The sequence below is a fragment of the Triturus cristatus genome, chromosome 4_2 (assembly GCF_964204655.1).
Source record: "Triturus cristatus chromosome 4_2, aTriCri1.1, whole genome shotgun sequence".
Lineage (NCBI taxonomy): Eukaryota > Metazoa > Chordata > Amphibia > Caudata > Salamandridae > Triturus > Triturus cristatus.
The window spans coordinates 708,047,565-708,191,743 of record NC_140586.1 but is presented as its reverse complement, the minus strand read 5'-3'; the positions used below and the strand labels follow the sequence as shown (position 1 = coordinate 708,191,743).

Below are 144,179 nucleotides of genomic sequence, written 5' to 3'. Positions count from 1 at the left end.
TGGGGTTGTCCAGTCTAGGACCCGCCGACGGGAGGGTGATCCACACCTTGTACGCCTCCAGCCAGTCCCATGCGGATCCAGACTCTTCGCAGAAGTGTGTGGTCCCATCTAGCATTTTTCAGAGTTTGGACCGGAACTTTTTGGGCGTATTGTATACTCTTGGCACGGAGGGCCTTCTTGACGTACAAGAATGAGGCCCGTTTGGCATGCACCTCTGCGGTGAAGTCCACAACACCGACACCTTACTGTTCTCCATTGTGAATGGGCCCCCAGTACGTGACCACTGTAGAATTATGTCTTTATCTGAAAGAAGCACATTAGTGATAGATTCCGTACCTTAGAATTACCCCCACGCGTCAGACTGGATCCGGAAAGTTTTCGTCAGCAGTACTCCAGCACGTCGGAAGGTGGATTTGTGCGGCTTTGTGTCTGTCGTTGGCATCTTGGTCGCCGAGATGATGTTGCGGCAGCTACTTAGATTCCGTACTCGCGCGCTGACATCAGTTCTTTCTTTTTCTGTGCCAGCAAGCGCAGATCCGGAGAGAGCGGTACCCCCAGTCACTTTTTTTCGAGGCCTATATGTCTCTATTTTTCGAGTCGATCGACTTCTGGTGCCGTATGGATGCCAGGTTTCAAGTCCTGCGGGGACTGTCATTGCATGATGTCTGTGACGGACCTGCACCGCGTGTGTCTTTACCGCCTGGGGCGCAACCACAACCCCCGAGTCCTGCCCTAACTGCCAGGCCATGGCGCCGAAGAATTTGCGGGAGCAGTCCCGAAAGTTGCTTGAAGTCCGGCAGTCTGCTCCGTGCCGCTCAAGGTCCCGATCCCGTGGGAGGTCGAGGGACCAGTCGTGGAGCCACCACCATCGTTCGTCGGGATCGAAGTCTTCGCACTCGGAGTCAGGTAAGACAAAGCATCACAAGAAGTCGAAGAAACGCCATCGCTCCCTGACTTCCCATCGCGTGACATGGCTGAGGGTGCGGGTGGTGCCTCCCCCGTGGCTCCGGCAGAGCCTACGCAGTCGCCGTCGGCCTACCCGCCATCCCAGAGTCTGTCGGCGACTCCGGCCCAGCTGCAGTAATTTCTGTCAGCCATGGCTCACCTCTTTGGGCCGTCGGGCCCCTACGGAGCGCCTTCGAGCCCCGCAGGTCTGACTGGGGGTCCTCACTCTTTACTGTTGGCGGCTCCGGTTCCGGCATCACTGTCGGCTCCGGCCCCGGTGATGGATCCCGGTCGACGCTGGCTGACCTTGTGACACCTCCACTGATGTCGACCCCACCAGCACCACCTCCGACGTCGCCTGTCCCACCAGACAGCGTCGCCCCCGGTTTCAGCCCCGATGTGGATACGGTGCCGGAATGACGTCACTCGATGCTGATTCCGACACCAATGGGGGATTTCTATCCCTTTGTCCAGCCTCCTTATTTTCGGCCTGTACATCAGCCTTCGGAGGAAGGGGAGGACTGGGAGGGGTCTGAGGACCCTCTTACAGCACAATGTGAGTTTGACCCGGACTGGGTAGAGGAGCTGGGGGAGGCCAGTGGTCTTGATACCTTTCTTGACCTTGGCATGCTCACTCCTCCTACCGTGGCTACGGAGGAGGGTGCAAGTTATGCAGTGGTGTTGCGTAGGGTGGCCGAGGCCCTCCAACTTGAACTCCCTACAGTGGTCGTCAGGACTAACCTCCTGACAGAAGTGCTTCAGCCGGCGCTTACCTCTGTGGAGCCACTGCTGCCCTTTAATGATGCACTTTTCGGCAACAAAACAGACAGTGCTTTGGAGCGTTTTAAGGACTCGTGGGCTACGGCCAAGTCCCTGGGCCTTTCAGCCACGCGCCCTCCTCCGCCTTCTGCTTTTCGCTCCTTTCGTGGCCATAGAAGGGGCACCCCAACACGTTTGCTTCAGAGCCACAGGCCTGCGCAGCAACAGTCTCAGCACGGCCTCGGATGTGGGACCCACGAGTTGGGTCAGGGGGCCAGCGGGCGGGTCAGTCCACCTCCACCCCGGCCACCACTGCTTCCAAACTTTCCTAGTCTGGTTTTTAGGCCCATCAAACTGCAGTGGATGGCAGGATTCGCCAGCACCTCCCCCGCTGGCGCACCATCACTTCGGACAGGTGGGGTTTACAAATAGTCCGAAGGGGCTACTCCCTCCTCTTCGAGACTACCCCTCCAGCCATGCTACCCCAGTACCACCGCATGTTGGGGGATCACTTGGCACTTCAACAGGAAGTCACAGCCCTCTTGGCCAAGGGGGCCATTGAGCACGTTCCTACGGCAGAAGTAGGACGTGGTTGTTACTCCCACCACTTTCTGGTGCCCAAGAAGGACAAGGGCCTGCGTCCTATCTTGGACCTCCGGGACGTCAATCGCTTCCTCCAGAAGGAGAAGTTCAAGATGTTAACTCTGGCTCAGGTCTTGTCTGCCCTCAACCCTGGAGACTGGATGGTAGCGTTGGACCTGCAGGACGCATATTTCCATATTCCTGTCCTGCTGGCCCACCAGCGTTACCTGCGGTTTACGGTAGGCCACGAGCACTTTCAGTTTACCATGCTCCCCTTTGGCCTCACCAGCGCCCCTCGGGTGTTCACCAAAGTGATGGCGGTGGTCGCAGCTCATCTGCGCAGATCAGGGGTTCCAGTCTTCCCCTATCTCGTCTCCCACCTCCAGACTACAGCCAACCCCTGTGCCAAAGTCGCACCTGATTCCCTCTCAGAAGCTCCTCTTCATCGAAGCGGTTCTGGATACGACTCACTTTCGGGTCTATCCTCCTGATCGGCGAGTCCAGGATATTCATGCTCTGATTCCCATCTTTCAGCCTCTATCCTGGTTTTTCGGTCAGGATGACCCTGAGGCTGCTGGGCCTCATGGCCTCCTGCATCCTGCTGGTCAATCACGCCAGATGGCGTATGCGGGCTCTGCAGTGGGACCTGAAGTTCCAGTGGGCGCAGCATCAGGGAAACCTGTCCGCTTACGTCCAGATCTCGTAGGGCACTGCACAACAGCTGCCGTGGTGGCTCACAAACCGTCATTGGGTCAATGGCAAATCCCTCTCCCTTCCCCAACCGGAGCACACAGTGGTGACGGATGCGTCCCTCCTGGGATGGGGCGGCCACATGGGAGAGGCGGAGATCAGAGGTCTCTGGTCTCCGGTAGAGTCCAGGCTCCATATCAACCTTTTGGATCTCTGGGCGATCCGACTTGCACTGAAGGCATTCCTTCCCTCTGTCAAGGGGAGAGTAGTGCAGGTGTTCACAGACAACACCACCGCCATGTGGTACTGCAACAAACTGGGCGGGGTGGGGTCCTGGACCCTATGTCAGGAGGCTCTGTGCCTCTGGACATGGCTGGATCATCAGGACATTTCCCTGGTGGTTCAACACCTGGCAGGTTCACTGAACGCCAGGGCGGACGAACTCAGCCGCAGGTGCATGATGGAGCACGAATGGTGTCTTCACTGGGACGTGGAGCAATGTTTCTTTCAACAGTGGGGAGAGCCTTGGTTAGATCTATCCTCCACCGAAGAGAACGCGCAATGTCAGCAGTTCTGCACGTTGGAATTTCCAAGACGGCACTCACTCTGCGACGCTTTTCGTCACGAGTGGAGTTGCGGTCTGTTGTACGGCATTCCGCCTATACCACTTCTGCCCAAAGTGCGGAAGAAGATCAGGTACGACCGGGCCCAAGTCATTCTTGTGGCTCCGGACTGGGCTCGAAGAGTTTGGTATCCCGAGCTACTCAGTATGACCATCAAGCCCCCGATCCGACTGCCTCTTCAGGAGGATCTTCTGTCGCAGCAGCAGGGAGCGGTCCTCCACCCGAACCTGTCCAGTCTCCACCTCTTTGCGTGGAGATTGAGCGGCGGCAGTTGATTCCTTTTGACTTGCCTCCTGAAGTCTGTGATGTCATTCTGGCAGCCAGGCGTCCCTCCACTAAGTTGGGATACGCCTGCAGGTGGAAAGTGTTTGTGGCATGGTGCACAACAAAGGCTGTGGAACCCCTTTCTGCCGCTCTTTCTGAAGTCCTTCTGTTCTTTCTTTCATTGGCCCAGCAGGGCTCTGCTCTGGGCACTATCAAGGGCTGCCTTTCTTCGATTTCGGCCTTTCTCAGGCTCCCTGATCAGCCCTCTCTTTTCAAGTCCCCTGTTATTAACAGATTCCTCAAAGACATTACTCATCTTTTCCCTCCTGTTCCCTTCGTAATGCAACAGTGGGACTTGAACCTGGTTCTCACATATGTAATGTGCGCTCCCTTTGAGCCTCTTCACAACGGTCCTCTTCATTTGTTAACTCTGAAGACTGCTTTCCTGGTTGCCATCACCTCTGCTAGGAGAATGAGTGAGCTCCAGGCTCTTTCTTGCATGCCTCCTTTTCTATCTGTCCATCCGGCCAAGGTTGTGCTCAGGACAAGTCCATCCTTTCTGCCAAAGGTTGTCACTGCCTTTCACATCGGGCAGACCATCAACTTGCCCACCTTCTTTCTGCCTCCACATCCTTCCATAGAGGAAGAGAGGCTCCACTGTCTGGACCCAAATCGTGTGCTCTCATTTTACCTGAATCGCACACAACAGTTCCGGGTGGATGACCAGCTCTTTGTTGGCTACGTTGGCGCCAAGAAAGGTCGGGCCGTACACAAGCGGACTATCTCCAGATGGGTCGTCTTGTGTATTAAAGCCTGTTATTCTCTGGCTAGGAAGGAGCCTCAATTGGGGCTGTGCGCCCATTCCACCAGGGCGACGGCTGCCACTACGGCATTGGGATGTGGTGTCCCCTTACAAGACATCTGTCAAGCAGCTACGTGGGCCTCACTGCACACTTTTTTTAAGCACTATTGCCTGGACAGCCAAGTCTGGAGGGACGGCTTCTTTGGCCGTTCTGTTCTCCGGGACTTCCTGGTGTGATCTTGGTTCGCAGGTAAGGAATCTATCACTAATGTGTTTCTTTCAGATGCACAAGTTACTTACCTTCGGTAACAATATATCTGTAAGAAACATTAGTTAGTGATAGATTCCTTACCGCCCCACCCATCCTCCCAGTTCTGCGAACTGATTTCTAGGGTTAAGGTCATCCCTTTCAGGGCCCTAGTTTCAATGAAGCAGTGGTCAGTATCTTGCATGGCTCTGTGTTCCTGGCACGGAAAGTCGTGTACAAAACTGATGTCCGCGCGCGAGGGCGGCGTCTAAGTAGCTGTTGTGCCGTCATCTCGGTGACCACGACGGACGCAGAGCTGCACGATGCCACCTTCCGACGCGCAGGGGTACTGCTGAGGAAAACTTTCCAGGTCCAGTCTGACGCCTGGGGGTAATTCTGATGTAGGAATCTATCACTAACTAATGTTTCTTACAGATATATCGGTACCGAAGGTAAGTAACTTGTGCGTCTCTAGTGGAGCAGTCGACCGCGGGGAGGGCATTCCAGACCTGGCGGGTGTCCCTGATCCCTATGCTTGCGCTCCAGTGCAAAGAAGGAGGTAAGGAGGTTCGGGGCCACTTCCGACTTAAGCCAGTTCTCAAGGTAGGACACCATACCATCACCCACTACTCCTTCAGGGAGGCCCACCACCCGTATATTATTACGTCTATTAAGCCCTTCTTCATCTTCAGCTCGGTGTTCAAGGTTCCGTACTCTGTACGACAGCTCCGTCATCTGGCAGGTAAGTGTCAAGCATTCGGGACGTAGCTTTTCCACCGAAGTCTCAACTTCTTTAACTCTATCGGCCAGGTTGTGGTAGGTCCAGGCTCACCGTGCCAATGTCTTTTTGGATAGTGATTTTGTCCAGGTGGAGAAGGATAGGATCCATCAAAGGGGTCGGCTTCCCAGTGTCAACTGGCTGGGGCCCAGACTGTTCTCCCGCCTCAGACGGCACCCCCGCCGTCTTAACCCTAGGTTTCCCCATCTAGTCGGTGTGTGGATATTGCGAAGTAGTCCTCAGGAGAGACAGCTCAAGACCGGCTAGGCGAGGGCTTTGCAAGGACCCAGATATAAATCTTGCACCCTGGGATCGTTGGTACGTCAGGTTCTGGCCAGCCTTCGTGGGGATGTATGTGGGTACCTGGAGTCAGCAGGCGGAGTCCTAGGGCTCCCAAAGGGGGCTCACCAACCACACAGCAAAAAACGGCAGTAACAATGTCAGCTGTAGCCCATGTATAACTGGCAAATGCACAGTGAGTCCTGGGCTTTATGCCTGCACCCCGGAAAGGCCGCAGCAGCCGGCGTGAACTAAGGGGCTAATGCGCAGGCTATTTACGTGCGTTCATCCACTTCTCAACCGGTAGGGTGGATCACAGGTGAAGGGCAATGTGTGTCTTGGTTCTTGGTTGCATAAAATAGAGTCTTGAACGCTGTGAGTCTGCCAAGTCACCACCGCGGTCCCAGCAGGGGGGCAAGGCATTCTCGGGGAGCAGTGGTGTATTGGAGGCCCCGGAGCGGTTGGAGGATCCTTGGATGAGCAGGACTGACCTCTTGCTATATCGCGACACAGATAAGACTCATGTGTTTGTGGGGGATGGAGATTGCTTATATCGCTTATGATATATTCCAGACCACGGGAGGTACAGGGGGGTAGCTTGGGTCTTTACAGATGCACAGTCACGCAGTGGTGCTTCTACCACCTCCCATAGTTTGGTACTTTAGCGACTAGCTGAGATGCAGACTTGGTTCATTGATTGGCAATACCTGATATACTATGTGTGGAATACGTATACCTTCAGCTAATACGTAACATTGGCAGGTTGGTGTGCGGAGGGGGCCGACATCTGCCACTCAGTAGATTGACAGTACACTGTTGGCAACCTCCGCCTACAAGTGAAACACACACCTGGGGTGTTGTTATTGTTGAATCTTGGAGGGGGGGGACAGTGGATTTTTGTTCAGAACAGCATTATGCACGTTTTGTTCAGGGGGGAATTCTGGGTATTTCTTTCTCAGGTCCTGGTTGGGGGGGCCTTGATGTGGGTGGGGGGGGCGGAGGGTTGATGAGACTCAGACGATATATTGCACATGACATTAGACAATCTCACCTGCTACACAGTACCTCAGTACCACGCACTACTGTGATATGGCGACACTGAACGATCCCAAAACACATATAGCAGAGGACAGCTGGGATTCCAGGATTGACACGCTCAGGACACTCACATGGAATGTTAGGGGACTGAATGATTATAGAAAAGTTTGCAAAGTCCTTTCATATCTGATGAGACACGCCATAGATGTGGCACTACTGCAAGAAACGCATCTACCACTTAACTCTTCCATGTTGCGCTGTAGAGGCCTACTCGGTAACGTCCATGCTGCAGGCTTCACCATACACGTGCGAGGTGTTCTCACATGGGTCAACCCTAAGTCAGCACTCACCATTAATCCGTTGACCACCGACACCGAAGGCAGATATGTCATCACTGGGTGCAGTGGGATGGGCATGGATTTACTCATTGTGACTATATATGGCCCAAATTTCGATAACCCTGAGTTGTTTTCTACACTAGCCAACAGAGTGGGCTGCCACAGCGTGGGATTCCAATGATGGGGGGCGATTTTAACCTGGTTCGGAACTCTAGTTTGGATAGATCAGGGGGACCTGAGAGACACACTACGGCAGCTGCTAGGGAGGTTGAGTGTGCGTTAATTAGGTTTGACTTAAGTGACGTGTGGCGTCTGAAACACCCGCACACGGGAGGCTATACACACTATTCTACATATCATAACTTACACCCTCGCATTGACTATTGGCTTGCAGCTAGGTCACTGCGACATGGTCTGCACCTGCCAGGTGTTACCACGTACACTCTCTGACCACTCGCCGATCCTCTTGGTGCTGGACACGCCGTGCAGACTTATACCCCCATTTACTTGGCGATTTCCTCCCTACTCCCTACTAGACGCGGTGTTCAAGGACGAACTGGCCGAGGCTTTTTACACCTATTTTGATAAGAATATGGGCTCTGTGGATGACTATCAAGTCATCTGGGAAGCTTTCAAAGTCTAGATTAGGGGGATCACTATATCAAAACACTCGGGGGTCCTCCGTTCTATACGCAACCGCCTAACAGACATAGATGGGAAAATTAAGATTCTGGAGTGTCGCCAGTTGGCAGAAGGAGCTAGCAGAGTCGCTGGGAGAATACAATATGGCAGCTGACGACGAGATCAAACATTTGGATAAATACGCCACAGCCAGGGCGTATGGTGAGGGTGAACAACCAGGATCAGTGTTAGCACAGTTACTCAAGAAACGCAAGGAAACGATGGAAGTTTGATCAGCTGAGGGCAAGATCTTGACTGATGTCACAGAAGTGGCGGATAGATTCCGTCAATATTATACCGAACTATACGCTTCCCGAAACGCTGCCACAGACGAAGAGATTATTGATTACTTGGCGCATATACAACTACCATGGCTCTCTAACACACACAGGGAATTCCTCATGAAACCTATAGAGAGAGACGAAATTCTTCTAGCTTTATCTAGCATGCGAGCAGGGAGCGCTCCACGGTCTGACGGCCTCACGGTTACATTCTATAGAGCCTTCATAGATTTACTGCTTCCACAGCTGGCTACGCTCTTTGATGACATGTGTGTTACGGGAAATATGCCACCCTCTATGTCTCAAGCCCGGTAAGTCCTCGGAGGAATGTGCCTCGTATCGTCCTCTGTCTCTGCATAATGTAGACACGAAGATATTCACAAAAATCCTCGCTAACCGACTGGTCCCTCTAGTCCCAATCCTAGTCGCACCGGAACAAGTGGGATTTGTCCCCGGCAGAAATTTGACTTATATCTTGCGCACTGTCTTCGGAGCCCTACAACATATTGGACCAGAGATACCGGCTGACGCGGTCTTCCTAGATATAGAGAAGGCATTCGATTCTGTAGAATGGCCGTTTATGACACACGTACTGACTAGGATGGGAGTGGGCCCTGTCTTCCTCCAACTATTAGGCACACTTTATAGCAGACCTTCGCCCAGAATAAAAATAGGCAACATAGTAACAGACACTATACGCATTTCAAGGGGGACACGACAAGGCTGCCTATTATCACCTTTACTTTACGCTTTAGTGGCAGAACCCCTAGCCTGTGCGCTATGAGAATACCATCAGAATCGGGTATATGCTTCCCACGCTATAGAATAATAGTATCCACATACGCTGATGACACCCTCCTTTATGTCCGACACCCTGAATCTAACCTCTCAACAGTTCTCCGTGAGGTGGTGCGCTTTGGCGTCCTGTCAGGTCTACATATCAACTGGTCGAAGTCCATCATCTTTCCACTTACGCGAACACCCCTCAATTTGACCTAGACAATCCTCTGCTATGGACTAAAGACGTGGTAAGATATTTGGGTATAAAAATACACACGGCCTCCGAGACATTAAGGACAGGAGATTTGATAGTGATCACAATCCCTTGCCCTTAAATATGGAGGGTGCTGCTCTAGATTGAAAATCACCTAACCGTGCCTCTTGTAACTAATAACCACAGAGGAGTCACATGGCCCAAAGTTCTCGCTAATAGGGATTTGTACCCTAGGATTTATGAGCTATTTGTGCATTTCTTGTCTGGTCTGGGTAGTGTACACTCTTTAGGGGCAACATCATTACTACTAATCCACAGGGAAATGTATGAGTCCTTGTAAGGGGGATTCGCCAAATATGTTACTGGCAAGAAGCCTAATGGCAGAGTGAAAAACAAATAGTTCAATTCCAAGTGTAAATCAGCAAAGGGGGACCTTAAAGTTAGCAGTCATTTAGTGTTGTCAACCAGGGATAGCCCTGGCACGTCATAGATATAAGGGAGCGCTTGCCAATGCCTAACGCGTGATTATGCTGATAAAAAGTGACAAGATTTATTACTAGTAGCTAGGCGCAACGACAATCGGCTATTTTGGCACATCATTGCGCAAGGAAGCTTGGAAAGCACTACGATCCTTAGCTATCACATTCAGCCAGAGACATGGGTTGGTCACTTCTCCACGCTATATGCTAGGGACGAGGATATTAGCTGCTCAATGATCACAAGTGCTAACCTTGATGTTCTCGACACCCCCTCTTTTATGAATACGACTAGCACTGTACTGGTCTTCAGTCTGGATGACACTAAATCAGCAATTATTAGACTTAAATTAGGAAAAGCCCCCAGACCTGAGCGGATACAAGGTGAGTTATACAAATCTGAACCTATTATATGACTTGGAAAGGAGCTGAGAAAGTCATAATATACAACAAGCATTGGCATAGCCAATAGGTCTCACTTTTGGGACGTTATAAGTATTTATTTATGCAGCACAATATCCTTGGTGAAACAACATCAACTGTTGCATGGCTAAACACTCATAAGGTCCCAAAGGCGAGACCTATTGAATATGCCAATGCTTGTTGTTGAAGATGCTGTTGTGCACAAGACCAATATGTAAAGAGGGCTTTGGGTCAGCATATTACTTGTGATTTGTTGACTTTGTTTATCTGCCGTTTCATGACGCACGCCGCACTCGTGTAGTGATGCATGCACAAACATATGTCAGCATGCGGGAGTCAAAGCCAAAATGCCTTTGTCATGTGGTTGCTCGAGTGTGGCTAGCAGATGCAATTAAAGGTGATGTTCTGACGGGTGACTCGCGGCGTCTGTGACCTGTTGGTTCCTCCCTCTTCCTGGCTGGGTGAAGGAAGGGGGGGGGGGCATTGGCGCTCCCTGCAGCCCGCTGCATGCCTCGAGCTGATTAGCATAATGAGTGGACTGGCTCTTCGCACCTGGTCATTGGTTCGTCTGGTGCGGCATATGGTGCTCGCAGTGCAAGCGAACGGCTCTATGGCCAGGAGGCGTGCGCTGGGAGACCTGCCCGGCTCAGCTTTGATCCCCTCCAAGGCATGGCGAACTGATGAAATCTGTTTAGCCCCACTGTGAGGGGAGCGAGGTGAGGGCTCTTTGAGTGGATACTCCTACTCGTAGGCAAAACTGCCCTCCCCCTCTATCCGAGTCGCATCAGCTTAAGGGAGTCTCTCCCACCCCATGAAAACGACCAACATCCCACATACTATACTACACCACAAAAGTACTGCTTCTCCTAGTTGGCTTTTATTTATTTGACATAGTAAGGTCAAGAAAGGGCTATTAAAAACAAGAAATGTGTGCTAAAAATAAAATATGCATTTTAATGCCCCGATGCAATGGATTGCTGCAACTGTCAAATTTGTTGTGGGGTGGGAGTTTGTTTGAAGAAGATAATTTACAGTCCGTGCAAGAAGAATATGACATCACCGCTAGCCTTACAGTGTCAGGAGTGGACTGGCGGAAGACGCGCAGAGATACAAAGTTCCTCTTGAATCTGATTCTCCATGTTATATGCTAATCTTAACTGATGAACAGTGATAACATTTCTACACGCCATTATATCCATATGTAAACAGTCAGGCGTCCCGGCGTCACTCTCTCTCTCCAATGGAAAATACTGCTGATGCACTCAGGCTGCAGCGGGGAATCCCTGACGCCACACTTTGACTTGCAAGTTTTTGCGTGCCCGAAGCTGTGTCTGTAATATTTTATAGGTAGAAGATAAACAGGAGACTGCTGTGCGTGCTGCTGCGAGCGATTACAATAATAAACAAGTGGGAGGGGTGGGGGGAGTGCAGCCGAGAGCAGGGACATAGATATATAACTCTTATGTAGCTTTTTGAGGGCCATTCACAAAATGCCACGGAAGGACGGATACTTTCACGTAGTGAGAAATCCCCATGTTTTCACGTGCCCGATGCTGTGTCTGGAATATTTTATAGCTAGAAGAAAAACAGGAGACTGCTGTGCGTGCTGCTGCGAGCGACTACAATAATAAACAAGTGGGAGGGGTGGGGGGAGTGCGGCCGAGAGCAGGGACATGCAGTGTTTACCTTGCGGGAGCGAGCGCGATAAATGCTAACACATGGCGCTGCTGCTCGCTCCCGCAAGGAAAACGCCAAACGTGCACGCGTTGCAATAGAAAGCAATGCAAAACGTGCACGTTTTTGCCCAAAATGCTGATCGATTCCAAAAGGTCCCCTCCTATGTAGCGCATGCGCGCTGCGTAGGCGAGTCTGAAAAAGGGAGATGCTTCAATCCCTTCCAATTATAGACCGATCAGCCTTATCAATAATTTGCAAAAGATCTTAGCGAGGCAATTCCTAGACAAACTTCAAGCCTGGATAGACGATAATGCGATCTTGTCTTCCTACCAAGTGGGCTTCCGATTCAAGATAAGCACATGCGACCAGGCCTTCAGATTTACTTTACTCACGTGGAAATACGTGCTGCTAAAGAAACAAAACCTATATGTAGCATTAGTTGACCTGAGGTCCGCGTTCGATCTTGTGCCCCGCGAATCGATATGCAGAATTATGCTAGATCTATGTGCCCCAATTAATTTGGTAAATCTGATCGCAAGATTGCATGAGGATAATCATGCACAGGTTCGATGGGGAAAAAACGGCAAACTAACAGACAGGATACCAATACAGCGTGGGGTGCGCCAGGGGTGCGTACTCGCTCCCACAATATTTTCCCTGTTCATTAATGAAGTGGCCAGTAGGCTAATGGACTGCAGGAATGATTCTCCCATTATGAGTGGCAAGAAAGTTCAGATCCTGCTCTTTGCAGACGACTCCCTACTTATTTCTACAACTCCTATGGGCTTGCAAAACTTAGTAGACACATTTTGGGAATTCTGCAGGGATAAGTGTCTGGAACTTAATGTTGTGAATACAAAAATTATGGTCTTTGGGAAGTGAAAAACGCGAGTGGTCAGGATAGCATCCGAACCACTCAAGAGGGTGAAATGTTTTGACTATCTGGGGTTAAGACTAAATGATTCGCTTGGGGAGAGCATCAACTAGAGAAAAGTTACCTCACCCTATGTCATAGGTCAAAGTCGATATTAAGGTTCCAAAGGCAGTCATGAACTCGATCAGTGACCCTATCACTAGAGGTTTATCATGCAAAAGCACAAAGTGGTGCTTTGTATGGAGCCGAGATATGGGGTTACATTAACACCCATAAACTGACGATATGTGAAAACATTTTTGTCAGATAACTTGTTTCAGTACCTGTTACTACCCTGTTGACTCCATTATTTTTTGATCTAGGAATGAAAAGAATTGGGGATATGGCTTCGCTTAAACCTTTAATGTATTGGCTGCGTGTGTGGACAATGCCCCAGATAACTGATTATTGTAACTCACTACGAGAGATCGTGAAGATTAGTGGCACCAAAAAACTAATGTGGTTCAAACTCATCGCAAATTGGTGTAGATCACTGGGAATACTGAATTCGTGGGATCACCCAGAGGAGGCATGCAAAGAGGATCTACCCACAGTAAAAGCAAAATATTGGGCGTTTGTGGCAGATCATTATGTGGTGAGAACGACCAATGGTCATTTAACAACACAGTTTTTAAGTCCTGCCCCAGGTTTGAACCCTACTTGGATCTGATTTCTCCTCCACTTGCCAAAAGTTTATACGTTCGGTTTTGTCTGGGCAGTCTATTTTTAAAGATTCCTAATAAACAAGCTGTTGGTTTAACATCAGAATTTTGCCTCGCACGTGGTAGAGTACAAGAATGTGAAGAAAACATTTTGTTCTTTTGTAGTAAATATCAACAGATCCGATGGAGGTGTATACGACCAATAAATGAATGACTGGTATTTATAAAGCTCGCAGCTACTCCAACCAGAGTTTCCCGGTGCTACAGGTTCACACAAGACTGCCCTGGTGATGGTTTAGCTCCTAAAAAGCCATGTTTTCAGCGTTTGTTTTAAATTAGTCCGATCCATGGTGGTTCTAAGGGCCGCTGGAAGTTTATTCCATGTTTGAGCCCCCAGGAAGCCAAAGGATTTACAGCCCTTGCGGGCCAGGCGTACCTTAGGGATACTTGCATAATCTGCAGAGGATGATCTGAGTACTCTTGTAGGTGCGTAACAGCAGACACATCTGCTAAGGTAACTGGCCCCCTTACCGTGGAGGGCTTTAAAAAAAGTTACCATGGCTTTAAATTTTATCCGGTCCCTCACCGGGAGCCATGTAGGCCCTTGATATGAAGGGCCATGTGGGACCTAGGTCTTAGACGGAGAATCACCGTAGCTGCTGAATTTTGCACCACATGAAGGCACTGCAGGAGGAAGTCCGGTAGGCCCAGGTAAAGGATTTTCGCATAGTCCAATCTGGACGTGATCAATGCCTGGACTACTATCTTCCTGGAATCCCGTGGGAGAAGCGGAAGGAATTTTCTCAACAATCGAAGTAGGCCAAAGCAGATCCCCACTAGGGCCTGAACTTGGGAGTGCATAGAAAGGGCATTGTCTATGTAGATTCCCAAATTCTTCACAGTGGATTGGGCAGCACTTGGGGGAGAGAATTCCTCCGGCAACCATTTGTTCCAGTCGTGCACTGAGGGCAGGCCGATAAAAACAATTGCTGATTTATCAGAATTGCACTTGAGCTGGTTCTCCTTAAGCCATCTGAACACCTCAGTGGGACAGGATCTAATCGCGCCCCCATCAAAGTCTGTGCCTTTGTTGCAAGAGAAAAGCAGCTGAGTATCGTCAGCGTATGAGATTATTTTAGAACCATAGGCCTCCACCAGTGGTGCTAAGGGAGACATGTACAGATTAAAAAAGTGTTTGGGCTCAATCTGCTTAAACCTTGGAGTCAGACAATATCGTGTTGCTTACAGAATTTTGAAAACAGACATGTCTGACCCAATAGTTTTTGCAGTAAGCCGTTTTTTTAATGATATTTTTGGATTAAGCGCCAGAAATTTGTAATTTAGGCTGCACTGGATTGCCGTAACAATGGAACCAAATGTGACTGTGGAAGTTATGACCATAGAAACTGATAAACTGTGTCCTGTATATAGATTGTACTCTTTACATTCTTACATGGTGTGAATATTTAACTGGAATTTCGACTGTTTTATTGTTTTTATTTTTTCATCTCATGCTTGTTTATGATGTTAAATTCATGAATTTTACTCTTTCTGTAATGTAATTTGAAGATTGAGATAATGATGGATTTTTTTGTATGCTTTGTTGGTTTAGAAAAACAACTGAATAAAGTTTAATAATAATAATAAGTGACTCATTCTCTCTTATTTTCCTTTCTTTGAATTACATTTTAGTTTGTGGTTGTGCAGGCATTTGTCAGTGTTTATATGTTTACTTTGATGAGGGATGTTTACCTTTCAGTGGGGTTTTCTCTAATATTATAGATTTAAACCAAATACAGGATTGAATAGTGATATGTTAAAACTCATCCTCTTTATTACATCTCTGACATGTGGGGCTTGCAATATCATGCATTTTGGCTATTTGTTAAGGGATTAAGTATGTTTTATGCAAGTAATTGACTCATTTGAACTGTGTGTTTCAAGATACCTTAGATGTGTGTTTCAGTATTATTTTCCAGTGCTCTTCTGATATTTCCTTTCCCATTCCCTATTTTCCTTTAGTTAGGTTAGTGTTGGTGTTTTTCCCATTCTCTTTGCAAGTAAAGCAAATAATACCCGATGTACGGGGTCTGTATCACCTGCCCTTCATATTTTTGTATCTCAGCTACTATTTTCCTTTATGTTAAGAACTGACCGCCTGGCAGTGATGTTTCAAAATCAACTGTTGAAATGATCTAAGTATCTCATTCTAGTATATGTCTCCCGGGCAAGTCCGTATTTCTATGTTAGGTTTCCATCCTGCTGCTGGAGACCTGGGAGGTTTCAGATTACTATTTCAGAGGAGTATGCCATTACCGACTAGGCCCTAGAATATTTAACTTCTCGAATTAATCTCGGAAATTAGGCTGGTTAGGACCCTTTATGTACAAACAGTGCTGTTATTCTGCTCATGCCAGTGTGTGACCTAAGATATTCTGCTTCTGTTGAGGATATTTCCCCTACCCATTTAAACAAACATTGGAGTTGTTTTGCTATACAATATAGTTTGAGGTCTGGCACACCTCGTCTGCCTTCATGAATAGTAAAGCGCAAAGTTCGCTGGGCCAGTCTGCAGCGTTCTTTCCAGAGTAGTTCCCCTATAATTGCATGTATTTCTTTGAAGAGAGATGGTACAAGAGGCAAGGGTTTATTCATAAAGTAATTCAATAGTCAGGAAGTATTATAATTTTCTTAGGGACATTGTGCCTTGAAGCGAGAGAGACAATGTTTTCCAAATGCGTATTGATCCCTTTATTCCTCTGGTGGCTCTTTCCACATTGCCTTCTATCGCACCGAGTCAGAGTGATAGATCTGAATTAAAAAATGTTGAAATGTGACCTGAGCCCAACTGATGGATTTAACCCAGATCTCCTGACTGGGGGTGAATGTTTGAATTGTTCTGCATTCCGTCCATCATTTGTGTGTGTTTTGCTTTCTCACCCTAAGTGCACCGGGTATGCCCAGACTGGGTCCCGGGCTAACTGTGCCACTGGATTCAAGCTAGCCCGGCTGATGAGGGGTGGTACCCCAAAACTGGTCCCAGGATGCTTGTTTCTGGTCCAGGGAGGACCTGGCTTGGCAGTTCGGGCTGGACTGTTCCCATGAGGAGAAGGGTCAAGACTGATTTGCATATGGCTGGGTCAAAACTGGGGTGGCATGGTGAGCAAAACAACAATGGATTTAACTCAGATCTCTTGACTGGGGGTGAATGTTCGATTTGTTCCACATTCTGTCCATCATTTATATGTCTTTTCCTTTCTCGCTCTAAGTGTGCGGGGTATGCCCAGACGTGGGCCCTGGGCTCACTGTGGCACTGGATTCAAGATAGCCTGGCTGAGGGGTGATACCCTGAAACTGGTCCAAGGATGTTTGTTTCTGGTCCATGGAAGATTTAGATTGGCATTTCGGGCTGGACTGTTCCCATGAGGAGCAGGGTCAAGACTGATTTGCATATGACGGGGTCTAAACTGGGGTGGCATGGTGAGCAAAAGAACGATGGATGTAACCCAGATCTCTTGACTGGGGGTGAATGTTTGAATTGTTCTGCATTCCCATCCATCATTTGGGTGTGTTTTGCCAATACAAAGTCAGCACGCATAGGAAAGGCACATGGCTTTGGTCTATTTACTCAGAGTTCGGAAACCCTACTAAATTTATCTATCATGTTGATGGATGGCTGCAGACCCCTATCTACATCTATATATACATGAAACTAGTATCTGTGTATAGTATATTATGTGGTTCCTTCCCTCGAGTTGTGTGCCGAAAGCCTGGTTCTGCTGATGCATAATTGCTGCTGGTGTCTTTCTGGCTAGTGCAAAGAACAGGTTTGACAGTGGGCACCCTATCCCTTGCATCTCCATATTTGACAGGATTCAAATATGACTTCACCCTTTTCACCCTAGCAGTTTGGAAGGTGTGTAATAGGGAAATACACTTCTCTATGTATTCTCCAAAGTTCAGGTGTCACATAACCTTGAATATACATTTCCACCTAGTTGTAACTAAGGCTTTTCTAAGTCTATTGAAATTACTGTCGACCTTGGATATGATGTGGGGATGGCCTTAAGGGTGTGGAATAACCAATCAATGCTGGGAGATGTATTATGTCCAGGTTTACCAGAAGGGGCATGACTTCCAGCACCCTTACTTATGGTCTTGCAGCAACAACCGGTGCAATAGGATGTCATGTCTATTGAATCTTTACTATGGTTAAGAATGTACACAATTAATACCTCTCTGATTGATGCCTGTCTCAAATACTTTATTGTAAAGCTCAAACAGTCTAGGGGCTAATATGTCCACATAAGTCACATAAGACTCATATTGAGCTTGTCTGACCCAGGAGCATTCTTCTTCACAAACTCCTTTATTGGTGATTAATTGTTGGGATTACCAAGGGGACACTATTGTTTCAGTTAGATCAAGTGTTAACTCGTGTAGGTATGCCTCTGTGATGTAATTTTATATTAAGTCATCTGGTATCTCGTTTTCTCTCCCATTTAGTTGCTATATAGCCACACGAATGCTTGGTTCACTTCACTTTGTATATACACTCGCTCTCCTATTGTGTCTCATATATTTGTTTTTGGAAGTCTTTCTGATTCTGGTCTCACCAGCTAGGCTTGCATTACCCCCAGCCATGTCTCCTTCGAGAAGTCTTCTAGTGAAGTATGTTATATAATCTAAGCAGTATAACTTCTCCAGTTGGACCATGTATCATTTGAATGTGGCTGTTAAATATCTTCTACTTGTCGGATGGGTGACCACTTCTTGCTCTAGCTGGCTTAGGCTATTTTCCATTTTAGTCAGACTGTGTAAGAGGTCTTTCTTAATTCTGGAAGAGATCCTAATGAAGTGTCCTCTAATGACAAGATTAAATGCCTCCCACTCCACCAGGGAGATGGTGCCATTATTTTCAGTGAAATAATGTTCTATTTCTTGTCTAATTATTTCTTTCAAAGTGGGATCCTTTACTGCCATGGGATACAAACACAAGACAGGGATGGTTCTTCTCGGTCTAACTCTTCTAGCTTAATACTAATGGTTTATGGTCTTTCCCAGTTTGTCAGAGGTATTCAGTATGTAATTCTTATGTGTATCTGAAGCAGAGTATCATGTCTAATTGTAACTCCATAGAATTCCACGGTGTCAAATTCTGTGAATTCTCGCCATCCCTGGACTGAACTTCTTGATGTTCTTTTGCAGTTTGCTAATTTCATGCCCCCGGTGCTATATCACAGTGCGAGCAGTGCAACATGCCTATTTCAGCCCCTTGGCTCAACTCCACGGAATCTTCAGAGTTTTTTGAGATTGTGTGCATGTAAATACTATGAATACTCACTATGTTTTGGATGATTTTGCAAACAACTCAGCACCTGCACTGTTCTTGCCGTCGGTGAGTTTGGAGGGTTGGGGAGGGGGGTGATCTATCTGATTGGGTATAGTTTAATTGCTTGTGAGTTATTTGAAAATGCTTGCGCTAATGTTGCACAGAACTGGCGCTGGCCTGTGTTGGGAGCATAGATTCTCACTAACAGGATCTTTTTTTCAATTTTCCCCAGGACTATTGTCCTCTCATGGAAAAATTGCTCACCTCTTTGGCTTTGAGTCCCACATCCTCACCACCTCCTTGCTTCATGATCCAACATTCCCACTCCAAACGCTAGCCCCTGTGGTTACAGCGTCTCTTATGTTTGGGATGCAGTTCCTGATGGCCATTCTGCACCTTAAGGGATGTTGCCTGACTCTAAACCCTGAGACTTAAAGGGGGGCTGCAATAATTATCTTTATGGTGAGTGCTAGAGTTTTTGGGCTCACTTGACTTAGTCCTCTGCCAATTATGTTTAATCTGCTCACCGTGTTTCAGGATTTCCTGGGGTATCCTTCGCAATCTAGTCCAATCCTTCCAATGGCTGCGCAGCCGGGATGTGTAAGGGGTCTTTTGCACTGATGTGGTGGCCTTTTTAGAATAATCTCTACTGTAAATATTTTTACAATAGGGCTGGCAAGGAGCTCTGGCAGTGTGCGTCATAAACCATTTCCAGCTAGCCACGCCCCTTTCCACTTCCATGCCAAATGGAAATTATTGACAATCACATCTATCCCCAACCTTTGCTAATTTTTCCAATGTTCAATCAATCAATCAATCAATCGGGGGGTTTGTAGAGCGCGCTACTCACCCGTGAGGATCTCAAGGCGCTGGGGGGGGGGGGGGGGGGCATCTCCGGTTCAGTCGAAGAGCCAGGTCTTGAGAACCTTTCTGAAGGCGTGCAGGTTCGGGGAGTGTCTGATGCTGACTGGGAGCTCGTTCCAGGTCTTGGCTGCGATGTAGGAGAAGGCCCTTCCTCCTGCTCTGTTTCTGCAGATGCGGGGGGTCTCTGCTAGGGCGAGGTCGGCGGATCAGAGATTTCTTTTGGGTGCGTGGAAGCAGACTCTATTGTTGAGGTATTTGGGTCCGATGTTGTGGAGGGATTTGTAGGTGTGGGTGAGAAGCTTGAAGGTTATTCTCTTCTCGACAGGGAGCCAGTGTAGGTCTCGAAGGTGTTGAGTCATGTGTTCGTGCCGAGGGGCCCCGAGGACGAGTCTGGCCGTGGCATTTTGGATGGTTTGGAGCTTGTGAAGTAGGGTCCTGTTGATACCGGAGTAGAGGGCGTTTCCGTAGTCCAGTCTGCTGGTTATGAGTGCATGGGTGACGGTTTTTCTGTGTTCGGGGGGGATCCATTTGAAGGTCTTTCGGAGGATGCGGAGGCGACGGCGTTGATCTGGTGGGTCATGGTGAGGGAGGAGTCGAGGATGGTGCCGAAATTCCGAGCGTGATCTGTCGGTGTGGGAGGACTCCCGAGGGCGGAGGGCCACCATGTATCGTCCCAAGCGGAGGTCGAAGGTCCCAGGATGAGGACCTCTGTTTTCTCTGTGTTGAGCTTTTACATCTTTATCTGTTTGTGCACATTTGAGAGAAAGATTGCTCTGTGGAGATTTTTATTTCTTCCTCTGAGATATTCTCTCTTACATATCACTTGTGCAGCAGGGACAGAAATAACGGTTTGTAATCAATCCGCTGGGTGCATGAACTGAAGCATATGTTTCTCCAGCGTTGTGATCCAGTGTTTTCTGGGACATATGTCCTCCTCCAATGGATCTTTCCTATCCGCACTGAGGGGTGTGAGAGTTAGCATGACATCAATCAACAGTGTAACCCATTTGACTATACAATACGGGCCAGGAATCGGTAACTATATTTAAGAAGGTTTATTACAAATTAATAATCAAATTCAAATACACAACTCTTAAGAACATACTGTAAAGGTACAGAATAACAACAGGTGTGCTCAGCCTCCGGTAGAAATTGAGGTAGACCAATATTAGCCGGACAAGTAGTTCAGTCACAGCATTACTATAGAGCAATACAAGTATTTGATGCTCAGAGAAAAGTCTAAAGTTCTCTTGCTTATATATTGAGTAGTCTAAATCTCCTAAATCAGAGTCCAAGCTAAGAGGATGTTTCTATACCCTAAAGGATCTCAAAAATCAGGGAATGTCCATAAAGGAAATTAGATTAGGGCAAGGAAAGATTAATTAGGAAGCTATCAACATCTAAGAAGCTCGGGCAGGAGTCTATTGTGTGTAAGGGAATAAGTGTTAGCCTAAGCCACCGTTGGGGAAGAATCATGTGTGAGCATAGAGGTCTAAACCTCTCAGAGTCCATAGAAAGTGGGGAACCAAGGAAGATGTCTGCAAGGGGAATCTGTAAGAAGTCTGGAAAAGTTCTGAACTCAACGGTGTGAACACTAAGTTATAACACACAAGAATCTTATAGGTAAACACCCCTTTGTATGCATCATCAGGGGTCCATTGTTCTCATCCATGTCTCATTTTGCAAACTGCAACATCAGGGGAACATCTCACGCTGGACATGAGAACGACATCTTCTCGCGCACAGGCCAGGTTAAAACGTTACTGAATAGGCCTTTCAGTTAACGCTCTCCATGTTCTTTCATCAAGGTCTTCTTCTCAGCCTCTCTCCTCTATCACTAATACAGTAATGTATCTATTCTCAAACTGACAATGCATGTGAATACCTGCAAGAAAGGTCATGTTAGAAAAAAATGGAAAACAGTATTTTATGCAGCATGGTTGAATTACAGGGCTAGTCAGGACAAGTTAAAGCATTAACTCAGTGGTGCACATTTAATATGCGTGGGCACATTTAAACACACATGAATTAAAGTTTCCAATACATTAGATTCACCTTACATATGGCATACAGTAAGTCTTTTAAATATTCTTGTATAAGTATAGCTTGGAACTACATTTAGATGAATATACATGTGACATAGGTGCATATATTACATAAACTCCTTGTCATTTTAAGAGAAATCACATTCTGAATATATGAGGATGAGTTCTATTTAGTTTTCTAATTAATCCTATTCAAGGTATTAAAGCACACATTATGTAAGATGAACTTCATCTTTATAGCAAGTACATGTCTACTAAGTAGGGTTGGATTATTTCATCAATTCTTCAAATATTATGTCAATCAATTATGGTAAAAAACGCAATGTGGGTAAATTCTCTAATCCCACAGTGAATGTACTCTTTAATAGTGATGTCAAATGCAACACTTATTTTACAATGAAGATGAATCTTGTAATTAATAAGATGTAGGTTTATTTAGCTTAGTTACAGGTAACGCCCGACCAGGAGCAGCATCCTTCCTGCTCAGCCCATTCACTCCAACTGACTCCATCCAAACATTCCAATGACCTCACATGCTGGCTGAATAGCAGGAACATAGAGACTCTGGGGAGGATGTATTATAAAAGACAGTTTACAACACATCTTCCCCCTTATAGAGACAATTGAAAATACAATAGAACGTAAGATGGTAACAATACCCCAAGAAATACTTCCTAAACATTTATATACACACCACTCCAAAAAAGAATAAACAGAGATAGTTGATCAGGCACCTAAATTCTCATAGGCAGGACCAGGAACTCACAACACCATCTACTGCTCATACATTAGGGAAAATCAACTAAACAGTTTCCGTTCACAACACACTGAATTTCCAGGCAGGACCAGATACACAAACCGTCCTCCTTTACTGCTCACGCTAAATCTCTAGGCAGGAACACCAAACATCCTCTACTGCTCACAATAAATCTCTCGGCAGGACCAGGAACACAAATTCTCTGGCAGGTGACTCGTCATAAACCCCGGTGAGTGATATCTCACCTGAATTGGCACACAACACTAATGAATGTACATGTAATCAGAAGAAGTCATCACCCACAAAGTGATCATGTTCCAGGCCTGCCACATCGTACCATCCTTCTACTGCCAAATCCACATCTCCCAATATGCAGATGAAGACCACCGTGAAGAATAGTGCTCTTACTGGATTCCAAAGCGCCGATGCAGGACGAAAACACGGACCCCTACTGCTGGCAAGACTGTAACAATACTGCTGACATGCTTCCTGTGCTGCCAGCATATCCACTAAACGTGTGCGCTAAAGCATTGAGCTGTGACGTCAACTAAGTGGTCTGTATGTGTGTATCTCACACAAGTTGGAAATCCTGGAAAGCAGATCATGGGAGGCATACGGGTCCATTTGGATGCCTCAATTAACACACTCCTGAAATCCCTGCCTTGGGGGGCCTTTTCAAAAGCTGCATGGGATCCTCGCATTCTAACGATAAGGGGACACATGCTTAAACAAAGTACAAGAACTCTCGCTTCCCACCCTTCAGAGGCATGTTGACACTTTAACCTGACAGTGCGCGGCCCCACTAACTCAAATAATGCTGCAGCTCACCAGTCACAGTGAAATTCAGGGTGACTACCCCCTTGATGTACCTGTTCAGTGCAGGTACTTGCTCCACATGAAAATCACACAGGTCAGATGTTCCTTGCCTCATTGGTTCACTCCTCACCGGTGTTTGAGAGACAATGCTTCTTCATTCCCTGTATTCCTTTAGCATCAGGGCTGTAGTTTTCATTCCTCACCGGCATGTATACCAATTTCAATATTGTTGGTAGAAAAGTCACACTGAATCAGCATACATTTTTAACTAAAGAAGGTTAAACACTGTCAATTCACTTAAATGCTGCCAGTCACTTAAATAATAGATACACGCCCCGTGAAAAGGACACTGGTGGGGCTACCATGGCTGTTCTGTTTCCTTCCAGCTGCAATTTCTTTTACTTTTAGTCTTCCTCTTGGTTTTCCAAAGACAGGGTCCAATTTCCATTACCCAACAAGTCCCTTCACGCTGGGTTAGTGTGATTTAAAAAAAACGATACCGAACTTAGCAATCTTCAATAGTGTACTCTCATCTCTAATATACCAACATTTGGCGATGCAATCTGTATATAGTTGATTACATTTGGCAAATCAATACTCTGGAATAAATCACTTTTAATAAAGACAGACTCATTTGTAAATTTATAATGTTTATCTAAATAATGTGAAATAATGCGCTTTAGTACCAACATACAGCATGAACCACAGATCATCACAAGGCAAACAACATCAGAAGAGAAAATGACGAATTCATATCAATAACAATGCATAAAGGAGTGGAAAGGCGAAGAGACAAAAGATTCAGAGACAAAAATACATTTACAAATAATTATTCAAATTCAGATTTCAGTCTATCCTAACCCAAATAGGAATAAGAAATCTACTCTCTGGCCATGAGAGCAGCAAGGCCTCTCAAGAAGAATTGAAGAGGCAAAGACTAAGTCAGGAATCAGTAAACAGGAAACAGAACAGCAAATCCGACAACAACGACGATCTCCCAACAGTCTCACGAGTCAATCTCCTAACCCCAATTATACCCTAAAACCCAAATGTCCAATCCACACATGTATCCAGCTAAAGGTTTTCTTCACATTTGATTGGTTAAGGAAGGGGGCGTATAGTCATACCACACTCGGCATGTCCATCACACTAAATGGCCCATTGTTTTATTTAATCAATTACATAAACTTCCACCCCAGGAAATAACAATTCGAGCCTCTGTCATTCTTCTCTTCCTCTACTCTGGCAACTGTAACAAGTTTTGTACATCTTTCTCACTGAGCGCCTCTCTGCAGAGGAAGCTTCCCTCCGTTTGTCACATTTTTCTTTCATACAAATCTTGGCAGGCATTTCCATCTTTTAAACGCTTTAAAATTTCTGGTGACTCCATGACCCATTATTTGCCATGCAGAATAGAAAACCATACTTCTATAAGACACAATCGGGCATTTATTATTCACTTATAATGCTTTTTCTCTACGTACCAACCCAATGCTGCATTTATTCCTGCACAACCCATATTAATTATTACCCATTTCCTAGCAGACATTAATAACGTGCATAAAAGCAGCATTAGTCCTTTTTATTTTCCTTAGTGAAAAAGCATTTGCGGCCTACTTTTGTTACTTTAGTACGCGCTTGCGCAGTAGCATTTTCCCTCATGTTATGCCTTTTTCCGCATAATTTTCGCTGCACACTGTTAGTAAATGTTACTGAGGGTTCAATCCGAGCAGGTTTTATTTTCGCAAAAACCGTGCTCCATCAGTTTCTTCAATAATTCTATTTCTTCTATGTGTAGATACTTTCTGCAGGCGTCGCCAGTGTTACAATGAAGATGGAGCTTTGTGAGTTATAAAATGTAGGTTTACTTGGCTTAGTTACAGGTGACATGTAACGCCCCACCATGAGCAGCATCCTTGCTGCTCAGCCCATTCACTCCAACTGACTCCATCCAAGGACAAACACTCAACATTCCAATTACCTCACACACTGGCTGAGCAGCAGGAAACATAGAGACTGTGGGAAGAATGTATTATACAATACAGGTTACAACAACTTAGATTAATCGTTAAACCACACAAGAAACGTGCTAAGTGCACATTCATGTCATGTGTCTGTTAAGTGTTTGTGAGGTGTAAAGGGTGGACAAATTTGTGCTGCACCAGTTGTGATTTCCCTAATCACCTACCTGATTGCAGAGCTCATAGCCCAATGCCTCAACAGACAGTATTGCATTATTGCCATATTGGAAACCATGAAGTGATGTTCACATGCCCCAAAGGGACTTGACCTTCCTTTGAACATGTCTCTTACGATTCTACACCCTCACTTCTTCTATTTTTGTAAGGTTCCCAATAAGGCGTGGGTGTCAATTCCAGATTAAGATGTATGGGCAGAAATCTTGCAGGATGAAGGGGATGCATGAATATGTTTTTAATTTCAAAAGAATTTTATTATTTTAAGGAAGCAAATAGGGACATAAGATACAAGCAAAGGTGATACAATTAATATCAGACAAAGACAATAAATATGTTCGAATAAAATTAAATAGTAAGCAAACACAACATTGTCCTTCATTAATCTGCAGATATTAGATAAATAGAATTAATTAATGAGAGAAGAAACAAGTTGATATCCGGCAGAAGTAATTATGTGGAGTATCACCATCAGATAACAAATTAAGGATGAGAGGAAAAAAGAAAGGAAAGAAGAAAAGATGGAAAAAGTGGAAAAGAGATGAAAAAAGAGAAAGAAAGACAGGGAGGAGTGAAGGAAGAGAAGAGGATTTCCAAAGGAGTAACCCAACATACAAGACAACATTAACCAGACAAATCAAAAGGATATTGATCCACCAACCCCTCGGAGACCAGGTCCATGTACTTATCTAACGCTTTCCAAACGCCAGTAGATATAAAGGGAGAAAGGTGCGCGTGATCAACTGACGTATGAGCACTTCGTAGAAAGGAAACCCAAGCCCACCAAGTGTGGTAAGAAACTGAAGAGAAGGATTTCCACTCCATGAGAATTACTTTGACTGCAATAGTCAGTAAGAGATCCAACAATTGTAATTCCATGAAATCTAAAGGCAGAGGGACTGGGGCCGCCAACGGACCTAAAAGGATTAATGGAAAAGAAAGTTGGAATTCAATATTAAAGATTAGCATGAGATGTTTGTGAATTAAATTCCAAAAGGGTTGGAGAAGGGAGCAATCAAAGAACATATGTTGAAAATCGCCTGGTAAAAGGCCACAACTCCAACACAGGTTGTCTTCTTTAAGATTTAGTGAATACAAACGAATGGGAGTCCAGTGAAGAAGATTAATAGAGAAAAACTTAGACTGCATTAAGGAGGGGGCGATTTTGTTACGAAGAGAAAATTTACCAATATCCTGCCATGTGTCTGAAGAGATATGATCGGTAACACTATGATCAAAATGATGTAACCATTTTTGCTGTGCAACAGTTTGGGAAGGAAGTGTAGAGGACGACAAGAATTTATAAATCCTAGACGCTACATGACCAGTCCTGATCCATAATTGAAAAAGCGTAATCGTAGAGGAGGAAGGATGAAGGTGCACTTTAGCAAGTGCTACCTTTATCTTAAGAAAGGTATAGAAGTCTAAGTTAGATAGAGAAAATTGTTGAGCTAGGGATGAGAAAGGGAAAGGATCATTGTTAGAGTCATAGAGATATTTAACAAGTGAGATACCTTTCGCAGCCCAATAAGACATTAACTCTGGATCAATATTGATTTTGATTTTAGAATTCCGCCAAATAGACGACCATCTAGTTTTATGCAGTGGAATTGCCACATTCTTATCCACTTTGCGAACCGCAGCAATAGTATCTAAAATAATAGATCGAGAGAATGGAATAGAAAGGGTATTCGTGGTTAAAAGAGAGGCAGTCGGCAACGGGGAGGCCAGTGCTTGTTCTATTAGTAACCAGGATGGAACTTGAACCGAGGGAGAAGAAAACCAAAGAGCACTCTGGGACGCCAGAAAGGCAGTTTGATACTTCCCCCAATCAGGAAAATTACATCCTCCCATATCATAAGATTTCCGTAAGAATTTATAGGCAATTCTAGCCCTTCTGTTATTCCATAAGAATTTGGAAGTAAGTAAATCAAGTTCATGAAAGAAGGAATCAGAAAGCCTTACTGGAAGCATAGAGGAAACAAAATTAACAATAGGTGTTATCATCACTTTAAGGGTCTGCAAACGACCCCACCAGGAAATATGCTTCAGAGACCAAGTTTCTAAAAGGCGTCGCACCTTAAAAATAGTTTGAGACTCATTATAAGTAACCGCAGCATAGAGAGTGGAACAAAAATAGATACCCAAATATTTTGGGGCCATATGTAGGTAGGCTGTGTTTTGCGATTATCTAATTGCAATTTTTAGGGAATCGCAATTAGAGAATAGCAAAACGCTATGTAGGTAGGATTAGCAATTTTGTTTGCGAATCCCACCTATTCCTTATTTGCGATTCTCTAATTGAGAATCGCAAATAAGGAATACCTTGCCATTCATTCCTATGGGCTAAAAGGCCCATAGGAATGAATAGGAAGACATTCTCAATTTGCGATTCTCAATTAGAGAATCGCAAATTGAGAATGCAATTTCAAGGGTGCAAGGGTGTCAACATGACACCCTTTTGCACCCCTGTAAAGAGCATGGGTGCACATGTGGCGCACATACATGCCCAAAGGGCATGTATGTGTGCCACATGGCACTTTGAATAATGCAAAAAACTGCATTATTGAAAGAAATCGCAAATTACCATCAACCTGAAGTTGGTGGTAATTTGCGATTCCTTAAGCCAAAATAGCACAACTTGGGTGCTTTCTACATTGCATTTAAGGAATCGCTATTTGGGATTCCTTAAATGCATTTGCAAAATAAGGAATCGCAAATTTTGCGATTCCTTATTTTGCATGCAGATTTTCCTTCCTACATCCCACTTAGCAAAATTGCGATCGCAAACGCCGAAATTCGGCGAATTTCGGGGTTTGCGATCGCAATTTTGCTTTCTACATATGGCCCTTAGTTGCTTGGATTGCCACTTAAAACCCGTCGAACCCATATGGGAAGAGAAACAATAAGCATTTAAGGGGAACATCTCTGTCTTATCTTTGTTCAGGGTATATCCTGAAACCTTGGAGAAAAGAGAAATCGTATCAGAAATAGCAGGGATGGCCAATGCAATATCGTCAGAAAAAATAAGAACATCATCTGCATAAGCGGCTAATTTTATTTGATGAGATCCAAAAGAGAATCCCTTAATGTCTGGATGAAGGTCAATCATTCTAAGAAGAGGATCAATGGATAACAAAAATAAAAGAGGAGACAAGGGACATCCTTGCCTAGTACCCTGGCGAAGATTAGAAAAGGACGACGTAGCTCCATTTACTCTGATGTTAGCTCTAGGTCGGGAGTAAAGAGACATAACCCTACGGATAAAGGAGTCACCAAGATTGTGTGCACATAAAACAGCTCGTAGAAAAGGCCAAGAGACCTTATCAAAGGCTTTTTCAGCATCAAGGGCCAAGGCCGCCGCCGGAAGATTGGAACGCTTAGCAGAGCCAAGAATGTGACAAAAAGTACGGATATTATCACGTGCAAGACGCCCCTTTACAAAACCTGTTTGAGAAGGATGAACCAATTGAGGAATAAGAGATTCTAGACGTTTAGCTAAGATTTTAGCAAAAATCTTAGCTTCCATGTTAAGAAGAGTATTAGGACGAAAATTTTTGGGATCCAAATGATCTTTTCCTTCTTTGGGAATTACTACAATAGTAGCATCAGCAGCAGAACCAGACACGGAACCATCTTTAATAAACGCATCAAAGACGGATTGAAGTTGCGGCACAATCACAGATAGAAAGGTTTTATAAAACAAAATAGGATATCCATCAGGACCTGGAGCTTTACCGGAGCGAGTAGCTTTAATCGCAGAAATAATTTCATCGGAAGTAATCGGGCCATTCAAAGAATGATTGTCTTCCTCCGATACAGTTTTCACAGGGACTGTCTTTAAGAACTCTTGACATTGTTCAAAAGAAGATTGATTAGAGGGGGTATATAATTTATTATAAAAATCTCGAAAGACCTCAAGAATTTCTTCATTCTGAAATTTTTTCTTACCAAGATGATCAACAATAGAAGAGATTTGGGACGATTTATAAGAAGATTCCTGGAACTTTAATGTAGTCGCAAGCATCTTGCCAGCACGATTTTTCAACAACAACTTCTTCGATTTCTGAGCCTGAAAACCTATATGAGCTCTCTTAGTGACTATAGTATTGTATGTATATTTTAAATTCTTAATAGATTGTAGGCAAGATTTATCTTTAGATTGTCGAAAAAGAGATTCCTGAGTTTTAATCTCAGCTGCTAAGTCCGTGAGCTCCTTTTTAATGGCAGCGTTTCTCCTTGCCATACATTTGATGACCTGACCACGGAAAGTACATTTAAAAGAGTCCCAAAGAACAACATGGGAATCAACTGAACCAACATTCTCACGGAAAAACGTCTCAATAGCATTGGAGAACTCCCGAACTTGGGAATCATCATGTAAGATTTCCGTGTTTAGCCTCCAAGATCGAGGCCTCACTCTATGGGTAAAAGACAAGAGTGCGAACGTCACCGCGGCATGGTCAGAAATCAAAATAGGATGAATAAGCGGAGATGAGGAAGATTGAACAAGAGAGGAGTGAACCAAAAGATAATCAATACGTGAAAAAGAAGAATGGGGGGATGAAAAGAAGGAGAAATCACAGCCCGTGGGATTATGAAGATGCCAGACATCCTGAAGATGGATAAGAGAGCACATATTAATCATTTGTTTATGTGATTTAGGGGAACGAAAATTAAAGGCAGAGTTCCTATCTAGGATAGGATCCATTGGTAAATTAAAATCTCCACCTACAATAAGATTACCAGAATGAGGTGTGTCATTTAGCTTTTTGGTGATTGCTCTCCAATAAGACGGGTCATCCTTGTTAGGGGCATAGATATTCATGACAAAGAGATCAGCATTACCAATAGTCAACTTAGATAATAACCAACGTCCCTCTGTATCCTGTTCAGAGGAAACAATAGATAAACCCGAATGTTTGGAGACCAAAGTAATTACCCTGTTTCTTTTGCCACAAGCATCTGAACAAGCAACATCAGAGACCCATTCTTTCTTCAAAAATAGCGCCTCTCTGGCAGAGACCTTTGTCTCTTGTAAAAGAACTAGATCCGAAGAAAGGGATTTACAGTAATCTAATATTTTTGACCTTTTAACTGGGTGATTTAATCCTTTCACATTAAGGGAAAGTATATTCAGTCCAGACATATAACCAATAATAGAGAAAAATGATATTCTATAATTGATAGAGGATATACAACAACCAACCAAATTCGAGCACAGACACCAGACAACAACACAGAACAGGGAGAATCCAAGGAGGAAATCCAAAGAGAAAAGGAGAGAGAAGAGGAAAAAGAAAGCAGGAAAGGAAACAGAAGAAGAGAGAGAAAAATCAACAAGGAAGGTCTGAAAAAGACCAAATTCATACTAGGGGGAACATGGGAAGATGAGCAAGGGGATCGTCACGAGGAATAAATACAATCAGCATAAACAGCCCCAATACAGAACATAACTGATTGAACTTAACTAAGAAAAAGAAATATCTGAAATATGAACTAGAATTCATTAGAGTATTCCAAAAACAATTCATCATGTAAGTCTAACCGGTGAAATGTATATACCAACTTGATAAATAGGAACAAATACATTATGTCAAAAAGAAAGGAGAAAGCAGAAGAGAGAAAGGGAACAATGTTAGAAATGAGGACATGATGAAAAATAAGCTAAGAACTAACTCTAATATGAGGTAGCATCAAAACCGACACACACCCCGTGAAAAGCAGGAAAGAATAAAGAAAAAGAAATAACTTTCCACAGAAGACTATAAGGTATAGTATGAAGAGAATAAATGAAACATAATAAAGTAAAGGATGAAATAGCTGATCAGGAAAAACAATCCATGAAGCCCTATGGAGGATAAATAAAAGAAGCAAGTATATACTAAAAAAATGTAACATTTAAAGAGAGGCATCTAGTTAGCTATCCACAAATAAATAACACTTGTTATACTTAATATTAATCTAAAGAGGCAAGCATATTGAAATATATAACTATATAAGTAAAAAGAATATGAGACAATAAAATGCAATATAAATATGGTAAATTGGACCTAATAGAAATAAGCAGATAATAATACTAAAGAAACAGACCAATCATTGAAAAAGCAATGAACTAGCATATAAAAATTGGCTATACAGAACTTAAATTTAACTCTATATACAGCAATTAATAGGTATCCATGAAGCAATTAATACACATCAAACCATAGAACAGTACAGATAATAATCAATAACATATTCTATAGAGACAAAAACAACAAAAGGAGGAACACGCGAGAAGACCAAATTAACAATACGACAATGGAGATAACATTAATGGAAGTCAGGGAGAGAGGAAGAACAAAAATGAACCGGACCCTGACACGGATAAAAAGCAAGCAGAGAGGAAAAAGATTGAACTATCAGGAAACAATACTACGAAATATTAGAAAATACATAGAGTAGACACACCGGAGACAATGGTCACATCTTCATAGAGATACAAAGGTATCCCAGAAAACGGAGAGCAAACACAGCCCACATAAGCTACACCGTCACGCACAAGAAAAACAACACCAGCACACCAACAACAATGGGCATTAAGACCACCACACAATTAATGCACACCAAACCATAAAACAGTACAGATAATAATCAATAGTATATTCTATAGAGATAAAGACAACAAAAGGAAGAACCATACGCAATAAGACCAAATTAACAATACGACAATGGAGATAACATTAATGGAAGTCAGGGAGAAAGGAAGACCAAGAATGAACCGGACCCTGACACGGATAAAAGCAAGCAAAGAGAAAAAAAAGATTGACCTATCAGGAAACAATACTATGAAATATTAGAAAATATATAGAGTAGACACACCAGAGACAATGGTCCCCTCATCATAGAGATACGAATGTATCCCAGAAAAACGGAGAGAAAACACAGCCCACACTGAGCTACACCGTCACGCACAAGAAAAACAGCAACAGCACACCAACAATAATGGTCATTAAGACCACCACACAGACCTAAAAAAGATAAACTTAATAGATCTGAATAAGAGAAAACTCATTGCAGTTGTATGTAACCCCATCAGGTGCCAGAGGAACCAGGGGCAGGCGACGCTTCCACTTGTAGATCCATCTGCAACTCCATCTGATTATCCAGAAACAAGGCCAAATCAGCAGGTTCATCAAAGATTCTGGAGCGACCTTTGAAGGTAATACGGAATTTTGAGGGACCAGAAAAAGAGAAGGGAATGTTCATCTCAGAGAGACGCTTCCGAAGATTAAGAAAGCCCTTCCTCCTTACCGTGTCCCTGGCAAAGTCCTGAGAAATTGAAATGCGATGGCCATTCCATGAGACACCCTTAACCTTCCGCATATGAGCCAGAATCTGTTCCGTATGTTGATGACGCAGTGGCTTAAAAATGATCGCTCTTGGTTGCGTGGCAGATTTAGAGCGAAATGCGGGAACACGGTGTGCCCGTTCCAACTCAAAGTCTCTTTGGAAAGAAATTTGTAGCGTGGAAGGAAGCCACTGATATAGGAACTCAATCATAGAAGGTGCATCCTTCTCAACCTCCTCCGGAAGACCAAAAATGCGCAGATTGGATCTGCAGTTACGATCTTCTTGTTCAGTGAGATCTCTCCGCAATGCCGCCATTGAGCGTTCCAACTGACCAAGAGACCTATATTGTTTTTGCATAGTATCCTCAGCACCACTAATACGAGTTTCTGTAGCTGAAACACGAAGGGAAAGAGCCTTAAAATCATTCCTAATGGCTGCCACCTCCACTTGCAGCAAATCTGTGTTTGTCTTGGTAGACTGCGCAATGTCATGAACCTCATTAAGGCGCGTCAGAATAGACTCAAACGTGGAATTGGTGTCTTTGTGACCAGTGTCAGGTGTAGGAGACACTTGTTTGGACCTCTTAAGAGAAGCTTTAGAGTCCTTTGCGTCTTTAGCATTTGGTGACAAGCCCATATTTGCAGCCATAGGGCACACTGCCACAGCGAGGGCAAAATACAGCACCGCAGAGAAATGAAGGGAAGGAAAAAACCAAAGGATACTAGTATATTAGTATACAAAAAAGAAATGAATAAAAAAGTGGAAAGCGCACTTTCAGCAACCAATACAGGATAATACCACCAGTGGGCTTACATGAGCAAGGAAAGGAATCTCATGACAAAAATACCATGTCCTGCAGGTAACAAAAGAAACGCCTTCCGAAATCAGAAAAAACCAAGAAGCAGGGTGTCATATAGCAAGAAAACACCAAATAGAGGCATTGGAGGCACTCTGAAAAGAGGTATGGTAAAATAAAATCCAAAAATAGTCTCACCATAGGTATCAATGTAACATGAGTAAGGAGAGAAAACCAATATAGACTTCCAGCAATACGGAAATAGTCACCAGCACCTGTTTATCAGCATTCCTGGCCAAACCGTGGAAATATCGCCGTCGTGTTGTAGAGAAAAACGCATCTTCGTCAGTTAGGAAAACAAAATGGCGGCCGCTCGTGAAAACACCGAGCGTCACCTCAGAACAGCAGAAATGCAGGCACCGGGAGCTACAGAAGCAGGAATCCCTCTCAGGTTGCACATGGCAGCAGTAGGGATATGAAGGACATCTTTTCCGCAGTTAAGGGGCAATATGAAGCAGTAAATATTCCTCCGACGTCCTCGCTCAGCACGGAGCTCAAGCGCAACCCGCCATCTCGTAGCGGCGCGCAAGCCATGCCCCAGGATGCATGAATATGTTAATGTACATTTGTTGAGTGAAAGGGTAAGCACTAAAAATATGGGAGAGGCAAACTGCACATTGGTATCTTCATGCATTCCCTTCTGCTCAAATCATGAATCTGGTAAGGGTCCCACTTTTCTCAACAATCATGTTTGAATGGAGAATAAGTGTCAACATATATGCTAACCTCTTCGCTGTGTGACAGAGAACAAAATCATGACCTTAAACCAATAAACAGGCACTTGAGTGTTGTTTTTTTATTTGTAAGTGTCTGATGTCGCACTTACATTCACATCCCCACTAAGTATTGCTTATGACCTCACACAAATTCAATCTCTTCATTAATGACATTATTGAGGCAGCCAGTAGAGTTCCAGGCACAGACAGGAGTCTAAATGTCGGCTGCTAAAAAAAGAAAAAAGCTTCAGGAGGAGTTCAAACTCAGCATATATTCAGCTTGGAGCGACCCTCGCCAACGTCAGATTCCTTTCTTGCCCACTGCAGTTGAACTTCCAGTACATTAAGCATGGATTAATCTTAGTGCTATTGGAGAGCTTTTTGGTTTTGTCATAGCTAAAAATCGTCCTAAGTTGTGGAACAAAGATCTACATCAGCAACAGATGTGTCTGGGTACATCCTCTCAGTCTCTCGCCCAGGAAACTCCTTTCCCTGCTCTTATAAATGGGTTCTCTATCTGATATCCCTCTCCACTTTACACAGGTCCATCTAGCTGTTTGAGTTCCTCCTCCCTCTTCTCCCCTGCTTTGCCTTCCATTCTTTTTGATTGTGCCCTCCTCCTACACATACCCTCCAATAGCACTACTTCCCCTTTCAAATCTGATATGCTTTCAGTTTTAAAAATTAAATCTCTCTGCCACCCCATTTAAGTATCACCATCACAGCTCCTTACCAGCCGCCATCACCCCATGCGAAGACAGCCTTAATACATTTTAGGCCAATGTAGGCGCACCTGGTCTTTTAGAGATACATGTTTTAAAAGGAAGCCCTCTTTATAAATTCTCCGTTTGATACTGGAAAGCTCAACATTCTTGAATTGTCTGCTTTCCATAGATCTGTCAGTGCTGGATTCGGTGGAGTACATAGCAGCCAGACCTGATTTCAAGTCTGGGAGGAAGGCATTCATGAAACCTCGGCTCAAGAAGGCCTAAACGTGACAGCACAATAACAAATGACTAAAAACAAAAGGAGAGAAAAGGTATTGGATGGCACATGTAAGGTAGACATAAAAGTGCACAAACATGTCTCAAACTAGCCTGTGACTGATTTTGGTTACACGAGCAACCAGTCAAAACACAAACTCTGAGAAATTGGCATATATTCAATACTAATTATTTCCAACAAAAGAAAAGCTATTTTAAAGATGCAATAAATGACAGGAGCAACTTGTGTCACATTCTTGATGCCTGGTTGGGTTTCTTACTCTACTTCTCAGCCTCAATTGCCTGCTCTTCACAGACTTAGTCTGCCAGAGATATAGGCGGCCCCATCCAGTGGCCATGATGCAACTTATGCAGGAAAGCACCTAACAGATAGTGCCTTCCAGAAGAAGCCCCAAGGAGGAGAAAAGCCCAATGGGCAAAACCCTCCAAAACAGTCAACAAAGGCTCCGAAAAGTTGAGATGACGTGACCTAAGAAAACATCAAGCAGTGAGCTGAATAAAGGCAAGTGATGGAGGAGGTAAAACAAAATTTTGTATACCTCCTCTAAATTGCATGAAATTAATTATGTAATCATTCTAAATCTAACTTGTGCTAATCGGTTTGCAGTGAAAAAATACTAATCAACATTTACACCTTGATAAACACAAGATACACATGGGACTAAAATGCTAATTGCATGGCAGAACAACGAATTAATTAACTATGGTACGCAAACTAACTTTAGATTGTGGTGAGATAGAAAAATTGCATGATTTATGTTGCTTTTGTGATGGTTTGGTCTTCCAGTACCACAGAATGGTGAGTATTATTGCTTTAAATGTTGCTACAAGCTAGCTAAATACTAATATACATTGGGATTTGTGTGGGATTAAACATCAGAATCTTCATTTCTATATTTTAATTATTGTTATGTCTGTTTTTGCTTACGTTGACATTCGGGCCTACTAGGCCGCAGTATTTAAAATGGAGGTCCTATGAAGCCGCCGTCATGTGAGCGTGATGACTTCTGCGCAGAATTTGATGGCTCTGGAGAGCTCGAAGTGACCTCAGCTCTGCGACACCGTGTTCCTTGTCAAGGATATGAGCGTGATGGCTTGCCAACTGATGAATGGTGTGAACCACAAAGGGAACAATGTAAAACCTGTCCAAACGTTACTTTCGGAACTTTGGCCTGTGAACCGAATGGATAATATACATTTCGCGCTTTGTTGTACATCATGGAGAACCAGTCTGTCATGGGAAACTTTTGTAAAATTACAAGATGACCCCGGACTGTCCAATCAGAACATTTCTCTACCCCTAAAATGTTGCATGTTAAACTGAAGTAAGAGGGAAAAAGGGTATAAAATATCCTCATCCACAAAAGGGGGGTGGTTCTGTTAGCTGATCTTTCATGGCGTTGGGTCTGCATTGAGCTGATGAAGATTTCCATGGTTTGCCTTGGGTTTCTTTGATTTTTGGGAAGTTATTCCATCTGAGAGTCTTCATCTTTGCTGTGGGTTGGACATTTATCCCGGAGATTGTACTAGAGAATGCGGATAGTTCTCTGTTTTCTCAGAGGGTCGCCAACGTTTGATATTTGGTAACTATTAAATGCGCTTTCTAAATCTATGCGCATTTACCAGATGTTCGATTTCTCTTTGAAATAAACCGGAATTATAAATGAACCTGTAGCACATAAATGTTAATATAAGAGAGAATTATTATTAGATAAACCAAAATGAATTAATAAGAAATGAGTTTGTGATTCTTTAATTGATTGCGGAAAATGATCGAATGTTTCCTAGGCTTTAATTATGTTTTAGCTGGTTCTAATTCACCATCAACCAGTCCAACTAATTGGTCCATCGACCAAGTGGTGGAGTGCCTTGATGTTAAGGTCAGGATTCTATAGGTGCACATGTATATGATGTAGATAATGTAAAGAAATTTAATCCTGATAGATAATAAGATACCCCCATGTCCAGCGCTTTTTCTCCTGTGTCCGGATTTGACTGAGACGAGTGTGTGTTGGTGTTATGGGCCCCACCAATGAATGAGTGTCATTGTGATTAAGAATCTGTGACATAGGGGAAATATGTAAACTTGCCACTTGCGTTGCATCACTAGGTAGATGAAAGCTGGAATCTCCATCTTGAAGAATGAAATAGAAAAGGCAAGGTAGTGAGTCTAAGGCTGCTGGTGTACATAGGAATAATGGAAAGAAAACAGGCAAGGGATCAGGAAGAATCCATGAGCAAGGAACCCCATGGAAAACTACACAAAGCATTGTAACGCAAAGTGTAGAAAGAGTTGCCTTCTTTAATAGGTCAGGAAACAGAAAGTCGTCTCCTTAATGATTTGTGAAATGTTACAGTAGCTTTCCTAGACAAAAGTCATCCTAAGTTAGGAAAGATATTAAGTTCTCCAACAATCTCACCAAGAAACCGTGGAAAAGAGGAGGGCCAGGCAGCCCCCTGGTGTAATATGTGTTGTCTGCAAGAAGTCCCCGACAGAGAAGAATACTGCTAAGGAGGACCGCACTGCTGGGTCAGCTGCCGGCAGGTAAATCATAAAGGGGAACGTGGTGACCCGCCAGACGGAGAAAGAAAGACATCTCGTCCACCTAAGACACATTCTCTGTAGAATGGAGGGCCAGGTGGCAGCTGAACTGGGACTTGCTACAGCAGCATGACACCTTGAGCATGCCTATCATGGACCAAAGACCCACAAATGACTATCAGTTGCCATTTTAAATGTTTTCATTGTGCAGCATGTGCCTTCTTTAAAAACTCTAAAGGTTTCTCTTACAGTATTGGCGATTCACACACTATAATTTACTACAGAAAATGTCCATGATCACCCAGGATGTCAGACCCAGCATTTTGCAACATAAATCATGCATATATTTGACTGCTTGATGGTACAATGGTAGAACATTATGCTAATGAGAAATACAAACTCAAAGACATGGAGGTGTTAAGTTTGATACTGTGTGCATTAAAAATGTAGACCAAATGTTGACTAAAGTCTATGCTGCAAAGAGAATAGATGGATTTACATACTTGATCCCATACATAAGGGTCTCAATTAATTCATCAAATGGCACCTGAGGCAGTCCTCCTTTTGGCTTACCTTTCATGAGGTAGTATTTGTTATAGACACACTTGCCTTAACTTTAGGCTATTTCTAGCACTGTCCTCCCATTGCTGTTGGGAACAGTCCTTAGAACTGCACCACTGGATTATGTGCCCAATTTTGAGAGCCACTTCTTACAGTTTTCTTTTGTGGCAGCATATTTATAATTAAAGAAATGCCCTGCAGACCATACTTAAGCATAATTCAAATTTTTCAACAACTCCAGTATCTGGTAAGAATCCTTGCCATATGGTCAATGGTGACTTATTTCCACTGCTCTCTTGGACACCTTAGTCTGTTGTTTTCACTGCAAACAGTCTTTAGGACTTGCATTGGCTGCAATAATATTCTGCATGTTTTTAGATTATTCTCACTGAGCTGTGTTATCATTGCAATTTCACACTTGTGATTCCATGATGTTTATGCTTTACTCCTGGTTTACTCCTGCTTTTCTTTATGCTCCTGTTTGTGTAGTTTCTTACATTCTTTTTGCTTAGCTTGTGCATGCTCCCCAAGCTGTGCACTAATGGGTACATGCACAGCTTGGGAAGCAATGCATCTCCATGATTTTTCACAGTAAGAAGCACCCACCCTGCCTATAATCCTTGTCCTGATTGATTCAGTCCCCCCTGCTCGTCTACTTGTAGTAAGGACGTTTTTGATCTAAGTTGGCTCAAAATTGGTGTAAACAAAACTGAACAGATTATAAGTATTCTGTATCTACTTAATTGGTTTTAAATAACTGTGGGCGTTCTTTGAATTGTTTTTGTCCTGATCATCGTCTGCATCATTTAATTTAACAAGTACTAAAATATTGACTGCATATGGGTGTAACCTCGGTATAAATTACCTGAGTACATTTTAGTCTGTCATACTGTTAACGAGGACTTGTGTTTTCAAATGTCAGACTTTTGATTCTATTAGTAGTCATTTCTGATGTCCTTCGCATCCGGGTGTAATTTATTGACCTCTTGAGACATATTTTGAAGATAGCTGCACACATTTAATAATAACAAGGAGTAGAGATACATTTTACTGCACTCATTCTGTTTCAGAGCAAAGTTAAAAGTTTGGGAATCACCCTGCCCTGTAAATTGTCTGTGCCCAGGTTCTCCAGGTTGCCCTGTAGTAGAAAAGAGGACAGTATTGCCACAGCATTGTTTCCCCACCTTTACCAATTTCTTTTTAGAGATACATTTTCTGGCAACTACCCTAAAATAGCAGAAGCCTTTTTTGTGGTCCTATTAATAGCAACACATGCAAGATGGAAATCCAGTGTAACTCAAAAGTCCAAAATATATTTATAAGCAGTGGTACTGCAATGAAGCGAATAATACTTGTAAGTAACATCCTTTTATACAAGGGCGCAATGTTTTCAAGTGTGCATGCCTTTTAAATAACTAAATGTTTCTACTCCTTATGCTGCCTTTTCAGCTCCTCGTGCACAATTTAAAGTCAGAAAAGCCATATTGTGTTACTTGGCAAAACTTTTAACATTCTCGATTATCGAGAGTTCTCTTAGTAGCATGCTCATTGTAATATATATATATGTTTAACATTTATATATATATATATATATATATATATATATATATATATATATATATATTACATCAGTAGGATAACTTTTCCTGTTGCTGTGAGCAGCAGTTAAGTTCTGAATGCTATCAATTCGTCAGTAATCAGTGGCATACTTTGAACACTTCTCGTCAGGCCTACGCTTTGTTTCTCACTTTGTTTTACGAGACATGTTCTTGCTTGCTCCCATGGGTTCTGTGATGTTTTATCAACAAATATTTAAACACTTCAGAGTTCTTATCAGACATGAACCACACAGATCTGATTGTGTGCACTCAACAGTATTGATACAGTGCACAAAAGACGCAAGCCTTTGTGCAAGTCCCTGCAAGTGTAATATGTTTGTTTTGGCAATGCATTTAATGTGGGATATTTCTCCTTAGCAAAAATACACTGATATGTCTATTGAGGTAAGTGAACTGGTTTTCTTTTTTAAAGTATTTATTGGACTTTTTTAAAAGAAATGTATTGAATGCCTTAGTGCGCTTAAATAGTTATATCAATTGAACATACATACAGTTATACATCACTCTAACAAAAAGTACAAGAGACCACATTTTTTATAGTGTGACCCTTACAAATATATATAAAAGAGAAACCTGTTTCCATATTTTAGCAAAGAAAACATAATTTTTAGGAATTAGGCAAATCGGTGGACCATTGGTTGGGCGGTGAGAAGTGCCCACAAATCAGTAATAGAGTACAATTAATAACACCGAGTGGGAACATTTGTAATTCTTATGTTTCTTTCATTTGCATGTAAGGTACAGGTGTAAAAGGTGTCCATGGGTTATCCCTCAAAGTACAGCCAATTAACCAACGTCACCCAAAAAGCCTTTGAGGCGCAGGTCACAGTTACGTTAAATATAAATATGGGATTAACTGGAATATTTATTTTTGGGAGGGGGTTCAGCAGTACTTTCTGCACATCTGTGGGTCAGTCATGCTGCTTAGCCCAATAAAAAGAACAGTAAAGGAGGGGAGCAGCATACACATTGCACACATACATTTTTAGGTCTCGCCTAGGAAGCGCTTGCGCTGTCTCTTTGAGACATGTTGTATTCAGAGTATGTATAGCTAGCAATAATTGTTCACAATGAACTCATTTAAAGAGAAAAAGCATTTTTGGAAGTTTTTTTTACTTTTGCAATGATTCAATCATAAACCAGAAAACTAAACATAGTATAGAATATGATATAATTCATATATCTAATTAAATTCAATGCTTATAATATTATTCAAGATTTATAAAAGAGGTAGCCTGAGGAGTATACTGATTTTACTTACTTCAGCCGAATTGAGTAGTATATTTATTCATTGTTACAAAAATCTTTATAAAATACGTTCTAAAAATGCTCACACAACACACCAAAGTATATGTACAATACATTAGCAATAATTAAGAAACTAGTGACATTTGTGACCCCAGTGAAGTGACCATAACCAACTAGTATTAAAGCATAAAGTGACTGTATTTTTCTTTAAAATTAGAGGTTATTAGAGAAAGAGGATGTCTTTTTGATTCTGATTCACTCTTCCAAATCAAGGACCAGATTCTTTTCTACTGTTTTAAAGACTATCCTTAATGTTTGCCGATGACGTTTGGATGTTGGGGTCTGTTCAGGACAAGGAATTCTTCAGCATCTGTGGCAAGCGCCAAATCAATTATAATAAAGTTCTGCTTAGTTAGCAATAGTCAACACCCTGTCATCCATTAAATTCAGGGTGGATGTATATTATTGAAGGATCAATACCATGTCGACACCCTGTCATCCGGTAAAATCAGGGTTAATTTATATTCTTGAAGGATCAATACCATGTGGAATGAAAATTCAATTTAACCCGGAACGCCAGCACGGCAGGACTCATCCGTGGTTTTCTGTGCGATCTTAATGACAAGAATGCATCCAATGTGACTTAATCTTGAACCAGAACGTGCGGGGTACCGTAATAAGGGACTCACTGCAAGTCAGGCAAAGCGAGGGCTCGTGACCGGAGGAGTCAGATAAGAAAGCCATTGGAGAACTCCAATCGGCGGAGCCTAGGAAGAATCACTGCTCTGTGCGGTGTTCAGAGTATGGGCTTTAAGCTCCGCCCATTTCCCCACCCATGTATTTTATTGGCTTCTTTGACTTACAAATGCTTTTTTTCCATTGGTTAATTTGTTTACTGTCCCTCCTTAGTGCCTCCTTTACTCCTGTTGTAACTTCCCATAAGGACTGCCCCTCTTACATGTGTTGTTACTCTATATGTTTTAGTTACAGTTGGTGAGCACTATTTTATTAATGCTGTTGCAGGCACAGAACGCTGTCCCGCTTCAGTAAAGCAGAGTCCACGTATTTTCCTGGATCAGCGTGGTGCCCGATCGTGGATACTGCGCTTTATCTTTTAAAAATGCTCCCTCCTCTTTTTGCTCCACAGCCGGCGAGCACATAATAACTCTGTTTTTTTGAGCTGCACTGCGTTAATAATGGTGGCAGCGAGCATTTTTTTTCTTTTGTGAGGCTCGCCCAAAATAATTTTTTGAATATTTAGTTTTTTTCCAGCAGCGTTGCATGCCACGCTTCATCTTCATCAATGGCGGCCTCACTCCTTTGTTTTCTTTTGTGCAGCTTGCCCAACACTTTTTTTCACCATTCTGAAGCAGCGCAACATGCTGCATGCTTCATCCTTAATAATGGTGGGCGCACACCTTTCTTTTCTTTTGCACAGCTGCCTCCAACCCATACTCTGCTGAACCAAGCACTGAGATGCTTTTTTCTACAGCGCAGCATGCTGCGCTTCATCATCATCAATGGCAGCCACGCTGTCTTTTATTTTTGGAAGAGTAAGGAATGGGTGCAGTATCACAGGCTGTTACTAGGTGTCCCTAACGAGTTGTAAAGAGGCCTCTATTAGCCACATGAGGTACTGCACCCTTAATGCAATTACAAAGAGAGAGATTGCAACTGAGCTTATGTTTTCATTTGTTTGGATTGGAAATTAGATTTTTGTTAGTTTATGTTCTAAAAATGGACCATTGTTGTTTATTTAACTTTATTTAACAAACAAAGCTAAATAAAAAAACAATAGTGCATTTTTAAAATGCAAGCTAACAAAAATGTCACTTCCAATAAAAACAAATGGAAACGTATGCTCAGCTGCAATCTTTCTATTTATAATTTCATTAAGGGTGCTGTACCTTATGTGGCTAATAGAGGTCCCTTTACAACTCCACAGGGACAATTAATAACAGCCTCTGGATTGGCACCCTTTCCTTGCTTCATAAATTTCGTTTTATTACTTATGCTATTGCTGGGATATTTCTTTTAAAATAAAAAAAAATTCAACAAACTTTTTCATTTGCAACACCAGTAGCTAAAATGTCACTAATGTGAGACCTATTGCATTGCAAATGCTTGTTAGTTGTTGAGGCTAGTGAGCTTTAGTAGGGGAGTCTAAGTCTTGCCTAAGGATATGAAAGGGCACCAGAAAGAGGACAATTCACATAACAGATCATATGTGTACTTTTAAAGCACACATTCACTCCTTGGAGCATCTTGACACTGAATAACGGATGTTTATTGTTGCACAAATCAACTGTACACATTGTATTGACCTTATAAGGATGAAAGTTTGAGTGGAACCCCCTGAAAATTGAACCCGTGACCGTCAGGTTAAACGCAGATTCCTGTAGTTGATACATTAGTCTGTTAAGCTACTCCCCAGTGCCTTTTGGCTATGGTCACACTATATAAGTACCATATATGTACATACAGACTCAATGTAGGGACAAGAGATATTTAAGGGAAACTATTAAAAAGGTAAAATTGAAAAAGAAACTGAATTTACATTGTCACTATATAAATGCATGTTGCACTATGTAATGTCGAGTTTACATATATATTCCACATTCTGCAATTTAAGACATGGCATAACTTATGCACAACATACCCAGACATGCTTGTGAAACGTCCATACTCTTGGAACTTATGGTCATGCTTAGGTGTAAACTATGGCCGGTCCTTATTTAGAAAAGGTTTATATTGATAGTTCAACTTGTCAAATTCAGTCTCGTAACGTACACTTTTCATTGAGTTAATTTCCTAGAGTATTCTGCAAGGTTATTCTGCAATTCCATAATTAAAGATTTGTGTCCAAAGTATTTTTAGATCATCTGATTAGAAGGAAGTGATCTAGTAGCAATATACCACAAATCTCTCTTGATCAGTAGCATAACTTTTACCCTGGAGCTGAAACACTTTTGCTAGGAATCGGTAATGATAAGAAACAGCTTGGTGGTTGCCTTTTTGCTTATCGCACCGAACGTAAGGCGGTGGATATTTTGACCTTCTTGATGAAGATATGAAGATATTCTACATGCTCGATCTCTGTTTAGCAAAACCATTGTAATAATATTTTTTTTAACATCTGGAAGGATCACATCAATGATCAAGAAACTGAGGAAACTCAACTTCTATTCTCTAAGTAACTGGAAAAATATTTTTTCCGAATGATTGGGGAAAAATTGGTGGAGGCTGCTATGAAGATAGGCAGTATAGCAAAAGAAAATTAGGTAAGTAAAAAACTAAAAGAAATTCAATAAACTCCTTGGCATTTCACTAAAACAGAATACTCTATTGCAAGGTAAACAGCTGGAACAGATGATAGTAACAAGTTAGCTGGAAACATCTAAAACCTAATAGTGTAGAACGTGAAGCCAATCACAGACAGAACCTGGCTCCTACTAAGCAGAAGTCCAAGTACATTTACTTATCAGGGCTACAAAAAAGTGTATTACTCCCAGAAGATCCTGGTGTCTGATAACATTTCCTGGAATATTTAGGACCTTAAATTCTCGGGCCAGTCAAGGTGGGATTTTTTAAAAGTATAACACCCTCTCAGGATCTAGTTACCATGTTGTCTTGTTTTTTTCTATGAAAAAGTAAAATGATCAGGGAGGAAATTCTGGTAATTCAGTGTTCATCCTGTTACCCTTGATTGTGCAAACCTCTCAATATGTGCGAAGACATGCTTCAACAGCTTAATAAAGCTGTCTGTGGTGGAAAGCAGAATGCTTACTTACAATAAGTAAAGAATGCTTACTACAATATGTCAAACATGTGGCTCTACAAATAATTACTGTCCAGGCAAAATGCTTAAAATTACTCCTCCTACAAAGCAGATAACCAATGCCTCTTTGAGCTCTGGACATGTACTAGATGAATTTAAAGTGGCAAATATATGCTCCCTGCTTAATCATCCTTCCCTTAATTCAGAAACCCCACTAATGTTAACCCATTGAGTTTATTCTCTGTGAATCTAACTTTGTGGAGAAAACTGTTACAGTCCTTCTTTGAAACCATGCTGAACTCAATGGGCTGCTGGATACCTACCAAGCTGGTAGGTCAAGGAGGAGTGCAGAAATGCTGGTTATATATGTAGTGAATGAGCTCCGTCTCATAGTGGATCGGTGTAGTAAAATATGTGGATCTGTCCAACTCATTTTGCACTGTAGACCACCAATTCTTTCTTCATCGTCTATCAAGACAGTCTGTGGGAATCTCTACAGTGGATCAATCCTTTCTGAATACACTTTTATTTTTAGATGACAGTCTGGTCAATTACGGTTGGTCATTTCAGAATTTAAACTTTTCAATTTGAAAGACTTTCACAATTACTCATTTTCTTTTTTTATTTGTACGCACTGGCAAGTCTGCTATGTGTATACATTCTTAATGTATACATGTACATTGATGATACTGAGAATCTCTTCAGTTTGAAAGAATGCTCTAAAGATTCCCTGTCGATTACTTATCCTTGGAAGTTACCTTGCTATGGCTTGAGTTAACTTAAAAGTTGATCTATGACAAATCGTATTCACAATCAGGCTGACCTCTTTGTGGACTAACCCCAAACCAGCTGCACTAATGAGAAACTTGAGACTCATGACTGGCACTGATTCTTCATTCTCACAATAATGGCATTATTCATTAAGTCATGTTTTTAATATCTGAGTATTCTCCATCAGGTTTTTAAACCCTCCCTCCCAAGAATTATGTGCCACTCATGTGAAGTATCTCTAAAGGAAAAAGACCAAGGGGCATATCAACAACAACCGGCGATAATTATCGCTGAGCGCACTTAGCGCTCGGATAATTATCGCCGGCTAGCGCGGATTTTTATCGCTGAGATAGCGTGCTATTAGCAACGCTTATCTCAATACCGATAAAAATCCTGGTGCTAAGTGGCTAACGTGAGATTATTGCTGGAAACCCAGCGATAATCTCATGTTAGCTTGTTGATAGGGACAGACAAACTTAGCCATGATATCCTCCTTCTATAGGATATCATGGCTAAGTCAGAAAAATACCAGACGTAAAAAAGCAGCGTTAACCGCGGTTAGCGCTGCTTTTTTTGTCTCTAACAGGGTTAGCGATATTCTTGATAATAGGAGAAATGTCGCTTAGCGACATTTCTCCTATTATTTTACTCTGGAACGCCCCCTTTGCATCTCATTAGAGATGCAAGGGGAAGCGTAGAGTAAATGGGTGCTAACATGCGAATTTGCATGTTAGCACCCTGTTGTTGATAGGGCGCTAGTTTTATCTCTGCTTTTTTGGCTTTGAAAGCCAAAAAAGCAGAGATAAAGCTCTTGTTGATATGCCCCCAAGAAAGTTACCTTGAAGATAAAAAAGAAATGGACGGTCTTCTAAAACGACACTTTGCCTCAGCTCCCCAATCCGGCCTCGACACAATCTGTTGACCTTCAACTCTCTTTCACTGATGATTTCACAGATTTGACAATAGACTGTGGCATGTCAGGATCACTAGCACACCCCTGTCCGGCCAACATAATAAAGGACAGTTTCATAAACCACTCTGTTGCCATCCTGCCAGAGCCAAACACTTGCTAGCGATTTGCTAAACTCAAAACTACATACACCAAAGCTGTTTTAAAAAGTCAGGTTCCAACTCAACACTGCCGGTTGTCACCAAATCTGCAATAACTCCTGTCTTGTCATGCCTACCTGCTCCAGAATCTGAATCTGAGTCAAGGCACAACCTCTCCATTGGATTGGCTCCTTCCTGATTAACAGATTTCTTATTTTATCCCTCCCTCCTTTCAACTCAGTCCATTTTGCCTTGAATGCAGAAGTTCCTAAAAAATCTACAGTTTCCCCTTTCCTTTTTTTCTAGAACTTTTTGAAACTGAGCTCTTTATTTAAACTAAGGGCCTAATTTAGTATTTGACGGATGGTAATCCATCCATCATATTGACGGAGAATGGCAAATTTAGAAATGAGCCCGGACCCAGTGTTCATCTCTGGACATTTAAAGGAACCCTAAACACAGTGGTTCATTTCAGTGTACAAAAGGTTTGGTGGACAGCCCCTGTCAGTTTTGATGGTCGTTTACCAAAACTTTAAAGTTTGTTTGTGAAACACAAAATGCTCATGGCCCCCACACCTAGGGAGTCATTATTTGTTTTCTGTCCCTCACCTCCATGTTTTCACTGATGAACAGGAACAGGAAAAAAAGACATTACACCATCCACCCTAAATAGAGTAGGGGCCATCAGAGGAAATTTTCCATCCAAGGAGCCAGCTGGGGCTCTCAATGTGGCGGGCAGAGTGATCATTTGGTGGGCGGGGTAGTCCGTCATAGTTGTAGCAGATTACCCTGTGTGCCAATCTCTAATTTGAGATTTTATTTTCCACAATTTTGCAGATAAGACACAAATTATTCTAAAACTTCAAAACCCAGTCCAATTAGATTCATGTCCTATCGGTCAATGTTTCCTGACTGATGATCATTGGATGGGAATGATTAATCTCAAACTAAATACATCAAAAATGGAGGCATAATCCTGTGTAAGACAAAACCACCCATTTACCATTTGGCTAAAAGCGCTTGGTCCTCTTCCTATGTCATCTCTCCAAGGAAGGAATCTTGATGTGATCATGAATTCAAAACTCCCCTTTGTCCCTCAACTGAACCAAGTTATGAAACCTTGCTTTTGCATGATAAGGAGCCCTATTACAGAAAGTGCCCAGGGGGCGCACAGGGCGTTTGCGCCCGCTTTGCGCGCCCCGGGGCACTTTGCTATTACAGAAGAGGCCGCAGACACATGTGCAGCCACTTCTGTAATACCGACAGCACTAGTGCACATAAAGCGCCTGCGCTATCTGCAGGGGGCGTTCCCTCATTTGCCTGGGGATGTACCATATGCAAATGAGGGAATCCTTTTGGCTCTGCGTGGTATTACAGACGCAGGCGCAGAGGCCAAGAAACTGTCAGAAGGCATACTGACAGTGCGCCCCTAAGAGCAGCCCTCTGCAGGGGGTGAGAAGCAGTGGACCTGCATCTGTTGAACCCAGGACCCCAAAGTGACTGCAAGAGCTAGTTGGCTGGCCTCCTGGGTAGAATCTCAGGGATAGAAGGATACAACAACCTTGAATCCAGCACCTGGACTCTGCCATTTGTCAGTCTACCTTGCCAAGTGGTGCCACCTCAGTCCTAGACCCTTGTAAGTGGGCCTAAGGTGTTCTGCCAGCCTCTGTGGGTCCAGCACAACTGACATCTCCTTCATGAGTGGCCTTGCAGATTTATGCAGGATATGACTTGCCTAAAGTTTTTGTTCAATACATCACCAAAGTACAGATGTTGGACTGTATTACAAACTATCCACGTTGCTCTGCACTGTGAGCATGTACATTAGGGTCCAATGCATAAGGCAGGAATAAATAACGTCTGTGTTCACTAAATTGATGTTAAACCAAATGTAAGATATACCAAGATTCATGGCTGGGAAAATAGTCACATTTATTGACCTGAGAAATTAATACAGCCTCTGCCAAGGGCTATGTCGATCATCAAAGGCCCTGAACCAGAGTGCGGCTTAGACCTTTCATGAGGAAGAGAGAATTAAATAATGGGTATAGCCTATGGCAGAAGGGCTATTAGAGGGTGGAATGTTCCAAATTAAAAAGGGAGAAACAGAAAGACAAACATTGGAATCTTGGAGCAGGAGGCTTATTCCAGCCATAATTAGCCCTGGACCACTTCATTGTCTTCAGTGGTGCTCCCAACATTCCAATGTTTTAATGTCTGTTCAGTACCACTGACTTATGGTATCACAAAGTGAACCTTTGAGGACAGCTACAAATAGTATTTCTTAGTGACCAATTTCGGTTAATTTACGTTATTGCTGAGAGAGCAATTACAGGGGAAATATGTGTCACTGTATGCACCAAGATCCTTTTCATGAGTATTTCTTAAATGTAAATACTTCAAAGTAAATGAAATTGAACTGACGATTGCATCTGTAGTGATGCAACAATAAGCAGTCGAAAGGCCTGGTGTTCATATGACCATGCCCCATAGTTAGTACCATCAACTGTAAATATCCAAATGACATTGGACCAATTTAAGCATATAGATTCTGATACAAAGTAATTTTTGCCCGGTACACATCTCACTTAGACCTGGAAAAACAACTGTAATATATACCTGCATACACCTGATTCGCAAGGCTAAAATCAGATTTCACGCATGCGAGCTACACGTGTGAAGTGTACGCACCACTGCAAACACTGGCCACTGAACATTCCCAGGATGAGTGTGCAGGGAAACCTACTGTACATGAGGTGAACACTTACACTCTTAAACTAACGCTTATAAAGATTTACACGAAGGATAACCCCAGTTTACTTTTAGGTCCGGGTAAGGGGTATACAACAATAAATATAAAACAAATGTTTCCGCCTTAACCTGGATTGCTTTTCAATGGAAAAGAACATACACCAGTGATTCACCATAATACACATATATATATAAAGTTCAAAAATAGTCTTTTATTTGTCCATTATGTAACAAATATAAATTTCATTTCACAATTTATAGTGTATGTGGACACTTCACAATGTTCACAATTAGATTAATAGTAGAAAAATTCCATTGTTGCAAACACCAAACACCCCATCTAAAACATTCATATGTCACACAGGACGTGTGATCTGTTATGAATGAATATTCATAACAGATCACACGTCCTCCAAAGACCTCCTTATAGCACCCATTCAGGGGGATACATGAACATTTATTCCTCAAGACTGGGTCATAGTCCTTGAACCACATTCAAAAAGATTGACACACGTTTGAGTGGCTTTGTTTGTTTTCATGGCACCTTCCTCAGGACCACTGAGTATTAAAATTATTTCTTGTATACTGGAAGAGGGGGCTTCCAATATATACACGTCATCTCTTTATGTATCATGCCACAAAGCTGTCATTGAGGGTAGCTCGTTTATTTGTTTCCATAAAATCCCAACTTGTTACTTTATTTCGACTATGTCATTGTTCAAATTGACCTCAGTGGTCTGTAGTTGCCTCAAATAGAGCTTTCATACATCCAACATTTCATTTCAGAGGTAATATAGGTAGGGCTCTATTTTTTGGTATTCTTTTCCTCAAAACTTTGAAGCCATCGATACATTTCTAGTGGGTGCGTTATACAGCGATCCTAAACAACTCAAAAATATGAATCCTGTTGCATCATGGGTAGCTGAATGCTCGTTGTACTGGCGGGCGATTTATTATGTCCCACAGTTAACATCGACCTAATGATTCATGCTCTATGGGAAAGTGCACTGGGTGTTATTTTATGCAAATTGTTAGGTCGGTGTAAGACAGTGTTTCTATTAGAATGCAAAAATGCCATAAAAAATAAATGTAATTCAATCAGTTTTCTGACCATAAGTATGTTCACCTTATGTAGTCCAGAGAATAAGCACTTGGGATAGGGAAAAAAGTTTAATCAGCATTATGTGTGTATTCCTTTACTTACAAGGGCAGTGTGTGACATGAAGAACTTATATACATGTGAGTGAAATGTTTGTGAATTAATCATACACCTGTTAATTATGACCATTTGTGCATGTAAACGATGCGATGAGTTTGTTGTTTAACAGTCCCATGGTATCTAAATGTGTTACAAATGATTTTAGCATACATTTTATTATGAATGCAAAGTACAATTGTTAAAACAAAAAGTGCATTACACTTTTTTTGTTTGATTTTATTCATTGTAAACGTGTAAACTGCACTCTGTACACTGTGAGGGAAAATTATTGACAATCAGCATTTGCAAAGAAGGGCACACGAGGAAAACCTAAGAGGTGCCATAGGAAATAACGATGCAGCAGAGAAATTTGACATAACGAAATGATATGATGGGAAAATAATTCATACATTAATGCATGTAAATCTGCACATTGCTATCATTGTGTTAACTGTTGATCAGAAAGGTTAGATGAGAAACATCATCTAAAGATGCATTCAGACACAATTAGGAGATTGTGAAAATGATTACTGAGGAGCCTAGCCTTTGTTTCAATATATCCTTCGGAGTATTTAGTGTTTGGAGGGTGAGTGAGGATGCTTGAGTTGATGACATTGGCTAAACCTCTGTTGATTCAGGATAAATTTGAGCTGATGACCAACTTCATCTTTTCCTCCATCCGATATCATGATGTGGATCCAACACTCAGCTGACCACAGCAGAATTCTCATGCCAGCTATGACAAGTGTGGCCATCAATCAACGTCGATCAGACCTGGTATTCTAGTATTGCTCACAAATGTGTATCAGGCTGTGCAACTCTTCCGTGACACACAACGCAGTGTGTCACATCCTGGTGATAGTACATACGGTGCTAAAGGAACAGAGCGCTTCAAGAGTGAGTGTTTGTACGCCAAACTGGATAAATATGATCAACAGAAAGCTTTTGATAAATAAAGGGAGTGCTTCAGGTCTATGTGATAATTCTAGTATTGTTCGCCAGCTTTGATCAATGGAGTAGCCAGAAAAATAAAATACCTTCCAATTTTTAACATATTCCGAATGGTACAGATCATGTAACTGAGACGAGATTGTCTGCCACTCATTTGAGAGAGGGGGTTGCTGTCCCTGAGAGAATTGTGGAAACAATGTGGCAAAGAGGTACATTTTACCGCTGTACAGCCCTCTTTCTCTCAATCCATCCATACTTTCCTCAATTCACTAGACATAAATCCTTCTCTACAACCATACCTCCATCCTGCTCCTCAGCAACCATACCTCCATCCATCCTTCTCTCAACCATACCCCCATCAATCCTACTTTCCAAACATACCTCCATCCATCTCTCCCGTCATACCACAATCCATCCTTCTCTCCAACCATACCTCCGTCCATACATCTCTACAACCATTCCTCCTGTCCATCCTTCTCTCCAACCATACCTCCATCCGTCCTTCTCTCCAACATACATCCATCCTACTCCTTACCAACCATACCTCCACCCATTCTTCTCTCCAGCCATGCCTCCATTCATCCTTCTTTCCAACCATATCGCCGTCCATCCTTCTCTCCAACCATTCCTCCCATCCATCCTTCTCTCCAACCTTACCTCCATCCATCTTTGTATCCAATCATACTGCCATCCTACTCCTCCCCAAGCATACCTCCATCCATCCTTCTCTTCAACCATCCCAATCAATCCTTCTCTCCAAGCATGCCTCCATCTGCCCTTCTGTTCAGCTATGCCTCCATCCGTTCTGCTGTCTAACCATACCTCCATCCGTCCTTCTCTCAAAACCATACCTCCATCCGTCCTTCTCTCCAATCATACCTCTACCTGTTACTCATCTCTCCAACCATGCTTCCATCCGTCCTTCTCTCCAATCATACCTCTACCTGTTACTCATCTCTCCAACCATACCTCCATCCTGCTCCTCATCTCTCCATCCATCGATACGTCATTCCATCCTTTCCAATGGTTCTCTCTTGTTCCATTGTTCCCCCAGCTCCATCATATTACTGTCTTGCAGTGCTATTCATTATGGCCTGTTTGAAGACATATGCATCCAACCAAAGTTAAAGAAGCTATAAACAACAATTTAAATGTTTTATGTTTTGCAGAAATGCACATGGGTACCTACCCAACCCCCACCCAGGATGCGGGGGCTCATGACACCCCTTAACTTGACACTAACCTATCCCATCCTGTCAACCAGTCATAGCATGGTTTCTAAACTGTACAAGATACAGAGGTGATCGGATTGTCCATCGGGCTGGAAAAGGCCCACTGGTGTACATGGAATGAAGACGCAACAGTCAGAAGCACAAAGCCAACAGGCAGCAATATCCACAATGTAAGGAGCATAGTTAATGACCTATACTGAGCCCATTCAGATCACTTCTTACAAATATATTGATCAGACCAGTCTGAGCAGTGCTGGACTCTATCCTGGCAGAGACTTCTAGGGATACAGTTGCAGTATTGGAAAACGATGGACGTACAGCTCCACCACTGGGATCCGCATGGTGGGCAGTTGGACACTTGTGGAGAAGACAGAGAAGAATTGAGAACTGTATCAGCATAACTGAGACACGTGTACTTACTCTTTTCAGAAAGTGAGATTTCAATATGTATGACGAGTTTATCACACTTATAATGCAGTTAGTAATATTAGGTATACAATCACATAATTCTTCACTAATGTATAACTACCCTATGATGAAACAAAAGCAAAAGAAATAGCAAATATTTAGCTAAGCACAGGTATCTCTTGTGATTCCCAACATGTATGTTCACCACTCAAATTAATTTCATATTTTCCTATACTAATTCCACACTAATCCTGCTTGGGTTCAGGAGTAGCACGCTACCCCCTGATAAGTGCTTCGACACCTCATCAGGGGTAGAAAGCGCTATATAAATGGAAACCATTCCCTCTTCTATCATTTTTGTTATGTTATGTTATTGCAACTTATATAGCGCACTTATACCCGTGGGCGTCTTGGTGCTTTCCAGTTCAACATACTATGCTAAGGAAGCTAGTATGTAAAAAGCCACATCTTAAGTTGTTTTCTAAAATCAAGGAGAGTGGGAATCGTCCTGAGGTGTAATGGGAGGGAGTTCCACTGCTTAATGGTATTATAGCTGAAACTTCTACCACCTCAGTTTGTTTTTTTGATTCTAGCAGTGGTCATCAGACTGGCATTAGCCGATCGCAGGGGTCTATTAGGAGAGTACCAGTTGAAGATATTCCAGAGATATTTTGGACCTATTCTATGCAGCGCCTTGTGGGCAATGCAGAGTGCCTTAAATTTAACACGCTGGCCGACAGGAAGCCAGTGCAGGTCCTGGATACCTGTCCTAATAGGCTGATATTTAGGAATGTCCAGGACTAATCTAGCAGCGGCATTTTGTTCCGCCTGCAGCCTTCTAAGTAGTCTGGCTTGGAGGTTCATATGTAAACCATTGCAATAGTCTAATTTTGACAAAACTAGCGAGGTCACAACTGTCTTTCTGCTGTTTTTTTAAATGAAGGAAAAGATTTTTCTTAAGGTTTTGATGGTAAGATATAAGGAGGACACAACCTTGGAAACCTGGGTCTCAAAGTTAAGTTTTTCATCTATAATAACACCAAGGTTCTTGACTTTACCTACTGGTGTGGGAGGAGAACCCATGTTGTCTGGCCACCAAGCCAGAGACCAAGGTGGGAAAAGATTACCAAACAGTACCACTTCAGTTTTGCTTGAATTCAGTTTCAAGCAATGCCTACTCATCCAGCTGTTCAACGCAATCATACAATCATGTAATTTGAGGGGGTGATTAACATCCTTATCCACTGTCGAGATTACCAGCTGGGTATCGTCAGCATAAGAAGTGGGAGTCAAATTAAAACTTCTGATCAGCGGGGCAAGTTCTGAGACATATATGTTAAAAAGCGTCATGCTCAATGAGGAGCCCTGAGGAACCCCACAAGGCAAGAAAAAGGGCGATGACTTAAACTTACCTAGGTGTACCGTTTGGCATCTGCCTGATAAGAACGATGTTAAAAGAGAAAGGGCCTTTCCCTCTATCCCTATGGTTATCAAACGTTGGACCAAAAGAACATGGTCCACCGTGTCAAACGCTGCGGAGAGGTCCAGCAGAATGAGAGCTGCCGACCCTCCGCTATCCAATCTAGTGCGTATTTCTTCTGTTGTTTTTATCAAGGAGGTCTCAGTGTTATGATTTGCTATGAAACTGAACTGACTATGGTCTAAAAATAGATTTTCTAATATGAAAGTAGAGAGTTCAGCATTTATTATTTTCTCTATAATTTTTGCTGGGAGTGGGAGTCTCGCGATAGGACGATAATTAGCAGGATCATTTATGTTCAAGTTAGGCTGTTTAAGGAGTGGCAGGATACAGGTCTTGTGCCAGTTGCTAGAAAATAGTCCTTGTGCGAGCATCTGATTAAAAATTCTGGACAAATAAGGGCTGATGTGTTGACTTATATTTTGTAGAATCCTAGGGGGGCAGGGATCCTCTGGGGAACCCTGTTTAGCAGCAGAAAGAAGCGTGGCTATTTGAGTTGGAGATGTGATGTAAATTCTAAAAATGACTAATTGTTGGTTGATTTCTGCTCGTAAATTTGAACAACCTTACTTTTGAATGTTTGGGCAAGCACATTGCAAAAATATTGATTGTGGTTAGAAGAATTATCTTTTGTGACCGTAGTCAGGTTCTTTATGGTCTGAAACAGTTCTTTACTAGAATTGCCAGCATTTTCTATTTGTTGTGTATAATATTGACTCTTCTCCACAATAAGCTTTTTCTTATACTCTGCAAGCATGGTTTTATACGGGTGTTTTTCGAGTGCTTCATTGCTTCATAATTTTTGCACCAGTTCCTTTCTTGCCTCCTACAGGCTTGTTTTTCCACTCTCGGGGCTTCAGATGGTGTCTTTCTATATTTATTGACCATGGTAAAAGGGGCTAGTTTTGCAAAGTTAGACTCCAGCCATGTGGTGTACTTTATAGCTGAAGAATCTACTTCTGTTTCAAGGTCCGGTTGGCTTTGAGCTAGCTGGTGTGCCAGTAATACCGGATCAATTTTATGCCAGGGTCTACTGAGTATCTTGGTGTTCGATGTGCTTGTAGTGTTAAATAGAGGCAACTACACCTAAATAATATTGCATAATGATCAGACCAACCTAAAGGAAGAGTGAGGGATTAGAGATGGTGGGATTGTTAGTGAAAAGACCATCTAGAGTATGCCCGGCTAGGTGTGTGGGGTCTTGTATAAGTTGTTTAAGTCCTAGTTCTGATGTCATTTCAAGGAGGTCCCGTGTGTCTTTATCTGTTGTTACTTCTAGGTGAAAATTCACATCTCCTAAAATGGTAAAGAAATTGGATTGAAGACTTAGTTCTAGTAGCGAGTGGAAGTTGGACAGAACATTTTTTTGGGGTCCTGGTTGACGATAGATCAATAATTCTCTAAACGTCTCTTGTTTAAGAGGTGTGGTTTTGAAAAGGAAAGCTTCACATTCTGAGGAGGGAATTATTGAACAGTGTGCATTTATTTCACTCCGGTGGATTAAAGCAATCCCCCGCCTCTTTTTAGTTCTAAAAACTTCGTATCCTTGAGGAACCGCAATGTTAAAGTCAGGGTCTGTTGTATCTCCACCCCATGTGTCCGTTACAAACAGTGCATCAAGTTTGTTATCAAGAATGAAGTTTGCTATTTCATATTTATGTTTTGTAGGAAGGTGGATATCTGACTATGGTTACCCCCAACTTTTTGCCTAGTGTCTAGCTGGTTTTTCGACTTAGTTGGCCTGAGATCCTGCCATTCAGGGTCTCAGGCTGTCTGCTCTCTCTTTAAAATGGACTCCATGTACCCTAGGTACATAACCAATTGGTAAGGATCACCTTATTGGACCCTGTACAGTGTACCCTAGGTACCCAGGGCATAGGTGTACCCTAGGCCTCCCAGGGGCTGCAGCATGTATTATGCCACCCCTGGTCTGGCCTTCCAATCAGACACAACTGGCTGATCACTCAGCTGGGGCAAGGTCGTGTAATCACCCCTTGCTTAGGTGTAGTATTCCTATACCTAACTTACATATAGACACAGGTGTACCTATCAGCCATTCCTATGGCAGGCCTTAACAATCCTGGAGGCAGAGTGCTTGGTAACATGTGAGATGGTGCTCTAGCATGAGCTGAGCCTGTCTGCAGCATTTGGAACCATGTCCTTATAGCTGTTCTATGATATAGCCTACCATATACTCTTAAAGTGCCTTATAATCTTAAACGGTTATGGTAACTATGGTTTGGCTTTATCAAAACATGTCGTGTAAGGTGTCTAACACTTCGGAATAATACCCCCATACCATTTCTGGTGATGAGGATATTATTCCCCCCTTCTAGAGGGAGAGACATGTTAAAATCCTACTTTGCTGTTTAACTCTAACCAAAGCCTCAGCATCACAAAATGGATGCTGCTGCCACAGACACAAGTCTGACCTCCTGCTGCTGGGAGTGATCCTGGCAAGGGAGGCTTGTACAATAGGTTTCCTGCTTGGGGAGGTGCTAGCACCTCCCCAGACAGACTTTAGTGTATTGGGGCAGGGAGGGCTGAAAGGAATGAGACATGCCTGGGGCACACAAGGTGCTCCATGCATAGTCCAGTTCAAACCGGTGCTGGGGCACTCCAGCCCCAGTCCTGGCGCGAAACTGGACAAAGGGAAGGGGGTGTAACCACCCCCCTCCCAGGTCCCACCCATAAGGCGTGACCTAGCAGGTAACCCAGCCCCCCAGATTAGTATAAGAGTGGTATCTGGGCCCCAGGAGAGTAGATTATCCTGAACCTGCAACTTGAACAGAAACTCTGGACCTTCGACATTCGACGAAAGAAGAAGACTGAAGAATCTCCCTTGTGGCCAAGGAGTGGCTACCCTGTGCAAACAGGCACCATCAAGAGACTACCCTTTGCTTTGCTAAAGTTCTACGAGGGACCGACTGCAGAGCCCGACCAGAGCCTTGACTTCCAGACTTCTCCGACCCTGATCCACATCCACAGCCGAGCTGAGATCCGTGGAGGCGACGAGAGACGTGGGACCGGCTACCTGGGAAAAGTGGCTAGTATCTTCAAGCGCAGCTTCTGAGGCACCCTCGAAGTTGTGCACCGGGGATTGAGAAGCCCCAACCCCAAGCACCATCTGCACCGAAGATCAGCCCCCCACACTCCACGAGTCCTGCGTGGGGCCCTTCTGCATTATCCTGCTTGCCGCGTCTGTCCGGTTGCTTGCCCACTGGCTAGTGGCCTTTGTGACGACGCATCCTGAAATCTTCACCGCTGGTTTGGCTCCTCCAGACTGGCTCCTGCTCCTTTGAAAAAGAGAAGCACCCCAGACCTTCCTGGTCTGCACCAGAAGCAAGTCCTCCGTTCTTCGTGGGTTCCGCTTGCCAAGGCTTGGTGAGTCCTAGTCCAACTTCGACGCCGCCGACAGCAAGAGCCTTCGTGGGACAGCTCGCCTCCTGGTCCTGGTTGTCCTCGACATTCCCTGGTCCTCGTGGCTGCAGCGACAAGCTTCACCTTCACCTGCAATCTTCACGACATCGCCTTGTTCCTTCCTGGTTCCACGTGGTCACTGGCTAGTGACCTTGACTCTGTCCCTTCTGCTTGCAGGTCTCCTCTCTTCTTGATCCCAGCCTTGGGATCCACCGGACACTCTTCACTGACTGCCTGTCAGCAACTTTCCTTCAGGCATCCATAGAAGTCCACGACGAAACCCGATGCAAGTTCACACCTATGCACCCGCAGCCTGTGGGCTAGGTAACTTGGGTACTTCGGTGCTCATAAGGGTAGTGACTATCCTAGGGTCTAGTTTCCGAGTCTCGACTCTCTAGCTGCTTCAGAAGTGTCCTTAAACTGTTAATTTCTAACTGCTAGTAATTCTATCGACTTTTACGCATTACGCGTGAGTGTTTCCACTCTGAACCTGAATCCCGTGGGCCTCCCACTTCCTAACTGTTGCTAGTGTAGTGTAGCCCCAGCGATTCCCTAGGCCTAGGCCTATCCTATTTCCGTGACAGTGGTCCTTATACCACTTACTTAGTATATGGTTTGCGTGGCCCCTAGGGCCTAACTGTATTACTTACCTGTGTGACTTAATGTATGCTTAAATAAGACTGTGTTGTACTTACCTCTAATCTCATAAAGAGTGCTGAGGGTTTGACTAGAATAAATACACTTTATTTTATATATATATCTGTTGTGGTGTCCTTTCATTTGGTATTCAAGGGATTATATATGGTATCACAGCTGGCTTCACATACCATTCAGAGTTTAGCCTAAGACTGCTCTTGTCCATGCTACCACTAGGATAGCTGGTCTATAAGGTTGACTTTACAACCAATCACCATAAGGGTATTTGGACTGATATAAGGTGTACACTAGAACTAGTGACATCATACATCAGGCCGACTTCTCACATTGGTGAGCAGCGGTTGGGATCTGAGCTTGCTGTTGTAATACCATTGTAATCTTGAGATACTAATTTGAAAGATCACACAGATATTGTCTAGGTACATATAACATAGATTATAATACTTAAGTCCTACTGGACTTAGTGGTTGTAGGTTGAAGGGAGTAACACACCCTGACCACAACTAACAGAGAGGTTTAGTAGAAACAACTAGTGTAGGTAGGTGCACACACCACACCCTCACTAGATCATGTCTCTGGGAAGAGATCAAGAAGATGCTCTCTCAGGAGGGGCAGATCTGAAGAAGACCTCCTCTAGATATGATACCCTAACTTTTCAGGAGATGAGACAATTGTGTACCTCCAGAAAGATAAAACAGGGTGCAAACCCTACCCTCCTTCAGCTAAGACAACTCCTAGAGGAGTATGATGCTCTTAAAGCCTCACAGGCAGGTACCCTAGGTACAAAGGAGGGTCTACCCACCACAGATGAGTCAGATGGGACTTCAGATGAAGAGGTAGACAGCCAGGGCCAAGTAGGAAGACTTAGCCAGGCTAACCTAAGCTTACATGGGAGTTTGCATGGGGTCCCCCCATACAGACCCCCAAGTGGGCTTAACCAGAGAAGCAGGAGGGACAGATCCCCTTCAAGGGAATCCATCCACTCCCATGTCTCTAGCGTCTCTAATGCTTCCTCTCACAGGGGAATGACTTCCCCTGAGAGAAAGGAGCATGAAGCCAGAATGAGGGAAGCTAATCTGAGGATTCAGAGGGAAGAACTTGCCCTTGCCAAGGAGAAGCTTGCTCTGGCTAGAGAGCAAAAATTGTGTGGGTCAGAACCCACTGGTGGCAGCAACAGTCCTAGAGATAGGGATAGGTCTTATGACCATAGAAACCTAAGCAAGATAGTCCCCCCATATCAGAATGGGGATGACATCCACAAGTGGATGACTGCTTTGGAGAGGGCCTGCAAAGTACAGCAGGTACCCCAGAGTCAGTGGACAGCTATCTTGTGGCTCTCCTTTTCTGACAAAGGTAGGGACAAGCTCCTCACAGTCAGTGATGAGGATGATAACAATTACAAAGTCCTGAAGAGTGCTCTGATAGATGGGTTTGGCTTAACCACTGAGCAATATAGGTTGTTGTTCAGAGACACCCAGAAGACACAGACACAGGACTGGTCTGATTTTGTGGATTGTGCCACTAAGGCTTTGGAAGGTTGGTTAACTGGCAGCAAGGTGCAGGACTATACAGGATTGTACAACTTGATTATGAGGGAGCAGATCCTTAGTAATTGTCAGAACCAGCTTCTCCATCAACACCTGGTAGACTCAGATTTGACCTCTCCCCAAGAATTGGGAAAGAGGGCAGATAAATGGGTCAGGACCAGGATTAGGCCTAAAAATCAGGGTGGTGACCAAAAGAAAGATACCACCAAGCCTCAAGAGAAGGGTGGGGATAAAACAAAAGAGAAATCTTCCTCAGGGCCCCAAAACTCCACACAGGGTGGTGGGTCCCAAGCTCCCTCCTCTACCACAGTTAAAAAGCCTTACTGCCATGAGTGTAAAACTCCTGGGCATTGGAAAACTGACAGCAGTTGCCCAAAGGCTAAAAACAAAACTGTTCCTCCAACTACTCCTGTCACACCACCTATTACTGTCAGCAGTAATCCCCCAGGTGGTGGGAGTGCCCACAAAAATTTGGTTGGGTTTTCTTGGGGAACACAGGGGGACTCTGGCTTAGCCAATTCCCCCACAGCAGCTACTCTTGTCTGTGATGGTGGCATGGGGTTTGCCAACTTCACTGCCTGTCCCAACACTTTGGGTAGGTACAGACAGGAGCCCTACATCAATGGTAGAAAAGCTGAGGCCTGCAGAGACACTGGAGCTAGCATCACTATGGTGGCCCATAGGCTAGTTCCCTCTGAGCAGCTTTTGCCTGGTTTCTCATACCAGGTAACTAACATTGATGGCAAACAGAACAGTCATCCCATGGCAGAGGTATGTCTCAGCTGGGGAGGTGTCACTGGCCCTAAAAGGGTGGCAGTGTCTCCAACCTTGCCTGTGGACTGCTTACTGGGGAATGACTTAGAACTCTCAGCTTGGGCTGGAGTTGAACAAGACACCCATTCCAAAATGGTAGGCCTTTCAAAAAAGGGTAGTGGGGTTGTGCCAGCCACAACCCCTGTCCAAGTAGATTTCCTCCCTGAAAAGGTTGGAAGGGCAGTGGTAGCCACAGCCCAGGCAAAGACAGACTTCCCTGTAGAGATTGGCAGAGCTGTGACAGTCACAGCTCAAACCCAAACTGAGTGCCTCCCTGAAAAGGTTGGCAAGGCTGTAATGGTCTCAGCCCACACTCAGACTGACATAGGTGTAGTGAAGCCTGAAACTATGGATCACTCCACACAAACAGAGAGTAGTGGGGAGGAAGAAAAGTCTCCCTCTCCCCAGACATTAGGAAAAGGTCAGCCTCCTCAGGGATCTGACCTCACCCCTTGTGAAGGAACTGCCCCAGAGGTAGCCAGGCCTGGCCTGGCAGAGCCTCTGATGTCAGTGGCCCCTTCCAAGGTGGGACCCAGTCTGGTGCAGGTAGCCTGCCTCTCACTACCCTGCCTCAGTCAGCCCAGGGCTGCAGAGGTCAGGGAGGCCAGTGGACCCCAAGAGGGCCCCTGTCCACAAACCCCCCCCCATCAAAAGAATGAGGATTGTCTGGCTAGTAGCCCTAGCCAGGTGATGGCTAAAAACATTCCTGAGGGATCCCCTTTACAGGTAGTTAGGGACCTCCCCCAGAGGGATTCTGTTGGGCACAGGCAAACATGGGACCTTAGGGCCCCAAACCTGACCTGTCCCTCCAGTAAGCCCACAAAAGGGACCCAGCCTCCAGCTTTAGGTAGCCAGAGGCTGACCCTGAGAGCACAGTGCAACTCAGTGAAAGAAAGAAAGGCATCCATGGTGGAGGATGATTGGAGGAAGCTGAGGCCTCATTTTGAGGACACTCACTTCAGTACTCCATCTCAACACCAGCCTTTTACTTTGCAAAGACACACCAAAGGTAGAGATTCCCTATGGTGGAGACCCTATGATACCTTTAGGATGAGGGATTGCTTAGTGGACCATGAGACAGGGGGTAACCATGCCAGTGCTGGTTCTTCCTTATATGGCCACTTAGGCAATAGAGGCTTACCTTGTCAAGGCCAGCCTTATCTCCTTTCGTTTGGGGGGGGGGGGGTTGTGTAGGAAGGTGGATATCTGACTATGGTTACCCCCAACTTTTTGCCTAGTGTCTAGCTGGTTTTTCGACTTAGTTGGCCTGAGATCCTGCCATTCAGGGTCTCAGGCTGTCTGCTCTCTCTTTAAAATGGACTCCATGTACCCTAGGTACATAACCAATTGGTAAGGATCACCTTATTGGACCCTGTACAGTGTACCCTAGGTACCCAAGGCATAGGTGTACCCTAGGCCTCCCAGGGGCTGCAGCATGTATTATGCCACCCCTGGTCTGGCCTTCCAATCAGACACAACTGGCTGATCACTCAGCTGGGGCAAGGTCGTGTAATCACCCCTTGCTTAGGTGTAGTATTCCTATACCTAACTTACATATAGACACATGTGTACCTATCAGCCACTCCTATGGCAGGCCTTAACAATCCTGGAGGCAGAGTGCTTGGTAACATGTGAGATGGTGCTCTAGCATGAGCTGAGCCTGTCTGCAGCTTTCAGAACCATGTCCTTATAGCTGTTCTATGATATAGCCTACCATATACTCTTAAAGTGCCTTATAATCTTAAACGGTTATGGTAACTATAGTTTGGCTTTATCAAAACATGTCGTGTAAGGTGTCTAACACTTTGGAATAATACCCCCATACCATTTCTGGTGATGAGGATATTATTCCCCCCTTCTAGAGGGAGAGACATGTTAAAATCCTACTTTGCTGTTTAACTCTAACCAAAGCCTCAGCATCACAAAATGGATGCTGCTGCCACAGACACAAGTCTGACCTCCTGCTGCTGGGAGTGATCCTGGCAAGGGAGGCTTGGACAATAGGTTTCCTGCTTGGGGAGGTGCTAGCACCTCCCCAGACAGACTTTAGTGTATTGGGGCAGGGAGGGCTGAAAGGAATGAGACATGCCTGGGGCACACAAGGTGCTCCATGCATAGTCCAGTTCAAACCGGTGCTGGGGCACTCCAGCCCCAGTCCTGGCGCGAAACTGGACAAAGGGAAGGGGGTGTAACCACCCCCCTCCCAGGTCCCACCCATAAGGCGTGACCTAGCAGGTAACCCAGCCCCCCAGATTAGTATAAGAGTGGTAGCTGGGCCCCAGGAGAGTAGATTATCCTGAACCTGCAACTTGAACAGAAACTCTGGAGCTTCGACATTCGACGAAAGAAGAAGACTGAAGAATCTCCCTTGTGGCCAAGGAGTGGCTACCCTGTGCAAACAGGCACCACCAAGAGACTACCCTTTGCTTTGCTAAAGTTCTACGAGGGACCGACTGCAGAGCCCGACCAGAGTCTTGACTTCCAGACTTCTCCGACCCTGATCCACATCCACAGCCGAGCTGAGATCCGTGGAGGCGACGAGAGACGTGGGACCGGCTACCTGGGAAAAGTGGCTAGTATCTTCAAGCGCAGCTTCTGAGGCACCCCGAAGTTGTGCACCGGGGATTGAGAAGCCCCAACCCCAAACACCATCTACACCGAAGATCAGCCCCCCACACTCCACGAGTCCTGCGTGGGCCCTTCTGCATTTTCCTGCTTGCCGCGTCTGTCCGGTTGCTTGCCTGCTGGCTAGTGGCCTTTGTGACGACGCATCCTGAAATCTTCACCGCTGGTTTGGCTCCTCCAGACTGGCTCCTGCTCCTTTGAAAAAGAGAAGCACCCCAGACCTTCCTGGTCTGCACCAGAAGCAAGTCCTCCGTTCTTCGTGGGTTCCGCTTGCCAAGGCTTGGTGAGTCCTAGTCCAACTTCGACGCCGCCGACAGCAAGAGCCTTTGTGGGACAGCTCGCCTCCTGGTCCTGGTCGTCCTCGACGTTCCCTGGTCCTCGTGGCTGCAGTGACAAGCTTCACCTTCACCTGCAATCTTCACGACATCGCCTGGTTCCTTCCTGGTTCCATGTGGTCACTGGCTAGTGACCTTGACTCTGTCCCTTCTGCTTGCAGGTCTCCTCTCTTCTTGATCCCAGCCTTGGGATCCACCGGACACTCTTCACTGACTGCCTGTCAGCAACTTTCCTTCAGGCATCCATAGAAGTCCACGACGAAACCCAACGCAAGTTCACACCTATGCACCCGCAGCCTGTGGGCTAGGTAACTTGGGTACTTCGGTGCTCACAAGGGTAGTGACTATCCTAGGGTCTAGTTTCCGAGTCTCGACTCTCTAGCTGCTTCAGAAGTGTCCTTAAACTGTTAATTTCTAACTGCTAGTAATTCCGTCGACTTTTACGCATTACGCGTGAGTGTTTCCACTCTGCACCTGAATCCCGTGGGCCTCCCACTTCCTAACTGTTGCTAGTGTAGTGTAGCCCCAGCGATTCCCTAGGCCTAGGCCTATTCTATTTCCGTGACAGTGGTCCTTATACCACTTACTTAGTATATGGTTTGCGTGGCCCCTAGGGCCTAACTGTATTACTTACCTGTGTGACTTAATGTATGCTTAAATAAGACTGTGTTGTACTTACCTCTAATCTCATAAAGAGTGCTGAGGGTTTGACTAGAATAAATACACTTTATTTTATATATATATCTGTTGTGGTGTCCTTTCATTTTGTATTCAAGGGATTATATATGGTATCACAGCTGGCTTCACATGTCATTCAGAGTTTAGCCTAAGACTGCTCTTGTCCATGCTACCACTAGGATAGCTGGTCTATAAGGTTGACTTTACAACCAATCACCATAAGGGTATTTGGACTGATATAAGGTGTACACTAGAACTAGTGACATCATACATCAGGCCAACTTCTCACATGTTTTATTAGCAATATTGCATTAATGAGAGCTAACTGGAGTTCACTGTGTTTTATGCAGGACTCCAGGGTCCCTCTGCTGGTGTTTTGCATCTTAATTGAGGCCCTAGGAACTTTTATCTTACAACCTGAGCATTGTTCAATCAACAGACTAACATATCCACCACTCAAATTTATTTAATATTTCCCGATACTAATTCACCACTAATCCTTTTTGGGTTCGGAGTAGCGTGCTACTAGCCGAAAAAGCACTTTGACGCCTCGTCAAGGGCAGTAAGCGCTATATAAACTCAATAACAATTACAATTACAATGTAGTAAGTAAAATGTGTTCTAGTATACATTTTAGTTCTCATATGTTATTCTGGTGTTGACCTATGAGGAAGCAGGTGATTCATAGCAGAGAGAATTTAATTTCTTTACTGAAACTAAGTGTACATATATGAAAACACTTTATAAAAGATGCGGATAAAGATGCATTTATAGATGCATTATAGATATAGAACCAAGAAAGTCTCAAAGCAAAACGAGCTCGTCAGATGTGACAATTGCTTTTTGAAGAAGACACTCCATCCATAAAGTCCCACTTTACTGATCTTTTTAATTTTGCCTGTCCTTCCTCAGGGCCTTGAGTCCGACTTATGGGGTCATATATCACTGGCCAAACAATCAGCATGACTTGACACATTCAGACAAGCACAGTATTCAGGCACACTCACTCACAGATGCATACAATTATCACAAAAGTAGGCATGCACACAGACATGCCGCACAGGCACACTCGCATAAACATGCAACTGCACAAAGCCACATTAACATATCCCCAAACACACACATCAACAGGCACACTCACAGAGACACACTAAAACAACACATGCTTTTGCATGTGGCCAACAAAAAAGCACTGGCAAAGCCAATCGCTTGGCCTTTTAGATCCGAGATCTAGTGGCTTTGCCAGTGCTTGTTCACAAGGTAGTTATCGTAAAGTGGATAGTTTAGTGGAACTGGTGGCTTTATTTTTGGGCTCACTAGACTACTGTAAGATTTAGTACTCCCAGGAACGAGTCTGGGAAGGAAAATAACTTTTTCAAGAGAAGGCAAGTGGTTTGTAGTTCAACTTGCATTAAGTTAGGAGTCTATAACAGTCTGAAATCACCTCGTTTTTAACTAAAGTACATTTCACGGGCTGTTGTAACTATGCCATTTCACACAAAGGGCGTTGGTAAAACAAGCAAGCATTTGCAATGCAATAGGACTCGCATTTACACGAGATCTATTGCATTGCATCACGGACAATGGGAGGGAGGGGGGAGGCACGGATAACGGGAGTGAGGAGGGGGTGGGGGGAAAAGCACGGACAATGGGAGTGCGGGTGGGAGGAGGAGGAGGAGAGCGGGCGAGAAGGCACGGACAACAGGAATGCGGGTGGAGAGGGGGGAGAAGGGGGTGAGAAGGCAGTGACAACAGGAGTGCGGGTGGAGGGAGGGGGTGAGAAGGTACGGACAAAGGGAGGTAGGGGAGGTAGAGAAGGCAGTAGGAGAACCTCATTAAAGAAAATAGTGCTCACAGTCTAAATAACAGGTACGGAGTAACACTCGAAGTAAAGAGGCCAGTAGCCATGGGAGGATACAAATGATGACCTGGCTGTAAGGGGGGCTAACAAGCCTATAAACGAATCAGAAGGCTCCATTAACAAAGGACAAAGACACAAGCCAATGAAAAATATAGGCGGGGAGTGGGTGGGACTTCCCTCACGTACTGAACTACCACAGATCTTCCCTAGTCTAGCGCATGCGTCCTTACTCTAGGCTCGACCTAAAAATTAGTGCATGGCTGAAAAGTTGCCTATTATAATAAACAATATGGGAGCCGGGTAAACATGAAACCATTGGCTCATTCAGGAGTACAGGCGACACTTCATTTTGTAGTCTCGTAGTCTGCGTAATAATTCCTGGTGCTGACCCAGCTTCGGCCTTTTTGCATTCTTATGTCAGTTATTTGTGTCTATGGTAAAAAGTGGATGATTAGGTTATGTCTTTACATCATTTCAATTATGACCGATGTCTCACATAAGTTTTAATGTTATTTTTTTCATTAACAAAATTATTTTATAGAAATTACCCCAGAGCTGCCTGTTTCTGAATGTCGGAAACTCGGGTATAGAAAGATGACCACCACAGTTCTGAAATTATAAAAGCTGCTTTCACCATGTTTGCTTCGTGGGTGCCAAGGACAGATCAGAATTCCTTGAAAATGCTTGGTCCTTAACCTATGAAAATTAGGTGGGTCAGGTACTCAAAGAGGCAGACCAGATCTCCATTAGCCACCCAGTACTCAAGCATCCTACCACCATAATCTTTGCCTTGGGTGGAGCACCTTTAAAGTATTGGAGCCCATTGGGTGGTATGTAGTTGACAATCACCAATCAAAATTCCCTTAGTTTTCTTTTGAATATAAATATGAATGGAAAGCATTATGCTGAAGGTGAGACAAAGCCATGTTTGAGGAATAAAGGAGGAATTAACAATAGTGGTGAGAATGTGGATTCTTTTGGTACCCAAACATTTAGTAGCGGTGAGCAATGGTCTGAGCACTCATTTTACAAAAACCTTAATCCAACCAAGCACCCTGCCCTAATGACCAAGAGACAGGATGTTGTGGTAAATATGTGGCTGTTGATGGCAGTAAAGGCTGCTGAACGATCTAAAAGAATAGGACCTAATGTTGCAACCATCCACCTTTACCCGCTGGATGTTACGTTTGGAAATGTAGACAGATTTCAAAGGAAATATTATCCTAATGATGCTGTCACCTTTTGGCCAAGGGTCAAATTTAACAGCAATCTGTTATTCTGCCAGTGAAGGGTGACTGTATATTGTCACAAGGAGTCAAGAGATGCTGCTTTGTAATTTGGATTGAGGTGTGTATACCTCAATGTGTATACTGCCACTCATCCTTAAGCTGAAATAGACTGCTGTGGTACAAGCATGAATCTCAGCACAGTGCTTTAATCTTCATGAGGGAAACGGTCTTTACTATGCGGCTCAAACCACAAATGCATCTTTACAACGCATTCCTTTACCTCGCAAGTTGTATCAACGACTGGCCTTAAGGAAAGCATTGTTGGATCGATGTTGGCCTTTTAAGTCCACCACTTTCCCTACTGTTGCGCCGACTGGAGTTGGAATAGTAAATTATACTATTCCAAAATCCAGCACTTTCCCTTAGGCAAGTCATTGTAACAACTTGCATGGTAAAGGAATGTGTTGTAAAGACGCATTGCTGGTTATGACCACATTGTAAAGGCATGCATGGTAAATGAATGTGTGGTTCGAACATACAACCCCATCATGGTTATTACCCTCTGCAGTAAAGTGAGGTATACTATTAGAAATAGTCACATATGGTGGAAACGAAGTGGGTGCATTCTATGGGGTGGTAAACGCTCTGGAAAATGGACCTAATTATTTGGCAGAGGCAACACCTACATTTTACTCAGGAAATATAAATGGAAGCTTCTGCATGTGGAATAGTGCACGACCAATTGACAAGTTTTGAACTGTCACATGCTTTGTACTGTTACTTGGGCTATAACTAGTTTACAAACCCAGTAGGATAACTGTAGCTCCTAGCTAATGGCAATCCCAGAAATGACACCATATGATCCATAACGCTTTCCCTAAACTGTGCCACCACTCTACAATCTCACTTAACAAGCTTCAAATCTGCCCCTTGTGACATCTCAGCAACTAGACAGATCTTCGTTGTAATATATGATCTTGTTATACCCTTACATAGAATACTTTGAAGCGGCTATTGCTAGATACCTCGCTCGTATGCACCATTTAGTGTCAGCTAACTATTTCCCTAATTCTGGCTCCCATTTGGTCATAATTTTAGTGGTACCTGAAGGCAGCAGGGCAACGCAGCCCAGCATAGAGAGATGATTCGCCTACTAACCGAGACCAAGGATCTCAATATATTGTTTAGTGCATGAATATTATTAGTGTCTTCAAATCGATTTTAGGTGAAAAAGAAAATGCAATAAGAAATTTGTTAGCAGCCTCCCAAATCCCACTATCCAAAGTCCAAAAAAAAACAAGCATTTGCATTACAATAGGTCTCGCAATACTGAAAGTTTGAGCTATTGGCGTTGCTAATAATACAACACCAATAGCTCAAACTTTCAGTAATGAGAGCTCTATTGCACTGCACCTGTTTTTTTTCTATCTATTTATTTTTTTAAGCAATCAATCAAGGCACCCGTGCTTAAGATGTCTAAAGCTAATGCACAGGTTCCGCGATTTTAACAAAATTAAACAAATAGAAAAGAAATGGCGGCTGCCCACTTTTTTTCCTATTTATTTACTTTTGTTGCAATGGTGGCACCTGCGCTTTAACTTTACACATCTTAAGCTAAAGCGCGGGAGCCGCAATTGCTTCAAAAGTAAAGAAATAGAAAAAAAAGGCATGGGGACGCATTACTTTTTTTTCTATAAATGTGCTTTAGGATGTTTTGAACTAACCAGCACCACATAAATAGACGATTATACTAAACTCGAAACCAATACTTCCAGGACAATTCCTCAGGAAAATTTAATAATCACGATCACTGCTTTCCACTTTATTCATCAATTTATGACCGGATCTCGAGTGGCAGCCCTTATCAACTTTTGTAAGTATGTGTCCAGGCAATCGTTGAGTAGCAACAACTGACAACACCGGAATTGACAACAGTGATCTGGCTTTCATGGCCAATTTCAGCATTCTTGTGACTGGGTAATTTTTCATGCACTTAAACGAGTCCATAACATGTTGCAAACAGCCGCTTTGGCCTCAAAATATAGTGAGCCTAGCCTGCCCTCCTTCTATGGCACCACTGATTTCTATAACACAATCCTGTATGACCCACTATTTTTCGAAAAGGAAAAGTGTGCATCAACTGAGTGAGCAAAATCATTGTGGATCATGCAACGCGTCCTATCGGAGACAATGGAAATTTATTCTAGAAATTAATTGTGTGATATGCTTGCCTTGGATGCTCCTTGCTACAGATAAACGCTCCAATATCATATTGTTCATTTGATTGCTCATAGCTAGGTGGATAATCAATTAATTGGCCCGTTTCAGGAATGAAGGCCCAATTACATGTTTTGTAGTTCAGGGTGTTGACTGCCTTCAGTATATCAAGGCTGATCATCGCCTTGTGACAGTCGTTTTGCTTGTGTGTGCCCCAAGAACGTTAACATACTTCTTAGATTAGCCATGGTATTGCTATATCCGAAATTAAGGTTACCTTGTCAGCAAGGACTAGTGTAGGCAACAGTAGTAATACTACTACCGGAAACACCTGTGGAATTGTCCAATGAGCCTGTTGCCATACCCGAGAAGTGTCCACTTTGACCGGAGGAGACACAATGAACTTTCTGGACTGTCCAAGGTTCTAGTCCATAGATGATGTAGTAGATGTTTGCTGTGCTCAATCTGCAGCCTGTCAGTGGGTTGGTGTGGTGTAGGAATGGAGCACTATGTTACAGTCTTCAATCAGTCTGGGTGAAGGCTATATCCTTAGCTTAGGCGGCACAGCTTGTGATGCTCCATGACAGTTCCTTTGTTTTAGTTATTGGAAAAGTACCCAACCCCTCTGTTTGAACTTCACTTTTGGTGCCTCACAACTGTGCTTGGTCCAGCTTTTTGCTCACTTCAAAGGTTCATCAGCCTTTCTTCTCAATATGTCTGTCTACTTTTTGTTCCTTGAAACTCAAGGAGAGGGGGCTCTTTAAATCCAAAGGAATGGAGCACCCAAAACCATAAGGTTAACACAAAAGGATTCCCTTTGGATGGAAGGCAAATTCAACTTTTCACACTCCTTTCACCATTCATCCACATGGGTTCTCAAAACACGCGAATGAAGCACTTATAAAAAATAGGTTTGATAAATATATTCCTCTGATTTATGAAATCAATACATTTCAATAAATTTCACAAATGCATATTATACATTAATCACACAAAATTACTTCATGACAATACACTATGCCTAATTAACATAGGAATGACATAGTGTATTGTGTTTATATTTTCTCCTTTTAGAATTGTTTTTGTTTTTAACTGTTTTTAATGTCATGAAGTAATTTTGTGTGATTAATGTATAATATGCATTTGTGAAATTTATTGAAATTTATTGATTTAATAAATCAGAGGTATATATTTATCAAACCTATTACTTTTTGTTCCTGACAACTTGACTGGCTCCTGAACTGGCTTGTTTGTCATCATGTAGGTTTTGTTGCTGGTTTACCAGTTGTTCCCCTCTTGAGGAATAGGGCTTTCCATTTTGCTTCTTGTTCTATTCTGTGGTCAAACATTGTGGAATCAGAAAGAGTGGAAGGGAGTGACATGCTTTTCCTGTGTCAGGAGGAGACACGACCTGCACCACCTGGAAGACCAGCCCTTCATCACTGGGGCCAAATGGAGGATTAGGTCACATTTCTAAAGTGTACAGCAACCTTATACTGGTGCTGGAAGCAGAATTCAGCAGATAAGGAATGAAAGAGCCCTAGTGGTGTAGAGGAGCTATGAAGAGCTACGTCTTGAGCACTTTAGTAAAGGTTAGAAGATTCTCCATAAAGCAAAAGTGGAGAGTATTTAAACAAATATGCAGTATATTTAGAAAATAATTTTGCCCTGCATGGCATTTCAATGTGATACAGCAAGAAGAAAAGCAGAACAAAACACAGAAGTAGGCATCAAATGATATAGTTTGCTTTGTGATTTACAGAAAGACACTTAAAAAATAACCTCTTAGACGCAAGAAGCCAATGTAGCTTTACTAAATGGTTACAGATGTGCCCCTTGTGTGGAATACCTAAAACAAGTCTGGCAGTCAAATTCTGAATGAGTATAAACTTATGAAGAAACAATTTACCCAGGCCCACTATAGTGGTATTTCCATAATCAGTACTGGTCTATATCATTGCATGAGTGGCTGTTTTCCTAGCGGAAAAAGGCAGAAGGAGCAATACCATTCACAGAGATCTAGAGGCCAGGAGGCAGCTACCTTAACAATCTAGGGTTTCAAAGAAAGTAAGAAAATTGCACCATGATCAAATTCCTGGCCTGATCTACAGGAACAGGAGAACTGGCCATGGACTGGAGAGACCAGGATTTGGATCCAGAGGAATGGGGAACCTTCGAGTAAAGTACCTTGGTCTTATCCAAGTTAAGTCTGGGGGAGCATCAAACATCCTACGGAAGATTACAAGAAGACAGTCATAGTCAGGTTGGAACAGTCACTGAATAGGGAACTGGATGTCTGTAGAGTAAACTATGAAGTTAGCCCAAGTACAAACAACAGGGAGGTAAACGCAGGAAAACAATAGACAAACTATCATAAATGATCATTTGCCTGTTCCACAGAAATGATCTGTCTGTGAGGTTAAAAGTTATAAGAAGGCAAGGAGCAGATTAATCTCACAGAGTTCAGGGCGTAACCCAGAAGCTCCTATCAAGGATTTGAACTGGGTGGTTCTCTGTGCCTCAGGCACAAGCTTTTGAGTCTAACTGGCACCCTTGGAAGCAATAACAATCAGGATAATCATATAAACACACAAGAAGACAAAGGAGAACAGTGGAAGGCACACTGAAATAGGAACTGGGCTCAGGCAAAATCTGGATTGGATTTAGGATTTGGAACGGGACTGAAATATACAAAACTGAATCTACTGGAAACCTGCACACTAACTAGGACAGAACAGGAATATGCTGTCAGAACAGCAAAACAGAAATACAAGACGAGGAAACTGCATAAACAAAACAGGTAAGGATGTGTACAGTCAGAGCTGAAAACAGGCAAACACAGGAACAAAGGGTAGGATAAACAAGAAACACAAACACAACAATTAGAATAGAAACATTGAATTAGACAACAATGAAAATAGAAATCAAAAGACAAGCCTAGAGTATAGCAGCAGGATCAGCAGCAAAGTCAGTTGTAAGCCGCTGCACTCTACCTTCATCTGTGCTCCTTCGCTGAGCCTAGAGAGTAAAGTGCAAGGAATCAGGGAACCACTGATAAAGAGAAGGTAGAACTGGGACTTGTAAAGGGGAGGACCAGGGAAACCAGAAGACACCAGACAGGGCATAGGAAATCCAGCAACAGACTACGGGTCGGAGCCAAGAGAGAGAAAGTCCAGAAGGCAGGTGTAAAAAAGTCAGAAAGGCCTTAGGATCCAGGCATCAAAATTGCGAATAGAATAGAATAGAATAGAATACCGGCACCAGGATGTGATCGGGGCAGGGTCTGGAGAAACAATGGACTACAGGGACCATGATGCATCAGGAAGGTAGTGCAGAAACTTGCACTGGATTATGAAGTGGATCTGGGAAAGGCAGGATCCTAGAGGGCCTTTTGAGCACCACCTAGTGGGCAGGTGGTAAAATCCGAACACTTATGGAAAAAACTAATCCATCAATGAGCTGGACTACCTACCCTAATCTCCTTTATTCTAGAGAGTAATATGGGCTGGAAGGCCATATCAAGGCCGCCAAGAGGTCAAGAAGAAGAAGCACGCTGAACCCACAACACCCAATATTATTCTTATGTCTTCTAGGGTAGCTATATGCAAGGTACTTTTTCGTAGGTCAGATAAAACCCTGTTTGGCGGGTCAGGAATAGTGCCATTCTAAAAGAGGATAACTGTTGGCTGATAAAAGCATACACAGCTACTAGCCTTCCATTTCAGCCATTCCCATTGAATTTCTAAGAAAATCATGCGCCAATAGGTTTTCTTTACTTTTATTTCCCCAATATTCTGGTGTTAACTACATAATCCAGCTTTCATATTAATAACTGGAAATGTAATTCTTTGAGCACGATTCTCCAAATGATCTCTTCCAGTAATCCTGTGAGTGTCATATGTAAATGTTTTCATTACAAATATGTACAAAAATAGTCACATGTGTATTGCTACCTAAATTATGCATTGCTAGATACCTCTCTTTTTCCATGATTATTATTAGTTCATAAAAATGTAAATGTACCAGAATATTCAATTTGCAAAAGGTAGATATACCAATACGCTCTATTGCTGGCAGTTTATTACATTGTATTGCAAATTTGGTATGAAAAATAATTCTTCTGAAAAAAATCACTTATAATCAATTCTTTAGTACAAGATGGTTATTGCAGTCCCATAATGACCAAAGAACAGGTCTGTTACTTACGACTGCCAACTTCATCGGAACAGTCTCCACAGTTATTGTATCCATTACACTTCTCATCAATGTAAATCCAATTAATGCCATTTCCACACCAGAATATCAGGTATCCTGGAAGACTCTTGGGTAAGTTACCTAGACAAGAAGAACACATCTATTTATGTATGTATTAGTTTATTAATTTATCAAGTACATACTTTCCCTTGAGGGCATCATGAGGCTATGTCTGTGTAAATCCCCACGGAGGACAGGATCAGAGAACAAGGACAGCATGAAACTTGAAGAAGAGTTTGATTTTTAAGTCAAATATACTAGACAGTGCAAGCTGGTCTGACTGCTAAAGACATATTGTGGGATTTTGAAGAATATACAGGGGCTTATAATCCGCCCATTTCTTACTATTGGATGGCTTTACTGTCACTCTCATTCACTTGCTTCTTATTCCTCCTTTTTGTGTTCTAAATTGTCAATCTGGTGTTTGTCCCTCCAATGGAGCATAGCCTTTTTACCATCTATCCAATTGGATGGCTGCTATTCTTCCGTGACCCACTTTTAGAGAACTACTCGTTTTCTTTTTATTATGTAATCCATAGGAGTGAATGTGTTTTCCAGCTGTCTCCCTTGTGTGCTTTTCTCACCCCTTCACACCCTCCCCCAGGCACATTATCTCTTGCCCATGTGCTTTTCTCTCCCCACCAACACTCATGTTGCTTTCTGTCGCATGTGTGTCCTTGCATTCCACCTTGCTCTTTCACCCAAGTTTCTCCCTTTGCCCCAGTGCTCTCTCTCGTGTCGCTTCTTCCCTAACCGCCATGTTGCTTCACTTCCTCCATCCCCCAAGACCTGCAACTCGCTCATCCTTTTTTTTTTCCTTTTTTTAAAAGCGCTATTGCACTATATTCTATAAAAGCAAATTTGAGCTACTTTTTATTTACCAAACCATCTCCGGCCAATAAATTAGAAAAGAATGGCCATCTGCATAGCAACTTTGAATGCATACACACATGTACAAAATGACTAGACGGCCATGTCATCATGCCTTTCATTAGCCATGCTGCACAGCAGCCACGATGCTCTACAACACGGCTAAAAACCATTGGCAAAGTCAAAGGCTTTGCCAATGCTTGGTAATTGTTTTTAAGAAAAAGCTCCAAAGCTCAAAAGGGTGATTATTCTAGGGTGTAGTGCTCAGAACAGTCAAAGACCTCCTTGCTGCATGGGTCTGACAATAACAGGGGACCTGGAGAAGCAACAGAACACCTGATCTAGTGATCAAGTCAAGGTCTAGTGTGAAAACCGAAAGGAACGTAAATTGTGGAAGGCTCAGTGTATAAAACGATGAGCCCTGCACTGAGTGTTGCTTTTTATCAACAGGCAATGAAAACTGCAGTGTGCCTAAGGAGCATGAGCAATCGTAACAAGACCAGCAGCTACCTGCACTGCCATGTTTTCAATTCCCCAAAGTTTACAAACCTGGTACTCTGAGAGGCACAAGTATAAAAGTTGTCGTAGTCTAAACAAGAACGAATGGTGGCACGCATCACTCTAGCCTAGTTATTAAGTACAAGACAGGAAGTACAGGATTAGAGTATTCAGTGAAAGCTCTTGTCCAAACAAGAAGTCAAAAATGTTCACTTTCTGGTGGGAGCTAGAAAGATACCAAAGGAAGATGACCAAAGGGACTTAGACCGGACCGTGGAGTTTTCTTAGGCACTAATTTCAGTCTTGCCTTAGTACAACTTTGGAAAGTTAGCCGCCATCCAATCCTGAACCATGATTAGGCATTTATGGAAGAGTCAGTCAGTGGTCCAGGTGTCAAGTTTGCACGAGCAAGATCACTTATCGGGCTAAGGATGGCAGTCTTCTACTTACTTTATTATATCATCACAGTATCAGAACGACATGGAAATAACAATTACCCTGTGCGCTGTTATTGTTCATTATTATAGATTAGCCCCTGATGAAGGGACAAAGGTCCCGAAATGCATTGGGCGGGCAAGAAGAGTGTGAACATGTAGATGTTCCAAGCAGGCATCTGTATATGTTCAATTGGAGATCTGTATAACAATCAATATATGTATTGTGTAATATTCATATGTGATTCAATATGAATATAATGAAATGCATTAATGAATACATTTCTGTAAAATTTGTGGAATGAAGAAAGGTTTGAAATCTAACAGGCAGGACAATATGAAAGTGAGGATGAGAAAGGTCGGACAGGCAAGTTGCTATAAGGAACAAAAGATCGTGGTTCAGTACAGAGACTTTTTAAGGTATGGGCAAAGTAAGCAGTTGCCCAGGGCTCCCACCTTACAAGGAGGTCCATGGGAACATTTATTTCTTCTCTATTGGACCTGCCTATTGTGGTTCTCTAGCTAAAACTCTCTCTCTCTCTTTGCCTACCTCTGCCTCGGACTCTGTCTCTTTACCAATTGTGATCTAAAGGATTTTTAGGGTCCCAGGCAAGACCTATTTCAATTTATTTTGTGACCCTGTTAAAGTTTAACATGCAATTTATGGCATCATGCCTCTTTTAATTAGCAGGAAATGAGTAATACAATTACATTTGTTCTCTCTAGGGGCCCCAAAATAGGTATAGCCCGGGGCCCCCAAAATCCTTAAGGTGACACTGGTTCAGTAGTAGATTAAAGATATCCCAACAATGACTGGGAGGAGATGTGGCATAGATCAGACCTCCTTTAAAGGTCTGGCAAAGGCTTACTTATGCCAAGGAGATGAGAAGGCAGTAAGGCCTCGATATTCAGCAAGGTAATATGAAAAGTATGACTATTAAAAATTGCCATTTTACCATCTACGTTATGCAGTTTCTCTGAGGAAAAGGTGATCCTCTGTGTAGCAAGAGGGTTGGCATGGTGACCTGCCAAACACAAGAATAGAGCACTCTTTGGGCAACCCCGAGTAAAAAAATAAAAGTGCAGAAGTTCTAAGGAAACTGTAAAAGAGATGACCCTCCTAACGTGAGGGAGAGAGACAGAGCAGAGAAATCAACAACCATATGATGTAGGCTTCACATATGTTTGTCTGTAAAGACAAAGGCATCTCAAGGAAGGGGAAAAGAAGAAAAAAGAGCCCAAGGAGTCACAATATAGCAACATACACATATGAAGGGCCTATAGAGGAAAATTCCATTATGTCCTTTAATGCACAGCCGTACATTTGAGCAATGCAAGTAAATGCTCTCTTAACAGCTGCCTGCCAATCTATAGCCTGATCTACCACAATTAAGATTGTCATTCAGTCGTCGTGTGTTATTTCTCAAAGATTTAAAATTAGATCACATCAGGGCTGGGTACACACAGCGGGTTATTCTTTTATTCCCCTCTCCTAAAAGAATTCACAGATACCAACACTTACACCCTGGTGCATACTTTTTACTTGCTGAAAGAATAGCTTTGGCTAGAACATATTTAAAGGGTGTTAGACCTGGCATTCTTAGGGTGGTCTTCCCCCAGAATTTTTGTCTGCTTACCTCCTCTTTTTGCTGATTCTTTTTGTTGGCCTTGGGACTCTGCGCACATTACCACTGCCAACCAGTGCCAACGCGCATTTGCTTCTCTCCTAAAACATGGTTTGTGTAATGTATCCACAATTGACACATTTAATGTACCAGTAAGTTCCTAGTACAGTGCACTACATGTGCCCAGGACCTGTAAAGTAAATGCGCCTAGTGGACCTGTAGCACTGATTGTGCAACCCACACAAGTGGCACCTTAAACATGTCTCAGGCCTGCCACTGCAGTGCCTGTGTGTGTAGTTTACACTGCCATTTCGACTTGGAATAATTCCTAATGGAGAGACAATAGTGATGTCATATTTAGTACCTCTGGAATGGTAATGACAATTCTTCTATAGTGGCAAAAGTGGATTTGTACTTAGCTCTCTGAAAATGTCACTTTTAGAATGTTGGACATTTTCCTGCTCTTAGCTCTTTGTTGTCTGCTGCCTACACAATACTTTGTGTATTCCCTCTAGACAGGCCAGAACAAAGGAAAAGCTAGGTGTGACTTCATGCTTCTCCCTGGGAGTAGGGCGTAACATAGGCCCCCACAGCCCCCGCAGTGCGGGGCCCCTCAGCACAATGCAGACTAGCTCGACATATTAACATGCTGTCAGTGTCACAGCACGCATCAGCTGGACACAGTCTGCACGGCAGAGGAGCATTTAAATAATGATAATGGCTTGCCGGTCATGCACGGCAAAGGCTCTGTGCAGGGATGCCAGGCTGAGGAAAATAAAATATCATGAGGCCTATGTGTCCCCGTGTGTTCCCCACCACTCATGTGCACATACATGTAACCTATGTATTTCCCCTCCATGGCCTGTCTATCATGATGCTTATGCTATAACGTGGCCTGCCATAATCCAGTCTCCCATGAGAGAAACGACAAATCTGTATTGAGGCCTACACGTTTTGCATCATGTTTTCCTGCACCACATGAAAACCCGTGTTTTGTGGCTCAGCCAGAGCCGAAAAGAGGTTTCAGGCCTCAGAACGCTCTGAAAGCTGCAGCTGCGTCTCCTTGGCCTTGCACACTTGGGCCTCAGCCAAAGGGGCCCGACCTAGGTGCCGAGACAGTATTGGGCACGGTTATCTGCTTACTCCTACCGAAACCACATTCCTGCCTGGAGAAGGAGGGATAAACATGACCCATCTGCAAAGGAGAAAGCCTAGCCTCTCTGTCTCTTTTTGTGCGATTACAAAGCTCACGTCAGTGAAAAGCCCATAGCCCCCATGTAAGACTTCAGCAGTAAACGAAGAAATAAATGCCACATTGGCCCTTGGTGATGGGCAACCTATGTCACGTATCAGTCCCTGCTCCAGACATTAGATATCAGATAATACAAGATGTGCTGGTCGCCCTGACACTGAAGGCCTCACTTCTAGACTCTAGACTTCCCAGTTGCATAGCAATCCTTTCACACGTCAGTTACACGTCATGCTCGAGTTGAGCACAAGTAAGGCAAAGTTCCAGTAAAGTTCCAGCTGATCACGCAACCCCCTCTAGGCATCCACCCACCTCTGACACTTACCTATTATCATCAAGTGGACGCCCACCTTCACGCCTACTTACACACCCACATGCTCTAATCTCATTCTCTCTTGCTCCGCCTGAAGCACTCTTGCTTACGTGTATTATTACAAACATATATATACTGTACTCTGTAAAGAGAATATTGAGAATATCTTTTTGAGAATCCTGGTCCTGATCCCTTGTGGTGATGGAACTATTCTCCCTATAACTCGAGTTATTTGAATAAAGCCCTTTTGAACCTGACACCACGGACTCAGCCTCTTGCTTCATGCATGATCATATTGATATCTAGAAATTCTGAGCGCGTAATATTTTATTTACGACATTAATGGCGCCCGAACAGGGACAAATCTCCTTCCCCATGCGCCGGAGATGAAGGTCCAGTTTTGCCCCCTTCCACAGCCGTGACGGACTTCGAGTGTACACGTCGCGGGTTTTCCCGCCAACTCCCTCAGGCCAACGAAGGAGACGGACTGCGACCAGGCATCCATACGAGGCGGTGAGGATTGCGGATCGTCCCGACCCAGAGCCCACCCTGCGAGAGAGCTGTGTCCGAGGTTTCTAGAGATCCACCTAAGATACGCCATTCCCTGCGCAGCGTCAAGTGTCCGAGGCCTTCAAGTTCAAGTTCTGCTTCCCGGTGAGTTTCTCATGGGGGTTGCAATAATGACGGGTTCATTTAATGAACACGGTAAAGACGTGTCTCACTTGTGAGACCGGTATGTTCAAGAGCATGCATTCAAGGATTAATGTTTCAAGATTTAGAGTCCAAGTTTTCAGGTGCACCGATATAACTGTATGAATGTTATTGTCTTAGTAAGGTTCAGTTAGGTTTGAATGTGTCAGATTTTTGTGTAAAGTTTGTTTCATTGTGATTTTTGGTTTTTTGTTCATTGTGATTTTTGTTTTCGGTTACATTCCAACATGCCGTTATTTTCGCTAACTGCGTAAGATATGTACCAGGAAAGGTGTACTAGAGGAACCAGTTAACATTCCGCCTAGAGACACACCTGGACATTTCATGTACTGTAAACATGGTTTAGATGCCGTGTTGTTTTTAGAACTATGGGTGGATTACACGAAGGATTTAGAGACAAAATATAAATGGCCCATTACGGGAACGTGGGATGCGGAATGCATCATGAAGGTAGAGGAAGAGATATGGAAGAGAAAATCTAGACCTGCTCAGAAGGATGCCATTGAGTTATGGCGCAAGGAGTCACATAGAAGAACAGAGAAAGAGTTCCACAAAGCAGAGAGAAGTAGACAGGAGTCCGAAAAAGCCAAAGAAGAGAAATTACAGGAAGAAGGGGAGCGGGTAAAAAGAGAGCAGGCTGAAAGAGAAAGAAATACTGCCATTGCTGGTATTTATCCCGTCCTTTCAGAGGAACTAGCAAAAGTGGCCCCAGTAGAAAGACCAGTTAGAGTGCCACCGCAAGTACCCCGAAAAATAAAACAAACAGCATCCGAAAAGTTCATTAACACCTACCTAGAGGAATCCCCACCAGCATACGCGGACGGATTTTTCCCTGCACCCCCAACGCAAGAACAGCTCCAGGAGCTCGAGGACGGCGGGGAGGGAGGATCCGGGGCAACATCAGGAGGGGGGCCGACAGTAAAAGTAGACATCTCCGAATGTATATATGACCCAGATCCAGGAAAGGGCAGAATGCTCGTGTTTTCACTAAGGCTTAGACGAGCAGTCGCAGATTTGGAAAAATTACCAGATATGGATAAACATCTAAAGAAAATGTACACATTCATAAGAACAGGGGAAGGTTCTGAGTGTATAGCAGAAGCTGTACAAAATAGAAAGGTAATTATTAAGAACTATATCCTTCGCTTCCTAATTAATTGTCTGATCAGGGAAAAAGACGAAGGCGATGGTGACGTAGACCGTTGTTATATTGGTTGGAGTGATCGCATAGATGCCGGTCAGCATGATAAATCAGGCCAGACAGACAACATGTTGACCAAAATCCGAAAGGCAATAATAGCGTCACACGAAGGAGGCCCGAACGAAACAGCTGAGTTATCGTCTGATGACGAAGCAGGGGACAAAGACAGAATACATTATGTAGGCCATGCCCGGCGATTCGAAAGGCCCAAGGGCCTCAATCACCGTAAACAGGGAACTGCCATAAAAGAAAGATATTCCCTTGAAAGTTTGTTCCAGATCACCGAAAAAGCGGTGAATAAATGGCTAGGTAACGATCAGCCCCTCACCCCGACCGAAAATGAATTAGCACGATCAGCCACCCTGTGGATATCCCTATATGATATATATAATAATGATATCGTAGCCCAAACGTTCTTGAGCCTCCCACCAAACGAACAGCGCATAGCGGGTGTTTACATGGTCCAACATTTGATCACGTTATATGAGAGTCAATATTCTGGTCCTGGTCTATTGTATAAGTTGCTGGACGACATAATACTAGACAGGTGGATGAACATGGGTACTGAACTGATTAATGTCATTCTGGATCAGCGACACAAGTATATAGTATACGTGACTAGATCCCTGCTTCCCGCTCCACCACAGGTTAAGGGACAGTCATACGACAAGCTGAACCCCCTACGAGAGGTTCATCCTGTAAAGGATGCAAATAATGTACTGCAACGGGTGTATGTCTACACCCCCTTGTCGAAATTAGAGATACTGGAAATGAAAAAAAATGTTACCATCCCATGATAAAGACCCGGGGGGTTTTCACCGAGAACTAAAGGACATTCTTCGCTTAGGAGAATACACATATGCAGACGTTCTAAAGTTATTAAAAGTGCTATTACCTGCTGGTATTTACGAGAAGCTGAAAGGACAGGACTGGGAGGTGGGAGAGAAAAGGCTCAGCTGGGATCTGTTGGAAAGAGAGGAAGTGGGAAGAGGCCCGGGGGTTGGTCTGGGTCCCCGAGCTAAAGACCTACCTGAACTCCTTGTACAAGTTTTGCCCAGATTACTAATTACCAAGAAAGAAGACTGGGATGCTATTTCAGCCTGTAAACAGAAACCAGACGAGGACACTAGCGATTTTTACTCTAGGTTTGAGAAATGTTTCACTATCAATAGTGGTCTTAAGCCCGGTAGTGATTCATATCCCCATCTTTTCGTGAGCAAACTAGTAGAAAATTCCCTACCAGAAGTGAAGTATAGGGTACTGAAGGTTGAGAGTACTTGGCAAGCAAACAGCCCTTCACAAATGTTACAGATGTTACAATACCACCAGAACAGAATTAGAGAAGAACACGAACAGGACAAGAGACGCATGAGAGACACAAAGATGAAGATGCTGGTGGCCCAATCGACCCCGGCAAACACAAACACGAACAAGAATAGCACGAAACAAAATAATGGAACCTGTAATTATTGCAAGAAGCCAGGCCACTTCGTAAATGAATGTGCGGTCCTGAAACACAATATAGCGATAGGTAAAACTAAGCCACGATCTTATCCTTCCAAAGAAAATAACACACATCAGACATCAGATACATTTCCGCCGCCGCCTGTCCATGCACCTGCACCAGTCCACGCCACAACACAAATGTATGAGCACGCTCAGACTAACTATCCAGAATACCAAGCATATTCGTGAAGAAGCCCAGAGAGGGAATTCGACTTGCCCCTTATTCCAGTTCCTGTGGACCAAGCGGGTCCCTATGTGCATGCACGTTTACTAGGAAAGAATAAAAAGTTTTTGATTGACACTGGGGCAAGTAGAACTACCATCAGTCATTCCAAGGTTCCAGGGGCTCCCCTCTCGGGCTCAAAGAGTATATCCCTGGGCTTTTCAGGAAAGCCTATTATCAATGAGGTTTCAGAACCAGTCTCTTTAGGAGTTGGTCCACTAATACATACAACAGACTTACTGCTTACTAAATCATGTCCAGAAAACTTACTCGGCATAAAAACTTTAAAGGAACTGGGAGCAATTATCTGTTGCTCGCCAGAAGGAGTGCGACTGTATTTACGTGATTTCAAGGGACATTTTGTTATGAAAGATATTGACATCAGGCTTCAAAATGTACCACAGCACCTATGGGCACAAGGCCCGACTGACGTAGGTTTCATGAACATTACACCATACCAGGTCACCCTCAAGGAAGGAGTGGTGCTGCCACGGATTAGACAATATAAAATTCCACCTGATGCTGAAGTAGGGTTGCTGAAAATTATCGATTAACTCATCGCACAAGGGGTGGTGATAGAGACAGATTCAAACATATGCAATTCACCTGTTCTTCCTATTCTTAAAAGATCTGATCCCAATGCATCACCTGTCTATAGATTAGTTGTGGACCTGCGAGAATTAAACAAATGTGTGGTGCCACAGTACTCTGTGGTCCCGGACATTTCTTCATTATTGACTGCCATTGATGCGAAGGCTACGTTCTTTACAGTTATCGATCTGAAGAACGCCTTTTTCAGTATTCCAATACATCCGGACAGCCAATATCTTTTTGGTTTCAGTTTAAAAGGCCGCAGCTTCAGATTCACAAGAGCACCACAGGGCTTCACGGAAAGTCCTAGCATCTACAGTCAGGCACTCAAAAGACAACTAGACAGTATTCATATGCCTACCACTACAGCACTGATACAGTATGTAGATGACATTCTCATTACTGCACGATCGGAAACTGACTGTGAAAATGCATCGCTCACTGTTCTACATTTCCTGGCTGACAAGGGGCACAAAGTGTCCCCTTCGAAGTTGCAATTCTGTGAACAGCAAGTGGCGTACCTTGGGCACTTGCTATCCAAGGAGGGTAGGCGCCTGACACCAGAACGTATTCAATTGATTTCTGGCCTTTCACAGCCCAAGACACAAAAGGAGGTACGTGCATTCATTGGCCTCACTTCATATTGCAGGCAGTGGATTCCCCAGTATGCTCACATAGCCAAGCCCCTAATACAGTTGACGACACAGGAGGTAGCTTCTACTAAAGTCCTCCCTTGGACACAAGAACACACTGTGGCATTTGAAGAATTAAAAAGAGCTTTATGTCAAGCACCAGTTTTAGCGATCCCTGATTACAACAAATCTTTTATGCTTTTTGTGACAGAGCGAGATGGAACAGCACTATCTGTCCTAACACAAGATCATGCAGGAAAACACAAGCCCTGTGCTTATTTTTCTAGTACATTGGATCCAGTAGCACAGGCTTTGCCTGCGTGCCTAAAATCTGTTGCAGCAACAGCCTTAGCCATAAGACAAAGTGACTCGATAGTGCTGGGCCACCCCCTGACAGTACAAGTACCACACGCAGTAGAGGTTCTCTTGAACCGAACACAAACACAACACCTGACTGTAGCGAGACTGACGGGTTATGAGCTGACGTTATTTCAACCACACATAGAGATCAGACGATGCAACATACTGAATCCTGCTACTCTTTTGCCCTCCAGTACAGAAAACGTTTCCCCACATGACTGTGTTGAAGTAATACATACCGTGACTAAACCAAGACAAGACTTGACAGATGTTGCACTCCCAGACCCTGACCTAACACTATATGTTGACGGTTCATGTATGAGGACGGGGGCGGGAGAATTAGTGGCAGCATATGCAGTGACCACTGCTACTGAAATCATAGAGACTAAAAGAATAGACATACTGTCAGCACAAGCAGCAGAGCTCATCGCTCTGACACAAGCGTGCATAAGAGCTAAGCACCTGAGAGTAAACATTTACACTGACTCACAATACGCATATGTGGTAGTTCATGACTTCGGCGTACTATGGAGGGAAAGAGGTTTCTTGACCTCTCACGGGGCCAAGATACAGCATGGCCCCCTTATTCAAGCCCTTCTAGATGCGATACATTTACCAACAGCCATAGCTATCCTGAAATGCAAAGCACATACTAAAGCCACAGATACCATTTCTCAAGGCAATGATCTGGCAGACCGAACAGCTAGACAGCTCAGACCCCACTAGACATGACAAAATCACAGATACCATCAATGACCAAAGCCATGACAGTTAGGGATCCTTCCAAGGATGTACAAGACATACAGACACATGCTACTCTAGACGAATTGAAGAAATGGTCGGAACAAGGAGGGGTACTGACTGATCAGGGTTGGATGACTAAGGGCAAAGAAACATGGTTTCTTCCTGATTCGATGGTACAAGTGATCATAAATACTGCACATAGTCCTGCACACTTAGGAGAGAAAGCAATGCTAGACAGCTTACAGAATATATGGTTCAACAAGCACCTGCGTGCAGCAGCGAAACAAAAGGTCAGAACATGTATGATCTGTTGCCAATTCAATCCAGGTGAAGGCATTCCAATGGAACAAGGTGGATTCCATCCACCTGACCATCCTTTTGAAGTCCTTCAAATGGATTATATCCAAATGGACAGATGCAGAGGTTACAAATATGTCCTAGTAGTAGTATGTTCCCTATCAAGATGGACAGAGGCCTATCCAGTCCCTGATTATACTGCTGTAACTACCGCCAGACAATTGGTACGAGAGTTTTTCCCACGTTATGGATTACCGCGTGTCGTATATTCCGACAACGGTCAGCCTTTCTCCTCTGAACTCATGAAACAGGTGTCCCTTCTGTTAGGGTATACCTGGAAGTTCCATTGTGTACGACATCCTGAGGCAGCAGGCCTTGTAGAAAGACATAATCAGACCTTAAAGATAAAACTAGCAAAGATTTGCGCAGACAAAGGTGTAGATTGGATGGTAGCCCTGCCGGTTGCCCTCTTTTACATGCGAATGGTAGCCCATTCTAGAACAGGCTTATCTCCCTATGAAGTGGTCTTTGGTAGACCACCGAATATGTGGGGCACTCCAATGCCTAAAAAGATCACTGATGTTGATAGTAACATGCTGACAGATTACCTGGCTTCCTTGATGTCTGCACTACTCTCTTGTCGTTCACAGGTTGCTGCCGCCTTCCCTGACAACACCCAGGTCAAGGAACATTCCCTCGCTCCTGGGGACTATGTTCTCATAAGGAACTTTGATAGGACGAGCCCTCTTGAGCCAAGGTGGAAAACGCCCAATTTGGTATTATTGACCACGAGGACCGCTGTTAAAGTCGAAGGACGGAAAGGATGGGTTCATCTTCATCATTGTAAACGCTACTTTGGAAATAACGATTCGTTTAAAAAGGACATAAACTCTTCAGACTTTGAGCCCCCTTTACTAGAGACAACTCCCCAGCAGGAGTACAAAGCTAAACTTAGATCTAAAAAGTCAGAACCCGTTTGATCAATTAAGTCCACTAGGTGGTGAAGCGGTTGAACATGTATTCTGGCTTGCATAAGATCTTGGATACTGCGGATGAGAAAAAGAGCAAGATGAAAAGCAAATACTGTAAAATATTACGTGGTAGATGTATAGTGACTTTGATTGTTTTATTTCTTCTGTGCATCACGATGATATGTATCAGCTTAATACTACATGCTATTTTTCCTCCTATTGCCTCACTCTAACACTCTTCTACTAATGATACCATAAAGCACACATTTAGTGATCTGCCATCCCATGAGCTATCGTATCGACTTGCCTTACGCAACAATACCTTTATTCAGATGCTGCACCATTCACATCAGACTAGCAATGCTACAGACTGCTGGGTCTGTGGCCGACTTCCCCCGTATCAGAAGGTGAAGGGAGTGTTGCCTCTTTTCCCATTTCCATTCTCCCATAATGGTTCTTGCGGAGCATGGTTTGCCTTAATGACATCCATCAACGGTGATGCCAAAGAATGTCAAGACAAGGAGTGTAGGGGCGACAGGGTATGGGGTAACTTGAATAAAGTAATGAATAAAGCATGTTTCCCAGATGAAGAAGGTCTTCCCCAAAGGAAAGGTACAGATCTAGAAAATGAAGAGTACCTGCAAGGAAATGCGACTCTTGACTTTATAGTGTTGAATGTCAAGCCCATACACAATTTAGGTCCATCCTCAATCACAGTCCTGCCAGTAAAAGGGAACTTGTGTGTCAGAAAAGAAGGCTCTGTACATTTGGGGCACAGCGAGTGTAACACTATAATAGTGTTTAAAGACAAAGGAAAGTCTTACTTCAGAGCATCACGACACACCTACTTTATTTGTGGCCAGACAGCCTATGTACAACTGCCCTTAGACTGGGGTGGGACGTGCTATATATCATTTTTTTTACCACCGGTTTTCTTGGCCCCATCGAACTATAATCAAAATCTCCAACTAGCACTTATCAGACACAGACGAGGGCTCGATGCCTCTGGCATTGACCAGACTGAAACAGCTTGGGAACAATATACAGATTTCAACAAAGGATTCTTTTTCTTCATAGGTCCCGTCCAGAATAGTAAACTTATCCGCAGACTAACAAGGATTCTAGAAACAGTTGCTAATGAGACTGCATCAGCCCTGGGGAACTTGACCCAGGAACAGTCTGCTATGAGAATGGTCGTTCTTCAGAATCGTCTTGTTCTTGACGTCATCCTAGCGGATAGGGGCGGGGCCTGTAGGGTCATCGGTTCCAGCTGTTGCGTTTTCATACCTAATAACGCACCGTCTCTATACAAAGCAATAACAAGACTCCACAAGATTGCCCAAAGCATACACCAAGACCCAGGCACGTGGACTTGGTCCAGTTGGCTCTGGGAAATAATATCGGCATGGGGATGGAAAGTGTTGACCATCCGTGGACTAATACTACTGATGATATTCAGTTGTTGCCTATGTCTGCAGTGTGGCCCGGCCATTTGCGGCCTGTGTGCTACTGCATGTGTTCCACATCCCCATTTACAGAGCATTGAAAATGGTAAAATAATGCTGCAAGAACAGATTGACTGTCTCATGAGAATAGATATGACATGAGGGTCCACTAGGGGACAAGGAGGGAATGAGGAAAATAAAATATCATGAGGCCTATGTGTCCCCGTGTGTTCCCCACCACTCATGTGCACATACATGTAACCTATGTATTTCCCCTCCATGGCCTGTCTATCATGATGCTTATGCTATAACGTGGCCTGCCATAATCCAGTCTCCCATGAGAGAAACAACAAATCTGTATTGAGGCCTACACGTTTTGCATCATGTTTTCCTGCACCACATGAAAACCCGTGTTTTGTGGCTCAGCCAGAGCCGAAAAGAGGTTTCAGGCCTCAGAACGCTCTGAAAGCTGCAGCTGCGTCTCCTTGGCCTTGCACACTTGGGCCTCAGCAAAAGGGGCCCCGACCGAGGTGCCGAGACAGTATTGGGCACGGTTATCTGCTTACTCCTACCGAAACCACATTCCTGCCTGGAGAAGGAGGGATAAACATGACCCATCTGCAAAGGAGAAAGCCTAGCCTCTCTGTCTCTTTTTGTGCGATTACAAAGCTCACGTCAGTGAAAAGCCCATAGCCCCCATGTAAGACTTCAGCAGTAAACGAAGAAATAAATGCCACATTGGCCCTTGGTGATGGGCAACCTATGTCACGTATCAGTCCCTGCTCCAGACATTAGATATCAGATAATACAAGATGTGCTGGTCGCCCTGACACTGAAGGCCTCACTTCTAGACTCTAGACTTCCCGGTTGCATAGCAACCCTTTCACACGTCAGTTACACGTCATGCTCGAGTTGAGCACAAGTAAGGCAAAGTTCCAGTAAAGTTCCAGCTGATCACGCAACCCCCTCTAGGCATCCACCCACCTCTGACACTTACCTATTATCATCAAGTGGACGCCCACCTTCACGCCTACTTACACACCCACATGCTCTTATCTCATTCTCTCTTGCTCCGCCTGAAGCACTCTTGCTTACGTGTATTATTATAAACATATATATACTGTACTCTGTAAAGAGAATATTGAGAATATCTTTTTGAGAATCCTGGTCCTGATCCCTTGTGGTGATGGAACTATTCTCCCTATAACTCGAGTTATTTGAATAAAGCCCTTTTGAACCTGACACCACGGACTCAGCCTCTTGCTTCATGCATGATCATATTGATATCTAGAAATTCTGAGCGCGTAATATTTTATTTACGACAAGGCCATTATCATTATTTAAATGACCTTTATCAAAACAGGCCCTCGGCCTCAGAGGCTGGGCTCGTGCAGCCGCACTGCAGCACATTCACATTTGGTGCACCAACTGCACACCATCACCTACTGGTCTGCAGGGTCGGGCAATGGTACCAGCCGTCTGCGCCTGCCTCGATAGACTCTACAGAAGCAGCCTGCAAGCAATAGGTAAGTTATTAATTATGGAGATTGCGCTGTTTATCACTTTACGAACTGGATTCAGTAAATAAATAGAAACAAAAACAGTAGTCAAAAACTGCCTCAACTTACAACCGAATAGTCTGTGCTTTGACCACACACAAAGATCTGCAGATCCCCCTGTAGTGAGTCTGGAGCCATGGCAGGATGAAGGAAACTGTGTGCACTTCAAAGACCCTTCTTTGAAGTCACCCCCACTTCAAAGGCACAACTCGCTAGAAGTACTGGGCCTCGACCCTACCAACTCAGTACACTTCTAGGGTATAAAGATAGAATATCGACGGGAAAATATCGACTAGCATTAATATCGTGGTAAGAATATCGACTGTGAAAAATATCGTAATAGAAAATATCTTTTTAACAAATATCGTTTCGTGAGAATGACAAAAATATCGTCATAAAAAAATATCGATGAACAGAATATCGTTGAACAAAATGTCGTTTCATATAATATCGACAGAAAAATATAAGTTGTTATAAAATTTATAAAAAAATATGTATTATGTTTTTAAAAAACTTACAAAACTCCTACTAGTAATAATATGTGTTAAAAAATATTTTCTACAAAAGAATTGTTAAAATTTTAGTAGCGGGTTATTGGTATTATAGGGGATAAGGGTGGGTAGTAATTTAAAATTTGGTTTTTAAAAAATTTATAAAATATAAACAAATTAGAAAATATTTAAGAAATCCAAATTTTAATTTGAAATTTCGAATTCTTCACGAAATTAAATTTGTAAATAAATTTTATAATTTCAAATAAAAATTTTAGGAGCGGGTTTTTGGTATTATAGGGGATTAGGGTGGGTAGTAATTTAAAAATGTAGTGTTTAAAAATTGTATAAAATATTAATAAATTAGAAATTTATAATGAAATCAAATTTTAACCTCGAAATTTAAAATTTTACACGAAATTTATTTTTTAATATTAATAAAAAATATTACATTAATATTGAAGAAGTGTTATTTTGGTATTATAGGGGAATAGGGTCTAAAAAATAATTTAGATAGAAAAATTTATATTGTTTACTAACCTGCACATTTCCTGACATGTTGGATTGGAGTTAGAATAGTAAATTATTATAAAATATAAACAAATGAGAAAATAATTAAGAAATTTAAAATTTAATTTTAAATTTCTAATTGTTTACGAATGTAAATTTGTAATTAAATTTAAAAATTTCAAATAAAAATTTTAGGAGCGGGTTTTTGGTATTATAGGGGATTAGGGTGGGTAGTAATTTAAAAATGTAGTCTTTAAAAATTGTATAAAATAATAATAAATTAGAAATGTATCATGAAATCAAAATTTAACATCGAAATTAAAATTTTTACACGAAATTTATTTTTTAATATTAATAAAAAATATTAAATTAATATTGAAGAAGCGTTATTTTGGTATTATAGGGGAATAGGGTCTAAAAAATAATTTAGATAGAAAAATTTCTTTTGTTTACTAACCTGCACATTTCCTGACTTATGTTGGATTGGAGTTAGAATAGTAATTTATTATAGTTTACTATCCAGCACTTTCCCTGAGTTATGTTATGTTTGGAGTTAGAATAGTAATTTATTATGGTTTACTATCCAGCACTTTCCCTGACTTATGTTGGATTGGAGTTAGAATAGTAATTTATTATGGTTTACTATCCAGCACTTTCCCTGACTTATGTTGGATTGGAGTTAGAATAGTAATTTATTATGGTTTACTATCCAGCACTTTCCCTGAGTTATGTTATGTTTGGAGTTAGAATAGTAATTTATTATGGTTTACTATCCAGCACTTTCCCTGACTTATGTTGGATTGGAGTTAGAATAGTAATTTGTTATGGTTTACTATCCAGCACTTTCCCTGAGTTATGTTATGTTTGGAGTTAGAATAGTAATTTATTATGGTTTACTATCCAGCAGTTTCCATGACTTATGTTGGATTGGAGTTAGAATAGTCATTTATTATGGTTTACTATCCAGCACTCTCCCTGACTTATGTTATGGTTTACTATCCAGCACTTTCCCTGACTTATGTTATGTTTGGAGTTAGAATAGTAATTTATTATGGTTTACTATCCAGCAGTTTCCATGACTTATGTTGGATTGGAGTTAGAATAGTCATTTATTATGGTTTACTATCCAGCACTTTCCCTGACTTATGTTGGATTGGAGTTAGAATAGTAATTTATTATGGTTTACTATCCAGCACTTTCCCTGACTTATGTTATGTTTGGAGTTAGAATAGTAATTTATTATGGTTTACTATCCAGCACTTTCCCTGACTTATGTTGGATTGGAGTTAGAATAGTAATTTATTATGGTTTACTATCCAGAACTTTCCCTGACTTATGTTGGATTGGAGTTAGATTAGTAATTTATCATGGTTTACTATCCAGCACTTTCCCTGAGTTATGTTATGTTTGGAGTTAGAATAGTAATTTATTATGGTTTACTATCCAGCACTTTCCCTGACTTATGTTGGATTGGAGTTAGAATAGTAATTTATTATGGTTTACTATCCAGAACTTTCCCTGAGTTTACAATTTATTTTTGATCAAAATGGTATTTAGTCCTCTGGAACGCGTAGACCCTCGGTTTGAGTCGTCACATACTGTAACTACATATTCTGTGGGAAAGTTATGTCAATCCTGGCTGCGACATTCCACCTTAGCATCTGCCAAAGTTCATTTATCGAAGTTACATGACAAAATAGATTTGAATTATTTTGTTAAAGGTCCTGTGGGTGGCAGAACCAAAAGGTGGGCGTATGCTATTTACAACGAAGTGTGGAAATTTTCGCAAATTGAGGCGGCTTCAAGATTGAGAGATATTGACCAAGCAAACATGGAAAAGGTTTTAGCCGTTATAGATAACAGCATTAGCACTCTCTCTTCCAGAATTTATACATTAGATAATATTGTTTCGTCAGTTGTTGATATTGTGCATGATGATATGTCTGTGTTATATAATGGTCAAAACCAGTTGCGTTCTGTTATGCAGTTTGCATGGACATTGCAGACGTTAAAGGCAGGGAGGGTCCCTTGGGACTATTTGAGCACTACATCGTTATTCATTCCTTTTAACATTACTGATAAGCAGCTATTTATGTCCATGAAAGATGCTACATATTCATTATTACATATTGAAAAATTAGAACCGTTACCTTTCTCTGTGGCGGAAATCAATTCAGTCACGTGGCTTATATACGGGTTGATAACTCTACCTTTCGCACTTCTTAAGTTTACGTCTTGTATGAAACATTATGCTCTGGGTAGATATGAACAGCTGGGCACCGCTTTCATACATGAGGTTTGGTCCCTCCCCTTTACGTATAGATGTACTAGGGACGGAACTGAGGTTTATCTGAAGGGTGAGGAATGTACCACGACACCAGATCATTCCTTGGTATGTAGGCACATTCAATTACACGGTGCATGCAATGTACAAGCCCCGATTTTGGCCTGCGTCCTACGAGGTGTCCCAGTGCCTGTGATTACGCCTTCTTTGACGCTGCTTGTAAACAGTAGTTATTTAATTTTGAATAATGAAGCTTGCTGCGGGATGTTAGTGGGAATCCCATATATAGTAACTGTATCGGAGAGGGTTGTCTGCTGCAATAATGTTCTCTTTTCACCCCCGCACGGGCGGGTGGATGTTTCCATCTGGCCTTCGATTCCAACCTTGAAAGCAGAGTTCAACAAGTTGAGCAGAATAAGAGCTGTATTGTCCCAAAAATAGGTGTCATTGACTTCCTCTCGTGAAACATTTGTCCTTCACGTTGCTAATACGCGCACTGAGGTACAGGCGGTTTTTAATACTGACCTCCCCCTACATTTCGGAGCTTTGATCCTAACTATTTTCAATGCCTCGTCCACGACCGGCCTGGCTCATTTTTTTAAACTTGTAGGCTCAGGCCTCGTGACCTCTTTCCAAACAATTTTTGGTGTGATTCCGGCATTTTTTCATTCGATTTTCTCGAGCATCTTTGGAGGTGTTCCGCTGCTTCTGGCACTGGTGGCAGGTGTGCTGCTTTTACTTTTCATACTACGGAATGGCTGCTGTTTCTGTGCCACACGAGCACCTGTCCCGTCTGCATCTTCTTCGTGATAGGATGCTTGACTTTTATGGTACTCTGCCATTGGCGACTTTAAGCCTGGCATATGGATTATCCTTCAGGTATTCCTACTTCACCTGCGTGCAACCTGCATTTCACTGCCTGGATTGTCCCTTTGAATGGCCTCTGGATTTGTGCTTGACCAACACGGTGTCTCCGGTGCCGGATTTCGATCGACTGATGAGGCCCTTAGTGTCTCACGAGTTGGCCTGTTCTGGTGTCCGGATTATGGCTTGTGGTGCGGCGCATGGTATCCTGGGTAATTGGGACATATCAACGGCTGCCTACGACTTCTTGGCTATGAGCTATTTAGAGGAACATTCCGGTCGCCCTCTGATTGTGCTAGAGGCTCCGATGGTTGAAGAACACGTATGTTCCTTTTCTTTAATTAATTGGATGGCTGAGACTTTTAGTGGCCCTGCAAACAATTTTTTGTTGGAAGCAGTTGCCACGTATGCTGCCTATACATTCATGGATTAACTGAACTATCCTCCTTTGCGCCTGTGCTACTGGACAGCAACCTAGCGCAGCATTCATTTTTTTTTTCTAATCATTGTGTTACTTATAGTATTTGGATGATAGTAGTTGTTAATATATGAAGTAAATTGTACATTTACTTAGCAAGTTTAAATAATTTTAGTCAGCTATCTAAGTAGACATGGATAAGGTAGTTAATAAATGTTTTTACATGTAAGTTTCTGGTCGTTGTTGATAAGTTCAACATGTTCTTTTTTCACTCTAAAGAAGAACACTTTTTAATTTAGGGAGTTTATCTACTTTATGCTAAGTTCGAATGAAAAAAGCAATGGGATTTTACTTACTTCAAGTGTAGTATGACGTTTTGTAGTTGTAGTCGTAGGTTTGTATTTTCTTCTCTCAGCAAGGTAACCGTTTTTCTCCAAGTTTGGCCCAAAAATGGTAAATTACGTTAAGTGTATAATTGTTTTTATATTAGTGAGTTAATTAATGGTAGCTTTTGAATTAGTGAAATTTCAAAATCATTGGTCGAGAACGTTATTTTGAATTAGAAAACCGTTAAATAATTATATGTGTGAATAGTTTTGTAAAGTAAAATAGTTTAAAAAAGTGTGTAAAATAAAAGAATAGTGCATATCGAGTTGGTAATAAAAAGACGATATTTTTTGTATATTTCTATAAGCAGATAGGTCGTCGATGTTAGTGTAGTCTATATACATGTCTAAGGTCATGTTATTTAAAATAAAGTCGATCATGTAGTAGTCGATATTTATGTTGTCGATATTAGTGTGAACGATATTAGGGTTGTCGATAAAACAAAATCGATATTTGTGTGAATCCTTGTTTAAGTATAGGATGACGATATTAATGTAAGCGATATTTTAGTGACGATATTTATTTCTGACGATATTTATGTTAACGATATTCCATCATGGAACCCACTTCTAGACCTGAAACAACTTTGACAAGAAGGAGGCCTGCTGTGCTGAGGATTGCTGCTTGCTGGACTGCTGCTCTGGAAAACTCATGCTTTGCTGTGCTCTTAGCTGCCTTCTTGCTTCCTCTGACTGCCCCAGGGTGTCTCTAAGGGCTAGCTGACTAGCCTCCTGGTCTCAAAGACTCACATGCATCAAAGTCTTTAACCCTGCTCCTTTGCCTGGGGCATTAGCAGTCACTTCAGGTGTTTGCTCCAGTGAATCCAATGCATCCTCTGCGGTGATGAGCAGAATTGCTGCATTGCCACTGAAGCGGGAACAGAATCGCTGCATCCCACTTGGGGCCCGAGCAACGCTATTAGAAAAGCCGTAGAGACCACCGCATCGCTGCCACTGTTAAAGGACAATCAACAGATCCCTTCGAAAGAGTGGAGAAACCCGGCACATCAGTCCCAGACTCAGTGCAGTGACCACCACATCACCACCACTGCTGAAGGACGATCACCGCATCCCTCCGACAGAGTGGAGCAACCTGGCGCATCGGCTATGGAATCAACGCAACATAGAACCAACGATTCGTCTTCGGAAACTGGAACATCGCAATCAACGCGTGGAGAAAACCAAAGCATCTCTTGAACTACGGGACTGCCATTGACGCATCGGTTGCCGCATCCCGCATCTCGTATTTGCGACCAAGGATTAAGGTATTTTTGCTCAGTGGGCACTCTGTGGATCCTGCAGCCGGCCTACACTCCATCGCAGGCGGCCTGAACTCTGTACTTTGTCCCTTTCCAGGGCAACTGATTAACTCTTAAAGTACTAAATGCTTCTAAACGCTATTTTTGCATTCAATCTTTAAAAATGTATATTTGACTTCGACTTATTGGATTATGTCATTTTGGTCTTGTGTTATTTATAAAATCATACTACTTTTCCTACACCTGTGTGGTGTTTTCACAGTTTTACTGTTGTTGCACTGCACAAATACTTAACACATTGCCTCTTAAGTTAAGCTTGACTGACTAGAGGGTGAGCACAGGTTAATTTAAAGTGTGTATCTGACTTACCCTGACCAAGATTGTGGTTCCTGATCTTACAGGATGCATACTTTGCAAACCAGAAACACAATGTCCAACATTGTTCTAACATGTGGCCCCCCAGCTAAAAGTGAGGAGAGCTACCCAACCTCCTGGGAGTTCACATCACTAAGGCGAAGAACCTGGAAAGAACATCAGCATTGGTGTGGCCAACCTCAACTCAGTGCTCCACCGTAAAGTCCTTTCCATCTAGGGAGATGGACCACCTCAACAATTTTCACCCTTCATTTGCATTAGCCACCTGACGGGCCTGTGGTTTGTCTGAACCAGGAAGTGAGTCCCAGACAGGTATGGTCTCAACTTCGTCAGAGCCCAGACCACAGCAAATAGCACTCCACCTTAGTTCCCTGGGAAATAACCTCCTCGAGATGAAGGCTACAGATTGGTCTAGGACTTGTTCATTCAGCTGTGAAAAAACTGCCCCGATGCTATGTTCTGAGGCATCTGTTTGAACAATGAATTTCTTGGAGAAGTCAGGGGCCTGGAGCACAGGGGATGTGTACATGCCCTGCTTCAGGGAGTCAAATGTTTTTTGGCATGCCTCTGTCCATCTCAAATGTCTGGGCTGATTCTTTGAAGTTAGCTCTGTCAAGGGACCAACAATGGTGCCATATCACTTGCCAAACCTCCTATAGTACCCTGTGCGGTATATGAAGGCTCTTACCTCAGTCTGGGTTTTGGGGGGGTTCCAGGTCATGATAGTCTCTATCTTGGCCTAGAGGGGCTGCACCTTATCCCACCCCCACCAGGTGTACCAAGTACACCACAGACTCCTGCCCTATCTGGCACTTACTGGGCTTGATAGTCAGGCCTGCCTGTTGCAGAGCCTAAAGCACTTCCTTATGGTGAAAGAGGTGGCCCTTCCAGCTGCTGCTGAAGACAGCTGCATCATCCAGGTAAGCAACACTGAAGGCCTTCATCCCTGATAAGACCTGGTTCATCAACCTCTGGAAGAAGGCCATTCTTGCGGCCAAATGGCAATACCCTAAACTGATAATGGCCCTGTGGAGTGGAGAAGGCTGACTCTTCTTTGCTCCATGAGTTAAGGCAATCTGCCAGTATCCTGAAGATCAAAGGTATTCAGGCACTGGGCAGCTCCCAACCAGTCAATCAGCTCATCAGCCCGGGGAATGAGATGAGCATCAGTCTTAATGACAGAATGTAATGCCCTATAGTCTAAACAGACCCTGAGATGAGGTGTAGTGCACAGTGAGGCAGCTTTTGGTACTAGCACAACAGGGCTTGACCAGGGGCTACTGGAGAGATCTATCACCCCATCTACATCATCTTAGAAACCTCATCTTTGATGCTCGCCCTTACTTTATCGGACAGCCTGTAATATTTATTCTTGACAGGGCGGCTGTCTCCTCATGGGTACTCAGGTGGGTAGTCCCAGGAGTGAAAAAAACATAGCGGCAAACTGCCCTAGCAACTGGTGACAGTCACTCTGCTGTTCAGAAGGCAGAGTAGTGGAAAGGAGTACACCTTCCACTGACCCATCCTTCTCCTTGGAGGCTAAGAGATCAGGAAGAGGTTCACTCTCCTTTTCCTCTCTTCCACCAGTCACCAGCAGCATGGTGGCTTAAGACCTCTCAAAGTGTGGGTTGATATGGTTGATATGGAGCACCCTCTGGGGGTGACTGGCGGTCTTGAGCTCCACCAGGTAGGTGACCTCACCCTTCCTCTCAACTATCTCATAGGGCCCATTCCAGTTGTCTTGGAGGACCCTGGGCTCCACGAGTTCCATTACCCACCCTTTTTGTCCGGGCTGCAGTTCCATAGGACTAGCCGTTTGGTCATAACACTGCTTCATCCCTTCCTGGCTGGGCTCTAAGTTGCCAGAAGCTTCCTTCCACAACTTGGCCATCTGGCTTCTGAGGCCAGCATGTGGCTAACTACATCCTGGGGCATTTTCCTAGGCGCTTGCTACCACCCTTCTTTTACCAGACTCAGAGGTCACCTTACAGGATGACCATACAGAAGTTTAAAGGGGCAAAATTCATCCCGCTTCTGTGGTGCCTGTCTGTAAGCAAAGAGAAAGCATGGCAAGAGGACATTCCAGTTACTCCTCAGAGCCTCTGGCGGGCCCTTGTTGAACCTTTCAATAGGCCTATTGGTTTGTGGATGGTAGGGAGAGGAGAACTTGTAAGTCACTCCACACTCCTTCCACATTGACTGCATATACGCAGACATGAAGTTGGTGCCCCTGACAGACACCACTTCCTTGGGGAAAATCACTCTGGTAAAAATCCCCATTAGGGCCTTAGCCACTGCAGGTGCAGTTGCAGTCCTTAGAGGTAAGGCCTTGTGGTATGATCCACCAGTACCACCATAAACATGCAGCCAGATGCTGTTTAAGGATCAATATGCCCAGCAGTGTTGATGTCCACCCTCTCACAGGGTGTGCCAACACTCGGCAAGGGATTAAGGGGGGCTTACAGCCTCTGTTCTGTATTCTCGCTGGCCTGGCAGGTCAAGCAAGTCCTTCAGTATCCATCTGAGACAATCTTCATCCTAGGCCAATAAAAGTGCGGGACAAACCTTGAACAGGTCTTTTCTTGGCCCAGATGTCCTGCCAGTGATACTTCATGAGCCAGGTCCAGTAAGAAGGCTCTGTAGCAGTGGAGGGCCACCAAGGCACTTGTTGCCCCATGCACAGCTGCCTTAGGCCCACTATAAGGGAGGTTATCCCTACAGTAAATGTGGTTGCCAAAGGCATCACATGTTGCTTGGGCTTTGGCCTGTTGTCTCACACCCTCCGGGGTTGGGCATGCTTTCTCTGCCTTACAGAACTCCTTCTTGGTGGGTCCTCCTTCTCCTTGCCATCGAGCAAGTTCAGGCAGGACACCAAGGGAGACAATGTCCTCCACATTGGGCTCTGGAGCGTCCTCCTCAAGTGCCCCATCCACCTCAACTGGGAGACATTCAGGGGTTGGTTTCCCACACTCCCTATCCTTCCCTTTTTTGGGAGCTGTCTGGGCCATTTTCCCAGACTCCAGACATTCTTGACTCCTGGACAGTCATGAACCTGGTGGTAGCACATATCCACTCAGGCAACCCTAACATCTTCAAGTGTGCCATAAGCTCCACTTGTTTCCATAAAGTGTGCTCAAGGTCATTCCCTAACAGACAGTCCAGAGGCATAACAGGGCTCACAGCAACTTTCAGAAGACCCAAGACCCTTCCACTCCCCACGCAAATGGAACAAGGATCACTGGATATTGGCCTTCCCTGTTGTCAGCCACCACAACCTGGTGGAATCCAATTGGGTAGAACTTGCTCTGGGACCACCAGATGACTCCTCACTATAGTCATGCTGGCTCCTTTGTCCCTCAGAGCCTCAACATCTTGCCCATTGATTGTATTGTATTGTATTGTATGAGAGTCTTTTATAGCGCAGCTGTCACCCGACGGGTATCCTGGTGCTTAGAGACCTGGGTGGATTAGGTCAACGAGAACAGGCTGAACTGTTAAGCGGATGCACTACTTCCTATTCCTGGCAAATAGCCAGGTCTTTAAACTCTTCCTGAAGCCCATCAGGGAATCTGCTTGTCTGATGTTTTGGGGCAACTCATTCCAGAGACATGATGCTGCTGTACCAAAGGCCCTGCCTCCCATCCTGGCCAACTTGAATCTGGCTATGGATACCAAGCTTTGACTAGAGGATCGAAGAAGTCTTTTAGGCTTATACCAGGAAAATCTCTCTTGCAGGACTAACGGGCCTGTGTTATGCAGTGCTCTATATACCATGCATAGAGATTTAAAACTGATTCTATCTCTGATGGGCAACCAGTGAAGATCCATCAGGGCCAGAGTGGCAGAAGAGCTACGCTGTCTGTTAACAGCCAATTTGGCTGCCATGGACTGGACTCTTTGCAGCCCCTGCAAGATGTACTGGGGAGCACCCAGATACAGGGAGTTGCAATAGTCCAGTCTACTCAGGATTATGCTTCTAACCACCAAGGGTCTGGCCTCACTGGGTAGAAAAGGTAGGATCTGCCGGAGTGCTTTTAACAAGGCAAAGCAGATACTAATTGTTTTATTGGCCTGAGATTGCATCTGAAGGTCCTCATCCACCATAACACCCAGGTTGCGAACCGTTTTTGTTGCCACTAGGGGATTGTCCTCCGGCTTAATCCTAAACTCACACGGTAGGGGTTTAGATGGTCTTGCTGAGGAACAGTATAGCAGCTCTGTCTTCCCCCCATTGAACTGTAAGGAGTTAGACTTCAGCCAGCCCAAGACCCGGCGCATACACTCCTGAAAGGTGTCCATAGACACCGCGTGCTTCCCTTCCAAGGAAAACACCAATTGAGTGTCATCGGCATAGTTAACCAGGTCGATCCCATATGATTTTATGATGGGGATCAGAGGGCGTAGATAGACGTTAAAGAGGATAGGGCTTATTGCCGAGCCCTGAGGCACTCCGTAGCGGACCGGAAACTTAGGGGAGGCGAATGGCGACATGGTTTCAACCTGTTGTCTATTTGACAAATACGATTGCAACCATTTCAAGGCACAGCCCTTCACCCCCAATCTCTCCAGCCTTGCTATCAATACCGCATGTCTAACTGTGTCAAATGCGGCCGACATATCCAGTAATATCAGCACTGAGGAGTCACCGTTGTCGGCTCGCACTCGTAACATGTCCAGCACGGTTGCCAGGGTGGTTTCCGTTCCATGACCTGGCCGGAATCCAAACTGGCCCCTGTCCAATAGATGGTTTTCTTCAAGAGAGCGCGACAGGGACTTGCTAACCGTCTATTCCAAGATCTTTATGGGGAACGGCAGGAGGGATAGAGGCCGAAAATTGGCTGGTATTGTTGGATCCAGGGATGGCTTTTTCAGCAGGGGGGTTACCACTGCCTGTTTCCAAATCTCAGGGACTACTCCTTCACTCAGGGATTGACAGCATATTTGTCGCAACCATGGGCATAGTTCAGGTCCATGCTCCTTCCAGATCCTGTGGGGAAGGGGGTCGAGGGGTGATCTAGAGGATACCTCCTGGGCGAGACTGTTAAAGAGCTCTGATGGTAACCCATTGCCTATACTTTGCCGTATTCAATGGCACATAGATTTTAGGAACTATCTCCATGTCACCCAGGAATACTAGGGTATTTACTTATTTAGAGTTTTATAGAGCGCGAACCAGACCTGTAAGGGTATCAGAGCGCTTTACAGGAATGACAAGTAGTATACAAGGGAACTTAGAGGGATACATTTGGGATAAAATAGAAAGGAAACAGTTAGGATAAAAACAGGTAGATACATTTTGCAAGAGAGGTGGTCTCAGATCCAGGGTGGGATACCCAGAGGTGCCAGGTGGGTGTCATCCGGACACCGGGAGAGCCCACTGGAAGGTAGCACAAGGTTGCTGAAGTGGTTGTGATGAAGCGTTAGGAGAGGAATTTGCCCATAAGGAAGGTTTTGGCCTCCATTTGAAAGCGTGCCAAGACCGGAATTTTTCGAATGGAGGACGGGAGTGAGTTCCAAATTCTTGGTGCGGCCCCTGAGAAGGCCCGATTGTATGTTTTTTTTCCGCAAGCGTGCAGGTTGGAGCAAGAGGTCTCTGGCGGATCGGGATTTTCTGATTCCTCCAGATACTACAAGTTTTTGGGCGAGGACTGCTGGTGACTTCGAGTATAGCTCCTAGTGAGTGATGCAAGCCAGCTTAAGTTGGATTCTGGCCTCGAAAGGAAGCCAGTTGAGAGCTTTAAGGTATGTGGATATGTGGTCGAATTTCTTTGAGCCTATTAGGAGTCTGGCAGCAGTATTGAGGCAGGCTTTTAACGGTGCCAGGGAGGTCTTGGGAAGACCTGCGAGGGTAGAGCATCCATATTCCAGTCTGGAGATGACTAGAGCCTGGATTGCCATTTTCAGGTCAGGAGTGTCAAGGACAAGTTTAAGGTTTCTTAGGTAGCTCAGGTGATATCTGGCTGTTTTGGCCATCGAGTTAATGTGGCCGCACATGTTCAATCTGCAGTCTAGGGTAATTCCAAGGGATTTAGCAGAGTCCACTATGGTTGGCTGGCAGTTGAGCGCTGTGATCGCCTTGATCCATTCCTGAATGTCAGGGTTGGTTTTAGGTGGGGAGATTAGAAGAAATTCCTTTTTTTTAGCGTTACGCTTGAGCTGGTTAGAGGTGAGCCAAAGGACAGTCAGCTTCAAAGCCTCATTCAGGGAAAGAATGTCCTTGGTAGAAGAGATTTTTATGTAGATCTGGGTGTCGTCGGTATACATGTGGTAGAAGATATTGGCGCTGCGTAGTACTTCTGAAAGCGGTTCAAGGTAAAGATTGAAGAGGGTGGGGGACAGAGTTGATCCTTGGGGGACTCCAACCGTGATCGGAGAGGGAGCGGATAGGTTGCCGTTGATTAGGAATCTCTGAGAGCGATTCTGGAGGAAGGACCTAAACCATTCAAGAACGGGGCCATCAAGTCTCATCCTGATTTTGAGGCGTTCATGGAGTTTGTCATGGTTGACCGTATTGAAAGCCGAGGATAGGTCTAGGAGGATTAGGAGACAGGTTTTGCCTTGGTCAAGGGCTTGGAGAGCATCATCCACGATGTGGAGGAGGCTGGTTTCAGTGTTGTGACCAGGTCTGAACCCGGATTGGAAGTCGTCCAGTAGGTGGAAGTTGGTGATGTGTTGACTCAGCTGCTGTTGAACATATTTCTCCAGACCTTTAGCAAGGAGTGGGATATTGGATATAGGTCTATAGTTGTTAGGGGAAGCAGGATCCAGCGTAGGTTTTTTTAGGATGGGGATGACTTGACCGGCTTTGAGGGAATCAGGTATCGATCCTTGTAAGAGGGAGGCGTTGATAATTGCAGTCCAAAAAGGGATGATAGCCTGAGAGGCGGCGGCTAAGCAGTTAGAGGGGAGAGGTTAATTGAAGTGGTTGTTCGGGTTAAGGGCGGATAGAATTTTCGAGACCGAATGTTCGTCATAATCTTTGAAGTTGGACCACTGCACTTGGTTTTTGGGTGATGCCTGGGGGGGCAATGCTGAGAGCAGGGGCAGAGTCGGAGGGGTTTGGGAGAGAGTGGCGGATCAGAGTTCATTTCCTAGGGCAATGATCTTGTCGGAGAAGAAGGAAAAAAATTCCTCGCAAGATATCAAAGATTTAGGGGTTTCTTTAGAGGTTTTTGCCAGTTTGTTAGATTGGTGTTTGACCAATTCGAATAGTTTGTACAGTCTATTCTTGGCGCTCTCCAGTTCTGTTCTGAAAAATTCTTTTATTGAGTTAAGGATTTTCCAGTTGTAGGCATTTCTGGACTGGCGGAGAACTTTTAGATGGGCTGCTAATGGGTGCTGTTTCCAGTTTCGTTCTGTCTGCCGGAGGGCTCTCCTCTCATTGTTTAGGGATCTGTTGAACCAGGGGTCCCTATCTTTGATCTGGGTTCTTTTTAGTTTAAGTGGAGCAAGGTCATCTAGAATGTTGGATATGGCCATAGAATAGTGTTCAGTAAGGTTGTTGGTCATAGTGATATGAGGGGGGGGGGGAGGGTCAGTCTCACAACGAGCGGCCAATTTCCTGAGATCCAGGTTCTTGGTGTCTCTAACCCAACGTTTGGGAACCACGGGTTGTGAAGGCCATGTTTTGTGTGTGCCAGGCAGAAGGAAGGTGATCGCGTGATGGTCAGACCAATCGCATGGGTCTATAGAGATAAGTTTGACCGCAGAATCCTTCACGATGATCCAGTCCAGAATGGCGCCTTTTGAGTGAGTTGGGATTGTGCAGACTTGGCTAAGGGCTTGGTCGGCCAGGAAGTCTCTGATGACGTTGACATGTGGGTCCTTGGGGTCATCCCAGTGCAGGTTGAAATCGCCAAGAAAAATGTCTTTAGTGTTGGGTGAAACCTTGGCTGTGATGACTTCCAAGAGGTGGTCAGTGAAGGTGTCATTCCTGCCTGGGCGGTGGTTAAAGATGTGCAGACTGCACAGTTGGGTGGTGTTGCTGCATACTGACAGAGCCAGGTATTTGCAGGAGTCTATTGGATCTGCCAGCAGTTCGGTAACGTGGAGGTTGGAGCGGTGGATGCAGGCAATGCCTCCCCCTTTTTTGTTAGACTGCCTGTCTAGTCTAACGATGTTATAGTTGGGAGGGACTAAGAGGTCTAGGGAGGGTGAGGAGGATTCATTGAGCCAAGATTCGGTCAGGATCGCTGGCGGGTCAGGGTGAGTGTCGTAGGTTGGGGGAGTGATGGGTACTAGCGCTAGGTTGCTATTGAAGACTCCTTTGCTACGGAAGGTAGGTGTTCTGTTGGGGTTGGTTGCTACTGTGCGGATAGCGTGTTCATCTCTCAGGTCTGAGAGGCATGGGGTCACCAGGGCAGAATTGTAGCTAAGGAGGAGGTCAAGAACTTCTTCCTCCGTGAGATCTGGTGGACTAGGAGAGACAGGGAGCGATGTGTAGGTAAGAAGGAGGGCCAGAATTTCTTCTTCCGAGAGGTGGCAGGGCTGTTTGCGAGGGCGCAGGTGTCTCAGGGCTAGCGGTAATGGGTGACGGCGGGCTCGTTGGGGGGGAGGAGTAGAGTTCTGAGGGAGCTTGAAATTCGAGAAGGAGAGTTCGGTGAGGAGCAGAAGTTTTTTTAGTTACAAAACGGAGTTATGGATGCTCTGGGTTAGTACGGCAGCCCTACAGTGGAGAGTTTCAATATCCCTAACAGAGGGATGTTCTTGTGGATAGGGGGTCGATGGCTTGGTGACTGTTCTGAAGGCATGCGCTAGTAGTAGGGTAGTGGGGCTAGGTTGATCAATGTTGTGAACCAAATGGAGGAGTTCCGATAGCCAAAAGGGAGGGAGGAGTTTGCGGGCAGGAGGTCAAATGTTTTTGGACATTTCTGTTGGTATATGGTGTTAGCGTGGTGGATGGGGTAGGTCGACTGGTGTCAGGAGCCCTTCGAGGAGTCACAGTAGATATATAGGAGGGAAGAGAACCTCTCTGAGTTTCCCCCACTTACTGTGACAAACTCCTCCCCAAGCATTATACTTGCCACCTCAGGTGTCTTTCCTCCAGTGGGAGGTGGTGCTCTTTTTGGGCACTTGGGATCCCCCATGTAGTGCCCATACTCAAAACATTCATAGCATTTGGGAGTTTTTGTCTGACTCATGTCAGGGGGGCTCTTTTTCTGGTGGCCAGATTGTGAATGGGACTCTTTCCCCTCTGAACCATTCTAGGTGCCTGAAGAGAACTCCTTCTTTTTCTCTCCCCCTCTTTCTTCTGTTGGGAACCCTAACCCACCTTTTGGGAGTCCCCCCCAGATACCCTCTTGGACACTCTGGTGCTGACTCAGATGTCTGCCTCCTCAGCACGTTTCCTACGGTCACTCAACTTGCTATCAACCAGGTGTTGGTGTAACTCTGGAAAACAAATATCAAGCATGTGCTTCTTCAAAATTAAGTTGTACAGTCCTGAATATTCATAAATCTTGCTGCCCCTCTCTCAGCCCTTTAGTGCCTTGCTGATTTAATCGAGGAAATCCACCCATGCTTATGATGAGATCTTGTAGCTGCCCCTGAGCCTCAACCTATACCTCTCAAGGGTTAGACCAAACTTACTAACTAGAATGGCTTTGATCGCCGTATAGCATGTTTCTTCCTCTGCCTCCAGTGTTAAGAGTGTGTCCCTCCCCACTGTAGGACTGTACCTCTATAGACTACCTTCCCAGGAATCCTCAGGGACCTTGTGCACTCCTAGAGTCACCTCATAGGCTGCAAACCATTTGTCTATGTCATCCCCCACCACATAACTCAAGTCTTTTTGGATGTGGACCCTTTTATTTTACCAGTGGACACTGTGGGTATGCAGCCACCATTATCGCTGGACCCCACCTGTAGTGCTCTTATGTCCACCTCACTCATACTGAACTCATGAGCCATCTTTCTCCCCTCCATGGCTAGCTTGTTCTCCTCCAGAGCTTGTTATTTCTCCAGTTTGGCAAGGGCCTGCTCCTTCTCTAGTTTTGCAAGGGCCTGCTCCATGTCTTATTTAAACTTGGCAAGCTCTGGTTTTAGCTTTCACTCCTCCATCCTGTCCTCCAGCTCCACTGGGAATCGGTTTCTTGAAGACACAATGATGCCTGGTCTTGAGTGGACTTTCAGTCCTGGCAGGATGTTAACCCCCACATCAGCAGGCTGCAAGACAAGACCTCCAGACAGGCCCTGCTCCAATTCCTCCTCATACTCTGACCCCTAGACCCCCTCATCTGGGTTGGTCTGGCGGGCTGCTGCCCATGCTCTTAAGGGTTTCTGAAGCTCTGCCTTCTTGGCACGTCCCTTAGTGAACACCCATCTTTCTTGGCAGACCATCTTGAGCTGGGCTATTGTGGAGGTCTCCAGATTAGAGAGCTTGAATTCCATATTGCTGGATGAGGCCACAGACATTGCAGATTTTAAAAATGAGTTTTGGGAAAAAGATTTTTGGATAAATCAAAGATGTAAATTAGAGAAATTTGAAAAAGTTTCAAATTGGTCTCTATATGGAGTAGTAGTGTACACCAAGTCCCTGTAAAGCACTGCATTAACACCAGTCTTATCCTCACCGCTGATCACCAATGTGAGAAATTGTGTTTCTTGTAGGCAGAGTATTCACCTTGTACAAGCAGATACCACAATCCCAATCAGGGTAAGCCAGATACACATTTTAAGTTAAGCTTGGCTGCTCTGCGCCAAGCTACCAGAGGGTGAGCACAGGTTAATTTAAAGTGTGTATCTGACTTACCCTGACTAGGATTGTGTTTCTGCCAACCAGAAAACCAATTTCTAACAAATGGGCTCAATATTATGAGATCAATGGATCTATGGAGGGGAATCTCTTCCTGCATTACCTGCAAACCCTCTCTTTAAGCCTGTATCTCGAATAATGCAATCAAACCAGTGTATTATTACTGCACCTGAAATTAACAAAACTGCTGGTATCGTTATTCTGGTATGCAGAATTACTGTGGGATTAAACGTAATCCCCCGTAGACCTCTCTGTGGAATAGAAAATAACATGCATAAATAACTGTTATGGCAATGGTTACTGGCTGCCATCCCTGAAATTCCAGGTTTTTTTGACAGACTAATTTCAATAAGCTTGACCAAGTGGATATGTGCCCAGTATTACCAAGATTAATACTGCACATAATATACCAGCATTACTTGTAATAATTATTTTTTCAAAAACTCAAGTTTCTCCCAAAGTGGTATTGAGAGGAGACTTGTAATGTGGGCCTTAGTGTACCCTTTCAGTGGTTGTTCTTGGTATGGTCAGTGCTGGGTCCTAGAACATATCCTCTATGCCAATATGGCTTTAATGTAAATCATAACTGGCCAAGGCAGGGTTTCACATCTAGGAGGGAAGACAAATAATCCTATGCATATATACAAGTTGCCTTGTGCAGTGGCGCCTTGATGAGTGTTATACTGTGGACTAGGACTACCTATTAAAGGATATAGAGTGGCGGCTGGCATGCACACCGAATGGTGAGGCGGGCAAATGGGTTGTAGGAAAATAATTAAAAGAAATAAGTTCTTACCTCCTTGTCTTGCTGCACAACATCCTTTTCGCTTGGGTGTTCCAGTCTTCTCTCCTCGAGGCTCCAATGTGGGACCTCTCCAACTCCCCTAACCAATCCTCGTGCTCTTCACATGCTGTTAACCAGCATGAGAGAAGAACCAGGATTGGAGGGAGCAGCCTCTCTCAGCGCTCTAAAGAGCACTAGAGGCCTATACTTTCACTAACACATGTCTTAGACAGCTAGGTTAGAGAGGTTTAAAATCTATCACAAGACAGCCGGCCAAAATGACATGTGCATTTTAAACTTAAGTGCACGGCTCGCTGCTGCCACTCAGCAGCAATTGCCCTGCTTCATCCTGACACTTGGTTTGCAACGGGTTGATGAAAAATAAAATGCTAATAAATAAACTTTATCACGATTTTATTTTTCAGCTCTGGGGCTTTTCTGGGGGCATTTTTTAATGTGGCAACGCTGCTCCGCTGTAATGGAGGAGTAGCTCCGGAGGCAGGCGCGGATCGTCCATTGGGGCGTTGGGGCGTAGCCCCCCCCGCCCCCGCGCACCATCCCGCGCCCGCAGCTCCCTCGGTGTCTCTGAACTTAGTTTACTTAAGTTCAGAGACTCCGAGGGTGGGGAGAACTAACTGACAATGCATGTCAGTCAGCATGACGTCGGACCGTGGGCGGTCTGGCGTCATGTTGACTGACATGCATTGTCACAAGCCAGGGAAAGGCAGCACAAGTGCGCATGAGTGGGCATGGAGATTAATTTTTAGCCCGTGCCCAGTCATGCGTACTTGTGTTTTTATTGCCTTGCGCATGCCCATTAGGAGCCCCTCGGTCTCCTATTGGGCAGGCGGCGGGTGTAGCGTAAGCTGTGCCCTCAGCCAATCCTGGCGCTGCTGGCAGCGCCAGGATTGGCTGAGAGGGGTTGGCAGGCCCCTCCAGTACCGTTAGTGAAGGCGCCCAGGCGATCAGAGGTCTGAGAGGTGGCGTGGACCCGTGGACCGGCTGTGAGGTAAGTTTTCTTTTAAATATTTCATTCCCCCACCGTGCGCGACTCCCCCCCCACCCCCCGCGAGCCGCGACTGTGTGCAGTCAATTGCCACTGTGTATTTTTGTGAAAATACGACCAAGGCCTGCATTGTACTGCAGAATTTTTCACGCGGTGCTATGCCCTTAAAACAGGCCTAGAAGGGACTTCTGGGACAGAAACTTGTTGCACATTGAACTGGAGTAAAGGGTTGGCAACCTCGAGGTAAAAAATGCGGTGTTGACCCTCTATTAAGTGGGGCTGCTGCTGGAGTTTGAGACATAAAAGTGTACATTTCTATTTTGCCAGTATGTGTTTCATTGTACACCAAAGCCTTGGCTCCATCCAGCAGCTTGGCTGAGAGGGCATGTTTTATGAATTTATTGAAATGAGGGCACTACAATGCATCCTATGCTCCCTTCTATCAGCCATCGATCGTGTGCCTTCCCATTTCTTAACCCCTTCAGTGCCCCGCCCTTTCCCCGCCCTGTGCCGGGCGTTGCATTAGCGGGCGGGGTTCATGACGAGATAGTCTCGTCATGGGCACAGCGCAACCGTGCTCCATGACAAGACTATCTCGTCATGGACACTGAAGAGGTTAATTGATATTGTTTGTTTGTTTCTTTTCAAATGCTATGTTCTGTTATTCCGAGGCTCTCTTCTCTTTTTGTGGGACTCCGTGCTGCGCGTCATGGGTGTATTAACATGGCCTTTTACTCACCTGTTGTAACTGCTGGTTACGTTTAAGTCTTTGGTGCTGGGTGTCTGTCTTGAAAGGGCTCTCGAGGAGAAAATACTAAATTTCTTGATAATATGCATTTAGTTTCAAACTGTGTGTGTTTGTGACGTTTTCTGCATTATAGCAGGTAAGGTGTGTGGTGCATCGGACATGGCGCCATGTTTGTATTTATGATGAGAACAGACTATGTGCATTTATAATGAACGTTGAGTAGGTGCTGGGAGGACATGTGCTGCTTCCCTCAGTCGAGACATGTGTTCCCAGCTTGAGATCTGCGCTATAAACAAAGAATCCCCACCTCCCCCCTGCCCCCATTTTTTCGCCGCACCACTTTCCAAACCCACCAGCCGCCACTGTCCGGAGGATAATTCCAGCTATGGTATTTAAAAAAATAAAATAATCAATTGAAGTCCGTTTTCATATAATCTCTTTTTTTAAAACGACTCTAAAGATTAGGAGAAGACTATATTTTTTCGAATTAAGCTATGTTGTTATCCTTTTATATATGATGTGTATTATTGTTTTTTATAATTAGTTTTTCAATGGATTTTATGCATAATTTGTATGGTCGTGTTTGATTGTGAGAAACCTATTGCGGTATGGTTATTTTTATGGTATGAAAAATAACCGAATAAAGAATTTTTGATTGATTGATTGACTGTTACACTTAATTAAATATTGTTATATACCACTGATGCTGCGCATTCAAGGGCATTACATATTTGATCCTTGTCCCGTCTTTTTACAAAAGAACTTACAAGCAATTAACCATCTGGTCCAAAAAAATTGTAAAACTCCATGCATTTGTTGTACCCTGATTGCTATGTCTTGTAACAGATAACGTTAGCTGGCGGGGGGACGTTATGTCATGAATACTTAAAAAAGTACAAAAAGTATTGATAGGTCTTTGGGTCACACTCCTTTAGTGAATTTACTGTCCTTCGTGTGTTTGTCACAGGTTGCTGTCTGGAAGGTTGCATTGTTCCGTTACTGTTCCCTCGGGGTTTTGTCGAGAGGCTCTAAGAAGCAGGCCTACACAACCTCATCGCCCCACGCTTGCCTTGTCCAGGTCACACCTGCTCCCCCATCTCTTGGTCCCGCCCCTTCACTTGTTTCCAGGCCGCACTCTGGTGGCTGCTCTGCTGTGATTCACAGGCTTGGCTCGCACTGGTAACAAACATCTGGAAAACAGCCGAAGAGCTCAGGGGGCGATGGGGGCAAGAGAGGCAGAGAATGAGACAGAGAGAGATCACTACACGGAGCACAACGAGCTCGGTGCCACATTTACCAATGAAGGGTGAGAGGAGAGAGATGGAGCAGGGAAGGCTGGAGGAACGATGGAAAGAGAGCAAGCGAGCTCTTTGTGCGAAGCAAAGAGAGCAGGAAACACGGCATGCTCTTTCATAGAGCGCGACATGAGAACTGAAAGAAACAAGCATTTGCAATGCAATAGGTCTCGCATTTGCGAGAGTTTGAGCTTTTGGCATTGTAAATGGCAATGCCTTTATTGAATGTGTTTAGAAAACCTACAATTGGTGCGTGAACACGCACTTTGTACTTATAGTTGTTGCTTACGAGAAGCAAGGTGTGCAGTAACTGTGCCTGTTTTACTGCCAAACTTGCTTTGCATACATTGTTTAATCACATGGATTCTGATAGATCAGACTGCTGTAATAGAAGATATGATAGTCCTGCTTGGAGCCAGGCTTCCAAATTGTTAACAGGCACGGGTGTATTGCCATCGAAATGTAATTTTCACACACAAGACAAATGTACCATTGATGAGATCTCTTTATTGATTTGTTTACAAAAAATAAATAAAGTTTAAAAAAAAAAACCTTGCTTTGCATAAGCAAGGACTATAAGTACAAACTGTGTTTACACACCACTTGCAGATTTGCGAAACACATAAATAAAAGGCAGTGTCATTTACAATGGCAATGGGAGACCGATTTCATTGCAAATGCTTATTAGAAAACTTACCTAGGGCCCGGAACTGAGGCAACGACCCAAACGCCCAAGGAATGCAGAAGGAAGTGCCTATGATTTTACTCATGTTTTAAAACAATGCGTCTCGCCCCCAACTTTCCATTACTTAAGAGATGTGAAAAGTACTGGAACTAACCTGCAGAACTGTCAGCATGTTCTAGCAGATGAGACTGATATGGACTCCTTGTAAGTGGTTCTTCCAAGAGCACACGGTGCATAAATGTGCAGCAGAGACTGGAGCCCAAAAGGATCGAACTAAATGGGTTCTTCTTAAATCCCAGATCCCACCTATCCTGGCTGCAGGTAGCAGCATCAAATGGAAGAACACCTATTCTGTAAGTGAGCAGGGCTTTGATCAGTGCTGCGTGGGCACTACCAGTACCAACAATACAACGTTATTCATTGGTTTTGGACACTACTTGGACAAAAAACAGTCCTCGGAGTAGCTGCCTCGCCAGGTACACAGAAGCTGCATGGGTCTGCTGCAGGCTGCTGCACAGTTTCTGGTTGCAGCTCAAGGGAGAACATTTTGCATTTTACATACTTGCAATGCTAAGAAAAGAAACCGTGCTGGAAAAATCATTGATGAGCCACTAGCCAATCTGTTTACCAGCGAGGACGAATAATTCAGTGTCACTGACTGACACACGTCCTCGTCATGCACCACTTCATGTACATACTCGGGGGCAAGAGGGCAGGTGTGTATGGACATTAAGGTCACATTTACATAGCACTTAGTAGCCACTAATGGCGTCTTCATGTGCCTTTCATCCTGTGGGATGGAGCCCCGTCTCATCAGTTGCAAACAATAGGCAGGTGAGGCCACAACCCCATCTCAGGCACTTCCTGCGTACACAAGGACGAGCAAAGGGATGCAACTGAAAATAGCAGAGGCCGCCCCCGAAGGGGGCCTCGAGGGCTGGCACCATAATGGCCGCCAGAGCCCGAAAAGGAAAAGAACTGGTTTGCGTCACCAGGAAGCGCCGCGCAATAGTGGGGCCCGGCAAGTGTTCGAATCACCCAATAGGGTGGCACCCCCTCCCCCTTTCCAGGCCAAGGGTGAGAAGACGAAAGGGGGGATATAGGGCAACACTACCCCTGGGGCAGCTCACTCTACATCATGGAGCTGGGGGATCAACGCCGAGAATTTCTAGTGGCAACACCATGATGTAGAAATCTAGTGCCACTCTGCCCCTTACCTGGTTGTTGGGCGGTTTCCTGAAGCAGCGTTCCCCACAGCACGACTCAAGGCGCTTCACCAGAGAACTGGAAGTAAGCGAGGATGTCGACTTACAGCCAGAGATATTGACCTGGGAACTGAGGAACCGGGTTCGGGCCCCGGCGTCGGTGCGATATCCAGTGGCATCCAGGTTTTGGGGTCGATGCCTGAGTCGCTGTGAAAGGGACATGAAAATCACTATTGAGGTCCGCGTCTTTGCAGCACTCAGAGGCCGTGAGGTGGTCACAAGGAAGCTTCGGCCTGTTAAGGTGAGCCCGGGCCGGAAGTGTGAATGAAGGCTCTTGTAAAACAAATCAGTTAGTGAGGACATGGTATCTAGAGGGTATTACTGGTCAGCACTGAACATGTTTAATTGGGTATTTATTAAATTTCGAGAAGAGAGTGTGCCCAATAGAATATTCCCAGATAGTTAACGTGGGAGAGGTTGTCGCGTAGCGCCTAGAGCTGCCGCCTTTGGAGCTCAAAGAAGCGGGTGCAGCGTAGGGTCCACAATCCTGTGGCATAAGTAACTGGTGCTCACGTAAAGCGCTTAAGGTCATTGCGGCATTATTCAACCCAGGTCCCCCCCGCAGCGTACCTCAGCTGAGCCTTAACGTTAATTAAAACTTTCAGCACAGAGCGCGCTGTGCTGCACACGCTTGGTGCCCTGAATGTGTTTAAGTGTGTTTGTGTCTGCACATGGCTGGTTCTTGAGCATAGGAAAGTTAAAATTGCGCATGTATCAATATCTAAAGGGGCTGTCCTATCTGTGGTGGATCAGAAGAAGGCTGGACAGCCGAGTATGGCTCGAGTTGGGATGGGCGGAGCCCCCTCAATATGTTAGAGAAGCGGCCAAAACAATGCAGTGGGGAGAGCGAAAAACTGAAAAGTCACACATTACACACTTTGAAACTTCACCCATTGCACGCGCACAAAGAACAAGCGCTCGCCATCTGTTTTCACTCAGCCGCTTGTTTATATTTGCATCGCGCTTTCACTTTAAGTGAAAGCGCGATGCAAAAATAAACACGCGGCTGAGTGAAAACAGATGGCCCCCTAATAAAAATAAGAAATTACGTTGCGACAGCCGCAAAGAAGACGAGCCAGTCCGGAGGGGCCGGACGAAAAGGCGAAAGGGCGGTAACAAAAATACCCCGTTTCCAATGGCAGGCCACCGTTTTACATAAGCGGTGACGCAAGCCAATGAAAATGAGGAGCGGGGCTTCGAGTCCCCTTCTGAAAACCCCTCATCCACAATATCTCTCGCCGGCGAGCAACGCAAGTGCTGCAACGCTAGGCGAGACCTAAAAAAATGAAGAACAGTTCCATGACATCCACGGTGGAAGAATACAACTCAGCCAGTGAACAGCAGTGGTAAAGTGAAACTGCTACAAGGTCAGACAAACATAAGAATTCAGAGGGATGTCATCCATTCAAGATAAGGCGATGGAGACAGACAAGAAAGCCATCCAGCCACGAGCAAAGAACTGACCTAAAGCCTACTCTGTTTAGTATTGTATGCAATGCTGTTTGCAACAGACAGTTGAAGCTATCGGCAGGGAGACCAGAAAAAGAAGCAGGCAGATTACAGCAGGAAGTTAACAGGAAGTTAACGGCATGAACGTTCTCCATTTTTTTAAGCATGAATTTAGTCATTATTTTAATTAACTATTTCCAGGAAGCAATAAATAGAATCGTCATAAGGTACATTGTGGTTACAGCGTCTTGCGACATATGAAGCGCTATATGATAGTGTACTACCTTCTACTACTATATCCCTATGCTAACTGGTATCTGTAGCCTATTAACTAAATGAAACTTGATACAGATCATCTATGCCAAAGTGCTACTGAGAAGGGAGATGAGGTGACAGCATGAGCCAAGTGGATCACAACTAGGGGGACTGGAAGGGGTAGCGGGATTATAGGGAAAGGGAATGGGGAGGGAAACTGAATAAATATCATAGTAGACTAATGGGTCCTGGCCTAACATCTCTCGATGGGATAACAAGGAACTGAATCTAGATCCTGTTCTGTCAATCACATTTAGTAATTCGTAAGTCCCCACAGTACTCACAGAGGACCATGAGTGTTTGAATCTATTCCAAGATTCTCCCCTGTAGAGTCATGGTCTTGGCAATTGTATAAAGCAGTAGTGGGGCACCTGCTATTTCCATGCATCTCACTAATTCCCATCTCAACTCCCACTTCCGGTTCGCCATAGTTTTGGTGTCAGTGTGTTTCCATAGATAAGTGAGTATTGTAGATCGCTTGCTCCATATGTACTTGTCTGGGGTGTTCCGGGATCTCAAGCTGTGTTGGTAATCGCCACCAGGGGTTGCCATATTTGTCGAAAGACACTCACGTTGCCATTAATACTGTATGTCACCCTTTCGTGTATTTCTGCTTTCATCAACCCTGTCCTCCATTCATCTCTGGTGGGTTATGTACCGCATACACGTCTTGGCCCAGGCTGGTGACGTTGCAGTCCATCTGTGGTTGTGCCCTGTCTGCATGAGCGGCTTTAAAAATTCCCACTGGATAAGACATTCTATCAAAGGCATAACAAACAAATGATGCTTACTGCATAAAGTGGGCTCCTCGTCTTCTCCGTTTAAACAGCCCTTCACTCCATTGCAGACATTCGAGGCCGAGATGCAGGTGACTCTGTCGTCACACAGAAAGCCCGGCTGATTAGCTGACGTCATGCAGTAGCGGTTTACTAAAATCAAAGAAGAAAAGAAAACAGTACATGATCTTTATTTGCTGTGAATAAGCAAATGTCCTTTTAAAATGTATTTCTTTTACATGCCGCTTTCTGCCGCGGGGTTTGGAGTTTTCAAATTTTTAAGATTATTCAGCATCACGTGCAAGAAGACAACGTGCTCGGCGGTTCGTAATTTATATTACGAATCGCAAAGCACACATATACTTACTTTATGACCATTTTTGCTGTTGCAAACAAAGCAATAAATAGTTAATTCCTGCCTAGGGCAGGTAGTAACCATTCCAGGTGTAAGCTGTTAGTACTTATCAGCGTACACTGCGCGCTGCAAGCACTTCCGATGTAAAATGTTTGTACAAAAGCCCGCCTGCTTCCTTCCATCTTAAACTACGGGTTCATGCTCAGTTGGGCTGTGCACAGAATTAGCAGTACCGGTGTCACTATAGAAACACAGGAACTTACATGTTTATGAGCCCACTTCGGGCTGTCCTTCCGTTGCGTCATTTCCGACACGTTTCTGGGGCAGTTGCAATGCCCGAAAGGGATAAAACGTCAGCTTTATGTACTGTGGTGGCCTTTACACCAACATCCATGCAGTACTGGTGTACATCGTACACAATTTGATTTCTACTCCTTTAGCAAGAGTAGAAATAATCAAATAGTTTTAATTTTCCACGAACTTAGCTTCATGACGATGTTGGTGGAATTTTAGGGGCAAGATGAGAAGGTTTGTCTCTCCAGCCACGTGGCTCAAGGGTGCCAAGACATGAAAACATATTACCCAAGCGCTTGACATTTTGTCGTACACGAGGGAAGGTGCCTGGGTGCGCAGCATGTGTGACCCCGGTTTGCGTCCCAGTTAGCACTGTAAATGTGAGTTAGCCACTGTAAATCCCGCCCAAAGATTTCAGAAGCTGAAGGTGGGTGAACAATGAGGCTTTGGGGTGGCAGCCAACTGCAGGTAGCCCCCCTCGGGGTTTTTGGGCCAGTGGTGCAGCCCGGGTCTCATTTGGGCTCTTTTTGGCCAATGACCATTTGGGCTTGCAACCCAAATATATAACTAGTTGTTTAACTCAGAGTGTCACCATTTTGGGAAGGTGACATGGTGGCCGGTAGCAATTTGGTTAAAGGAAGCTTTCTCCTACCCTCCCTCCTAATATTTAGGACTAGTGCAGGGCCAGTGCAAGCTTTCTTCAAAGACATGGAACAAGTGTGGTAGTGCAGGAGCAGCCAGTGCACGCTTCCTTCAAAGACATGGAACAAGTGTAGTACTGCAGGACCAGCCAGTGCAAGCTTCCTTCAAAGACATGGAACAAGTGTGGTACTGCAGGACCAGCCAGTGCAAGCTTCCTTCAAAGACATGGAACAAGTGTGGTACTGCAGGGCCACTGGAAGCTTCCTTCAAAGACATGGAACAAGTGTGGTACTGCAGGACCAGCCAGTGCAAGCTTCCTTCAAAGACATGGAACAAGTGTGGTACTGCAGGACCAGCCAGTGCAAGCTTCCTTCAAAGACACAAAAAAGTGTGGTACTGCAGGACCAGCCAGTGCAAGCTTCCTTCAAAGACATGGAACAAGTGTGGTACTGCAGGACCAGCCAGTGCAAGCGTCCTTCAAAGACACAAAAAAGTGTGGTACTGCAGGGCCACTGGAAGCTTCCTTTAAAGACATGGAATATATGTGGCACAGACCAGCACCATTTATTGCCTCCTTTAGCTACAATATATAGGCAGCATAGTTTCCAATTTTATAACATCTAAATTTGCACAAGCGTACAAATTTACTGATCAAACTATATTGCATATGTTTGTCATTTGTGCATCACCACGTAAAGTGTCTTGATGTATTTTAAACCTATTACAATCTTTGTTTCCATCATACATTAGAATTAGAAAAAACTGCTTCATTTTTGCTTTCTGCTCTATTTGTTTTGAAATATCTGTACAGAGTATTTGAATGTTGTGTGTGAGAAGACAACATCCTACAGCTTTTTCTTCAACATCATCAAGATTTTCACATAGTTCACTTCACAAACTCTTCACACCTTGCAGTAAGAAATAAGAGAAGTAAACACCAGTCTCCATATTAAAAGAATAAGCAGCAATTTGTCAGAAGCCTAGACTCACATTTGACCTGTCTTTGTACACACGATAAATGTGACAGCAGAGAAACAAAACTGAAAGTCATCTTAAGTGCTCCTCTGTTCATCTCGTGCTCGGGGACTCCAGCATGATTATTCAGGTGCCCTCTCAGGGCTCAAGGCGCTGTTGCAGTGGGTCCCTTCTCACCCGTAGGCCCTGGTGCATTGCACCGGCTGCACCACTGGTATTTACACCCCTGGGTTTCCATTTTTATCGATGTAGGAGGAAAGCACGTTGCGTGTAGCATGCACAGTGACATCGAAAGGCCGGTGATACAACCATAGTACATAGGTAAGGGAGCGAGCACTTTTCTGACCTGGAGTACGCGCCGGAATTCCAAATGTAGTAGCACAGCCAATGGCAACAGCGATAACTGCTAGAACCAGCAGCACCGCTGCAGAGATGCAGAGAAATCGCCTCGAGCAGCATCCGAGGGCGCTGCAGCTCCTGCAACAGTCCTCTAAGAGAAACAAAAAAGGATTAATGCATGCAACGTCCATGAATGGAGATGTTAGCTAAGCTGCTCTCCAGTTATGAACCAGCAAGAAGCCTTAAAAACAACGTCAAATTGAATTTTATTTTGTTAGCATTTTTAGTCGTGCCAGACCCTTCGCGCTTTAAGAAGTTTTGCTACAGACAGTGGAGCACAGCATCATGTTGATCAGTGATGTTTAGCTCTGGCGTTAGCACGATCTTTTGATGTGACAAAAGATTATAGGTATAATATACTTGTGTATAGCTAGGCCTCTTTATCCATCGATCTGCTATTGGGCCATTCACATTTTCTTCTGCTCACTACAGCATACATCCTGGGGCAATGGGTCAGCCCACTTCAACCATTGGCTGAATTTACTGTGAGTGACAGCATTCAATCCTTTTACAAAGAGCACAATCACACACAACATAGTTCTCTTCAATGCCATGGACTCCTATGACAATTTATGCTTTTGAGACCAAAAAATATTTGAGTTTTTAGCTAATGTTTTTTTCCTACTGCGACAAGAGACTGGCAGCTTCTTCAAAAATAACGTTTTTCAAAAACCCTGACAAAACAAGCATTGACAAAACCGAAAGAGTGGCTGCTAATGCCAAAACTATTGGCAATGGCAATGCTTTTAAGGGGTACTGGCCTGAGGGCACTAGCAGGGGGCTCACTGACACAGGGTCACTTGTAAACAGGCCTGTCACAGGCAAATCCACACTCACAATAGGACTCTGACCCAGAGGACCCGTAAACAGGAGCTCCAATATGGACATGGGAACAGCGAGACTGGTACGCTCACTTAGGGCATAAAACCTAACCCTAGGACACTGTCACAGGACAATTTCACTGGGAGACTCAAAGAGGGATGCTAAAACATAATGTTACTGACAGACAGTGACACTAGGACACAATATGAGAACAGACACAGAACACAGGTAATGACACAGGGAAACTGACTGGGGATGCAACAATACTGTATTGACATGTGGATACTGACAGGGCCTCTGACGCAAGGACATTAACACTGAGACACTGTCACTGTTACAAGGACACTAGAATACTGACACAGTGGCACTGGCATGGGGACAATTCAGTGCTTAAATTGTGGGGGGGGGGAAGTACCAGGGATCTTACGAGAAGATGACTGCAGCTTACACCAGCCCATTACCTCTGCCAGTGCTGCCAATGACACTACCAACACAACGACTAACCATCCCCCTCCTACAAGTGTGACAAGTCACACTATTTATGGCCTCCCAAAGCTATAGGAATGGTCTGGGCAGCAGATATTAGTCATTTCTAATGTATATTGAATTAATAAATAACTGTTACTGTATCATTAAATTAAACAAAGGGTGCCACCATGTGGCAGGTTAAGTGCTGGTGTTCAGAATTAAGGGCCAGTGCCCATCATCAGAAACCACTGGCTCAAATTAAGCGCTGGGTGACGTTGACTTGCGGATAATAATATTGGAATGTTGACATGGTTCATATAAATTGACACTAGGACACTGACCGAGGAGTACCAGCAATCACTTGGCAACCCCCTACTCAAGCGCAATGACACTGGAACACTGTCACTGGGATGCAGCTATTTGGACACTGACACTGGCACCAGCACTTCCAGGGTGATATTGACTTGGGGACAGTGACACTGGAAAACTGACAGAGGACACAAGCATTATTCCTGAGACAATGGCATGAAGCAGTGACAATGGGTGACTGACAAAGTGACAATAGGATAGTGACAGTAAGAAGAATAGACACAACTCAAGGAAAGTAACACAAAAGAGTAAAACTGGCACAAGGGCACTAACTATGGGTACACAACGAGGGGCTACTGACAAATGGTTACTGCCATGGGGACATTGAAGCTGGGATAATAACACAAGAGCCCTGACAGGAAACACAGGAATAGAGACACAAGCGTTGATACTGACCCTGGGATACTAACATACACATTGGGTATGGCAACAATGCTGATGGTTACTACCATAGTAACCTTGTATTGGTACAATGAGACACTGAAACTAATAAGCGGGCATTGACACAGGGATGTTTATATTGGGACATGGACAATGACACTGAAGAAGTGACGTAGGTACATTGACACTTGGACACTCACGCTGGACACAGGTAGATGGGGACATTAGCATTAATACTCGAACACAAACAGGGGAGAACAAACAGAGGCTGACTCATAGGTGCGAAACTCTGACTTAGGGTCACTGATCCAGTAGATGATACAAAACTAGGGTACCAACAGTGTTACAACTGCCACGGGGTCACTGGCTCTAGAGCACCAACACTGACAGAGAAATCAATGCTGGGGGGCACAGGGGGAGAGAAGCAGACACTGGGGGACTGTACTTGTACAGCAGGGGCACCATAGAGATACGGACACTAAGACACTGACTTGAGCACTGGTATGGGTACATTGACACAGAACTACAGGAATATTGATACTAACACTGGATCACCATCACTGTCACTGGCACACAGCTACAGAGAGAATGAGACATTGACACTGAGGCAGTTAGATTTACATGGGACCGCTGACAACGAAATGGTGACACTAGTACAATTATATGATATTAGGATGGGTTGTTTGGCACTGGGACAATGTCACAGGATTCAATGAAACTGGCAAAGGGACATGTGGATAGCAGACACTAATATGGATACATTATAGCCTTATAGCCCGCCATAGCGGGTTATACTGGCCATTAAAGGCCGGCTCCAGCCGGGGAGCGCCTCTAATGCTGGTATAGCCAGGCTACGGAGGGCTATTAAAACATTGCGCCACTAGAGGGCAGAATGTTCGAACAAATATAACTAAGGCCTCACGAAGCCCAGGATATTTCTGGGATTGAAATCCCCTCGGGCTCCGTGAGGCCTTGTTCATAGCAACAGCTGTGAACGACAACTTGGAATGTTGGAGCTCCGGGCTTCTACGGGCCATTTGAAGCCTGGAGCACTCCATTGTTTTCAATGGAGCTTTCAACATTCCAATGTTCTAATGACATTTGGATACTGATAAGGAGACACTAACATTGTGATTGACTCTGACATTAGGTGGCTGATACTGCGAAACGGACGCTGGACCACAGGATGGAGGGACACAGGGTCACTGAAACCAACAAAAGGCCACTTACGATGTGACAAGAAGACTCAGGGTCATTAATGCACAGACACAAAGACTCGGTCACGTAGGCAGACTGGGAGACCACAGACATTCGCACTATTGGTATTACAACAAGCAGGTCTATGGTCCTAAGTACACAATATTGTTCTTAAGCAGCCCTCCCAATCAAGAGGACATACTGTTGGCAAATGCTGCCCCTCACGATACTTTCTAGCCTATAATTTTGAAAAGGCAGGCCATGAGCTTCAACACACAATGACCCCTCAAGCCTGACCAAAATAACCCCATGGCCTGCTTCTAGCAATGCGAGTTCCCAGAAAACACCTGTTTGGTTTTCAGCACAGGCAGAAGGCCACATGCTTTCTGTGTCACGGTGCAGAAATAGGGGGCTTCATTTGGTGGCTCTTCTTTCCCTCATGTTTGAGCCTTCTTCATCCTTTAAATTGCACCCCCTGCCACATTTCCGGTCAATTTGAAAGCACTGCGAAGACCCCTATGTTAAATGGTAGCGGCAGTTTCAGTCGGTATCCTTTCAAGTATTTGCCCGGCGGTAATCGCCTCTCATACCACTCGATAATTTACCAATAAAAGAGGCAGGCGCCGGAGACTGGAAGGCAGGAAACAAGGTTTTATTCCGTCGGAGCAGAACACATCAGATCAGACAGCAAGGTATCGTCACGAGGTGCTCTAACTGCATCTCTGAGACCTGGTCTCTTATACACTGGTTTATTGCTTTATTATACATAGTACATTCTTGAGATTCCCTTGATGTGCGGGGAAATATCCCCTGAAGCCCCGGCTCAGATCCGATCCCACACATGGTTACAGTAGAGGTTCCCACCCTACCCGCAGTGGGAGATGGCTATCGCGCAGCAGGGAATTCCGCTAATTCCCGGGGGTGTGTGCAACCGGCCGGGTCTCAGGGGGTAGGGGCTTTGATTCTACTGTAATCCCTTTGATGTGGGGTGTTTCCCTTACAGTAGGGGCAATAAACTGCATCCGCAGGGCTAGGTGATGGCCTGGGACCAGTTCAGACAATGGGGCGCAGAGGAAGGGGGTTATCAAAGGAGAGGCATGACCATGTATGGGTTGTCGGTCGGAAGTGGTTCCGTAGCAGGGTCGCGCAGAAGGAGAGGGTTTATGGCCTGTATGAGAGAGCGGGGGTGGCCGGCGCGCGGGGGATGCTCGCAGCGCCGGGGGAAAGCGCTGGCGATCGAGAGTGAGCGGGGAGAGAGAGTGGGGTGCCTAAAACGGCGGCCGTGCATTTGCTATGCGTGGCGCTGGGGAGAGGCAAGATGGCGCAGATAATGTTCAGTTTGCACGCTAAATTTCCACAGTCCTCCCTTTTAACATGTCTCGCCAGCTTGCCTAGTTTGGATCTATCCCCATAATACCCCGTACCTCCACCTCATTCAGAGCTTTCATCTGCTCAGTTTCAAAGTCCAAAGTCTTAGGGCAGATGCAGTTAATAAAAAGCGAACATAAAGGTGGCAGACACTGAATCCCCAAGCAACATCCACATAGTATCATGATTGGTATGAGGATAAATGAAAACAGCCTCCATCCCCAACCTTTAATAGCGTCCCAAAACCAACTCCCCAGTGACCATTCTTCTTGTTCTTGATGGACCTCTGTGGACAGTCTGTGGAGGTGTTCAATTGCTTTGTAGACTGAGGGTGAGTTATCCGGTACGTAGGTACAACAGCTGGACCCAATGATGCGGCATGCTCCTCCGCGGTCAGCCAGAACCACATCTAGAACAAGGCGGTTCTGGAGAGCCACCAGGCGGACGGCCTGAAGCTCAGCGGTGTTGTTGGCGAGGGCGCCAGCTGTAATGTTCATTGCTGTTTCGACTGCCTGGGTTAAGTGGCGGATGGCACGGCTGTTTGCCATCGGACCCCAGAGCGGAACAAGACCCTTTACTGCGTCCATGAACTGTGCTCTGGTGGAGTCGGTTTGTACAATGTCTTTGGCACGTTTCTGTCGGTGATGGTTTGCTGGAGCCACATACGTCAGAGGAAGGACAAAGGCGATGTAGCAGGTGCCTCCCCAACTTTTCGGGAGCCAGGTGTAGGCCTTAGTACCACACACAAAGTACATATTCGGGGAGGCAACAAAGGAAGGTGGGTCAACTGAGTCCAATGTTCGGGTGATGAGGCAGGAGCTGTGGCCCACCAGCTGTGCCCCCAGGCCTTCGAGGCATAAAGATCCAGTGATGTTGATGACGGACAGGGCCACTGTTAGGGTGGCGGCTGTCCGTTTTCGGAGGTAAGAGAAGGTGGGTCTGGCTGGATTGTTGAACACTTGCATTTCAATTCGTTCTTTGGCGGGGATGTCCATGTGAAAGGAAGTGTTCGATCTCAGAGGGCAGAAGAGGGCGGAGGTTCTACCAGTTTTGTTCAGCCAGAACCCATGGTAGAAGTGTGACATGGTTCTGCCGGAAGTGGCATTGTCCTTGTAGCTCTCCTGCAGGAGGATCAGCCAGGCGAGGCAGGAACCATGGACGGAAAAAGGTGAAGGGATGAAGGGGATTGAGTGCCCAGTGGCATGGGGCAGCAATCCACAGATCCAGCAGTTAGTGGCGTTGGTGGCAAGATTGTGTTGGTGGAGTAACTGCACAAAAGAGTTATTCCAGAACTCCTTACGCCTTTCTCGGAGTTGGGGTGAAAGTGAGATCAGATGGTGTTCTTTCGTGGTGGTAGGTTGAACGGTAGTCAGCAATGTCTTATGAGCGGGTGTGCTCTCCTCCATGATCCAGAAGGTAACCACGAGGAGAAGGCAAAAGAGAAGGGAAATGAAAAGTGCTATTGTCTTAAAGCTGTGCATTCGGTCAGTCTTTGGGTTTTTGAAGTGGATCTTCGGACGTCCGGTTGCTTCCATCATCTTCATGTCGGGCGCTTCCATCACCTTCAAGAGACTCGGTAGCGGGCAGAACCACAGACTTTGTTTTAGTTTCTCTCCTGGTGGCCTTTGAGGTGACTAGGCTACCGTTCTGAGATTTCCACTTAGCCTGTGGTCTGCTTAGCCGAAGTTCTCTCCTTTCGTCGCAAGTTATACCCTTCTTTGGATGGCACAGTGGGATCGGGATATTCAATCAACTCAAGTGTCTCTGTATCCGGGCAGCGGCTCAGGGATGGTCGGTCTTTGTCCAGAAGTTCCTCTTGGGCGGTGATGTTGTCCGTGGTTGTCAGGGTCGGTGATACCTTCTTGCAGTGGTGTGCATGCAGCCAATTGCGTTTCCCCTCCACTCGAAGAGCTGTTCGGGTGGTGATCAGGACTTGCAGGGGGCCCGTCCACCGGGGCTCCAGACTCTTGGTGCGCTGGAAGTTACGCACTAAGACGAAGTCACCGGGTTGGATGTCGTGTCCCGGGCCCCTGGAAACATCGGGAATGGCGTGCAGCACCTGCTGATGGATAACAGACAACGTCTTAGTTAGGTTATACAAATAGTCAGACATGAGGACGTCCGGGACGTCGTGGATGGATGATGGTTTTGGTGCAGTCCAAAGGTTCATGGGCCGCCCAAAGACGACCTCGTAGGGGGTTAAGTGGTGTTTGGTGGGGGTGGAACGCATTGATAGCAATGCTAGTGGGAGAGCGTCTGGCCATCTTAGTCCTGTGGTGGCGACTATTTTTGCTATCTTAAGCTTCAATGTGGCATTGTGTCGCTCAACCAGGCCTGCAGATTGGGGATGGAAGACCGCATGGAACTTCTGTTTTACACCCAACCCTTTTAAGATGAGTTGGATAACTTCGGCTACGAAGTGGGGGCCATTGTCGCTCCACAAAATTCGACAAAGGCCGTATCGGGGGAAGAATTCCTTCAGCAGTACTTTTGCAGTAGTCATAGCGGTGTTGTCATGGGTCGGGTAGGCTTCCACCCACTTGCTGAAGGCACACACAACGACAAGCACATACTTTAAACCTTGGCACCTTTCTAGCTGGACATAGTCCATTTGTAGGACTTCAAAGGGGTGATTGGGGACCCCAAACCCTCCCCGGGGTACAGCAGTTCCTTTCCCAGGGTTGTGTTGGAGGCATACTAGGCATTGTTGGACCAGACGTTTGGCTGAGTCTGGTATTCTGTCGTTGTGCCAGACTTTGGAGATGAGTTCGATCATGGGGGCAGACCCTATGTGTGCGGGGGAGTGTGCCATGGTCAGCATGGGGATCAAGTATGAGTCGGGTAGCAACCATTTGTTCGAGTCTTTAGTTCGCCAACAACCGTCATCGTCCTTCAATCCCACCCGGGCCCATTCAGTTAATTCGTGTGGTGTGCTGGCTAGTTGGATATCCCTAATCGTTTCCCTAGCATCCTTCCATTTCTCAGTTTGTGACCTGGTCACGTACATGCGGGTCGTGGACCTATTCTCGGCTGTGGTTCGGGCAGTAATGTCAGCTAGTGCATTTCCCTGACCTATAATGTCTGTCACCTTCTTGTGTGCCTGGCATTTGATCACAGCTATCCGTGTGGGGAGGAGGACTGCTTCGGTCAGGGCAGAGACTAGATCTCCATGCAGGATGGGTGTGCCATGAGAAGTCAAGAATCCCCTCTCTTTCCATAAGAGCCCGAAGTGGTGAACTACCCCAAAGGCATACTGACTGTCTGTGTAAATGTTTGCGGTTGTCCCTGCTGCCAGGATGCAGGCTCGTGTGAGGGCAATTAGTTCAGCCGCCTGTGCGGATCGCTGTGTGATGCGGGCTGTCTCAACAACTGTTCGAGCTGTGGTGACTGCATAGGCAGCTGAGGTGGTGCCATCGGGGAGCTTGATGCATGAGCCATCCACCCACAGTTCTCCGTCAGGGTCCGGGAAGGCAGTATCCCGGAGGTCAACCCTACTCTTGGTTTGTTCGTCGGTGAGGGTCACGCAATCATGTATAGGAGATGCATTGGGGTCAGCGTCAGGGAGAGGCAGTAGTGTAGCTGGATTCAGAGTGGTGCATCGTTTTAATGTGATGTGGGGTGCAAGCAGAGTCAGTTCATACCCAGTCAGTCGTGCGCTAGTCAGGTGTTGAGTCTTGGTTTGGTTCAGGAGGGTATCAACAGCATGGGGTACCAATACTGTGAGGGGGTTCGAGAGCACGATCCCCTCACTTTGCCGGATAGAGACAGCAGCGGCGGCTACTGCTCGAAGGCAGGCGGGCAAAGCTCTGGCTACGGGGTCAAGAGTGGCAGAGAAGTAGGCACAAGGGCGTTGCTTAGGGCCTATGGACTGGGTTAGGACAGACAACGCACATCCCTCCCTTTCGTGGGTGTAGAGGGAGAAAGGTTTAGTGTAGTCTGGGGTTCCTAGGACTGGGGCCGAGCAGAGGGCGTCTCGTAATTCTTTGAAGGAGGATTGGCATTCGGGTGTCCAGGGGAGGGGGAAGGGGACATCCTTAGCCAGCAGGGAAAGCAGAGGCTTTATGGTAAGACTGAAGTTTGGCAACCACTGTCGACAAAAGGAGGTGAGGCCCACTAGGGATCGTACTTGCTTCTGAGTTTTGGGAACAGGGGTTTCTAGGATGGTTTGAATTCGGTCAGGGGTAAGTTTCCTCCCGTCTTTGGATAGTAGGTGGCCTAGATAAGTTACCTGGGGCTGGCAGAATTGCAATTTCTTTCTGGAGACCTTGTGACCGTTCTCCGCAAGGAAGCGGAGGAGGTGAATGGTGGCTGTGACGGCGAGAGGAGTGGTGTCGGCCGCCAAAAGAATGTCATCAACGTACTGTATCAACACCACTCCATCGGGTAGTTGGACTGCATCCAGTTGCCTCTTGAGGGCTTGGCTGTAAATACTGGGACTCTCAGTGTAGCCTTGGGGTGCCCTGCAGAATCTGTACGAACGGGCTTTTAAAGTGAAGCCGAACAGGTAGCGGCTGTCTGGGTGGATGGGGATGGAAAAGAATGCGTTCTTGAGGTCAATAACAGTAAAGATGGTGGCAGTGGGTGGAATCAGGGTGAGGATGGTGGTGATGTCTGAGACTACGGGGTACTGGGGTATGACTACTTTGTTAACCTCTCGCAAGTCAACAATGAAACGGTAGGCTTTCTCATCCCCCTCGCCTTGCTTCTTTACAATGGGTAGGATAGGGCTGTTGCAAACATTACTGACTACTTCTTCCACCACTCCTGCCTCGACCAGGGACTCGATGATTTCCACCAATGCCTTCTCGCCTTCGGGTGATATCCGATACTGTGGGAGCTTCGGGAGCACTGCGTCCGGTCGGACGGTTATGTGTACCGGGTCGATCACCATGCGCCCTACATCTGAGTCGGTTTTAGCCCATAGATGTGAAGGTAATGTGTCGAGTAGGGACATATCAGCATCGGTTATAGAGAGCATACGCCGTGTGTGACAGGGTCTGGACAGATCTGGGTTATCGTGTAGGATGACTCGAACTCCGTCTGGGGAGCATCTGATGGTGGCTCGAAAATGCTTTAGCAAATCAAGTCCCATAATAGCATCGGGGGTGTTGGAGGAGAGCAGAAAGGTCGTGTCAGTGGTGTTATCTTCTAAGTCAAAGGAGATTGGTGTTGATAAGGGGTTAGTGGAGGGCGTTCCGTCAAAGCCTATTGAGGTTACGTGTGAGCCAGACAAGGGTGCCCTAGGAATCAGTCGTTTAGATAACGCACTACGTGTCGCCCCAGTATCTACCAGGAATGGAGATTTTGTGCCCAAGACCTTAGCGGTAACGTAAGGACCTTGCTGGTCAACACGGAGTTCGACTGGATCCCTCCCTTGTCCCTGGCGGTCCTATGCGAAGTCATGGGTGCTTTCGTAGTCGGACTGCTGATACTGGTTTTGTCGGGGGCGATCAAAGGTGTTTGGTCTGCCTGGCCTGTCGTTGATGGTGTTGTTCGTGTGCCCTCGTCCCTGTCCTCTGTTTCTGGGGTCATATGTTGTGTCTCTGGGGTCCCTATTCTTGTTCATTTCCAGAAGGACCGGGCACTGGGATTTCCAGTGTCCGAACCCTCTACAGAACGCGCATTGATTCCCATCCAAGTCTCTCCGTCCGTTGTAGGGTGCAGGTGTATGGTCTCTAGGGGGTAGCTTTCTAGGGGCGGTTGGTTGGTAATTCTCTTTCGGGGGTTCCCTTCCTATGGTCACCCCTTGCAACTGTGCTATCATTACTCTCTCCTTCAGTTCCTTTTTCTTCTTCTCTGATGCCCTATCGTTCTCGTTTTTCTGATTTTCGTAGTATTGGGCCATCTGGAGAATCGCTGCGGGTTTGGAGGCTGCCCAACTACTCTCGCTGGTCTGTAGCTTCTGGGAAACTTCCTGTGACAGACCCTTTACATAATTCTGGACAAAGAGGTGGTGTCCGGTTGCGGTGGTCATGTCTTGGCCACTGTAATCGGAAAACACAGTCTCGAATCGGGAGAAGTATTCAGACACATCTTCCTGGGGTTTCTGACGGCAAGCCGTCACTATCGACCAGTCTACCTTTCTTTCTGGGATTAGAGTCTTCAGCTTTTGTACAATCTTGTCTGGGAGCTCTAAGATGGCTTTCGGGGGTTTCTGTCCTGGCTCTCGCTGTTTATCTATGGTATCGAGTTGTACCCAGGTATATCCGAACGGCTCAGCGTGGTCAACTTTCCGGATTTGTTTCCACACATCAGCCGGCAGACATAGCCCAAAGAACAAGTCGATATCTGCTAACGTCATTATCGTTGAGCCTAAGGCTGTACCCAATTCCGTGTAGAAGGCAGTCGGGTTCTTTCTTAAGTCGGGTAGAGTCTTTCTAAAAGTCAAAATATCTTGCCGGTCCCACGGCTGATAGACCCAGTTATATACAACCCTTCCCTTCGCATCTGGGTTGTTGATGTCGTCGTGTGTTCCCTGACCCCGTGGGGGGACCCAGTAGGGGGCAGCTTCTTTAATGGGCATCATGGCATCGGCCCTTCCTCCCTGGGGATTAATTGCTATGGGGGTTTCTGTTTTGGTGGTCTGTCCATGTTCTTTAAGGTGTCGGTAGACCTCGAGTGTACGAGTGAAGAGGTTCGTTACATCGCCCTCTCTTTCTTCCCCAATGTCTACCTTCCTATATAGGGCCGCTAAGACTTCGGGACCTTTATCTTGGTACCTATCCTCATATGCATTCAGGGCGTGATAACAGAGCCGTACGACGAAGTGTCGTCTGCGGCTGTCGGCATACGAGTTATACACGTCTGTTATATACTCCTCACTTTCTTTTCGTTCCACCAGCGTCCCTACTATCTTGTCAATTCCTGCTCGTTCATCCTTAGTTAGTCGATTCATTCTGGTGGACTCTTTCTTTCCTATCTCATGGTCGACTGGCGTTGTGGTTGACGTTGGGTTCGGCACAAGAGGCTCAGCCGGCTCGGAGGCCGTGAGGGCCGAGGCCCTTGTACTGCTTTCGCTCGTGTTCGGGGGTTGTGGGTGTTGTACTATTGATTGGGAGGGTGCATACGGAGGGGGCATGTTAATGATCGGAGGACCTAACAGTAACTCGTCATTCGTTCGCTGCTTGGAGGACAACTCAGGGTAGAGCAAAGAAGGGGTCCTAACAGCGTACTGGCCTGAGGTTTCGGGTTCCTGTCTTAGTTTAGTTTCCCTTCTCTCCTTTATGTCCTCTTCTAACTTTCTAGCGGCAAGGTGAGCTGCCTTTCGTAATTCCTTTTCTGCTTTTACTTCTTCCCTCTTTTTCCGTTGCGTTGCTTCTTTGCGCCACATGCCGATACTGTCAAGCATAGTAGGCGTCGTCTTATTGCTACGCAGAGCTATTTCTAGCGCTTCTATCTTATGGTCGTCGAAGGATCCCATCAGTGGCCACTGACTTTCGGGGTCCTTCTTGGTATATTTATGCCACAGCTTGCTATAGGCTACGGCGACTAGTCCATATTTAGTGAACATGTCCTTATTAGGGGTGCCTTCCAGTGGAGCCGGATGGTTTACCTCTAATAAGCGGTCCGGGCAGAACCAACTACCAATCAGTGGGGAGAAGATAGGCATGACGGGTTTCAACGGGGACAAAAGTCAGCACTACCTATCTTTTCACTGCTTGCAAAGACTAGACAGAATATCTCTATTCTTCGCTATTTGTAAGCAGAGAATACCTCCAAAGAACCAATATCGAACAACTAGTGTTCGGACAATCAATCAATCAATCAATGGGGAGATAAAGATAGGCACGACGGGTTTCAACGGGGACAAAAGTCTGCGTTACCTACCCTTCACTATTTGCAAAGACTAGACAGAATATTCCTATTCTACGTTATTTGCAAACAGAGAATATCTCAAAAAGCACTATTCTTCAAAACAATCAATGTTCGGACAATCAATCAATGGGGAGATAAAGATAGGCACGACGGGTTTCAACGGGGACAAAAGTCTGCGTTACCTACCCTTCACTATCTGCAAAGGGAGAGAGAGAGTATTTCTACTCCTCCCCGTTTGTAGACAGCGAATATCTCAAAGAGAACAATCAATGAGCAATACTAGTATTCAAACAATCAATCAATTATTTCGCACTTTTGTCGTATTTCACGACCTTACCCGGACCGCGTGGACAGTTTCTCGTCTTCCGCCTCCAGCGCCCGATCGTCCTCTACTCTCCGTATTTGCCGCGGCACTCCTGATGGTTCCCAGTCAGGACCGTAGATCACTCGAGAGAGGTCTGCTCGGAACCAGTGAAGTTCGGATGATCGGCTGCCAGACGAGGGTCTATTGGGCAGGAGCTCTCCCGATCGTTGCAGTCGTTCACTCTGTCGTCGGGACCTCTCCCACTGGATCCACGTGTCGCTGATGGGCCCCACGTTTGGGACGCCAATTGTTAAATGGTAGCGGCAGTTTCAGTCGGTATCCTTTCAAGTATTTGCCCGGCGGTAATCGCCTCTCATACCACTCGATAATTTACCAATAAAAGAGGCAGGCGCCGGAGACTGGAAGGCAGGAAACAAGGTTTTATTCCGTCGGAGCAGAACACATCAGATCAGACAGCAAGGTATCGTCACGAGGTGCTCTAACTGCATCTCTGAGACCTGGTCTCTTATACACTGGTTTATTGCTTTATTATACATAGTACATTCTTGAGATTCCCTTGATGTGCGGGGAAATATCCCCTGAAGCCCCGGCTCAGATCCGATCCCACACATGGTTACAGTAGAGGTTCCCACCCTACCCGCAGTGGGAGATGGCTATCGCGCAGCAGGGAATTCCGCTAATTCCCGGGGGTGTGTGCAACCGGCCGGGTCTCAGGGGGTAGGGGCTTTGATTCTACTGTAATCCCTTTGATGTGGGGTGTTTCCCTTACAGTAGGGGCAATAAACTGCATCCGCAGGGCTAGGTGATGGCCTGGGACCAGTTCAGACAATGGGGCGCAGAGGAAGGGGGTTATCAAAGGAGAGGCATGACCATGTATGGGTTGTCGGTCGGAAGTGGTTCCGTAGCAGGGTCGCGCAGAAGGAGAGGGTTTATGGCCTGTATGAGGGAGCGGGGGTGGCCGGCGCGCGGGGGATGCTCGCAGCGCCGGGGGAAAGCGCTGGCGATCGAGAGTGAGCGGGGAGAGAGAGTGGGGTGCCTAAAACGGCGGCCGTGCATTTGCTATGCGTGGCGCTGGGGAGAGGCAAGATGGCGCAGATAATGTTCAGTTTGCACGCTAAATTTCCACACCTATAGAGGCGAAAAGAGGCTGGTGCAGCGTGAGGTTCTTCCATTCACCGTCAGTGACTATGGGTCCAAACAGTGCTAATTTTTTTTTTTTAAAGAGCTGGAGCCTAAAATTTTTGTTAAGACCCAAAACAAGCACTACGGAATGATGACGTTGAAGACTATCAAGACTGCCTAGTTCCTATTCCACTTCATACCTCTTTCTTCCCCAATCTACATTTCCTTTCCCTATCTGAAGTTTCCTTTTGATCCTAGCTTCCCTCCCTTGTCCCTGATTTCCTATCTTTTCCCTCCTCCATCTTTCTCCCTTTCCAGCCTTTTTCTCTTTTGCTCTGGTTCGAACTCTGATGATGACGAATAAATCTGGGTACCCAAAAATGAGTCGTTGTGCGCAACGGTTATAATCCCCGGCACAAAATAAGCACTGAGCGTCATGGCGGTGGAACAATGGCTAGATGGCTGCCTGTCTAGTTCCTGCTCCTGTGCATAGTAGGCACATTGCCTCACTCACTGCCTGAGCTGTGCCCATGCTTCCACAAACCACTCGATGCCCACCTTGCTTCCTTCTCCTGCCTACTGTTCTATGGATGTTTATCCCTCCGGAGCCAGGTACAGTCCACACAGTGCTCACAATCAGTGGGAGCATGTCCTCGTATTCACGCTGTCTGTGTGCTCCTAACTATGGTTCTTATTTAGAGTTCAGAGGGTGTCTGGGCCATCCTATTTAGGATGTATGGGCGTATATGCTCTCTAAATAGGGCGGACAGGACATTTGCTGCTTCTGGCACTGTTCCCGCACCCGCCAAACTCCAAATAAGGTCCTATGTGCTAATGTGAGTAGAACTGTATTTAAAACCCATTTAATTATTACCAATATTTGTTAATAAAATCTGTCTCAAAATATAGAATTTGACACACATTTCCCCAAAGGTATCTTGATCGAGAAAGCGCAGACTCAGGTATATTTGCATTTATGTTTGATTCAGTTTTGACCAATTTTACTGCTTGGTGGTGCTTTCAAGACAAACATTTCTAGAAAACTCCCAATAATCCTGGCTCACTGTACTTTAAAAGGCACATTTTCTGATAATTATTACAAACAGTTGCAAAGGTGAGACTCATGCTCTTAAAAATACCAAATTGTGCCATTAAAAAGAAATGAAGTGGGGGTCACCATGTCTAACCCCCACATACAGTGATTGCTGTAATTGTTTTGTGGAGTATGCCCTTTAAAACATCTACCCCCCTCAATACGGGCCTCTTTGGTCTCGCCCCTTGTCTGTCACACTGAAGTGGAGTGAGAGTGCACTGGTGAAGTACGTTTTTCCTTGCTTCCTGTTGTCATGAGGCTTCTTGCTCGCCAACTTTGTAACATTTCCTTCCAGCAGCTTCCTGTTTCTGAGCATAGGCCGGGATCAGGATTGTGGGAGAAGGGGGGTCAGTAGTTGACAGGCCATGTCACAATAGAGATTCAAAACAGAATGGAGACTGGAGGGGCGTGGCTCTGCTGTTTACAACTCCCTACTGCCACTAACCAAAGTGAGATTGGACCGCCTGGCTGACACCCAGTGGGGGAGGCTAACATGATTTCTCGGCGCTATGAGTCAGCAACAAATATGTCAACAAGAATATGAATGATGCGATAACAGCCTGGAACCCTCTCGCCCAGACAGGGAACCGGAATCGTTCCCGATGTTGCAACAAAGTCTCTGGAGCCAGAAAGGATTTGGGGGCATATCATCAACAACCGGCGATAATTATCGCTAAGTGCACTTAGCGCTAGGATAATTATCGCCGGCTAACGCCGAATTTTATCGCTGAGGTAGCATGCTATCAGCAACACTTATCTCAACAGCGATAAAATTCCAGGCGCAAGCTGCCAAATGTGCGATTATCGCTGGAAATCCAGCGATAATCGCACAACATTTGGCGATAGCTTGTTGATAGGGCAGGGTGGACTTCGCCATTATATCCACCTTCCATTGGATATAATGGCTAAGTCAACCTGAAAGCAGGCGTAAGGAAAGTAGCGATAACTGCGGTTAGCGCTACTTTTCTTATCGCTATGCTATTTAGCGTGCCCATTGATAACTAGAGAAATGTCGGTTAGCGACATTTCTCCAGTTATTTTGGGACGGAAAGCCCACTTTGCATCTTACGGGAAAGGGCGCTAAGGCAAGGATTCACACGATAGCGTGACCTTGCTGATAAAGCGATAAAATTATTGCCGCTTTTTGGCTGAAAACGGCCGCAAAGGCGGCGATAATTTTATAGCGCCGCCTTGTTAATATGCCCCTTGGTCCGCACATGCCTTCTTGTCTTCAGAGTGTTTAATATCTCGTACCTGGACCTCGACTATCAGATCCAGCTAAATCTATTGTTGGGTATTGGAGGAAATTATTGTGGGATCGAGGGCTTTCGTGCTTCCCAGGTTTACGTTCATTGCTCAAGTATTTCACAGATGTGTCTACCGACTTCAATGAGAGAAAAACAATGCTTGGAACAGCGACTTGTTTCCAAGCCCCGGTGGTCATCATTTGGCTCCATTTCCTAATGATGAAATCAAATGTATTCCGCAGGAGGAGACCTACCTAACTCCTCCACATCCATGGACGTCACTTGGGTCTGATGCGCCCTCATACTGAAGACACGACACAAACTCAGGCATGCTGTGGGTCGCCATTTCTCAAACGGGCACACTGAACAGATAAATGGGTATGTGGGATGCTAGTACAAACACATGATGACACAATGTGCCAGGTTCCAAACTGAACCATTGCGACTGCAATGTGCAACGTAAAAGAGGGTAGAGGATGAAACGTCACCAAACATCTTGAATAAAAAGAGTTCCATGTAAAGGTTACTGAACACTAAAAAAAAATCTGTGAGCAGATTTACGAGGCACTTGCGACGCATTTGCGCCGCCGCTGAGTCACTTCTGTGACGCAGCGGCGACGTAAAGCAAGCACCATGCTGCGACGGATTTACAACATGACGCATCTATGGAGATGCGTCACGCCGTAAACCCCTACGCCACATTATACCTGCATCGGGTATAATGTGGGCGTACCGTCGCAGTGTGGGCGGTCCGTCGCAGTCACTTTTTTGACGCCGCTGCGTCAAAACCTTGAACCTGCTTGAAGCAGGCGTAAGGCAAGACGCAGCATGTTGGAGATAGGCCAGGTTGGAACAGGGCTGGAGTTGCGTCTCGCCCGCGACACGACTCTAGCACTGCGCCAACCTTATGCCGGCAGATACGACGCGCATCTGCCTATCCATGCGCCACGACGTGCCGCATTGTAAATGCAGCGCATCCGTAGTGGCACACGGATAGTTTGGCATGTCGCAAGTTTTCTAGCGCATCCCTGCTGATTTGCAGAGATGCGCCAGAACTTGTAAATCAGCCCCCTGGTTCCAATCAACAGCAATGTGGAGAAAAAAATAGATGGGCAAGAAAGTGCACTTCAGAAGGGGAAATCGGACATGCCTGCATATGAGACACACCTGTGTGTGCAGTTTCGGGTACACAAATCTCTATAAAGCAACCGAAGCAATTGTTAGCAGTACCAAGTTGTGGGATTGCTTAACATTCAGAAGACATAAATGGATGTGGGAATGAGTGAAGCTCTGGTCTGCAGTAAGGTAACTCCCATCCTCTCTTTCACTTGTGTCTCCGCTCACCAATATCATAGAAGCCAATTTAAAGATACTGCAGTTTGAATCAGCATTCCTCACACAGGCGTAAGGTAACAACACTGCCTTACAGTGGGAATACTAAATTAACTGGAAAACCTTCCACCAAGAGTATTTCCAGGCTCATGCATAGAGCTTCTACTCTAACGTACATATTCCAGGTTTGACAATCGCCCCACAACAAGCAGGCACCCCTGAAGGTGTTTTGCTGGGAAGGAGCAAGCGTCACAAGTCAAGGGGGCAACCTTTCTTCACACCTGGCAGTGCATTGGACAAAACAAAGAAGTCTTCAGAAAGAGAAAGGTCTTTACAGCTTACGTCTGTGCCGCCCTCGACCTGCAGCCGGCTATCTCTGGAGCGAAAATTCCTCTTCGTCTAACAGTGCTCTAATGTAGTTTAAATACTCTGCTTGGACATTCGTAAATGTTTTCAAGTAAACAAACAATATAGAAGCACACCAAGCTTCGGAGTGGTGCACTACCCGGGAGGTCAGTTCAATAAATATGTTCACTTGTTTGGGTTGTATCAAAATCAATCATTTATTTTCAATGTCATCCGACAATACAAAGTTACAGCCAACGCGTTTCGTTCATTAAACAATGAACTTCTTCAGGGCGATCATGGCTAATGGGACAGCGAAGAGAAATATTCTTCCTGTAGCCGTATCTTATAATGCGTGTGGTGCGAGCCAGCTCTGGTAAGTTTGTGTTGTTCGTCACAAGAAAGCGTCTGTTTGGCAGTTGCGAAAGGTCGCAATATTACAAAGGGCGTGGCCTCCTTGATAAGGGCCAGGATCTGTGGTTCTGTTGAAGCAGTACGCCTGGGTAAATCCCGCTTTACCCAGGCGTACTGCTTCAACAGAACCACGGAAATTGGGATTTACCCAGACTTACTGCTTCAACAGAACCACGGATCCTGGACCTGACCACCCCGGTAGTGCACCTCTCCGAAGTTTGGTGTGGTTCTTTCTCTGCTTGGCAGCTGGCACCCAACAACGGCAGGTGCAGGAGTTGCATGTGCACACCAACTTGAACTATCTTTGGACACACCATATAGGTAATATAGCAGGTAAGTGCGGTTATCCCGGTCCGCCTTCTTCCAAACAATATAGAAGCCCCTCTGACTTGCCATCTACTTAGGTTCTGTGAAAGTGTTTACTGTTTAAAAATTATAAATTCAAAATCAAGATATTAACTATTCTAGAACAAACATTAAAAAATGTATTCAAGAAGGCTGAAATATCCAGTTTCAATGAAACTGCTATTTTAACAACATTGACAATTATACATTTGCAATTGAAAACGTATATCTGGATAAATGAACATATTTAGTGGTAAAGGGGATATCTAAATAAAAAATGTATGAAGATTTTACTAAAGTGCTCTTAAAAAGAAAGTATTTCCATGAGAAAAGCGAAGATTCTAAGGGTTGTCCTGTACAAACAATGATGAACAGCAGAAATTGCTGTAATATATGCTGTGTGCTATTTTTAAGACTCCCTAGGAATATAACGTGTCTATCCAATGCACATTAAATGTAATATGTTGTAGATATATAGATCTATGAGTATAATTACATTGCCAGTAATCAATGGTGCCTGCACACAGGGGGCAGAGGCAGCCCTGCAGGGCTCCCTTTGTTAGTCCAATCTATGCTTAGTGTTACCACTGATGCTCCGAAGCTTGCTGGAGTTATTACTCCGATATTAATGTTTGCGGATGATACGTTAATCGTATCAAAAACCCCAAGTGGCTTACAAAGAGCTCTATTAGTCTTTGAGGATTTTTGCCTTGGTCATGGCTTGGAGGTAAACGTGGCCAAGACGAAACTCATGGCTTTTAATCCGCACTCAAGCTTTGGAGGGAGAAAGTTCTTCTTGGATGGGCAACCAATTGAAATGGTCTCCAACTTTGTTTATTTGGGCATACACATAACAACTAGTAACAAATGGGACAAGCATATAGAGGTAGCCGCCCTGAAGCTTAGGCAAATCTCGGGAACACTAATTAGAGAGCACAAAACATCCTTTACTAGGCCCATAAAACCTGTGCTCCAAGTCTACGAGGCAAAGGCCTTAGGTTCAGTTTTATACGGGGCAGAACTATGGGGGTTCAACCGGCTGGTTTCTTTAACCCTAGCCGAAAATTCATTCCTCCGTAGTATAACAGGACTCCCCCAGAGCTCCCCTATGGTTCCTGTAAGGTATGAGCTTGGTAGGAAGGCCATCGTGGACATTGCCAGACTTCGTCCGGTTTTATACTGGCGAAGGCTATGGACTACTCCCTAGCTCTCCTTGTATGCCAAAGGGCTTATGGATGTCATAGATCTAGACGTTTTCCACAAGATTGACTGGCTGAGGCAGCTACGCCAGACCTTGACAGTTTTGGGCATGGCGGGGTTATGGAGCGACCCTGCAACTGCACAGTTTCCCTCTAAGAAAATTATAAAAGCTATTAATTGGGAACGAGTTGACCATCAGGTATGGAGCGGAGCAAACCCCAACGGGATGGCTGGTCGCTACCTAGAGGTGAAGACCACGCCCGTCCTTGAGTTATATTGGGACCTGATTACGAAACCCAGAGACAGGAAGCTCTACTTCCAGCTGAGAGCAGGCTCCCTACCACTCAAATCTCTTACAGGCAGGTGGTCTAGTCCTCGAGAGGAAATCTGCCCTGCTTGTGGGCTACAGACAGAATCTATTGCCCATTTCCTGTTTGTTTGCCCAGTACTAGTCACTCCCAGACGAGTGTGGCTGACACCTTTGTGTAGAAACTTGGGCACAAGGAGCAGTGCTGTTGCTTTAAGAATTTTATGCACTAGCACTTCGCCAACTATTTCTATACCTATAGCCAAATTTTTGGGTTGGGCATGGACCCTAAGGGCGCAAGCCTGTGGTAAACACCAGAAACATCCCCTCCATCCAGCCCAAATTGTTGCAACACAGTCTGAAATTACGCCAACTGATTCTTCATAATTCTGTAGTTGATGGGGGTTTATTAATAATGTATTTGTAACTTTGTTGTTATATTGACTTGTTTAATGCTTTTTAAAAAAAAAAAAAATTTTAACGTATTTATTGATGGTTTCTAAAGTTTTAATGGATTTTATATGTCATGTCTGGATTTATGTTTGTGTCTTTTATGATTTATTTTTTAAATCGAATAAAGACTAATGATGATGATGGTTTCCTCTCCGCCAGGGTTTTCATGGAGGAGGAACAGCTATGAAAACCATGGCGGAGAGGAAACTCCTAATATGCTTGGCGGGACCGCGGCTGTGCTGCCAAGCATATTGATGCCTCCTGACCTCTGCAACACCGCCAGGGAATGGCGGTTCCCCGTCAGATGCAGCGGGACAATAGCAGTCCAACCACCCTAATCATAATAGGGCAGTCAGGAGACAGCCGTTGCCATGCCTCCACGAGTGTGGCAGTCCATGGACCGCCAGACTTGTAATTGAGCCCTAAAATGTTTGAAGACCACGGGTCTAAACAGGTGTATCTAATCTTGAAATATCTTCATCACAAGCACTGACTATGTTGATGACTCTTGCGTAGATTCATTGGCTGTAAATTGATCTTATGTGGATATCCTGAAAGTCTGACATGGATCGGATCCTTATGGAATTATGTTGGACACCCGTGGCCAATGGGCTAAACAAACTAAGCCAGGTTGGACAGCACTGCCTTCGAAGCGGGAAAGAAGGCAGGAAAATGAATGTTTGAAAGTTGCCAGAAAGCACCACACGTAGCACTATAACACTATTTACTTACAAAATAAGGAGCTATTGTTACAGACACCATTTTATATTGACATTATTCCTCTATTTTAATTGTTCGTAAAATATAAACAGCGGTTTTATTTGTACCTTCTTCCCTGGGGAGCATGGACCCCGATGAGCCGAAGGAGGTGGCATCAAAACTCCCTCTCTGGAAACAAGTGAAAATAGAGTCAAGTACCTTGGATGGTGCTGGAGAGGATTGCCAAAGACCATGTGATGTACCAAAGCTTTCACCAGGGCTGAACTTACTTTAACATGTAGCGCAGCTCTTGGACTCCCTGAGGTCTGCTGTGATGTGGCAAAATGTGGCTGTGCTGATGAGTTGTCTATGTTTTTGATGCCACACTGAGCATCGGGATAAATATGTCATTTGCAATGTTTTGAAAGCACCAAGGTCAAGCCGTGGTTTCCTCTAGTAAGACATCGTTCGCAACCCACAGGCAAATGATATACCTTCACGGGGTGCATACAGAGTTATACGGTGTCTGGACAACACTAAGTTTATTCATGTTACTGGTGCAAAATGAATATGTATTTACAAAACATGTTATACCACGTAACCTCTTCTAGGCGTAAAAATGTCCAGGAAAGAGAAACTGAACAAAATGACACTCGCTGCGTTTCTGTCATGTTAAAGAATAACTCTGCTGCATACATTTCTTTCCCTGATTGCGTGACGCTGAATTGTCCCTCACGCGCGCCCTCCCCACCCCCTCCACAAACATAGGGGGGCAGATTTACAAGACCCTTGCGCCACTTTTGCGTCATTTTTCCCATGTTAAAAATGACGCAAAAGTGGCTTGTAAATCTGCCCCAGGATTTCTAGTCACACTTGCCTGAGGGTGAGTTTTGTTCATGGCGCACTCCTGTGTAGGAATCTCTCTCTGTGAGGGGAAAGTCCGGGGCAGCCGTGGGCTCGTGCTCGGGTCTGCAGTCAGTCGCACACTGAGGTACAAGGTGGAGCTCTCTCCTAGAGCGTTCCCAGGTTGCCAGGGGACACGGGTGAGGGACACGAGACTCCTACTTTAGAAAAGGAGGAAGTGCTGAAACATTCTGCTCACTGCTCCCTCTGAACCCTGGGCAGGGCTGTAAGTGGGATGAAAAAACTGGGGGTCTCTCTAAGGGGCATGGCCGATTTATGGCGTGGCTAAATTACAGGTAAGCTAAAAATCTGTGCTTTGCATAGTTTGCCACCCGACTGATATTTTGATGCCTCTGTCATTGCATCCAGATATATAACACAACAAGTAGCATTACACCTACAAAAAGTCAGAACTATTGGCTTTGTAAATGGTTTTTAGTTAGGTAAGATGAAAAAGCAACAACTATGGCTTCGTCGTATTTAATATTGAAAATGCTTCAGTTCTGAAATGATGAGACTGTGAAAGAACTATGGGGCATATTATCAAGACAGGCGATAAAATTATCGCCGCTTTAGCGGCAGAAAACTGCCGCTAAAACGGCGATAATGGGCTTGATAATATGCTCTATGGAATTCCAATTGAAGCCCATGTTAGATGTGACGGACATCTAACCTCAGCTTCAATTGGAATTCCATAGAGCATATTATCAAGCCCATTATCGCCGTTTTAGCTGCAGTTTTCTGCCGCTAAAGCGGCGATAATTTTATGTCTTGATAATATGCCCCTATAACGGGTCTCTTCGAAGTTACCTCAAAGGCAGTGAAGGGTGGCACTGCTGCAGAGCTAGGATTATTTTTTTTATCACCCTGAGGGTGAGGGCCAAATGGAAAGCCTGATAGAGACCCGTGTCATCACCTGCTTTTTAGGTCTCGCCTGACCCAGCGCATGTGCTGGTCTGGCGAGACATTTTGTGAGGGCTCCAAAAAGTGCTACCAGGCCAGCCTAGAGCTACAGTGCATGTGCGCGGGCGCGCGCGTCGCGCTTTACCGCGATTACTTTCACTTTCACGGCCGTGCGGCCGCTTTAATGTTTGATCGCGATCTCTTTTGCGGCCACACGGCCGCTTTGATGTTCTCCGTGAGGCTTCAATAGATTGCAGCAGTTAAAACAAGCATTGGCATAGCCAATAAGTCTTGCTTTTGGGACCTTATAAGTGTTTAGTTATGCAACTGTGCAACTGTTGCATGGCTAAACACTTATAAGGTCCCAAAGGCGAGACCTATTGGCTATGCCAATGCTTGTTAGAACTGCTGGTGCTGTGGGCTGCCTGACGTCCACGAAGGGGACCTCCTAAGATGGTGGCCCCTTTAGTGCCACAGGATGACACACGGGACAGCCCAGCGTCACGAGACCCCTTTGGGGTCCTGCTCGTCATTTCCAGCCGGTTGGGGGAAGGGGAGAGGTATAAATTCCTCCCCTGCCCACCTGGAGGCCTCTTTGTCCCTCACCACTGACGCAGTTTCCCTCCCTGCCGCTTACCCGGCGTAATCAGGGTGGCAGGGAGGAAGGAATTTCTAATCTTTTATTTGTGTTGCAGGCGGAGTTACAGGGTGATCCAGAGGCGGAAAGGTACTCAGGGATACCCTCTTCAGGAGCACAATGGGTGCTGAGGCCTAATATCCCCAGGAAGTCTTCGCGGTGGACCCTGAGGTGCGACAGCGCCCTGTCTGTCCTACGGGCGGTTGGAAACCTGTACAACCGGGGGTCGCTTGAACGCTCCGCCCCTCGTAGGGGGGCGTGAGTAAGGGAGTGGAGCGACGGTTCACCGGAAGTGGGAGGGGCTATCCCCTCACTATAACCGCTAAGCACTGATTGGCTAAGGCCATGATGCAAGTTGGCCCATCAGGTGGTAGGCCGCAAGGGGTGGCTTGCCTTTGGATCACCTGTAAGATAACCCACCATGTTGGCATAGTTGGTATGCTAATAAACCTGCAGCAATTTTCTCCACAGAAAACAGTGTTTTGTCTGTTTATTTATTGGGTATGATGCTGCATGAGGGGGATGAGTGTTGCCGATATTGGCACTATGAGCACCGGCAGGACCCGGCCCACTTAAAGCTGTGACCCTGGGTAAATCGGCGCTGCACACCTTCACTTCAAGAATTCAGTCTTATACACCCTAGTAAATTTCACGGATCAAACGTAATTTGAATATCATGTCCGTTGTCCATGACGATCCCTTTTATGGGTGCCTTTTGTCCGTAATTTTGGGCATTGCAGGGAGCAGCACTGCTCCCCTGCAAGAAGCCTCAGCTCCCCGATGGGGCCGCCTCGCACTCCTCTGAGCACAAGAGCTGTCCCACCATGCCCATTGTCATTCTGTATGCCGGCTGATTGCCACATGCAGAATGACAATGGGCCACTCTGGGCTGTTACAGCATGTGGTGGCCTCCTCCTGCCTCGGTCAAGGGCACGGCGTTCTGTAAGATGGAAGACATTTACACTAACGCCCATGCTGCCACCTGAGAATCAGTTCATGAAAAGAAGGCGGTGAAACCAGTTAAACAGAAGGGGTTATAGTTCATTCACATTCTCATCATTTTAGAACTGACGCATTTTCAGTATTATGTTCAACAAAGCCATGGTTGCTGCTTTTTTATTTTATGCAACTGACAACCATTGACAAAGCCAATAGGCTTGTTGTAGGTGTAACGTTACTTGTTGTATTATATATCTGGATGCAATGACAGAAGCAGCAAAATACCAGTCAGGAGGTACACTTTGCTAAGCACAGATTTTTAGTTTAGGTGTTTTAAGCCATGCAGTTAATTAATTCGAACACCCCCTTTGGAGAGACCCCCCTAGTTTTTTCATCCCACTTAAAGCTCTGGAAACACCATATCACACTCGCCTCACGTCCTGGCACTGTGCATCATGCATGGCTCATTGCTTCCACTTTTTCAGATTGCATGTGTGCAGGAACATTGTGAAACCCTCGCCCCCTCCCCACCCCTTCCTTTAGGACATAGGTCTTCAAACTGTGGGGCACGCCCCCCTGGGGGGGCACAGCATCCCTCCAGGGGGGGCACGCACTTCACCTTCTATTGTTGCTTTCAGGCGCGAGTCCTGTATCTCAGTCCGGGCTGCTGCAGCTCCAGCTGCTGGGGGCTCGCCTGAGAGTGTCTGGAGTCACAGGTCTTTAAAGGCCAGAGGCACAACGATTTCGGAGGTGGTGGGAAGTGGGAGGGGGGGTAATTCTTCCAGCAATAGGAAGAGTGGAGATTCAGGGGCTCTAAGAAGGTGTGAAAAACAACAAAGCCTCATTAACGCGTAAATGGTCTTTTAAAGACCTGAAAGTAGTGGGGTGCGGCTGGCAGCTGAAAAACTGTCTGACACACACTACGGATGAGTTTGGCGGAAAGGGGGGTGATGGCGCTGAAGCCCTTTGAGCCTTATGGGCGTTGCACACCTGATGTGAAGGCAATTGTATCCCCAGGTCTTAGTCAGAAGCCCCTTTATGGGCGGCACCCTTCTCTGGTCAAAATACACCACTGGGCCCAGCAGCTACCTCCTCCCTCTGGTCTTCGCAACTGCAACTTGTCAACAGAGTATGCCTTTGTTCCAGATTTCTCTTAACTCTGATCCACACTTTGGGGACCCGCCTGCACCCACAGGGTGTGTCCGAACTGCGATCCTTTGCAGGTCAAAACTGGTCAGACAGGAGGTCCTGTATGTTTTTTAAAGCCTTTGACATGGCTGCCGCCACCAATTCAGATACTGTCAATTCACACATGATAAAATCCGTGTCCATACCATATCT

The 144,179-nt window shown here is 44.8% G+C and overlaps 1 protein-coding gene across 1 annotated transcript; it reads right to left on the bottom strand.

Moving 5' to 3' along the window:
- Positions 1-49,884: 49,884 nt before the first annotated feature.
- On the bottom strand, positions 49,885-139,642 carry LDLRAD1 (low density lipoprotein receptor class A domain containing 1). The gene is made up of 5 exons (XM_085602578.1): positions 139,585-139,642; positions 118,102-118,245; positions 115,505-115,642; positions 74,550-74,678; positions 49,885-53,430 (listed from the first exon to the last, which is right to left on the bottom strand). The coding sequence occupies exons 1-5, from the start codon at positions 139,601-139,603 to the stop codon at positions 53,285-53,287; spliced, it is 576 nt and encodes a 191-aa protein (XP_085458704.1). The 5' UTR covers positions 139,604-139,642; the 3' UTR covers positions 49,885-53,284.
- Positions 139,643-144,179: the final 4,537 nt, after the last annotated feature.

Bases quoted from the DNA above. Each gene is read 5' to 3' on its own strand.
- LDLRAD1 (XM_085602578.1), bottom strand. The intron at 115,643-118,101 runs GTCAGAAAAGTG...CTTTGATTTTAG, and splicing joins AATTCCGGCGCGTACTCCAG to TAAACCGCTACTGCATGACG. The intron at 74,679-115,504 runs GTAAGCATCATT...CTTCTTGTCTAG, and splicing joins CGAGGAGCCCACTTTATGCA to GTAACTTACCCAAGAGTCTT.